Raw genomic sequence first — 144,179 nt, 5'->3', positions numbered from 1 at the left:
ATGGCGACTCATGGAGACATAGCATGTGCAGTTTGAGCTACTCCAGGGCCTTTTCTCATTTGGGCAAAAGCCAGTTTTCCCTCCGATGTGACCCGTAAACCGATAAGTGGTTGAGGAGAGCATCAATACATTAAGTAGGCAAATGGAAGACGGTCCTCCCCTCATGGTAGTCTCCTTTTGGCAAGGAAGTGTTTCCAACCAGAGTCCTTTGCAGAAGAGTTTTGAAATCTGTTTTCTCTAACATTTAATAATTATATTCTACTTATACTTCTATAAAAATGTATTTCACAACTAGCAATTTTATTTTTTATTACTTTATACATATTTTGGGATTCCACCCTGTAAACGTTATTTGCCTGATGACCGCGATTGGAGAAGGGGAGTCTTTCCCTCTCCTCAATTACCTTTGACCCTTTTCAAAAGGTCAACAGGTGTATTAGAAGCAATTATTGGTACTATCATTGCTGCCCCTACCCCCCCCCAAAAAAATACAAAGATTGCAATTTTTCTGTTCACTATAAATGGGGGGATCCTGTTTTCTGCAAACAATGCCTGCATTAATACGGTCGGCCCTGAACTTCCATGGACTCAATGAGAAGGGTCACTCTCCCCTGATTAAAACAGATCAAAGATTTTTTACCAAATTCGTAGTCAATGCACTTTGCCTTTGTAGGGCAGTATAGCAGTCGCCTATAGCTGGGCTCCATAAAGCAGCCTGCGATGTCCGGGTTTGGCCGTCATTGTAAATAAGAATTTGTTCTTAACTGACTTGCCTAGTTAAATAAAAGGTTGCTGAGACAGTGCTGTGTAGAGACTCACCATCACACCAGTGTACATTTTCCATGCCCACACGAAGACAGGCGACACGGCAGATACAATCAGGACACTAGTGAATCGCCTCTTGATAACGGCCGGGTGGTCTCTGTGGGGCAAGCATGTGATGGACACAAACAGACAAGTGTCAAAATTACATTTTGTAAACAAACAAACCCCTCAAGAACACTGTAGTTCAGCAGGAAACAAAATCAATTAACCCAGATGCGTTTGATTGCTTGCTAGTGTAACGGATGTGAAACGGCTAGCTTAGTTAGCGGTGCACGCTAAATAGCATTTCAATCGGTGACGTCACTTGCTCTGAGACCTTGAAGTAGTAGCTCTGCGAGGGCCGCGGCTTTTGTGGAGCGATGGGTAAATAGCATTTCAATCGGTGACGTCACTTGCTCTGAGACCTTGAAGTAGTAGCTCTGCAAGGGCCGCGGCTTTTGTGGAGCGATGGGTAACGACGCTTCGAGGGTGACTGTTGTTGATGTGTGCAGAGGGTCCCTGGTTCGCGCCCGGGTATGGGCGAGGGGACGGTCTAAACTTATACTGTTACACTAATTAACCAACAAATACTGGAATAAGTGAAGGCTTCTGGTCAAACAGATGTAAAAGGGTTCTTAGAACCAGAAAAAGTCGGCCTATTAAAAACACAAAAACAGAATAAATGTTGAAGTTAAGACCCCTGATAACTAATATCAACATGTATTTAATTTTGCTGAAATTATTTGCCTTCTGTAAATTTAAGAAATATTGCCTAGTGTCTTGTCATTCTGTTATCTGTCATCTTGAAGATACAGTGCCTTGCGAAAGTATTCGGCCCCCTTGAACTTTGCGACCTTTTGCCACATTTCAGGCTTCAAACAAAGATATAAAACTGTATTTTTTTGTGAAGAATCAACAACAAGTGGGACACAATCATGAAGTGGAACGACATTTATTGGATATTTCAAACTTTTTTAACAAATCAAAAACTGAAAAATTGGGCGTGCAAAATTATTCAGACCCCTTAAGTTAATACTTTGTAGCGCCACCTTTTGCTGCGATTACAGCTGTAAGTCGCTTGGGGTATGTCTCTATCAGTTTTGCACATCGAGAGACTGAAATGTTTTCCCATTCCTCCTTGCAAAACAGCTCGAGCTCAGTGAGGTTGGATGGAGAGCATTTGTGAACAGCAGTTTTCAGTTCTTTCCAAAGATTCTCGATTGGATTCAGGTCTGGACTTTGACTTGGCCATTCTAACACCTGGATATGTTTATTTTTGAACCATTCCATTGTAGATTTTGCTTTATGTTTTGGATCATTGTCTTGTTGGAAGACAAATCTCCGTCCCAGTCTCAGGTCTTTTGCAGACTCCATCAGGTTTTCTTCCAGAATGGTCCTGTATTTGGCTCCATCCATCTTCCCATCAATTTTAACCATCTTCCCTGTCCCTGCTGAAGAAAAGCAGGCCCAAACCATGATGCTGCCACCACCATGTTTGACAGTGGGGATGGTGTGTTCAGCTGTGTTGCTTTTACGCCAAACATAACGTTTTGCATTGTTGCCAAAAAGTTCAATTTTGGTTTCATCTGACCAGAGCACCTTCCTTCACATGTTTGGTGTGTCTCCCAGGTGGCTTGTGGCAAACTTTAAACGACACTTTTTATGGATATCTTTAAGAAATTGCTTTCTTTTTGCCACTCTTCCATAAAGGCCAGATTTGTGCAATATACGACTGATTGTTGTCCTATGGACAGAGTCTCCCACCTCAGCTGTAGATCTCTGCAGTTCATCCAGAGTGATCATGGGCCTCTTGGCTGCATCTCTGATCAGTCTTCTCCTTGTATGAGCTGAAAGTTTAGAGGGACGGCCAGGTCTTGGTAGATTTGCAGTGGTCTGATACTCCTTCCATTTCAATATTATCGCTTGCACAGTGCTCCTTGGGATGTTTAAAGCTTGGGAAATCTTTTTGTATCCAAATCCGGCTTTAAACTTCTTCACAACAGTATCTCGGACCTGCCTGGTGTGTTCCTTGTTCTTCATGATGCTCTCTGCGCTTTTGACGGACCTCTGAGACTATCACAGTGCAGGTGCATTTATACGGAGACTTGATTACACACAGGTGGATTGTATTTATCATTATTAGTCATTTAGGTCAACATTGGATCATTCAGAGATCCTCACTGAACTTCTGGAGAGAGTTTGCTGCACTGAAAGTAAAGGGGCTGAATAATTTTGCACACCCAATTTTTCAGTTTTTGATTTGTTAAAAAAGTTTGAAATATCCAATAAATGTCGTTCCACTTCATGATTGTGTCCCACTTGTTGTTTATTCTTCACAAAAAAATACAGTTTTATATCTTTATGTTTGAAGCCTGAAATGTGGCAAAAGGTCGCAAAGATCAAGGGGGCCGAATACTTTCGCAAGGCACTGTATTTCCTCATTTCTCTCCCACATGAGATAGAAAAAATACTAGTTGGTAGGTCTAACTATCAATTTTGTTTATGATTTCTTAAGTGATTCAAATGTGTCATTCTGTTACAAAATCCGTAACTGAATAAATCTTTAACAGAATGACAGTCACCAACCAGATGGATCACCTGCTACTGTCCTCCCTTCCACAGGTGTTAATCCACTTCACTTACTGTAGTATATAACCAAAATAGTTGTTTTTTTTTAAACACACGGTGTCATCTTATAGCTGACATCCTATTCTTTCTGCTGACATCTTTTAATCTTAATTCAGAGTAGATATTTAACAGGGTTTTTTTTGAAAATGTGGGTCACAAACTGAGGGAGATTCTGTCATTCTGTTACAAAACTTTGCATCTGCACTGTTCTTAAGTCAAATGTTTTTGTAAAATGTTCAGGGGAAATTGTTAAAAGCAGTCCTTGTGCATAGAGTTGTATGGCTTCTTCAAACTTTGGAATACATTTTTGGTGTTTGGCATACGTTTGAAGGTGAAAAATCAGAGTTCGGCCATCGCTCAGCCATATTTTTTTATGTACATATTAATTCCTTTACACTTGTGTGTATAAGGTAGCTGTTGTGAAATTGTTAGATTACTTGTTAGATATTACTGCATGGTCGGAACTAGCCGCACAAGCATTTCGCTACACTCGCATTAACGTCTGCTAACCATGTGTATGTGACCAATAACATTTCAATTGAGTCTCAGCGTCATTCTGTTACGATGGAATTTCCCCCAGACTGCTGCACGAAAGCCATGCTAGCTATTTAGTTCCCTAATTTAGGTAGCTAGCTACCACCTAACATGCGCCGACAGCCTAGCTTACTACAGCTCCCACATTCCTCTACAGCATTTTCTACGAATCAAGAAATGTAATAAACACAAGGCTTACCTGGGTAAGTCACTTCTCCATACGTATAAACTCCCGACGTAGGAGCAGGCAAGCAGCAAACAGGACAGTACAGACACCCAGCATATTCCGTCTGGAGGCACAAACTCGCCATTGCCGCGCCACACTTGGTTTGACATAAGATTTGGCGTTAAATCGTCATCCTCTACCATGGCGAGGGGACAGGGTCAATGGTTGTGTTTAAACGACGAGCTTATGTCGTGATGTAGTAATTCCTTGACCACTTTAATTCGTGAAAAGATTCATAAAAACAAGATAAGAAAAATGTCAGTTCTCGATCACATATCCTGGCGGTATAATATAACGTCATCACGTTGCGTCGGCTGCACACCTTCCCATGATCAATGCACTGAGGATCAATCATAGGGTGCGTTCGTAAATTTACTTTGGAGTGCCAGAGAGCGCTCAGGGCTCGCTCTTGGGCGTTCGTACATTCAGAGCGTTGTCAGATGGTTAGTTCGTAAATTCAGAGCGCACACTGGACGCTCTGGCCGAGGAGTAAGGGTTGGTCCGAGGGTTCTGATCTCACAACGGCAATCAAGCACCCAAGCTAACTCCAGACATATATGAGAGAACACCTCCCTCATCCTGACCATTTTACTCGCCCTGGCAGAGCTGGTTAGGCAGTTTTCATATTATCCAGAGCGTTGGTGACTGTAACTGTTCTGCTGTTTTTTTTGTCGACGTTTACTGACACCGGCCATATTCAACCTGTGTTGAGCGTTCATAAATTCATCAGTTATTCTGCGCTCTGGTACACTCCGACGAGTGCTCTGAAATCGGAGTAGATAGCCAGAGTGAATTTATGAACGAACCCATAGAGTCCCACAGAGGAGAGCTGTGCTCGAATACCCATACTAACAAACGGTATACTACATACTTAATGAGTATATACTATTAGCTCATTTTGGTATACTGTTAACGAACGGTATCCTTTCAATTGAGCATACTAGCTTCGCCTGTCTACCGGAAGTCGATGCTGTTGCTATGCAACCTCTTGCTAGCTTGTTAGCGTAACAAATTACTAGCAAGACATTTTATGACTGGGTGTGTTGGAAAATTCAATCTGGAGTGCCTGAAAATTTGCATCTGGTCGTTTGTAAATTCAGAGCGTTTTCAGATTGTCTGTTTGTAAATTCAGAGCAGAGCGCACAATGGATGCTCTGGCCGAGGAGTAGGGTTGACCCTAGTGTGCACCCAAGCTAAAAGGAGATTGCTCTGAAATCAGAGTAGATAGAGAAAGTGAATTTACAAAAGCACCCGAGTGTCCATTGAGAACTCACAATGGTTACACCACTTAGCGAAAAATGACGGGAATGACGGGAATAATCAAGTCAATAAACATTGGGTAGTTAATTAGATAGCATATAGTTAATATACTGGCAAGTTTGATGCATTAGTAGTCAACTAACGTTAGGTAGCTAGCTGACATACCAGTACATGTAATGATATGCTAGGATGGTTCGCAAGGATAGCATAGCTAACAAATTGTCAGCCAACATAACGTGTAAGGTAACTGATTTGAAAAGTCATTAATTTATTACATTGCTCAACATTTTCTTAACATTTGTCATAATTAATTAAAACAGTGAATTCCTCTCTCGTTGGACTTCGGCTGCCATTTTCTTCAAATCTGAAAACGATGTGAAGCCACGCCTTTTCTGAAGAATTGAATTATGGGCCCTAAAAGCACAGAAATAGTGTTCACTGCTTGTGTACTTTGTATTTTGGAGAATGAATTATGACATCTGGGAACTTTTGGCATATTAACTATATCCATTCTATGACCAATAAGCATACTATGTACTCAAATTACGTCAGACATAGCACGGTTAGTGCAGTTAGTATGAATATTCGAACACAACTGAGATGTCATAATACCCATAAAACCTAGCGGTCAAACAGGGAAATGGTTCCAATTGTTTTCCACCATTCATGTTTCCGACATGGTATTTTAGGAACACGTAAAATAAGGGCTGTGTCGAGTGTAGGCTTCCCCTAATGTGATGTTTTAATAACCGTGTAAATCTCTCTCGGACAAGGTGACTTTTATTTACTCTCAGATTCATAAATGCTAATTACCATCAAAGTAGACATCATGCAAAACTACAAATCCCTGCAAGCTCCTGCACGTCATCTCTAGCTGGCACCTTTGCTAACAGGTATTGTGTCAATTTAAAACTTGCATAAGACACTTCACAGAATTTTCTATTTTTAAAAACGTAGCAAATGTATTCATTGCTACATTTAGCTAACGTTAGTTCATCCAAAGATTCTTACATTTTCCTCAATTTGGCAGTCTTGTCCAGATCATCATGGCATTTGTAGTTCTTTTATGATAGCCACATTAGCAGCTAATTAGTGTTTAATTTTTCAAGAGGGCACGACAAAGCCCAGGAGAATGAAAAGATTTGGCATGGGTCCTCAGATCCTCAAAGGTTTTACAGCTACATCATCAAGAGACTGGTTGCATCACTGCCTGGTATGGTAACTGCTCGGCCTCCGACCGCAAGGCACTCCAGAGGGTAGTGCGTACGGCCCAGTACATCACTGGGGCCAAGCTTCCTGCCATCCAGGACCTCTATACCAGTCGGTGTCGGAGGATGGCCCTAAAAATTGTCAAGACTCCAGCCACCCTAGTCATGGACTGTTCTCTCTGCTACTGCACAGCAACCGGTACCGGAGCGCCAAGTATAGGTCCAAGAGACTTCTTAACAGCTTCTACCCTTAAAGCCATAAGACTCCTGAACAGCTAATCAAAGGGCTAACAAGGCCCCTGTTTTACGCTGCTGCTACTCTCTGTTTATTATCTATGCATATTCATCTTAACTATACCTACATGTACATATTACCTCAATTACCTTGACTAACCGGTGCCCCCGTACATTGACTCTGTACCGGTACCCCCTGTATATAGTCTCTCTATTGTTATTTTACTGCTGCTGTTTAATTATTATTATTTTTTATATTTTTTTATTTACTTAACACTTTTTTAAACTGAAATTATTGTTGGTTAAGGGCTTGTAAGCATTTCACTGTAAGGTCTACCTGTTGTATTCAGCGCATGTGACAAATAACATTTTATTTGTTTGGAGTCCACCTGTGGTAAATTCAATTGATTGGACATGATTTGGAAGGCACATACCTGTCTATATAAGGTCCCACAGTTGACAGTGCATATCAGAGCAAAAACCAAGCCATGAGGTCGAAGGAATTGTCCGTAGAGCTCAAGACAGGATTGTGCTGAGGCACAGATCTGGGGAAGGGTACCAAAACATTTTTACAGTGCCAAGCGTCACATCTGGAGGATACCTGGCACCATCACTACGGTGAAGCATGGTGGTGGCAGAATCATGCTGTGGGTATGTTTTTCATTAGCAGGGACTGGGAGACTAGTCAGGATCGAGGGAAAGATGAAGGGAGCAAAGTACAGAAATATCCTTGATGAAAACATGCTCCAGAGCTTTCAGGACTTCAGACTGGGGTGACGGTTCACATTCCAACAGGACAACGAACCTAAGCACACAGCCAAGACAAAACAGGAGTGGCTTCGGGTTAAGTCTCTGAATGTCCTTGAGTGGCCCAGCCAGAGCCCGGACTTAAACCTGGAGTAGAGGTCGACCGATTATGATTTTTCAGCGCCGATACAGATACCGATTATTGGAGGACCAAAAAAAGCCGATACCGATTAATCGGACATTTTTTTAAATGTATTTGTAATAATGACAATTACAACAATACTGAATGAACACTTATTTTAACTTAATATAATACATCAATAAAATCAATTTAGCCTCAAATAAATAATGAAACATGCTCAAATTGGTTTAAATAATGCAAAAACAAAGTGTTGGAGAAGAAAGTAAAAGTGCAATATGTGCCATGTAAAAAAGTTAACGTTTAAGTTCCTTGCTCAGAACATGAGAACATATGAAAGTTGGTGGTTCCTTTTAACATGAGACTTCAATATTCCGAGGTAAGAGGTTTTAGGTTGTAGTTAATATAGTATTTATAGGACTATTTCTCTCTATACCATTTGAATTTCATATACCTTTGACTATTGGATGTTCTTAGAGGCACTTTAGTATTGCCAGTGTAACAGTATAGCTTCTGTCCCTCTCCTCGCCCCTACCTGGGCTCGAACCAGGAACACATCGACAACAGCCACCCTCGAAGCAGAGTTACCCATCGCTCCACAAAAGCCGCGGTTGAAACGCTATTAGCGCGCACCCCGCTAAATAGCTAGCCATTTCACATCGGTTACACCAGCCTAATCTCGGGAGTTGATAGGCTTGAAGTCAGAAAGCTGCTGGCAAAACGCATGAAAGTGCTGTTTGAATTAATGTTTACGAGCCTGCTGCTGCCTACCATCGCTCAGTCAGACTGCTCTATCACAATCGGACAATTTTTGTATTTTTATTATTATTATGTTTTCTTCTCGGGGCTCTATAACTATATCTATTGTTCTTATTTTTGTTGTTGTTGTGTGATTTGGATTAATCCCCTCTACCACACGGAACCCCACTAATCTACTGACCGAACGCAAGAGGTGGCTAACAACATACCTCCATCCTATGCTAGCTTGCTACCGATGGCCTGGCTAGCTGTCTAAATCGCCGTGACCCTCAACCAACCTCTCCACTCACTGGACCCTTTTGATCACTCGACTAAGCATGCCTCTCCTTAATGTCAATATGTCTTGTCCATTGCTGTTCTGGTTAGTGTTTATTGGCTTATTTCACTGTAGAGCCTCTAGTCCTGCTCACTATACCTTATCCAACCTATTAGTTCCACCACCCACACATGCAATGACATCTCCTGGTTTCAATGATGTTTCTAGAGACAATATCTCTCTCTTCATCACTCAATACCTAGGTTTACCTCCACTGTATTCACATCCTACCTTACCTTTGTCTGTACATTATACCTTGATGCTATTTTATCGCCCCCAGAAACCTCCTTTTACTCTCTGTTCCAGACGTTCTAGACGACCAATTCTTATTGCTTTTAGCCGCACCCTTATTCTACTCCTCCTATGTTCCTCTGGCGATGTAGAGGTGAATCCAGGCCCTGCAGTGCCTAGCTCCACTCCTATTCCCCAGGCGCTCTCTTTTGACGACTTCTGTAACCGTAATAGCCTTGGTTTCATGCATGTTAACATTAGAAGCCTCCTCCCTAAGTTTGTTCTATTCACTGCTTTAGCACACTCTGCCAACCCGGATGTTCTAGCTGTGTCTGAATCCTGGCTTAGGAAGACCACCAAAAATTCAGACATTTTAATTCCAAACTACAACATTTTCAGACAAGATAGAACTGCCAAAGGGGGCGGTGTTGCAATCTACTGCAAAGATAGGCTGCAGAGTTCTGTCCTACTATCCAGGTCTGTGCCCAAAAAATTTGAACTTCTACTTTTAAAAATCCACCTCTCTAAAAACAAGTCTCTCACCGTTGCCGCCTGCTATAGACCACCCTCTGCCCCCAGCTGTGCTCTGGACACCATATGTGAACTGATTGCCCCCCATCTATCTTCAGAGCTCGTGCTGCTAGGCGACCTAAACTGGAACATGCTTAACACCCCAGCCATCCTACAATCTAAACTTGATGCCCTCAATCTCACACAAATTATCAATGAACCTACCAGGTACCTCCCCAAAGCCTTAAACACGGGCACCCTCATAGATATCATCCTAACCAACTTCCCCTCTAAATACACCTCTGCTGTCTTCAACCAAGATCTCAGCGATCACTGCCTCATTGCCTGCATCCGTAATGGGTCAGCGGTCAAACGACCTCCTCTCATCACTGTAAAACGCTCCCTGAAACACTTCAGCGAGCAGGCCTTTCTAATCAACCTGGCCGGGGTATCCTGGAAGGATATTGACCTCATCCCGTCAGTAGAGGATGCCTGGATATTTTTAAAAAATGCCTTCCTAACCATCTTAAATAAATATGCCCCATTCAAGAAATTTAGAACCAGGAACAGATATAGCCCTTGGTTCTCCCCAGACCTGACTGCCCTTAACCAACACAAAAACATCCTATGGCGTTCTGCATTAGCATCGAACAGCCCCCGTGATATGCAGCTGTTCAGGGAAGCTAGAAACCATTATACACAGGCAGTTAGAAAAGCCAAGGCTAGCTTTTTCAAGCAGAAATTTGCTTCTTGCAACACTAACTCAAAAAAGTTCTGGGACACTGTAAAGTCCATGGAGAATAAGAACACCTCCTCCCAGCTGCCCACTGCACTGAAGATAGGAAACACTGTCACCACTGATAAATCCACCATAATTGAAAATTTCAATAAGCATTTTTCTACTGCTGGCCATGCTTTCCACCTGGCTACTCCTACCCCTGTCAACAGCACTGCACCCCCAACAGCAACTCGCCCAAGCCTTCCCCATTTCTCCTTCTCCCAAATCCATTCAGCTGATGTTCTGAAAGAGCTGCAAAATCTGGACCCCTACAAATCAGCCGGGCTAGACAATCTGGACCCTTTCTTTCTAAAATTATCTGCCGAAATTGTTGCCACCCCTATTACTAGCCTGTTCAACCTCTCTTTCGTGTCGTCTGAGATTCCCAAAGATTGGAAAGCAGCTGCGGTCATCCCCCTCTTCAAAGGGGGGGACACTCTTGACCCAAACTGCTACAGACCTATATCTATCCTACCATGCCTTTCTAAGGTCTTCGAAAGCCAAGTCAACAAACAGATTACTGACCATTTCGAATCTCACCATACCTTCTCTGCTATGCAATCTGGTTTCAGAGCTGGTCATGGGTGCACCTCAGCCACGCTCAAGGTCCTAAACGATATCTTAACCGCCATCGATAAGAAACATTACTGTGCAGCCGTATTCATTGATCTGGCCAAGGCTTTCGACTCTGTCAATCACCACATCCTCATCGGCAGACTCAACAGCCTTGGTTTCTCAAATGATTGCCTCGCCTGGTTCACCAACTACTTCTCTGATAGAGTTCAGTGTGTCAAATCGGAGGGTCTGTTGTCCGGACCTCTGGCAGTCTCTATGGGGGTGCCACAGGGTTCAATTCTTGGACCGACTCTCTTCTCTGTATACATCAATGAGGTCGCTCTTGCTGCTGGTGAGTCTCTGATCCACCTCTACGCAGACGACACCATTCTGTATACTTCCGGCCCTTCTTTGGACACTGTGTTAACAACCCTCCAGGAAAGCTTCAATGCCATACAACTCTCCTTCCGTGGCCTCCAATTGCTCTTAAATACAAGTAAAACTAAATGCATGCTCTTCAACCGATCGCTACCTGCACCTACCCGCCTGTCCAACATCACTACTCTGGACGGCTCTGACTTAGAATACGTGGACAACTACAAATACTTAGGTGTCTGGTTCGACTGTAAACTCTCCTTCCAGACCCATATCAAACATCTCCAATCCAAAGTTAAATCTAGAATTGGCTTCCTATTTCGCAACAAAGCATCCTTCACTCATGCTGCCAAACATACCCTTGTAAAACTGACCATCCTACCAATCCTCGACTTTGGCGATGTCATTTACAAAATAGCCTCCAATACCCTACTCAACAAATTGGATGCAGTCTATCACAGTGCAATCCGTTTTGTCACCAAAGCCCCATATACTACCCACCATTGCGACCTGTACGCTCTCGTTGGCTGGCCCTCGCTTCATACTCGTCGCCAAACCCACTGGCTCCATGTCATCTACAAGACCCTGCTAGGTAAAGTCCCCCCTTATCTCAGCTCGCTGGTCACCATAGCATCTCCCACCTGTAGCACACGCTCCAGCAGGTATATCTCTCTAGTCACCCCCAAAACCAATTCTTTCTTTGGCCTCCTCTCTTTCCAGTTCTCTGCTGCCAATGACTGGAACGAACTACAAAAATCTCTGAAACTGGAAACACTTATCTCCCTCACTAGCTTTAAGCACCAACTGTCAGAGCAGCTCACAGATTACTGCACCTGTACATAGCCCACCTATAATTTAGCCCAAACAACTACCTCTTTCCCAACTGTATTTAATTTATTTATTTATTTTGCTCCTTTGCACCCCATTATTTTTATTTCTACTTTGCACATTCTTCCATTGCAAAACTACCATTCCAGTGTTTTACTTGCTATATTGTATTTACCTTGCCACCATGGCCTTTTTTGCCTTTACCTCCCTTCTCACCTCATTTGCTCACATTGTATATAGACTTGTTTATACTGTATTATTGACTGTATGTTTGTTTTACTCCATGTGTAACTCTGTGTCGTTGTATCTGTCGAACTGCTTTGCTTTATCTTGGCCAGGTCGCAATTGTAAATGAGAACTTGTTCTCAACTTGCCTACCTGGTTAAATAAAGGTAAAAATAAAAAATAAATAAACATATCAAATCATTGACTTAATTATAACATAATAACACACAGAAATACGGGCCTTTGGTCATTAATATGGTCGAATCCGGAAACCATAATTTCGAAAACAAAACATTTATTATTTCAGTGAAATACGGAACCGCTCAGTATTTTATCTAACAGGTGGTATCCCTAAATCTAAATATTCCTGTTACATTGTACAACCTTCAATGTTTTGTCATAATTACGTAAAATACAGGCAAATGAGCCAGGCTGCCCAAACTGTTGCATATACCCTGACTCTGCGTCACACAATTTCACCTGCTAACCTGGATTTCTTTTAGCTAAATATGCAGGTTTAAAAATATATACTTCTGTGTGTTGATTTTAAGAAAGGCATTGGTGTTTATGGTTAGGTACAGTCGTCCAACGATTGTGCTTTTGTTAAATCATCGCCCTGCGTTGCATTTATTATATGCAACACAGGACACGCTAGATAAACTAGTAATATCATCAACCATGTGTAGTTAACTAGTGATTATGATTTATTGATTGATTGTTTTTTATAAGATAAGTTTAATGCTAGCTAGCAACTTAGCTTGGCTTCTACTGCATTCGCGTAACAGGCAGGCTCCTCGTGGAGTGCATTGAGAGGCAGGTGGTTAGAGCGTTGGACTAGTTAACCGTAAGGTTGCAAGATTGAATCCCAGAGCTGACAAGGTAAAAATCTGTCGTTCTGCCCCTGAACAAGGCAGTTAACCCACCGTTCCTAGGCCGTCATTGAAAATAAGAATGTGTTCTTAACTGACTTGCCTAGTTAAATAAAGGTGTCCAAAAATTAATCGGCCATTCCGATTAATCAGTCGACCTCTACTCTGGAGAGACCTTAAAATAGCTGTGCATCAAAGCTACCAATCCTACCTGACAGCGCTTGAGAGGATCTGCAGAGAAGAATGGGAGAAACTCCCCAAATACAGCTGTGCCAAGCTTGTAGTGTCATACCCAAGAAGACTCAAGGTAAATGTTGCAATTCTTCAGCCATTCCCAAACCTGAGACCAAAAACAAGCTACATACATTTTGGACAGTACCAAAACAAGACGACATCTAATGATTCTGTCTCTTCACAACAAAATCTTCAGAACAGGATGGTTGTATCCCCCATATAAATAACATTATAATGTTTGCAAGAATTTTGTTTAATAATTCAATTGAAAAACAGCTGTACATTTTTTGGTCCATAAAATGAAACTGGTATGCTTTTTTTATACAGTACCAGTCAAAAGTTTGGACACACCTACTCATTCCAGGGTTTTTCTTTATTTTTTACTGTTTTCTACATTGTAGAATAATAGTGAAGACATCAAAACTATGAAATAACACAAATGGAATCATGTAGTAACCAAAAAAGTGTTAAACAAATCAAAATATATTTTACCTTTGAGATTCTTCAAAGTAGCCACCCTTTGCCTTGATGACAGCTTTGCACACTCTTGGCATTCTCTCAACCAGCTTCACCTGGAACCCATTTCATGAAGGTCAGGACAAACACGTTGTTTCCAGAGGCCGTTTGGATCTCTGTAGTGAGTGTTGCAACCGAGAACAGATGATTTTTTACACGCTAAACGCTTTAACACTCAACACTCGTTCTGTGAGCTTGTGTGGCCTACCACTTCAGGGCTGAGCCGTTGTTGCTCCTATAAGTTTCCATTCCATTCCATAACAGCACTTACAGGTGACCTGGGAAGCTGTAGCAGGGCAGACATTTGACTAACTGACTTGTTTAAATGTAGACTTTTGGCCATGTAGTGTATTTTCTGTTATTTTCCCTTGGAAAGTGGTAGCACATACGTTTTTAAGCAAGTCAACAGATTGCTCTTTCTTCAATTTTACAACCTCTATTTTCACATCTCCCTATAATATAGAGCTAGAGGTGTTTCTTTAAAAAAAAAATACATGATCATTCACACAGAATAATCTACACACTGCCTTGGCAACTGTACCTTCCTGAACAGCGCCTCTTTACAGTAGCCTACCAACTGTACTGTACAAGCATCATGCGCATGGGCTGGGATCAGCAGGTAGGTGGAGCCAGCACATTGTGCAAATCTTACGCAAGAATCGCGGAATCCTGATCAACCGCAGAGAGGCAATAATGTGGGCGATGGCGTGTCGGCGTTACTCCTGTGTTTTTTCCAAGGTAGAGCGCTAAAGAGAGATGGGCGTGACAACGGGCTGTCTGGACCACGAATAGTCTCCGGGAGGAAAGAGCATCTCGCAGTCTCCGATGTACCCGATGACAACGGAGAGGCAATGCCGACTGTCGGGTCCAATGGTTGTTCCATCCAACATACCTTCGCAGGTGGTGTTTTAACAACGGCACGACGTCCGATATTGAGGCCGCACGGGGATTGACACAATCCAAAAGGGAATAAAAAAATCTAACGGACCTCCTTCGGCACACATTAGCGGGTATTTATTGATTAATTTGCCAACCTGTTCAATTAGGCTACTGTCCATCAATGTGTGTTTCGGTGCTGAAGTGGTTTGACAATTGGCCCGTCTTATGTCTTTTTTTATTTTCTTACATTCATGATAGCAGATCGGATAGGCTATTCTGTTGTCTCTGCGTGTGTGCTTGCGTGCGTGGCGATGTCTTGTTATTGTAGTATTTATTGTCTGTGCAGTGGATTCCCTCGTGTACTTCCCTGCCTCAAAGACTGCTGTGCTATGGAGCAGAGAAACGTTAAAACAAATAAGCAATTATTACAATGGGTAGGCTATTAAAAAAAACACTAACCTCAGTAGGCCTAAAGATATTGTAATTACCTGCCCATCATAATCACTTTTCACCATAACATGTCATTTTTTAATATAGCCCAACATATTTTTTTCGTGCGATGGTTCTTTCATCAAGCCTACATTAAAACAAGGTTTTAATAGCTGCAATTTTTATATCCAACTGAAATGTCATCTTCCATGCTATTACGGCTATGATTATAATGAGCAAAATGACAAGTCCTTGATTAAAATTATTGCGTCTCCTTGGCTATAGCGATCATAGGCGTCCGTCGTGAGCATAACAGAGGGACACGCAATCCTCTGCAATCTGGCCCTTGAAGGCACAGAGCAGAACCAGCCATGATCATGTTCTCAGTGCCCAAGTCAGTGTGTAGCTTCGTTGGTTTATATTACATATGTTTAGCTTAGCCTTATCGCATAGCTGAAGGACTCTGAGCATAGCCTATTTATTCTGGTTAGGTGTTTGGCAAATTATGTTATTTGGGGAGGCCTGCTTGCTGAGAAAACAAAATCCTATACGCATGATGGTAATGGGGAACAAGATGGCTCACAACTCCCTCAGACTTTGGAGTGCAAGTATACATTGTGGAACCTGGAAGTGTAAAAATATTATTGAGCAGGTTTGGTTCCATTATGGCCTCTTGTCCAACACACACAAAAATATATATCATTGTTTAAGATAAAATAAGCTGTATAGATAAAGATCTTAGAAATTAACAAAGGTCCCAGTCTAACAAAGCTGTGTTAATTTGCCATATACTGTATTATGTGCACAGTATAACACAAACACTCACACACACACACAAATCAAATCCAAATGTATTGGTCTCGTACACATATTTTGCAAATGTTATCGCAGGTTTAGTGAAATGCTTTTGTTCCTAGCTCCAACAGTGCAGTAATAGCCTACCTAACAATACAAAGCATAGACTTAAGAAATATAAAAAAATATTAGAACAAGCAATGTCAGAGTCTGGAATATAAATACAGCACCAGTCAAAAGTTTGGACACACCTACTCATTCCAGGGTTATTCATTTTTTTTTTTACAATTTTCTACATTGTAGAATAATAGTGAAGACATCAAAACTATGACATAACACATATGAAATCACATAGCAACCAAAAACGTGTTAAACAAATTAAAAGATTATATTTGAGATTCTTCAAAGTTGCCACCCTTTGCCTTGATGACAGCTTTACACACTCTTGGCATTCTCTCAACCAGCTTCATGAGGTAGTCACCTGGAATGCATTTCAATTAACAGGTGTGCCTTGTTAAAAGTCAATTTGTAGAATTTATTTCCTTAATGCTTTGAGCCAATCAGTTGTGTGACAAGGTAGGGGTGGTATACAGAAGATAGCCCTGTTTGGTAAAAGTCCATATTATGGCAAGAACATCTCAAATAAGCAAAGAGAAATGACAGTCCATTATTAATTTAAGACATAAAGGTCAGTCAATCTGGAAAATTTCAACTCGTGGTCGAATTGCTGGGGGAAAAAAAGTACTAAAGGACACCAATAAGAAGAAGAGACTTGCTTGGGCCAAGAAACACGAGCAATGGATATTAGACCGGTGGAAATCTGATGAGTCCAAATTTGCGATTTTTGGATCCAACCGCCGTGTTTTTGTGAGACGCAGAGTAGGTGTGGTTCCCACCGTGAATCATGGAAGAGGAGGTGTGAGTGTGTTGGGGTGCTTTGCTGGTGACACGGTCTGTGATTTATTTAGAATTCAAGACGCGCTTAATCAGCATGGCTACCACAGCATTCTGCAGCAATACCCCATCCCATCTGGCTTGCGCTTAGTGGGACTATCATTTGTTTTTCAACAGGACAATGACCCAACATCCCTCCAGGCTGTGTGAGGGCTATTTGACCAAGAAGGAGAGTGATGGAGTGCTGCATCAAATTACCTGGCCTCCACAATCACCCGACCTCAACCCAATTGAGATGGTTTGGGCTAAGTTGGACCACAGAGTGAAGAAAAATCAGCTAACAAGCGCTCAGCATATGTGGGAACTCCTACAAGACTGTTGGAAAATCATTCCAGGTGATGCTGGATGCGAGAATGCCAAGAGTGTGCAAAGTTGTCATCAAGGCAAACGGTGGCTACTTTAATCTCAAATATAAAATATATTTAGATTTTTTTAACACTTTATTGGTTACGACATGATTCCATATGTGTTATTTCATAGTTTTGATGTCTTCACTATTATTCTACAATGTAGAAAATAATAAAAATAAAGAAAAACCCTTGAATGAGAAGGTGTGTCCAAACTTTGGACTGGTACTGTTTACATGTATATGATGGTGTGTATACAGTAGACATTATGGACACACACACACACACACACACACACACACACACACACACAGGTTTGCAGCATCTCATATCTCGTTCTCAATTTGTATGTTATATATAACCAGTTTCCTATTCCCCATCATGTACTGTAGTTTTGCTGTGGTCTTGCTGTGCTTGTTAAAGAGGCCTCGATGTTCTCCTGCTGTGTCCTCGCTAGAGCCTACTGGGAATCTGTCTGTTTTGTTTCTCTTTTGCCTGCCCCTGTTCCTCCTCCTATTCTTCCTCTTCCCCCTATAGGGTAAATACACAACTTCATTAATACTGTTTACAACTTCAAAGAGTAAATACAGACAATCCTAATGAGTAAATTCCTCACACTTAAGCATAATCCCATTCAAAATGCGTGCTTCACAGTCTTGTTAAATGGACTTCTGTCTACAGTCGCACAGATGAATCCTGCATGACTGATGCTTACTCGTACAGGCAGTCCGTAAGCTGGTTGTCTGCTGTGACACGTGGGAGAAAGAGAGAGAGACAGACTGAGAGAAAGAGAGAGCGAGAGAGGGATAGAGAAAGACAGTGAGGACAAGTGACGGGGGAGAGAGGAAGAGAGGAGAGTGGGATAGCGAGAGGGTGAGTATTGAGGAAAGGAGAAAAAGAGAGGGTGAGAGAGAGAGAGAGGGTGAGTCAGAGTGTGTGTGTGGTATCGGTGAAGAGGTGATGAGGTAACTGAGCGGCCCACCTGTGTGTCTTCTTGTAAAGCCAGAGGGGTCAAGCAGGTAGGTGGAGGTGGCAATAACACAGAGAGATTACATAACGTATACTTACCGACAAAATACTACGAAGTCTTAAGGGGAACCTTAGGCCAAGTGTAGGCCGAAGCCATTTGAACCATTGAGATATACGTATATTAACCCTGTGCATTTTAGCTATTGAGATATGAACCCATTTTAACCTGACAAAGAGTAGTCTCAGTAAAGGAAGAGAACATCCTCAACTCTGAACATGTAAAAAGGGTGCTTGGAACCGATAATCAATTACCTAAAAAAATGTAAATAACACCTGGCAAAGATACCCCAATGTGACTCTGGGGGAATACAATGTGTTGTCACTGAACAAGGGCCCCTTTTCCGAGAAGATACAGACAAAAAACTTGGACTAAGATGTAGTATGGGATGGATGGTTGAACCTGGTAATGGATGATGTTGTTGTCGCTGTTGTTGTCTCCGAGTTTGACTAAGCACTCTATTGGGATACCACAGGCTCTATTATGCCTGTGTGCCAGCTTGATGTGAAAGGAGGATTTCTTTACTCAGAATATTTGTCTCCTAGTGTAGAATATTGTGTGAGTGATTTTTCTAACCTGGTGAAGGTGGAACCCTCTTGAAGTTTGTTGGAAAGACACACACACAATCTCACACGCGCACACACACTTTCTCTCAGTCTCTGAGGTAGTATGTTGTTCCCTCTCCATTAATGGCATCATAGCACCCACTGCACTGCACAGCACTAGCCCGGTCACAGACTTTATCAGGCAGGCCCATTAGTACACAACACCAGTGCTATCGGGCTTTGTGTCTGCTTCGATAACAGGTGACACCTTGGCCACCATAGACCATGACCGACAATTGACTGGCAATCAATGCAATAACTCAGGTTTTTTCCGACAGTGTCGTATGTCCTCATGTGCCTGTGCATACTGTGTAGGTTAGATAGCCTCTGTCAGCTAGCATTGGACATGTTTGGGAATTGTGGTGGTGGTGATATGAATTTAAACATACCAGTAGAGTAGAGTTACGGCATATCTCAGTTTATCTCCTGCCAAACATCTGGCTTTTCTTAGCAAGGTGCTAAATCGGAGTCCCTCGTTACCATGTTTTCGTCGGGTTGCATACCACGATAAAATGTTGCAGATAGTATCACAGCTACCCTGACAGTACGGTCATGTGCAGCGGGAAATGTATTCCCAGTGATATCCGGTATCAGGACGAAGCTGACACGAGGCAATACCATGGAATTCACTGCAGTACACTCTGAGAGAAAAAAAAGGTGCTATCTAGAACCAAAACGGGTTTTTGGGCTGTCCCCCTTGGATAACCCTTTGAATAACCCCTTTTGGTTCCAGGTAGAAGAACTCTCTTTTTCGGTTTCACCACTGCTACAAATGTTAAACCACAAACCATCAGTGAATGGAAATTGTTGCCTCTATAATCGTATGCAATTGATATGGCTACATTTCTCCAGATATGGGAGAAAATTAAAAAATAAGTGCAAAAAGATGTCTGGAAAGGAGTAAAATGTGATCAATGTTGTCAGGAATTCATATTTTATTCCTGAGATCACTTCCTGGTGTGTATATTTAGCTCTCTGTTCATTTGTTACTGGATGGAGATGGAAGAGCTTCACCCCTCCATTTCACTCCTCTCTCATTTTCTCTCTCTCTCTCTCTCTCACCCACACACACTCACCCTTCCTCTGCAGTAGGAGGAGAGAGAATTGTGGGTGAATTGTGGTGAAGAAGAGTGAGGGAGGGAGACATTTGGAGAAAGGGGGAGCTTAGGTTGAAGAATGTTCTTAATGAAACCAACCAAAGATAATATAACAAACTTTAGATTACGTTGTGATACCCTGTGTAATAACTGCAATGGAAATCGTGAAACACGTCGCTATGTTTCATTGTTTTCCTTTGTGTCTGTTGACCTGTGTATTATCGGTGGTCGCTATTCCTTTCCGGTCTCTATAGCTACCATCCCAGTCTTTTACTGTGGACTGCATTTCTATCTCTCTTTATCTCTCTCTCTCTATTATTCCATTTCCCTTTGTCTTCCTTTGTCACACAGATTTTCTTTGTTCCTCTGTCTCTTTCTCTCAATAACCCCCTCCCACCCTCTACCTCTCTCTCTCTCTCTCTCTCTTTTTCTCTCTCTCTCTCTCTGTCTCTCTCCACTCCCAGGTTGTGGCAGTGGGTTGATTAGAAAGTGCGTGGCAGAGAACAGGTAATCCATCACCCTGCCAAACCCCTGCACCGGCGAGCATGCGCACACACACACTGTCTCACACACACACCGCCCACGCACACCGTGTGTCCCCTCTCTGTCCCGTTGTCTGTCTGCCTCCATCCCTCCTATTCTCATTGCCCATCTCTGGTTTCCCATTTTGCCCTTTGGTTTTAGTGTCATGCTTTAGGTCTGTCTGTGCTTGTACACATCAGTGCAAGGTACCTTGTATCTCCACCTCTCATTTCTCTCCACCTCTCAATCCTCCTCCTCCATCCATCCATCCAGCCATGCCGCCATGGTTTTTCTATTTCAGTCTCATCCTCCTCTCCCTACTCAACCCCTCCCCTCCCTCTTTCTTTCACTCCCTTTACCTCCCCTGTGTCCATTCTTTCTCTCCATCCTACTCCTATAACACTCCATCTCCCAGCCATAGCAATGGAGAGCCGTAATGAAATGGCGACCGCCTGCCTAAATCTGCTCTCTGTCGTCCATCATCTCATTACGAGGGGATGTTCTCTGTGTTGGCCTCCGATTAGACGTGTTTATATCGAATAAAGTCTAATGTTCACATCGTGATGCAATTGACAACTCGCCGGAACAGCTGTGGTCCCCATGCTCTTGTCTGGTCTGGCCGTTCATTTTGAGGGATGGGGCTTTGAGGTTGGACTGCCCAAACTCAAGATTATATAGGATATCAGACACATAGACAGAATGAGAATGTCAGTTCTAGTTAATCTATTTCTGTGATCAGACAATTTGTACTTCTGGGGGAAGATAACATATAGCAGAGTTGGAATTCCAGTCTGTTTATAACCATAACATGTTTTTGTTGTTGTTGTGTAGGTATGCCATGTTCATGATCCATAAAGAGTGAACAAGGCATTGGTCTGTTATGGCTGGCTGTGTGATGTCACTGGCTTCATTGGATTCGTGGTGTAGGTGGTCTCGCCCACTTTTGATTGATAATAGGGTATTTATAATAAACATTGGCATAGAACCTGTGTTTGCCTCATTGCCAACACAGACAGGGAATGCAGAGATTTTTTTTTTTTGACTTGTGTACATTTGCAAATGTCAAGGGATTTAAATGTAAATAGACATTTTACTGTATATGGACACCCACTGTTTGAGGAGATCATTATCTTTCCTTTATTCACAATTCATGTGATGTGATGCTTGTTTCTGTAAAGCACCACTAGAATGTATCCCTGTGCTATTATACAATTGCATTAGACTATCATAAAAAACTATTTTTAATCCAATTCCTTTAATGCCAAGTGCTTGTTTTCATTTGACAGTGCTCCCAATCGAACCATTGAAATGCCACAGCCAGCCAGGCAGCCATAAACCTTTTGTAAAAACTGAAAACCAATCATGTTGAACCCAGAGAAAAGTTGCAGCTCTCACAGGGTTTGTTAAGAATCTCGGACACGACAGAACATCGATTGATGGTTATCTGGTTGTTAACTTTAAAAGCTTTGGGAAACATGTTCTCTTGTTTTGAGTGATTCTTGGCCCTACAAAGGACTATAGTAACACTTGCCAATGGCCATAGAACTTGAGTTCATTTAACAATGGTAGGATATGTCAGACAGAGACACAATGTGGTACAAGCTGAGGCTGTAGATTTAGGCGTTTAACTGCCTGCGTGAAAATGCTTGGCTCACTTGTACCCATCTAGTCCTATTCGTTTTGCCTGTCTAGCGTGCGCGCGCACACACACACACACACACACACACACACACGCCCACACACACACACTCTGCAAATGCACCAAGTCAGCAAAGAAAAGAGAGTACTTCTGTTTTGTCACATAATGCAGTATGACAATTAAACTTCTAAGTATAGCGACAGCATCGTGATGACTGTCTGAGTAGGACCACAAATGCTGCGTCTTTGTTTAAAGGCCATGTATATTTGAATATTTAACTCTTTGATGCGCTGATGATACATCGGTGACTGCCTACAGCTGTATCCTTGTCTTGGTGCACTGATTGTCTTGAGTGTCTCTTATATCTCTTTCTGTCTCTCTCGCTCTCTCCCTTGCCTTTCGCTCCCTCCCTCTTCTCTCCCTCCCAGCTGTGAGCCCACATTGTGGCCGGCGGGCATGGTTTTGGAGGGTAGCTCGGAGGCCCTGTGTCCCCCGCCCTCACTGGAGCTGCGCCCGTCCTGCAACAAGAGCCAGCCCTCGCCTCCCCTGGGCTCATGCTCCACGCCCCACGACGGACTCTTCCCCGGGGACAAGGAGCCCGTCAAATACGGGGAGCTCATCGTCTTAGGGTGGGTTACCTGTCCCTCTGTGTGTGTGTGTGTTGGTGGGTGGGTGTTTCTGTGCGTGTTTGCTTATGTGTCTTCAACAGTGGTTAATATGTACAACAGTTGCCCATACCATTCATCTCATCCCAGACTGTGTTATACACGCCATGCCTTGAAGAAGAGTTATTTATATGGACTCATAAGTCTCAGTGGTTGTGTGTACACTCTTAAGCTATCCTTGTCAGTTAGAAGAAACCCCCCTTCCTACCTTCTTTACAAAGCCAAAAAGACTAGCCCTTGCAGCTCCTAGACACACACAGTATCTATCTTTCTTTCCGTTTCAGTGGCTCATAAAAAAAAAGAGCTCATTTGACTCCCTTACAATGATGCCATTGTAAGAGTCATGGGGCAGAATAGGCAAATTACACCCTCAACTGCCGAGAGAGAGAGAGAGGGAGAGAGAGAGAATTGTAGACTCATGTCTTACTCACTCATACAGTGATGGTATATAATAATTGTGGATAATGAGTAAGGCTGAATATTCTATGGATTTTATTAAGAGGGAGTGTAATGCCAGCTGCAGACATTTTATGAGCCCTATCCAATCATGACATGGGAAGGTAATAGGCAGGACATAGGCAGACTAACCCATATAGGGAATATTCCCCTCAGAACCAAATTAATCTTTATGGATTGAGATTCAAGCCATTTGGTCCAGTTTTAAAGGAATAGTTTACCCCAAAGTGTGTCACATGTTCACATCTCATAGGTAGTCTAAAGTTGTTGTCTAATTTGTTGTGTAGATCCAATTATATGTATTAGGACAATACATGCAAGCCTCAATCCCAACTGAATGGGGAAGATAGGCTGCCAACTAATACAAATGTAAAGTATATTTGGTTGTATATTGAAAAAGTGTGTTATATTATGGCCCATACTGTACTCAGGCACAATGGTTCCTTGGCCAATGGGGACAAGGGGCGAAGGAGAAGTCGCCTGGCCCTCTACAAGAGACCCAAAGCCAACGGGGTCAAACCTGATGTCATCCACAATGTCTCCACCCCTCTGGTGTCAAAGGTGAGATGTCACTGTCTAAATCACATTAGATTTAGACAGTCTTTCACAGTTTGAAACACTATTTAATAATTCTAGAAATGTTTACTCATTAACTCTAGAAATGTTCTGTGTGCAGGAATGAAAAGTACAAACTGTATGTACGACTCTGTTTATATCAACGCTTACCACATATGGTACTAATACATTTCCAAGCAGGCAAAACTTTTGGGATGCCCTTTCCTGAGTAGCTGGCCGTATGACCTGGTTCCTGTATATGTGTGTGTTCTGCATCAACAGGCCCTCAGCAACAAAAGCCAGCACAGCATCTCTTACACCCTGTCCAGGAGTCACTCGGTCATTGTAGAGTACACTCATGACACCAACACAGACATGTTTCAGGTGAGTCCTCTTTTATATTACCTACACATGACATGCCAAGTCAGCCAGAGCCCCAACACTTCAGCACGACAATGACCTGGAAACTGACAACAGAGTGTGTGCATCCTAAATGACATTTCCTATTTAGTGCTCTACTTTTGACCAGTGCCCATAGGGGTCAACGTCTGTGCATCACATGAGGAATAAGGGTACTGTTTGGGGGGCGCACACCGTCAGAAGAGGAGCGAGGAGAGGGTTTATTTCCTGTGTGTTAGATAGCAGACTCCCACTCTCCCCTCCCACTCTCCTTTCGGACAGCGACAGACTGCTCTAGCTGTCTATCTCTCATCCCAGTGATGAATGAAGGAGTCCAAACTCCTGCGGGCAGAATGGATCTGAGGTGCTGCAGGCTCCAGGGCTGCGGTCCCATCTGTTCATCTGTCTGCTCTCTCTCTCCAACCAGGGGCTGTGACAAGGCTGCCATGTTATCTCCTGGCAGCCTGGGAGGAAACAAAACTTGTTTGCTGGTATGTTGTGGGCATTTCTCCACAACACTCCAGATGATACCCTGACTTCAGTGGGATTGAAATGGAATTGAGTTTTTCTACCACCCTCCTCCCCAAAGACATGTTTCTACTCATATACCCTATTCTATTCTATTCTATTCTACTCTATTCTACTGTACTTTTTTCTATAATTCTATTAACCATGAATCTCCCTCTATCTCCTATGGCCTACCTCGCCCTACAGATCGGGCGTTCTACAGAGAGCATGATTGACTTTGTGGTGACGGACACAGCGGGCAGCAGCACCAGTGGTGGTGGCGGTGGGTGGCAGGTCCAGGGGGCGGCAGGCGAGGGGGTCGGAGGAGGAGGAGGGGGGCAGTCGGCCCAGAGCACAATCTCCCGCTACGCGTGCCGCATAATGTGCGAGCGCAACGCCCCTTACACGGCCCGCATCTACGCCGCCGGCTTCGACTCCTCCAAAAACATCTTCCTGGGGGTGAGTCGCGGTGATGGCCACAGTGTGAGTGACAGCATGGGCGACATCACACCCCGACCGTGTCATCGCGGTGATGAGCGTCACCACGTGTGATATACTGTGGAGATTGATTGAAGTCCTGGAGGAAATGGTGGTGTGGTGTGTAGGAGTTGTTAGTGGGTGTGTGAATGTTCACCATGTGGTCTACTTCTTGGGCAATATTTATTCGAGGTGTATATTCATACACAAATTACCCGTCTGTACTGGTAAAAAAAAATTGAAATCTCTTGGCCCCATCCTATGCGCGCGCGCACACACACACACACACACACACACACACATACACACACACACACACACACACACACACACACACACACACATTCCACTGGTGCGTCTTCTTCGCCTTAGGGCTATTGCCTCTCATTGGCTGGTTGGCCCAGCGCCCAACCACAAAAACAGCCCTAGCCTCACTTTGTTTAGAGATAAGACTATCAATGGTAAATATCAATAGACACACGTCCGGGACTGCCAGGCCGCATTTGCTTTCAGGCTCTGAGGGACACGGCTTTTTTAATGGATTGGATTTATGACAGCATTGTTGGATTCTATACACACACGTTCGCTCAAACTGCAGAGAAATGGGAATTATGGGAATCAAGGAGCCGTGATTAAATTGATACAGTGTATGTGTGCAGTGGTGGGGAAAGTACTCAATTGTCATACTTGAGGAAAAGTAAAGATTCCTTAATAGAAAATGAGTCAATTAAAAGTGAAAGTCAACCAGTAAAATACTACTTGAGTAAAAGTATAGAAGTATCTGGTTTTAAATGTACAGTGATGGAAAAAATACTCAATTGTCATACTAGAGTAAAAGTAAATGCTAGACTTCAAATTCCTTATGTTAAACCTGTCTAGGACTGGGGAACCCTGTTCCACTAGCCAGAACCCCTCGCCAAACCAATGAAATTGCAGGGCGCCAAATACAAATCAACAGACATCTCATAAATCCAATTTCTCAAACATACAAGTATTAGGTACCATTTTAAAGATAAAATTCTCTTTAATCCAGCCACAGTGTCTGATTTCAAAAATGCATTACAGCGAAAGCTCCACAAACGATTATGTTAGGTCACCACCAACTCACAGAAAATCCCAGCCATTTTTCCAGCCAAAGAGTGGAGTCACAAAAAGCAGAAATAGAGATAAAATGAATCACTAACCTTTGATGTTCTTCATCAGATAACATTCATAGGACTTCATGTTACACAATACATGTATGTTTTGTTCGGTAAAGTTCATATTTATATCCCTAAATCTTATTTTACATTGGTGTGTTACGTTCAATAGTTCTAAAACATGCAGTGATATTGCAGAGAGCCACATGAATTCACAGAAATACTCATAATAAATGTTGATGAAAATACAACTATTATACATAGAACTTTAGATACACTTCTCCTTAATGCAACCGCTGTGTCAGATTTCAACAAAAACTTTACCGAAAAAGCACAATCTGAGAACAGCGCTCAGAGCCCAAACCAGCCAGAGAAATATTCACCATGTTGGGTAGTCAACATTATTCATAAATAACATTATAAATATTCACTTCCCTTTGATGATCTTCATCAGAATGCACTCCCAGGAATCGCAGTTCCACAATAAATGCTTGTTTTGTTCGATAATGTCCATCATTTATGTCCAATAGCTTCTTTTGCTAGGGTGTTTGGTAAACAAATCCAAAAGCGCGATCTGGTCCATTCGGACGAAACGTTCAAAAAGTTATATTACAGGTCGAAGAAACTTGTCAAACTAAGTATAGAATCAATCTTTAGGATGTTTTTATCATAAAAGTTCAATAATGTTGCAACCGGAGAATTCCATTGTCTGTAGAAAAGCCATGGAACGAGAGCTAGCTCTCGTGACCGGGCGTCTTGAGCCTGTGACACTCTGCCACAGCACCACTTCAGAGTAAGAGCCTGAAACAACGTTCTAAAGATGGTTGACATCTAGTGGAAGCCTTAGGAAGTGCAATTTGACCCATATCTCACTGTGTATTCGATAGGGATAAGTTCAAAAACTACAAACTTTTTCTCAGGTTTTTGCCTGCCATATGAGTTCTGTTATACTCACAGACATCATTCAAACAGTTTTAGAAACTTCAGAGTGTTTTCTATCCAATACTACTAATAATATGCATATATTAGCATCTGGGACTGAGTAGGAGGCAGTTCACTCTGGGCACGCTATTCATCCAAAAGTGAAAATGCTGTCCCCTATCCCAAAGAAGTTTTAAGTAAACTAGACGGCACAATTGTCTTAATTTACGGACAGTCAGGGGCACACTCCAACACTCAGACATCATTTACAAATGAAGTATTTGTGTTTAGTGAGTCCGCCAGATCAGAGGCAGTAGGGAGGACAACGCGTTATATTGATAGATGTGTGAATTGGACAATATTGCTGTCCTTCCTGAGTATTTGAAACGTAACAAGTACTTTTGAGTGTCAAGAAAAGGTATGGGAATAAAAAGGTACATATCTTCTTTAGGAATATAGTGGAGTAAAAAGTTGTCCAAAATATAAATAGTTAAGTACAGATACGCACATGCGTTTATTGGGGTATGTGAGTGACGTGTGTGTTAGAGCTGGGAATTGCCAGCGACCTCACGGTACAATACTATCACGATACTTCGGCACCGATACGTTATGTGTTGTGATGCTCACGATTCTCACACTTCTGTATGTACTGTGTTATGATTCAATACTGTGATTTTATTGCGATTTGATGTCCCAAACCTATTTCCCACCATACGGTAAATGTCCGCTGCAGGGGGACAAGAGAGAGCCATAAGAAAACTAGTATTGATCAGTCACGGAAATAAAAGTGCTGAAAACAAATTGGCTCCCTAATTTAAAAAGAAGATGAAGAACAAGCTATGAAGGAAAAATACTGCAGTTTTGGTGCCGCTACAGTCAACTAGTGCAAAAATAATATCCCGATATGTAACTGTATCCGTCAAACACTTCTGTCTATATCTGCGTGCAAGTATGTGCACATACGCTTGTGTTTGTGTGTGTGCGTGTGCTTGCCCGCACGTGTGCATGGGAGTGTGAGTGTTTGCTGAAAACCACTCCAATCAGCAAACACAACAATACACTGCATTAAAATTACAGTGCAGTGGTCCAGTGCAGTGAAGTAGAGGGGGGTTGCTTGTGTTTGATCCATTCTGGCAGAGGCACTCAGTTCCCCCCCTTCTCCCTGTCTTCCCCCATCCCCCTCGCCCATACAGGGAATGAGTTATCGAAGGGGTTCTGCGAGATGAACATGGAGTGTAAATGGAGAAAGAGAGAGAGTTGGCACGGGAGAGATGGGAAGGCCATTTGGGGGGGGGGGTGAAGGGAGAGGGGGCCATTGTCATTGTGGAAGACATTGGAGGCAGGAGTCCAGCTGTACTCATCTCCATCGATGGGAGTCGGCCCTAGGGTCAGAGTCAGACACACTGTGCTGCCACACCGCCAGTCGGCCACTGACCTCCACTAGCATTTGATTATGAGGGGCAGGAATGGCGGCCATATTGGATTAGATGAAGGAAGGCGGTAATGTTTTTGAAACGATTGACTGGTCAATGTTCGTCGCGTGCCAACAGTGACCAAGGGCAATGACAGGATAGTTCATATACCAGACAGAGTTATGATATACTTACATATGCTTTAGTGGATATCACACAAGAAATAAGTGTTTATACTGAAAATGGTTTTCGATGACTACAGATATACAACAAAATGATGGCATCGATGACAACGATAGCATGACACCACATGCGACCTTTTTGACACTGCAAAGGACAAACAAATAGGACATTGTGTCCACGTCGTGACATCATCATGCGATAACATCCGGATGACTAACCTAACCCCACCACATAGACTTGCGTAATTCATCTTAGCATCATAGCATGTGGCCGGTGCAAGACATACAGGAGAGAAACCTCAGAACCCTCAAGAGCTGCTAGCTGCTGTCAATGAAGCGAAGGCTGAATAACCTCCGCACGGCTCCCTCCTCTACAACTGGCACACACACAATGTCCTTGGCAGACAGCGGAGTCAGGCAGGCAGCTCGGCCCACTGCTACTGTGGAGGTGGAGAGGGAGCGAGGGATGGAGAGAGAGTAGGAGGGATGGAGAGCGGGAGAGAGGGGGAGAGAGAGAGAGAGAGAGGGATAGATGGATGGATGGAGGTAGAAAGGAAGTTTATTCAAAATATTGGGACATAAATGTTCTGAAAGGCTTATACAATAACACTGGTTGAATGGCTTGTCGTCATGCCTGCTTTGAAAGGTATGCCCACTGACAGAAAATATCATAACACTGCCACTGCAGGGACTGAATGCCCTGCAATGTTTATGTGTGTGTGTGCATTGCTGTGTGTTCGTCAGTATAGTGGTCCTACTCTGGTCTAAATATAGCAGTGCAGAAAAGCAATGTTAGCTGTTTATTTTCTCTCTCTCTCGCTCTCTCCCTCTCCCTTACTCTCTTTCTGCCTCTTCCTCTCCTTCTACCCCCTTATCTCTCTCTTTATCTATCTCTGCTTTTATCCATCACTGTCCCTCACCTTGGCTCTCTGTCTGTCTGTTTGTGTGTGGGTCTCTCAGGAGCGGGCTGCCAAATGGCGAACGTCAGACGGCTTGATGGACGGCCTGACCACCAATGGCGTGCTGGTGATGCACCCGGCGGGAGACTTTGTGTCGGAGCCGGCGCCAGGCGTGTGGCGGGAGATCTCGGTGTGCGGGAACGTCTTCGCCCTGCGGGAGACGCGCTCGGCCCAACAGAGGGGAAAATTGGTGAGGGGGAGGTCGTCATCAGTGGGGGGGGGGAATAAAGCCTCAAACCTGTCTGGTTATCAGGACTACTGTTATATCTGCAGTTATCTGATGATCATGTGTGTGTACAGTCGTGGCCAAAAGTTTTGAGAATGACACAAATATTAATTTACACAAAGTTTGCTGCTTCAGTGTCAGAGTTACGATATACTTGGAATACTGAAGTATAATTACAAGCATTTCATAAGTGTCAAAGGCTTTTATTGACAATTACATGAAGTTGATGCAAAGAGTCAATATTTGCAGTGTTGACCCTTCTTTTTCAAGACCTCTTCAATGCGCCCTGGCATGCTGTCAATTAACTTCTGGGCCACATCCTGACTGATGGCAGCCCATTCTTGCATAATCAATGCTTGGAGTTTGTCAGAATTTGTGGGTTTTTGTTTGTCCACCCGCCTCTTGAGGATTGACCACAAGTTCTCAATGGGATTAAGGTATGGGGAGTTTCCTGGCCATGGACCCAAAATATCGATGTTTTGTTCCCCGAGCCACTTAGTTATCACTTTTGCCTTATGGCAATGTGCTCCATCATGCTGGAGAAGGCATTGTTTGTCACCAAACTGTTCCTGGATGGTTGGGAGAAGTTGCTCTCGGAGGATGTGTTGGTACCATTCTTTATTCATGGCTGTGTTCTTAGGCAGAATTGTGAGTGAGCCCACTCCCTTGGCTGAGAAGCAACCCCACACATGAATGGTCTCAGAATGCTTTACTGTTGGCATGACACAGGACTGATGGTAGTGCTCAACATTGTCTTCTCCGGACAAGCTTTTTTCTGGCTGCCCCAAACAATCGGAAAGGGGGTTAATCAGAGAAAATCACTTTACCCCAGTACTTACCTTTTGCAGAATATCAGTCTGTCCCTGATGTTTTTCCTGGAGAGAAGTGGCTTCTTTGCTGCCCTTCTTGACACCAGGCCATCCTCCAAATGTCTTCGCCTCACTGTGCGTGCAGATACACTCACACCTGCCTGCTGCCATTCCTGAGCAAACTCTGTATTGGTGGTGCCTAATCCCGCAGCTGAATCAATTTTAGGAGACGGTCCTGGCGCTTGCTGGACCTTCTTGGGTTCCCTGAAGCCTTCTTCACAACAATTGATCCGCTCTCCTTGAAGTTCTTGATGATCCGATAAATGGTTGATTTAGGTGCAATCTTACTGGCAGCAATATCCTTGCTTGTGAAGCCCTTTTTGTGCAAAGCAATGATGACGGCACGTGTTTCCTTGCAGGTAACTATGGTTGACAGAGGAAGAACAATGATTCCAAGCACCACCCTCCTTTTGAAGCTTCCACTGTGTTATTCGAACTCAATCAGCATGACAGAGTGATCTCCAGCCTTGTCCTCGTCAACATTCACACCTGTGTTAATGAGAGAATCGCTGACAGGATGTCAGCTGGTCCTTTTGTGGCAGGGTAGGTAGGCTAGTTGAGAACAAGTTCTCATTTGCAACTGCGACCTGGCCAAGATGAAGCAAAGCAGTGTGACAGAGACAACACAGAGTTACGCATGGAGTAAATAATAAACAAGCCAATAACACAATAAATGGGTCAATGACACAGTAGGAAAAAAAAGTCAGTGTGTGCAAAAGGCATGAGGAGGTAGGCAATAAATAGGCCATAGGAGCGAATAATTACAATTTAGCAGATTAACACTGGAGTGATAAATGAGCAGATTATGATGTGCAAGTAGAGAGTGTGCAAAAGAGCAGAAAAGTAAATAAAACAAAAAAAATATGGGGATGAGGTAGGTAGATTGGGTGGGCTATTTACAGATGGACTATGTACAGCTGCAGTGATCGGTTAGCTGCTCAGATAGTTGATGTTTAAAGTTGGTGAGCGATTTTTGCAATTCGTTCCAGTCACTGGCAGCAGAGAACTGGAAGGAAAGGCGGCCAAATGAGGTGTTGGCTTTGGGGATGATCAGTGAGATATACCTACTGGAACGTGTGCTACGGGTGGGTGTTGTTATCGTGACCAGTGAACTGAGATAAGGCAGAGCTTTACCTAGCATAGACTTATAGATGACCTGGAGCCAGTGGGTCTGGCGATGAATATGTAGCGAGGGCCAGCCGACTAGAGCATACAGGACGCAGTGGTGGGTGGTATAAGGTGATTTGGTAACAAAACGGATGGCACTGTGATAGACTGCATCCAGTTTGCTGAGTAGAGTGTTGGAAGCTATTTTGTAGATGACATCGCCGATGTCGAGGATCGGTAGGATAGTCCATTTTATTAGGGTAAGTTTGGCGGCGCGAGTGAAGGAGACTTTGTTGCGAAATAGAAAGCCGATTCTAGATTTGATTTTTGATTGAAGATGTTTAATATGAGTCTGGAAAGAGAGTTCACAGTCTAGCCAGACATCTAGGTGTTTATAGTTGTCCACATATTCTAGGTCGGAACCGTCCAGGGTGGTGATGCTAGTCGGGCGGGCGGGTGCGGGCAGCGAATGGTTGAAAAGCATGCATTTGGTTTTACTAGCATTTAAGAGCAGTTGGAGGCCACGGAAGAAGTGTTGTATGGCACTGAAGCTTGTTTGGAGGTTAGTTAGCACAGTGTCCAAGGATGGGCCAGAAGTATACTGAATGGTGTCATCTGCGTAGAGGTGGATCAGGGAATCGCCCGCAGCAAGAGCGACATCATTGAGATATACAGAGAAAAGAGAATTTAACCCTGTGGTACCCCCATAGAGACTGCCAGAGGTCCGGACAACATGCCCTCCGATTTGACACACTGAACTCTGTCTGCAAAGTAGTTGGTGAACCAGGCGAGGCAGTCATTATAAAAACCAAGGGTATTGAGTCTGCCGATAAGAATACGGTGATTGACAATGTCGAAAGCCTTGGCCAGGTTGATGAAGACGGCTGCACAGTACTGTCTTTTATCGTTGGCGGTTATGATCACTCTTCATCTGATCACTCTTCATAACATTCTGGAGTAAATGCAAATTGCCATCATACAAACTGAGGCAGCAGACAGAATTCTCCGTGTCATCCTCAAAACTTTTGCCCACGACTGTATATGTGTGTGTGTGTGTGTATATATATATATATATATATATATAAAAACTATGAAATAACACATATGGAATCAAGTAGCCACCCTTTGCCTTGATGACAGCTTTGCACACTCTTAGCATTCTCTCAACCAGCTTCACCTGGAATGCTTTTCCAACAGTCTTGAAGGAGTTCCCACATATGCTGAGCACTTGTTGGCCGCTTTTGGCCCTTCACTCTGTGGTCCAACTTATCCCAAACCATCTCAATTGGGTTGAGGTCGGGGGATTGTGGAGGCCAGGTCACCTGATGCAGCACTCCATCACTCTCCTTCTTTGTCAAATAGCCCTTACACACCCTGGAGGTGTGTTGGGTCATTGTCCTGTTGAAAAACAAATGATAGTCCCACTAAGCGCAAACCAGATGGGATGGCGTATCGCTGCAGAATGCTGTGGTAGCCATGCTGGTTAAGTGTGACTTAAATTCTATGTAAATCACAGACAGTGTTACCAGCAAAGCACCATCACACCTCCTCCTCCATGCTTCACGGTGGGAACAACACATGTGGAGATCATCTGTTCACCTACTCTGGTGGTTGAAATCAAGAATCTCAAATTTGGACTCATCAGACCAAACGACAGATTTCCACCGGTCTAATGTCCATTGCTCGTGTTTCTTGGCACAAGCAGGCATCTTCTTCTTATTGGTGTCCTTTAGTAGTGGTTTCTTTGCGGCAATTCGACCATGAAGGTCTGATTCACGCAGTCTCCTCTGAACAGTGTGTCTGTTACTTCAACTCTGTGAAGCATTTATTTAAGATTCAATCGGAGGCTGGTAACTAATGAACTTATCCTCTGCAGCAGATGTAACTCTGGGTCTTCCTTTCCTGTGGCGGTCCTCTTGAGAGACAGTTTCATCATCGCGCTTGATGGTTTTTGCGAGTGCACTCGAAGAAACATTCAAAGTTGTTCCGGATTGACTGACCTTCATTTCTTAATGTAATGATGGACTGTCGTTTCTCTTTGCCTATTTGAGCTGTTCTTGCCATAATATGGACTTGGTGTTTTACCAAATAGGGCTATCTTCTGTCTACCACCCCTACCTTGTCACAACACAACTGATTGGCTCCAATGCATTAAGAAGGAAAGATATTCCACAAATTAACTTTTAACAAGGCACACCTGTTAATTGAAATGCATTCCAGGTGACTACCTCAGGAAGCTGGTTGAGAGAATGCCAAGAGTGTGCAAAGTTGTCATCAATGCAAAGGGTAGCTACTTTGAAGAATCTCAAAAATAAAATCTATTTTGATTTGTTTAACACTTTTTTAGTTACTACATGATTCCATGTGTTAAATAGTTTTGATGTCTTCTCTACTTTTCTGCAATGTAGAAAATAGTCAAATAAAGAAAGACCATTGAATGAGTACATGTGTCCCAACTTTTGACTGGTGTAATATATACAGTGCCTTGCGAAAGTATTCGGCCCCCTTGAACTTTGCGACCTTTTGCCACATTTCAGGCTTCAAACATAAAGTGGGACACAATCATGAAGTGGAACGAGATTTATTGGATATTTCAAACTTTTTTAACAAATCAAAAACTGAAAAATTGGCGTGCAAAATTATTCAGCCCCCTTAAGTTAATACTTTGTAGCGCCACCTTTTGCTGCGATTACAGCTGTAAGTCGCTTGGGGTATGTCTATCAGTTTTGCACATCGAGAGACTGACATTTTTTCCCATTCCTCCTTGCAAAACAGCTCGAGCTCAGTGAGGTTGGATGGAGAGCATTTGTGAACAGCAGTTTTCAGTTCTTTCCACAGATTCTCGATTTGATTCAGGTCTGGACTTTCACTTGGCCATTCCAACACCTGGATATGTTTATTTTTGAACCATTCCATTGCAGATTTTGCTTTATGTTTTGGATCATTTTCTTGTTGGAAGACACATCTCCGTCCCAGTCTCAGGTCTTTTGCAGACTCCATCAGTTTTTCTTCCAGAATGGTCCTGTATTTGGCTCCATCCATCTTCCCATCAATTTTAACCATCTTCCCTGTCCCTGCTGAAGAAAAGCAGGCCGAAACCATGATGCTGCCACCACCATGTTTGACAGTGGGGATGGTGTGTTCAGCTGTGTTGCTTTTACGCCAAACATAACGTTTTGCATTGTTGCCAAAAAAGTTCCATTTTGGTTTCATCTGACCAGAGCACCTTCTTCCACATGTTTGGTGTGTCTCCCAGGTGGCTTATGGCAAACTTTAAACAACACTTTTTATGGATATCTTTAAGAAATGGCTTTCTTCTTGCCACTCTTCCATAAAGGCCAGATTTGAGCAATATACGACTGATTGTTGTCCTATGGACAGAGTCTCCCACCTCAGCTGTAGATCTCTGCAGTTCATCCAGAGTGATCATGGGCCTCTTGGCTGCATCTCTGATCAGTCTTCTCCTTGTATGAGCTGAAAGTTTAGAGGGACGGCCAGGTCTTGGTAGATTTGCAGTGGTCTGATACTCCTTCCATTTCAATATTATCGCTTGCACAGTGCTCCTTGGGATGTTTAAAGCTTGGGAAATCTTTTTGTATCCAAATCCGGCTTTAAACTTCTTCACAACAGTATCTCGGACCTGCCTGGTGTGTTCCTTGTTCTTCATGATGCTCTCTGCGCTTTTAACAGACCTCTGAGACTATCACAGTGCAGGTGCATTTATACGGAGACTTGATTACACACAGGTGGATTGTATTTATCATCATTAGTCATTTAGGTCAACATTGGATCATTCAGAGATCCTCACTGAACTTCTGGAGAGAGTTTGCTGCACTGAAAGTAAAGGGGCTGAATAATTTTGCACGCCCAATTTTTCAGTTTTTGATTTGTTAAAAAAGTTTTAAATATCCAATAAATGTCGTTCCACTTCATGATTGTGTCCCACTTGTTGTTGATTCTTCACAAAAAAATACAGTTTTATATCTTTATGTTTGAAGCCTGAAATGTGGCAAAAGGTCGCAAAGTTCAAGGGGGCCGAATACTTTCGCAAGGCACTGTATATATATATGTGTGTGTTTGTGTGTGTGGTTAAATTAAGGACTGCACAGTCAGGCTAAACATCTGATGAGCTTTAGAGTTTCCCAACTATGAGTTATGAATGATTTTTTATTAATCAATCATTAAAGTTTGATTCGATTCTTGATGGTATGCGACAGGGTAGGATGATCACAGTGCCAGAAAGTGGTCGTAGGATAGGGAAACAAAAAACATTTTTTAGTCAAAGGCACAGAAAAAAGAAACAATGTATGCAAATAATTATGGTTTGACAGTTACAGTATTGTCTGTACCTGTTTACAAATCCTCCCCTTAATCCTCCTCCCCACCCCGTTTCCCTCCAGGTGGAGAACGAGTCCAACACCCTGCAGGACGGCTCTTTGATTGACCTGTGCGGTGCCACCCTCCTGTGGCGTACCCCGATGGGCCTGCGCCGCACCCCCACCCTCAAGCAGCTGGAGTCCCTCCGCCAGGAGCTGAATGCCGCCCGGCCCCAGTGCCCCGTGGGTTTTAACACCCTGGCCTTCCCCAGCCTGGCCCGGCGAGAGATTGTTGACAAGAAGCAGCCCTGGGTCTATGTCAACTGTGGTCACGTGCACGGCTACCACAACTGGGGCTACCGGAAAGACAAGGGCCACAACGTGGGCCCCGGGGGGACGGCTCCGGCGAGTACCGGGGAGAGGGAGTGCCCCATGTGCCGGCGCGTGGGCCCCTACGTGCCCCTGTGGCTTGGCTGCGAGGGCGGGCTGTACCTGGACGCTGGGCCACCGACGCACGCCTTCTGCCCCTGCGGCCACGTGTGCTCTGAAAAAACTGTGGCGGGCTGGAGCCAAATCCCGCTGCCGCACGGAACGCACGCCTTCCATGCCGCATGCCCCTTCTGCGGCACCTGGCTGACGGGCGAGCAGGGGCACATCAAACTCATCTTTCAGGGGCCCGTCGACTGAGGCCGGAGCTGAGTGGCTGAGATAAGGGGCAGGCTAGAGGGAAGGTGGACTGGGGAAATGTCTAAAAGGACTGTCTGTAAGGAAACGTGAAGGGACAAAAATAGCCAAGACTGTCGAAATGACGATGGCCTGAACCGAAGAAGAGAGGCAAACGTGATGGAAGTAGATGATGCATAAATGGCATTTGAGTTGTATTTGGGGAAGATGTAAATAAAAGGTGTTGAAATGAATACGTGACTGGTGTTTGGTGATCTTTGGAATACTGATTGTAGGTTAAAAAAAAAAAGCGTGTCATCCGACGCATAGTTTCATCATTAGATGTGATTTCAATATTTGAAAATGTGAAATTCATGGTGAACTAGCTGTTGTTTCAGTTAATCCAGATGAATCAGATCTCATGATAAAACCATCCATTGTATCAGTGTGTTTACAGTTCTAAAACAATGGGTTTAAAGCACTTGATTCCCCATTGACTCCATGTTAGAGCTAGATCTGCAAACTGTTTCTATCCTGGTGATTGACTCCTTAGATTGGATTCATCTGAATTCCTACACCAGGTCACCAAAATCAGCTAATTGATGACGTGATTGCCATCCACTTGAGGAAACCTATCCTGTGAGGTTTGATTTTAACCTTCGCCAGGGTCCATCTCTCTCTTTGTCTCCCCTGAGGAGCGTCTGGTACCCAGCTCCCAGTCTGCAGCGCCGCCACCAACACCAACGCTATAAATAACTCACTCAAGGTCACCAGCGCCCCACCACCACAGGGCCACGTCAGGAGAAGAGAGGGAGGAATGGGGGGAGGGAGGACGAAGGACAATGGGTCAGTTTAGTAATGAGATTCCACATACTGTAGGTCAGGTCAATGAGCACATCACGCTCAAAATCAGTACAAATTGCACTGGAATTATTTTTAATAATGGCCTAATTCTAAGCCTGAAATGCTATACATTTAGACCAATGTCTGGGTGAAAATGATGCATTTGCCATATATCACACAACCATACAGTAGCGTCATTGAATTCAACATACAATGTGAAGTTTTTTACACACATTCCTGCAATTCTCCACTGTAGTGACTTCTAGGTTTCTCATTATGTGATGCAAATAGCACTGGAAAGGGATTAGCTGGTATGTTTTTGCTGAGAGGGTCTTCTTACTGCAGACACTGTGCCGACTGCAGCAGTAGTCCTAAGAGGGATGTCTGCAGTACTTTATATTAGACCGACTAAAAAAGAGCCAGCATTTCCCTGCCCACAGCGCAAACACTCCTCCCCAGCAATATGTGAATTATTCCATTTGAAGCATCTCCATATTGAACGCATTCCTTCATACTCATGCGGTGTTAGAGCAGAGTACACCTTTAGATGAGAAGCTGCCTGGGTCTTCTTCAGTCTGACTGTTTATTTGAGTGATATATATATATACACACACACACACATATATACACACATACATATATGCATGTCAAGGACAAAGTAGAGATGACAGGCAGGCTGCGAGGCAGATACTGGATGTGTTCAGGGTACTGAGCGACCACATGCAGAGGAGACACACACTAGCTGACATGGACTTGTATGTATTAACACGTACACATTCACACACCTAACACCACCGGTGCGCTGATAACACAGAGTACATGTGGGAAATTTTTAAAAAAAGGGACAGTTCACCCATGTTGACATTGATCTTTTTTTATTATTATTATATATATATTTATAATATGTACAGAAGAAAAAAAACGCGATGAAAATCAGCAGTGAGACAGAGCACCAAAGTGGACAAGCGAAAAACAGAAAAGGGAAAAAAAAAGTGCAGACGACCAGGAGAGGACCTGCACGATGCTCGGTATTAAAAAGACCAGTGCGTTGTTCCTTTATTAAGCCACGGAAGAGCAACAAAGTAGTGTGACAATGACATGGAAAAACATTCTAGGGATTCTAGCAAGATTCTAGTTCCGTCATAATCACATTCACGAGCAAGCTCCAAACCAGAGCCCGCCCCTAACTCCACACCCCATGTGTTGTCCCACCCACATTTCCTAAACCCCTCCCTCTTATCTTTCGAACAGACCAGACGACACAATATTACCACAGTATATTTTCAATTCATATATTAAAATCAGTAGAATATGAAGACGTCGTGGAAGGAAAAAGCACATTCAGAACATATCAAAAGGAGACTCACGCTGTTACGGCGTGAAATGTCCATTTTATGTCCATTTTAGCATGTCCGTGTGACCAAGTGTGCGTGCGTCTTGTTTGTGGAGTTTCAAACAATCGTTTCATTCGCAGAAGGGCTCATGTAAGATTTGAGGGAAAAGCCAGAAAGCAAGCCTGTGTTCAGAGAGCAGGAATGTTACACACACAAACAGCCCCCACCCCTCACCTCCTTACTACTGATCCCTCCCTTCCTACCAGTGACAGTCAGCTGATTACTACCAGATTCTCAAATTCATCACACCAAACTGCCTAAGCATAAAATGAGCCAGCACAATCCAGTCCGGTTGAGTCTTGCATTGTGTCACGGGGTTTAGCCTAGTTTTCCCACCCTATCTGTAAGGGCTCTTCTAAAAATACAAGGGCTAAGGCTACTGTATCTACTACCCTACATATAAAAAGAGTCACAACTTATCTAAACCTGCTGTTCACACTTAATCAGATTCTGCATTCTGCCCTAACATCACTCTTCTAGACATGAATGCCATTGACTGGTTTGGTAGCCATATGCTGCGGACAGCAAGAGCTCACTAACTCATCGGTATTAATTGGATATCGCAGTTTGTAGAGGCTGAAACTGCACTTTGCAATTGCATGGGGAATGCATAGCATACTCACTACCTGGAGTTCTGAGCCCGGAGGACAAGGCCGTGCCACCTTAAGTGCTGAGGAATTTCAAGTCTCTCTCGAAGACCAACCCGGGAACACCAGGAATGCTCCCAAAGTCCAAGCGAGATTCCGTTATCAATGATGAGTAGTTCGAACCGGGTCACAAAGAACATCGTTGGATTCGTTGAGTTTGAATAATTAAGAGGAGGTTGATGGGAGTTCATATCCGGTCTGCATGGCAAGACCAGTCAGTCCCTCTTAACCCCGAACGCTCAAGCACAGAGTCGAACACTTCAACCCAATGAACCAGAACCTAGGACCGCGACCATGCTCTAGGAACGTAACCATGATGACGTAACACGATCAAACCCAATGACCAAATAGCATGACCATAACATGCTTATATAGTTGTCGTAAAAGTAAGAACCTCTGTCTACACTTTACATAGCTATAAAGCCATACAGGTACAAGATTAGAACTGTTACACACACACACAACTGGATGATTTCAGACTGTCAAGACCAAGACAAGGGAAAACCATAAAGACAAAAGGAATATCACTTTCCAGGTCTAGTCCGGGTTCTCAGCATGTCACCCTAATTCCCACCAAAGGCAGAGAATAGATCTTCCCAAAGTCCGATTGTAACCGTGCCTACTTCTACAGTCGTAAACGGTCTTGTAAAAGAAAAGGGTTGAAAACTGAGGTTGTAATAATCAACGAATGCCAATTGCCTTTGTTGCCTAGAACACAAACGCTTAGAGGCCTTGTTCACTCTACTGCAGCGCATTCAATTAAAAACCACCAGTGTTGGTTAAGGTCAGGGGTTGAAGGGTTTTCTCCACATCCCTGCAAGGACCCATAGTTCCATAGGAATGGCGCTGAAAAATAACACACTGCCATGAGAACCATGCGGACAGACTGGGAAGGGAACGGCGCAGGCGAGGATACTGTAGGAGGGGGAGATCAGGACAGCCGGAACCATTAACACACATTCTGACTCGCCGAACACTTAATGTCTTAGGCTATATAGAGGCTACAGGAACCAGCAGTTGACAATGAAGAACACTATTCACGCAATGATCTAAAGAGAGCGCTTCTGAGGTAATGAGTTGACATGTGGTCATAGTACAGTATTGAGACTTCGGTCTGAGTAGGGACTCCACTTGAACATAATTAGCTAGGTCAGGACATCTTGGGCCATTTAAACCGTGACGCACTGGCTACGCTTCTTAACAACCACACTAACTGACATGAAACCGTGACAACCATAAAGGAAATGCACTGTGGGACACGTGACGACAGAGAGGGGGGTGGAAACACGGTCTGAGAAGTCGGTCATGGCCAAGGCAAAGAGAACCTGTGGTGCGACTGTGACATGCTACACAAGTTAAGCATGCGGTCAGTATCTTTAAGAGACCAGTAAGGCACAGGAGGGAACAGTAGCTTTCTTAGACAAACTCCCCCGACCCGGTCAAACTTAGCAACAACCAAAAAACATCCCAACCGACCCACCCACCCAATAACGTAAGTTTGACAGCATTTCAAGCAAAAAGAAATATAAAATAAAATCATTGTAATAATACCTATGAAACAATATGAATAATAATCTATTAAGATGAACACAGAATGTAGGATATTGCCAATGTGTGGTGTCAAGAGTAATGTGTATTAAATCGTTGTTGAATATCAGTTGCATTGCCCAAGCCCCTATCTACGCCCGCCCCTAACCTAGTACTACAGTATGTCATGCCCCGTTATCTGTGTGTGTGTGTACTGTCTGTGTATGTTGAAGAACCACTTGGGTATATTTAAGCAATAAGGCCCGAGGGGTTGTGGTATATGGCCAATATACCACCGCGAGGGCTGTTCTTAGGCAAGACGCAACGCAGAGTCCCTGGACACAGCCCTTAGCCGTGGTATATTGGCCATGTCGCAAACCCCAGAGGTGCCTCATTGCTATTATAAAACTGGATACCAACGTAATTAGAGCAGTAAAAAGAAATGTTTTGTCACACCCGTGGCAGACGGTCTGATTCTCCACAGTTGTCAGCAAATCAGCATTCAGGGCTGATTTATAATGTAATATATAGTGTCATGACGACTTAAAGACATACAAACATGACCTAAGCGTATCTCACATATTTATGTGTTATTTTTTTATTCTTCAATATGTGAAATCCTAACAGGAGTGATGTGGGCTAACTAACACCATATACTACAGAACTGAAAAGAAATGTCTTGCGCTCTCCCTTTCTCTCACTACATCCTCCATTCTGCATGTGGAGGGATGGAGGGAGAGGGAATGGAGTGATTCCAAGTTTGACCAAAAGCTCTCATGATCTGCATGGAGTGTCAAATCAACCTAAAGCACGCGGTCTATGAGAAGTCCCACCACCCCCAGAATACCCTCTTCACACAGACTGCAGTGTATGAGTCTCTCCCCCGTCTGCTGATGCCTTCATTCACTTCAGGCAGAAAAAGAGAACGATTAGAGGTGCTTGGGGGAAAGCACAACAAATGGGCATCCCCATCATTTAATAACATCGATGACTCACCACTGCCTCACTAGAATGTTAGTACGCTGGTAGTGGCACACAACTGTCTGCTTTCTGCTCCAATGCCAATTCAGTTTGTATAATGGTTGGATAGTCATGAATACATGAGTGTTACTATTGCATTTGAGCCATAAAACGTGGACCAGACGGTGTCCGTGACTCAATCTATGCTGTAGACAGACTTAAGATGACTACAAGGCCCCCCAACATATAAAATAGGCCCAATAGACAGATGACTACTGTAGCACACTAAACTTAATTTTGCTATATGACTTTCACTGGGTTGCAATGAAAGACATAACCTGAAGGAAAGAGAGACCCATACCTGTGACTATCTCGAATGGGAGAATCACTCCGATCCACTTTCAGTGTGTGTGTGTGTGTGTGTGTGTGAGCGATAAGCGCTCGCCAGAATCTAAAACCTAATCTTCTATCACCCAGTTCCCCTCTAAATCAATACCAATCTTTTCTCATATCTGTTTACCTTCCTGCCTCATCACTCAGCAAAAATGAAAAAAAAAAAAATCCTCAAACCCCCCCTCACCCCTACCTACCTAACTATTTTTCCCCATTCGCTTTTTTAGGGGAGATAGTTTAAGTCAGTCCGCAGTTCTAGCCCTTCAACTCCTCCCCTCCATCCCTTTCTCTCAACCTCTCCCTGACCACCCATCCCTCACTTAACCCTGTTCCCATTGGTTCTCTGTAGGGTAAGACAAAGGTAGATGGAAGGGAGGCTGAGGGGTGAAGAGTGGAGGGAGAGGTGGAGGAGGTGAAGCCCCGGGCAGAGAGGGACGGGAGGAGGTGGTGAGCATCCAGAACCGGGTCCGGTTTAACAGCATCCCCCGCCAGACTGCCTAACCGGGGTGCTGTCTATCTTCAGGTTGGGCTTGTCCCCGCCGGCCGTGGCCCCGGGTCCCATCCTCTTCTTAATCTCAGCAGCCATGGTCATGAAGGCCTGCTCCACGTTGGTGGCGTTCTTGGCACTGGTCTCCAGGAATGGGATGGCCAGGGAGTCGGCAAACTCCTGCAGGCGGCAGACAGGAAGAGAATAGATAGGGGTTAAACATAAATATAAAAACATACAAGGTAATGCCCAGCTGTTGTAGCAATGACCATGTGGAAAATAATAATAATTTCAAAAAAAAAACAGTATTATGTCCATTAAATATAAAGCAATACGATACTGCAGGGAGGGACAGAAAGGATTAAAAAAAAATGTAGGTATTGTGTGAAGTGTCTCAATGTGAACAGTACGTTCTGTAATTTTGTAAGAGTTAAAAATGCATTCAATGAAAATTGTAAATAAAGTTAAAGATCCAATATTACGCTATTGATCACCTCAGGAGCCAACTCGATTTTGTATTCCCACATTGATGAGGAAATAGCTTTCTAGAGAAATCGACTGCTCAAAACAACAAAATTAACTGTTTTGTGTAGTATGTTTTGTGAAGTGCCCAGAACCTTTTGATGAATGAATCATTTCAAAATTGCAGGCTGTATGTCTGATATGAGTTCCCATAACTTACAAGCTAGGTAGTATGCCTTAGGGATATGGTTTCGCTATTAACTGTGTGCGCCCAAACCATTCAAAAGATATGATACATTTGACCGGAGATAATATCTTCTTTGCTTGAGGCGTCACCACAGACCAGGGTTCGATCCCAGGCGGTGTCACAACCGGCCTTGACTGGGAGTCCCAGAGGGCTGCGCACAATTGGCTCAGCATCATTCGGGTTAGGGGAGCGTTTGGCGGGGCTACTTGGCTCATCGCGCTCTAGCGACTCCTTGTGGCGGTCCATGTCAGCCTGCAGGCGCTTCGGTCATCAGTTGAACGGTGTTTCCTCTGACACAGTGTGGCTGGCTTCCGGGTTAAGCAGGAGGGTGTTAAGCGCGGTTTGGCGGGTCATGTTTCGGAGGACGCATGACACGACCGAGCCCGTTGGTGAGTTGCAGCGATGAGACAAGATCGTAATTGGATCGCAATTGGATATCACGATATTGGGGAGAAAAATATTATATAATAAAATAGCGGACTGCGAGAAGCCTATTTGTTTGATACACCATATATACACAAAAGTATGTGGACACCTTCAAATTAGTGGATTAGGCTATTTCAGCCACATGTTCAAAATGAAGTACACAGTCATGCAATCTCCATAGACAAACATTGACAGTAGAATGGCCTTACTGAAGAGCTCAGTGACTTTCACGTGGCACCGTCATAGGATGCCACCTTTCCAACAAGTCAGTGTGTCAAATTTCTGCCCTGCTAGAGCTGCTCCAGTCAACTGTAAGTGCTGTTATTGTGAAGTGGAAATGCCGAAGAGCAACAACGAAGTGGTAAGCCACACAAGCTCACAGAACGGGAACACTGAGTGCTGAAGAAGGTAGTATGTAAAAATCGTCTGTCCTCGGTTGCAACACTCACTACCGAGTTCCAAACTGCCTCTGGAAGCAACGTTAACACAAGAACCGGTCGTCGGGAGCGTCATGAAATGGGTCTCCATGGCCGAAAAGCCCCACACAAGCCTAAGATCACCATGCGCAGTGCCAAGCGTCGGCTGGAGTAGTGTAAAGGTCGCCGCCATTGGACCTTGGAGCAGTGGAAACATTCTTTGGAGTGACAAATCACGCTTCACCATCTGGCAGTCCGACGGGCAAGTCTGGGTTTGGCAGATGCCAGGGGAACGCTACCTGCCCGAATGCATAGCGCCAAATGTAAAGTTTGGTGGAGGAAGAATAATGGTCTGCAGCTGTGTTTCATGGTTCGGGCTAGACCCCTTAGTTCCACTGAAGGGAAATCTTAACGCTACAGCATTCAATTGCATTCTAGACGATTCTGTGCTTCCAACTTAGTGGCAACAATTTGGGGAAGGCCCTTTCCTGTTTCAGCAGGACAACGCCCCCATGCAGAAAGCGAGGTCCATACTTTTTAGTATGTCACTTCTTCACAGTTTTGCTGGTGTAGCTACTTCTTTGAAATCTATTATGCTTACTTGCGCCTCCGAAAATAAATATGACAAGAAGCTAAGCATTTTTTTAGCCATTCGTGTAGGTAAGTTGCGTCATGGACATGTTGATTGTATGTCATAAAAAGGAGAATAGGCTATACTGAAATGTCCCTTGCCTCAATTATTCTGTCATTTTAGTCGTGTGCACAAGCTGCTATGCAGAAATGGTAAGGGGACTCTCAGAAAATCGTAAAAGTAAAATATCTTGCCTATATACAGTAAGGTGACACATTTTGACACAACATGTCAGCCTCAACCACCTTTAGATGTTTGTTGAAAGTGAGGCGACTTGAAGTAATTCATTGTTATAGGGTGAATATTTTAAAATCCCTTCCACTTGGGAAACAGGCCTCCCTGCAGGACTAACTTCAAGCCCTATTTTAAAAGGGATTGTTCACCCACATTATTATTTTAAAATGTGTGGGTTTTTTTTTCTTCCCCCCAACACAATTCTGAGTAGATCTAATCTCTTAATGTTCATCCCAAAGTGCACCTGATGGATGCATTCATGCAGCAGTTGAAATTACATTTTTCTTCCGGGGGATGCCCCCAGAACCCTCTATTAGGGTTCCCCCTCTGGCTTTGGGGTAAGCCGCCAATGTCGTCAAATCATAGAAATGCCCCTGTAGCCATACCTTGGCTGTTGTGTAGTCCACCACTTTCTTGGTGGTGAGGTCACACTTGTTCCCCACCAACAGCTTGTTGACGTTCTCGCTCGCGTAGCGGTCGATCTCCTGCAGCCACTGCTTCACGTTGTTGTAGGACTCCTACAGCACACAGGACAGAATGAGATTAGTCACACAGTGCATGGCTGCCTATCCTACAGGCAGGTGAGAAACAGTGGACATTTTTTTGTGATTTTTACCCTTAAGAGTCTAAGCCCTGTCTGACAAACACCGCTCTAGCTCTGTGTCACCTTTCACCGCGGATGCGGAAGTGCGACATCGGCGGATGCGGTGGATTGAGAGGCATCCAATGCTAGCTTAAACTGAAAGATTTTTATGGGGATTTCTTATTTTATCAGGCCAATTAGACATTTTAGAAAGTCAGAAGAACTTGGGAAGTACAATATTTGACTACAAAAATACACAGACTATTAAGCTTAGTTCTAAGCATTGATCCCCCTCGAACTAATAACCCACCTGATCTGTGACATCGTAGACCACGATGATGCCGTGGGCGCCCCTGTAGTAACTGGAGGTGATGGTGCGGAACCTCTCCTGACCAGCAGTGTCCCACTGGAAGAGAGGGAGTGGAGAAATACAAAAGAGAGCGGGAGGGGAGAGATAGTTGTTTAATGCAAACCAACAAAACATTCTAATTTAAATAACTAACACACACACACACACCTGTCATCACCCAAGTTCCATTCATTCCTGTCTTGAAAACACTTGGAATAGCACTAGTTAGGCATCTATGGACATTAGAATACCACACTAACATCTATAGTTCGACTCCTTGCATCAAAAGAGCCATGGTGGGAACAGAACTGGATCCCAGGCCTGTTGTATAGCTTTAGGGCGAGGTGTTAAACTACACACCAAACACAGGACATAAAACTAAGCAACATAACTAGGTTACTGAACCGTTTCTCAAATCTAATCAAGCCTTTATAACATCAGGAGTTGGCGGGGGGGGGAGCCGCTCCTCCTGTTTTACCAGATGTATTCGTTTGGAATGGTACAGCCTTTTCTCCTACCAAAACAGTATCCGATTACATCCTATTAGACTATAATAGTTCACACAATCACGCGAGCGGTGCAAAATAGATCACACAGCTGTGAGCGGTGCAAAACCCTCAAATGTTCATCATAACAGCAATAGCTGGGGCTAGAGCTTCCTAATTAAAACGAAGCGTTCCCAACAGCCACCCCTTATTTGTAATTGGTGGTGTGGGTGTGGGTAGCGGCACGTTGCAGTGTTGATCGTGTCAGACTCACAATCTGCAGTTTGATGGTCTTGCCGTCCAGCTCGATGGTGCGGATCTTGAAGTCTACGCCGATGGTGCTGATGTAGCTCTCCGTGTAGGTGTCATCCTGAAGAAGAGGAAGGAGTTACAGACGGCAGAAGAGAGAGAGAGAGAACAGTCAAGACAGATTCTGGAAGCTGCATTTTGACAAAAGGCACCGACACGACACTTACTAAATAACTGTGTACAGTCATAGCATACGGTAACGATACTTACAGCAAACCGGAGCAGAAGACAGGACTTTCCCACACCGGAGTCACCAATAAGGAGGAGCTTGAACAGGTAGTCACTGAAATTAAAGCATCCAGCATTAGACCAAAGACTAGACATACTAAACAGTGTTGCTACTTAACTCCAGTCATAAGCCCTACTGATTTTATGTTGTGTCAGTTTCTTCCACTTCGGACAGAATTCTAGGCTAAGGCCCAATAGAGAGGAAGAGAGGAAGTGTGGGGAAATACACTCCTGAGAAACACTCCTGAGGCAACCAACCGATTGACCAATATCAAGTTGTGTTCAAGCAACTACTTCTAAATAGGACATTTAGCAGGGCCACAGCCGGTACATGGTGAACTCATTTACCAATACGGAACTCTCAGAAATGTTTGTGAGTAAGTAAATAGTATGCTGTAGTACTTTCACATCAACTCTCTCAGCAAAACAAGGTCACATGCATTTGACACACTTCCACTGCACAGAAGTGGCGCAATGACAGAGCTATTCTTGTGTCTACTGAAATTGAGATGTGGCATGTTTTTCTGCCAAAGAACGTCCAATGCTATGGAAACTAACACAGGCTGCATGTATGTGGCAATCTCTTCCCCAAACGCAGCCTTTGATGTGATGTGGCGATGTCTCCCACATTCACGAATATAGGTAACGTTAACGTTATTCACAGAAGCTTCTACAACAAATCACCTATGCTTTCTGAGTCGGCGTCCATAAGCCTTCTATGTACCGAGACCGCATATGTTGGCTAAATTGCTATCACCCGGCACATAGCCAATCTATTCGTAAAGTAAGCAAGTAGAAACCTATGTTTTGGCCCTAACATAACGTTAGTTAGCTAGCTAACGTTACACACCAACGTTAGAGACAAAGGAGAGAGCGCCATCACAGAACGGAGGGTGTGTGTTTGTTAATGACAAAGCGATCTCAAAGCAAGCATTGGTGTTTGTTAGCTAGATCTCCAAAGGCAGCAAGACAGCTTTGCTACTGTAAGTTAGTGGGCCGGTATGACGTTTCAGCACCACGTCCTATTCCTCCGGTCGCTACCGCACAAAGCAGGGGATCTGTGCGCGTGTTCTCTCATTTCAGAGCCACACACACACACAAGTGACAGATGTTTGAGGGACTAACTAGCTATGTCCATTGACAACAATTACATTCTAGCTAGCTATTTGTATGTAAAAACGTATGCTAGCTAGCCATCTATCGTTAGCCGACAATGTGGCACGAACAAGCGATCAGCCTGACGTTGGCTGAATATTAGTTAAATAAAGCTCGACTCACATTTATGGAATTGCCCTAATACAATAAAACTACAATAACGTGTTCGATCTATGCATATAAGATTACAAAAGGAAAGGGAGTGTAAAATATAGAGTGGTTGTGTTGGCGGTAGAGTCTACTCACTATTCTGGATTCATGATTTGACTGACGTTCGGGATATGTTTCTATCGGCGATTTCAATGTTCCTTCCTCCTCTCTCTCACTCCGCTTTCACAGGCAAATATGGATTGTCGGTCTCAATATCCAAGGCACTTGGATGTCTTTCACCGTATTTTCTAACTCCCCTTGTCCTTCTTGGCTGTCTAATCGTTACGAGGCTATATAACGTTTACAGACATTCCTATTTTCGTCTGATTTGACAGGTTTATTTTCTTCTTTTCTTTCTTTCTGTGTCCGCTCTTCGCTCAAAGTACAAGATGGCTGCGCAGGTGCGGCAGTGACATCAAATGACGTGGCACTACGGACAAATCTAGAATGTGTCTGAATGCTGGAAGTTGTAGTTCAAAGTCTGCCTAGACATGGGGGACTTTGTATTTATTTAACCTTTATTTAACAAGGCAAGTCAGTTAAGAACAAATTATTATTTACAATGACTGCCTACCAAAAGGCTGGGGGGCTGGGATTAAACATTTAAAATAAATTAAGTAAAAATAATGTACAATATTGTCACATGCGCCGAAAACAACATGTAATCAGTGTTAAGAAACTATTTACTAAATAAACTGATGTAAACAATAAGGGAAAAAAGAAAAGAAGAAGAAAAAACAAAAATGTAAAATAATTAAAGAGCAACAATAAAATAACAGTAACGAGGCTATATACAGGTGGTACCGGTACAGAGTCAAAGTGCGGGGGCACCGGTTAGTCGAGGTAATTGAGGTAATATGTACATGTAGGTACAGTGACTATGCATAGATAATAAACAGAGAGTAGCAGCAACGTAAACATGGGGGAGGCCTTGCAAATAGTCTGGGTAGCCATTTTGTTAGCTGTTCAGGAGTCTTATGGCTTGGGGTTAGAAGCTGTTAAGAAGAGTTGGTGCTCCAGTACCTCTTGCCGTGAGGTAGCAGAAAGAACAGTCTGTGACTAGGGTGGTTGGAGTCTGGCAATTTTTATGCATCCTCTGACACCGCCTGGTATAGTGGTCCTGGCGGGCAGGAAACTTGGCCCCAGTGATGTACTGGGGTTGTACGCACTACCCTCTGTAGTGCCTTCCAGTTGGAGGCCGAACAGTTGCCACACCAGGCAGTGATGCAACCAGTTGGTTGCTCTCGATGGTGCAACTGTAGAACTTTTTGAGGATGTGAGGACCCATGCCAAATCTTGTCAGGAATAGGCATTGTAGTGCCCTCTTCACGACTGTCTTGATGTGTTTGGACCATGATAGCTCGTTGGTGATGTGGGTACCAACGAACTTGAAGTTCTCAACCTGCTCCACTACAGCCCCGTTTATGAGAATAGGGGTGTGCTCGGCCCTCCGTTTCCTGTAATTTTCCTGCAGTTCACGATCATCTCCTTTGTCATGATCATGTTGAGGGAGAGGTTGTTATCCTAGCACCACACTGCCAGGTCTCTGACCTCCTCCTATAGGCTGTCTCATCGTTGTCGGTGATCAGGCCTACCACTGATGTGACATCGGAAAACTTAATGATGGTGTTGGAGTCGTGCTTGTCCATGCAGTCATGGGTGAACAGGGATTACAGGAGGGGACTGATCACGCACCCCTGAGGGGCCCCCGTGTTGGGGATCAGTGTGGCAGATGTGTTGTTACCTACCTTACCACCTGGGGGCGGCCCCTCAGGAAGTGCAGGATACAGTTGCAGAGGGAGATGTTTAGTCCCAGGGTCCTTAGCTTAGTGATCAAATCAAATCAAATGTATTTATATAGCCCTTCGTATATCAGCTGATATCTCAAAGTGCTGTACAGAAACCCAGCCTAAAACCCCAAACAGCAAGCAATGCAGGTGTAGAAGCACGGTGGCTAGGAAAAACTCCCTAGGAAGGCCAAAACCTAGGAAGAAACCTAGAGAGGAACCAGGCTATGTGGGGTGGCCAGTCCTCTTCTGGCTGTGCCGGGTGGAGATTATAACAGAACATGGCCAAGATGTTCAAATGTTCATAAATGACCAGCATGGTCCAATAATAATAAGGCAGAACAGTTGAAACTGGAGCAGCAGCACGGCCAGGTGGACTGGGGACCGCAAGGAGTCATCATGTCAGGTAGTGAGAGAGAGAAAGAAAGAGAGAAAGAGAGAATTAGAGAGAGCACACTTAAATTCACACAGGACACCGAATAGGACAGGAGAAGTACTCCAGATATAACAAACTGACCCTAGCCCCCAACACATAAACTACTGCAGCATAAATACTGGAGGCTGAGACAGGAGGGGTCAGGAGACACTGTGACCCCATCCGAGGATACCCTCGGACAGTGCCAAACAGGAAGGATATAACCCCACCCACTTTGCCAAAGCACAGCCCCCACACCACTAGAGGGATATCTTCAACGACCAACTTACCATCCTGAGACAAGGCCGAGTATAGCCCACAAAGATCTCTGCCACGGCACAACCCAAGGGGGGGCGCCAACCCAGACAGGAAGATCACATCAGTGACTCAACCCACTCAAGTGACGCACCCCTCCTAGGGACGGTATGAAAGAGCCCCAGTAAGCCAGTGACTCAGCCCCTGTAATAGGGTTAGAGGCAGAGAATCCCAGTGGAAAGAGGGGAACCGGCCAGGCAGAGACAGCAATCATATGACCCACTGAAGAGATGAGTCTTCAGTAAAGACTTAAAGGTTGAGACCGAGTTTGCGTCTCTTACATGGGTAGGCAGACCATTCCATAAAAATTGAGCTCTATGGGAGAAAGCCCTGCCTCCAGCTGTTTGCTTAGAAATTCTAGGGACAATTAGGAGGCCTGCGTCTTGTGACCGTAGCGTACGTGTAGGTATGTACGGCAGGACCAAATCAGAGAGATAGGTAGGAGCAAGCCCATGTAATGCTTTGTAGGTTAGCAGTAAAACCTTGAAATCAGCCCTTGCCTTGACAGGAAGCCAGTGTAGGGAGGCTAGCACTGGAGTAATATGATATATATTTTTGGTTCTAGTCAGGATTCTAGCAGCCGTATTTAGCACTAACTGAAGTTTATTTAGTGCTTTATCCGGGTAGCCGGATTAATTTTTCTGCATCATTTTTGGACAGAAAGTTTCAGATTTTTGCAATGTTACGTAGATGGAAAAAAGCTGTCCTTGATGAGCTTTGAGGTCACTATGGTGTTGAACGCTGAGCTGTAGTCAATGAATAGCATTCTCACGTAGGTGTTCCTTTTGTCCAGGTGGGAAAGAGCTGTTTGGAGTGCAATAGAGATTGTGCGCTGAACAACTGTCAAGTGTCTTCACTGACATTGGGGCCGTATGCAAATTTGGCTGGGTTTAGGGTTTCTGGAATAATGGTGTTGTGAGCCATGACCAACCCTATCAAAGCAGTTCGTGACTACAGATGCGAGTGCTACGGGCCGGTAGTCATTGAGGCATTGAGGCAGGTTACCTTGGTGATCTTGGGCACAGGGACTATGGTGGTCTGCTTGAAACATGTTGGTATTACAGACTCGGTCAGGGACAGGTTGAAAATGTCAGTGAAGACACTTGACAGTTGGTCAGCTCATGCTCGGAGGACACATCCTGGTAGTCCGACTTTGTGAATGTTGACCTGTTTAAAGTTCTTACTCACATCGGCTACTGAAAGCGTGATCACAGAGTAATCCGGAACAGCTGGTGCTTGCATGTATGCTTCAGCGTTGCTTGCCTCGAAGCGTGCGTAGAAGTAATTTAGCTCATCTGGTAGGCTCGTGTCACTGGGTAGCTCATGGCTGTGCTTCCCTTTGTAGTCTGTAATAGTTTGCAAGCCCTGCCACATCCAACAAGCATCGGAGACGGTGTAGTACGATTCAATCTTAGTCCTGTATTGACGCTTTTCCTTTTTGATGGTTTGTCAGAGAGCATAGCAGGATTTCTTATAAGCGTACGGGTCAGTGTCCCGCTCCTTGAAAGTGGCAGCTCTACCCTTTAGCTCAGTGCGGATGTTGTCTGTAATCCATGGCTTCTGGTTGGGGTATGTAGATACAGTCACTGTGGGGACGACGTCATCAATGCACTTATTGATGAAGCCAGTGACTGATGTGGTGTACTCTTCAATGCCATTTCAAGAATCCAAGAACATATTCCGATCTGTACTAGCAAAACAGTCCTGTAGCTTAACATCTGCGTCATCTGACCACTTCTGTATTGAGCTAGTCACGGGTACTTCCTGCTTTAGTTTTTGCTTGTAAGCAGGAATCAGGAGGATAGAGATGGTCAGATTTTCCAAATGGAGGGCGCGGGAGAGCTTTGTACTCGTCTCTATGTGTGGAATAAAGGTGGTCCAGTTTTTTCCCCTCTAATTGCACATAGAAATGAGGTAAAACAGATGTAAGTTTCCTTGCATTAATGTCACTAGGAGTGCCGCCTCTGGATGAGCATTTTCTTGTTTGCTTATGGCCTTATACAGCTCATTGAGTGCAGTCTTAGTGCCAGCATCGGTCTGTGGTGGTAAATAGACAGCTACGAAAAATATAGATGAAAACTCTCTTGGTAAAAGTGTGGTCTATAGCTTATCATGAGATACTCTACCTCAGGTGAGCAAAACCTTGAGACTTCCTTAATATTAGATTTAGTGCACCAGCTGTTATTGACAAGTAGACACAGACCACCACCCCTTGTTTTACCGGAGGCAGCTGTGCTATCTTGCCGATGCACGGAAAACCCAGCCAGCTGTATGTTATCCATGTCTTCGTTCAGCCACGACTCGGTGAAACACAAGATATTACAGTATTTAATGTCCCGTTGGTAGGATAGTCTTGATCGGAGCTCATCCAGTTTATTATCCAGTGATTGCACATTGGCTAATAGGACTGATGGTAGAGGCAGGTTACCCACTCGCTGTCGGATTCTTACACGGCACCCCGACTACGACCCGACCGTCTCTTCTTCATGCAAATTATGTGGATTTGGGCCTTGTCCGGTGTCTGAAGTAAATTCTTTGCATGCGAAAATCTTTGTCCAGTATGAGGTGAGTAATCACTGTTCAGAGCCCGTAAAACGGGAGCCGTTATATCAGTGTGGGGATTCGATTAATCCAGGACCTGGTGAAAGTTGGTTACATTTGTTTTGGACAAGGGCTGACTCCCAGGCGTGAGCCAGGTGCCCCATTCAAAGCCTGTGACAAAAGTAGTGTAATTAAGCACGTGGAGTAATGTGTAGGATTATGTGCTTTCACATGCCAAAGTGATTGCTTTTGATAAAAACGCTTCATCTGCCTTCCTAATGAAAACTAGTTTGAAAATTCAAACATATATTTTATGTAAAAGATGTTCATAACATGACCTAGCAGCGCAGATTACTGTTCGAATTGAGAAGGGCGCTCTTCCCTCACTGCTTTTGCCTGTTCACGTCAAGGGCCATAGACCGGTGCCTGGCGGCATAATCGAATCCGCCCATTACCTCCCGGACCCTTCACCAAATTCGGGGCCGTCTGATTGGTCCAGAAACCGATGGACTGGGCCACAGCCAGAAACGTGGGTAAAGCAGTGGTTTGAAAATTCGTCATTGGCTTTGATACTCTGATTGGTTAGAGAAAATCCAATCACTGATTACTTTGTTTTGTACAACGCTCCTCGTGCCCCTCGTCACCACAAACGACTTCAATGATGGCAGTCTCAGACTAAAGTATGTAGCGAACCACAAAGTAGCGGAATTATTTAGTGTGAGTCGTTAGGCTAGTAATGCCCAGCTGTTGTAATCTGCCTGCAACACACACACACAGAGATACACTGTACATATTTTATTAGGATACCCATTTTGCAGCAGCTACTCTTCCTGGGGTCCACACAAAACATGAAACATAATACAGAATGACATAACACAGAACATCAATAGACAAGAACAGCTCAAGGACAGTACTCCATACATTTAAAAAAAAGGCACACTACATATCACTGTCATGTACTGTCATGTTGTGTCTTGTCTCTGTCCTTTCCCTTCACCCTGTCTCCCTCTGCTGGTCGTTGTTAGGTTACCTTTTCTCCCCCGCTTTCCCCCAGCTGTTCCTTGTCTCCTCTTGACTACCTCGTCACCCCTTCTCCCACCTGTTCCCCTTTTCCCTCTGATTAGTCCCCTATATCTCTCTCTGTTTTTGTTCCTGTCCTTGTCGGATTCTTGTTTGTTGTGTTTCATGCCTGAACCAGACTGTCGTCATGTTTGCTGTAACCTTGTCTTGTCCTGTCGGAATCTGCCGGTCCGTCTGAGCCTACCTATGTTTGGTAATTAAAGAAGCTCTGTTTAAGTTAATTCGCTTTTGGGTCCTCATTCACGCACCGTAACAGAAGAATCCGACCAAGAATGGACCCAGCGACTTCGGATCCTCTCCACTCAGCCGTCGGGATCCAGGGAGCGATGCTAGGCAGACACGAGCAGGAAGTGTCTGCTGCTCGACATGCCGTTGAGACCCTGGCCACCCAAGTCTCCAACCTCACAGAACAGGTTCACCATCTCCACCTCGATCCACCGGCCACTTCCAGGGCTTTCGAATCTCCGGAGCCCAGAATCAATAACCCGCCGTGTTACTCTGGGGAGCCCACTGAATGCCGCTCGTTCCTCACCCAGTGTGATATTGTGTTTTCTCTCCAGCCCAACACTTACTCCAGGAGCACTGCTCGTGTCGCCTACGTCATATCTCTCCTTATTGGACGGGCTCGTGAGTGGGGCACGGCAATCTGGGAGGCAAGGGCTGAGTGTACTAACCAGTATCAGGACTTTAAGGAGGAGATGATACGGGTTTTTGATCGATCTGTTTTTGGGGAGGAGGCTTCCAGGGCCCTGTCTTCCCTATGTCAAGGCAATCGATCCATAACAGACTACTCTATTGAGTTTCGCACTCTTGCTGTCTCCAGTGGCTGGAACGAGCCGGCCTTGCTCGCTCGTCTTCTGGAGGGTCTCCGCGCAGAGGTAAAGGATGAGATTCTCTCCCGGGAGGTTCCTTCCAGCGTGGATTCCTTGATTGAACTCGCTATTCGCATTGAGCGACGGGTTGATCTTCGTCACCGAGCTCGTGGAAAGGAGCTCGCGCTCTCCGTCGCTCCCCTCTCCGCATCACTACCATCTTCCTCTGCCGGCTCGGGTGCTGAGCCCATGCAGCTGGGAGGTATCCGCATCTCGACTAAGGAGAGGGAACGGAGAATCACCAACCGCCTCTGTCTCTATTGCGGTTCCGCTGGTCATTTTGTCACTTCATGTCCAGTAAAAGGCCAGAGCTCGTCAGTAAGCGGAGGGCTACTGGTGAGCGCTACTACTCCTGTCTCTCCTTCAAGATCCTGCACTACCTTGTCGGTCCATCTACGCTGGACCGGTTCGTCAGCTTCCTGCAGTGCCTTAATAGACTCTGGGGCGGAGGGCTGTTTTATGGACGAGACCTGGGCTCGGGAACATGACATTCCTCTCAGACAGTTAAAGGAGCCCACGGCCTTGTTCGCCCTGGATGGTAGTCCTCTCCCCAGGATTCAGCGTGAGACGCTACCTTTAACCCTCACTGTTTCTGGTAATCATAGTGAAACCATTTCTTTTTTAATTTTTCGTTCACCTTTTACACCTGTTGTTTTGGGCCATCCCTGGCTAGTTTGTCATAATCCTTCCATTAATTGGTCTAGTAATTCTATCCTCTCCTGGAACGTCTCTTGTCATGTGAAATGTTTATTGTCTGCTATCCCTCCTGTTTCCTCTGTCTCTTCTTCACAGGAGGAGCCTGGTGATTTGACAGGGGTGCCGGAGGAATATCACGATCTGCGCACGGTGTTCAGTCGGTCCAGGGCCACCTCTCTTCCTCCACACCGGTCGTATGATTGTAGTATTGATCTCCTTCCGGGAACCACCCCCCCCCGGGGTAGACTATACTCTCTGTCGGCTCCCGAACGTAAGGCTCTCAAAGATTATTTGTCTGTAGCTCTTGACGCCGGTACCATAGTCCCCTCCTCCTCTCCCGCCGGAGCGGGGTTTTTTTTTGTCAAGAAGAAGGACGGGTCTCTGCGCCCCTGCATAGATTATCGAGGGCTGAATGACATAACAGTGAAGAATCGTTATCCGCTTCCTCTTATGTCTTCAGCCTTCGAGATCCTGCAGGGAGCCAGGTTTTTCACTAAGTTGGACCTTCGTAACGCTTACCATCTCGTGCGCATCAGGGAGGGGGACGAGTGGAAGACGGCGTTTAACACTCCGTTAGGGCACTTTGAATACCGGGTCCTTCCTTTCGGCCTCGCTAACGCTCCAGCTGTCTTTCAGGCATTAGTCAATGATGTCCTGAGAGACATGCTGAACATCTTTGTTTTCGTTTACCTTGACGATATCCTGATTTTTTCACCGTCACTCCAGATTCATGTTCAGCACGTTCGACGTGTCCTCCAGCGCCTTTTAGAGAATTGTCTTTTTGTGAAGGCTGAGAAGTGCACTTTTCATGCCTCCTCCGTCACATTTCTCGGTTCTGTTATTTCCGCTGAAGGCATTAAGATGGATCCCGCTAAGGTCCAAGCTGTCATTGATTGGCCCGTCCCTAAGTCACGCGTCGAGCTGCAGCGCTTTCTCGGCTTCGCGAACTTCTATCGTCGTTTCATCTGTAATTTCGGTCAGGTGGCAGCTCCTCTCACAGCCCTTACTTCTGTCAAGACGTGCTTTAAGTGGTCCGTTTCCGCCCAGGGAGCTTTTGATCTCCTCAAGAATCGTTTTACATCCGCTCCTATCCTTGTTACACCTGACGTTTCTAGACAGTTCGTTGTCGAGGTTGACGCGTCAGAGGTGGGCGTGGGAGCCATTCTTTCTCAGCGCTCCCTCTCTGACGACAAGGTCCACCCATGCGCGTATTTTTCTCATCGCCTGTCGCCGTCGGAACGTAACTATGATGTGGGTAACCGCGAACTGCTCGCCATCCGGTTAGCCCTAGGCGAATGGCGACAGTGGTTGGAGGGGGCGACCGTTCCTTTTGTCGTTTGGACTGACCATAGGAACCTTGAGTACATCCGTTCTGCCAAACGACTTAATGCGCGTCAGGCGCGTTGGGCGCTGTTTTTCGCTCGTTTCGAGTTCGTGATTTCTTATCGTCCGGGCTCTAAGAACACCAAGCCTGATGCTTTGTCTCGTCTCTTCAGTTCTTCAGTAGCCTCCACTGACCCCGAGGGGATTCTCCCTGAGGGGCGTGTTGTCGGGTTGACTGTCTGGGGAATTGAGAGGCAGGTAAACAAGCGCTCACTCACACTCCGTCGCCGCGCGCTTGTCCTAGGAACCTTCTTTTCGTTCCCGTTCCTACTCGTCTGGCCGTTCTTCAGTGGGCTCACTCTGCCAAGTTAGCCGGCCACCCTGGCGTTCGGGGTACGCTTGCTTCCATTCGCCAGCGTTTTTGGTGGCCCACCCGGGAGCATGACACGCGTTGTTTCGTGGCTGCTTGTTCGGTCTGCGCGCAGACTAAGTCCGGTAACTCTCCTCCTGCCGGCCGTCTCAGGCCGCTTCCTATTCCCTCTCGACCGTGGTCTCACATCGCCTTAGATTTTGTCACCGGACTGCCTTCGTCAGCGGGGAAGACTGTTATTCTTACGGTTGTCGATAGGTTCTCTAAGGCGGCTCATTTCATTCCCCTTGCTAAGCTTCCTTCTGCTAAAGAGACGGCACAAATCATCATCGAGAATGTTTTCAGAATTCATGGCCTTCCGTCAGACGTCGTTTCGGACAGAGGTCCGCAATTCACGTCTCAATTTTGGAGGGAGTTTTGCCGTTTGATTGGGGCTTCCGTCAGTCTCTCTTCCGGCTTTCACCCCCAGTCTAACGGTCAAGCAGAACGGGCCAATCAGACTATTGGTCGCATCTTACGCAGTCTTTCTTTTCGCAACCCTGCGTCTTGGTCAGAACAGCTCCCCTGGGCAGAATACGCCCACAACTCGCTTCCTTCGTCTGCGACCGGGCTATCTCCTTTTCAGAGTAGCCTCGGGTACCAGCCTCCGCTGTTCTCATCTCAGTTCGCCGAGTCCAGCGTCCCCTCCGCTCAGGCTTTTGTCCAACGTTGCGAGCGCACCTGGAAGAGGGTCAGGTCTGCACTTTGCCGTTATAGGACGCAGACTGTGAGGGCTGCTAATAAGCGTAGAACTAAGAGTCCTAGATATTGTCGCGGTCAGAGAGTTTGGCTCTCCACTCAGAACCTTCCCCTTAAGACGGCTTCTCGCAAGTTGACCCCGCGGTTCATTGGTCCGTTCCGTATTTCTCGGGTCATTAATCCTGTCGCAGTTCGACTTCTTCTTCCGCGATACCTTCGTCGCGTCCACCCGGTCTTCCATGTCTCCTGCATCAAGCCCGTCCTTCGCGCCCCCGCTCGTCTTCCCCCCCCCCCCCCCCATCCTTGTCGAGGGCGCACCCATCTACAGGGTCCGTAGAATTTTGGACATGCGTCCTCGGGGCCGTGGTCACCAGTACCTCGTAGATTGGGAGGGGTACGGTCCTGAGGAGAGGAGTTGGGTTCCCTCTCGGGACGTGCTGGACCGTGCGCTGATCGAGGATTTCCTCCGTTGCCGCCAGGTTTCCTCCTCGAGTGCGCCAGGAGGCGCTCGGTGAGTGGGGGGGTACTGTCATGTACTGTCATGTTGTGTCTTGTCTCTGTCCTTTCCCTTCACCCTGTCTCCCTCTGCTGGTCGTTGTTAGGTTACCTTTTCTCCCCCGCTTTCCCCCAGCTGTTCCTTGTCTCCTCTTGACTACCTCGTCACCCCTTCTCCCACCTGTTCCCCTTTTCCCTCTGATTAGTCCCCTATATCTCTCTCTGTTTTTGTTCCTGTCCTTGTCGGATTCTTGTTTGTTGTGTTTCATGCCTGAACCAGACTGTCGTCATGTTTGCTGTAACCTTGTCTTGTCCTGTCGGAATCTGCCGGTCCGTCTGAGCCTACCTATGTTTGGTAATTAAAGAAGCTCTGTTTAAGTTAATTCGCTTTTGGGTCCTCATTCACGCACCGTAACAATCAATGCATACACACAAACTATCTAGGTCAAACAGGGGAGAGGCGTTGTGTCATGAGGTGTTGCTTTATCTGGGGGTTTTTTAAACCAGGGTTGCTGTTTATTCGAGCAATATGAGATGGAAGGAAGTTCCATGCAATAAGGGCTCTATATAATACTGTACGCTTTCTTGAATTTGTTCTGGATTTGAGGACTGTAAAAAGACCCCTGGTGGCATGTCTGGTAGGATAAGTGTGTGTGTCAGAGCTGTGTGTGAGTTGACTATGAAAACTATTTCAGATTTTCAACACATTGTTTCTTATAAAAAGAAGAAGTAATGCAGTCAGTCAATCCTAAACACTTAGCCAAGAGAGACTGGCATGCATAGTATTTATATCAGCCCTCTGATTACAATGAAGAGCAAAATGTGCCACTCTGTTCTGGGCTAGCTGCAGCTTAACTAGGTCTTTCCTTGCTGCACTGGACCACAACGGCTGGACAATAATCAAGATTAGACTAAACCATAAAAAAGTGTTAAGGTGATTTGAATTGATTGATATTTGATATGTTGAGTTGTGCACTGATCTCTAACCACAGAGCTAACACATTGAATAAATACATTCAAACACGCTTGGATTACTGTAGTTGACAGAACATAAAACACCAAACTGACTGAAACACAAAAACACCAGAGCACGGTTTAAAGAACAGATTATCTGTCACAAAAAGCATCTATAAAAACACCCACAGCTCTTTCATTATCCATTGTCTTCACAGCGGATCCACTTTTAATACCCAGCAGATATCCTTCCTCCTCCTTCTCTTCCTTGGGTGAGTCCTCGTCCTCTTTCTTGGGTGGAGTTTTAGCAGTAACCACAAACCCACATGTTCCCTACCGTGCCCTCCTCGAAAATCGAGGCTGCTGTGTCCTCCGTGCTCGTTGGCACCCCATTGGCAGCCTACAGGCCCTGGTTTATGTATTGGGCCTCCTGGCTAGCCTCCAGTGGTGGCAGCTCACACAGAAGGGCTTTCAGCCTCTCCCCAAGCTCCCTGAAACCAGGCCTCTGTCCCAGTTCCATGTGCCAAAAACTCAGTATCACCTCATACCTGGGGGGAGAGAGATAACTAGATATATAGTGCAGAAAGAAGAAGAGAAATGGAGAGAGACAGAACAAAGGAAAAGTGAGACAGTACAGTACCAGAAAGAGGGAAAGGAAGATGGATTGAGATAGAGAAGGGGAGGGAGAGAGGCAAGGGGGGACATCTGATTAATTACACAGACAATGTCACCTCTGTGTACATGCTCAACACTCAGTTACAGCCTATTGTGCTTAAGGCTCACATTGATTTAATTAGTAAGGGCTGCAGAATTACAGGGGCGGTCCAGAAGCTAGCCAATAAATATTAAGGGGAGAAACCAGCAGCATGTTACTTTGGGGCTCCCAAGTGGTCTAAGGCACTGGATCTCGGTGCATGAGGTGCCACTACAGTCCCTGGTACGATTCCAGGCTGTATCACATCCGGGTGTTATTGGGAGTCCCATAGGGCAGTGTACAATTGGCCCAGCGTTGTCCGGGGTAGGCCACCATTGTAAATAAGAATTTGTTCTTAACTGACTTGCCTAGTTAAATAAAGGTTACATAGTTACATAAAAACATTTTTATTTTATTTTTTACAAACGGGGCCCAAGTTGTCAACAACTCTTTGTGAATCTGAAAACTGGGTGAATCACTAAATACAGCAAATTATGTGTGAACGTTGGTGCAAAAAAATATTTTAACGTATGTTCATATTCCTTTAAATATAAATCATAGTTCTCAATGAATTATTGCACTCACACATTCAACTGCAAACAGTGGCTAATGGCTACCGTATCTATGGTCACAAAACTAGCATCAGCTGCTGTGAACATGCACTGAGCTACATAACATAACATGTGATTCCGTCACATGTGATGTCACACTACTAAACTAGACTAGAATAAAGTGAGGACTCACAGTTTCTCATCACACTAAGGTGGTTTGAATCGGTGTCCAGTGTTCAGCATCTTCAGGAGCTGATAGTTGTGGACTCCAGGATACGGTGTCCTTTCCCTAGACACTATCTCCCACATGGTGACCCCAAATGACCACTGTAGTAGAGGGACAGACACGCACGCACAAACACACACAAACACACACACACTTTCTTCAATTAAAACATGATTTGATATAACAGCCAGTTATAAACATGCATTCATTATGATCAGCCTCTGCTAGCGAATTAGTCAGGCCTTTTCATGGACAGGTCACATGGTCAGGAAAAACTCCTGGCACTACTTATGAGTCAGTCAGATTCCAGTGATCTCTTAGTCATCCGAGTCAGGTGTGACTTACCACGGCACTATTGCTGTTAAAGATGGACTCTAATAGGCTCTCTATGGCCACCCACTTGACCGGCATGCGGATGGCCACTGTCTGCCTGTAGTATTTGTTGCTGTATATCTTCTTGGAGAGTCAGCAACACAAACGCACGCAAGTCATCCCCCAACCTAGGAAAGTCACACACGTATGCAGGCAGGCACGCAGACACACACACACACACACACACACACACACACACACACACACACACACACACACACACACACACACACACACACACACCAATTATGACAGGTAGTCAACTACATTATACACTTTTCATACATATACTTACAGCAACAAAGAAAACATGTTCAACATTGCATGATCATCTGTAGGCCTATTCATTATGGCTTGCTTTGTTTCAATTGAGTTTCCAACAACTGTATCCATCCATCCCACAATTCTAATATCTATGGCTTTATACTATGTCCATGAACACCCTTATCCATCCTCATTGAAATTGTTGGTAGCGTCCATCTCAAAGTAAGTCCAAGCTGAATACAAATGGTGTGGGCAGATGCAGTCTTCCTTTGAACAAGGAGGCCTTATGTGGGGCTCCCATGTATGTACACTGACTGAATGGCATCCCCTGGTGGACTCACATGCAGTTGCAGTTTCGTGCAGCCAGGTCCCTGTACAAAAACCCCTTCGAACTCAGATACTCCATCCCTACTGCAATGTCAACCATGAAGCGCAGGAGACTCTGGTGGGGCACAAACTGTGAGGAGGGGAGAGGTAATAATTTATAATACACATATTAGTCAGAGACTAGAGACTTCTCTTCCAAGATGGCGTAGCAGTCAGACTTTGTCTTGTCCCGTGTATATATAGTTTTTAATCTCAATTTCAACATACTGTTCTGCAACCCGCCTCACCCAATGTGGTATGGATCTGCTATTTTTTATACTTTAGAACCGGAACCCCCATCAGTAGCTAGCCAGCTAACTAGTTACTGGCTAGTAGTCAGTTAGCCACTGCTAGCGGTCATCACCGTTAACTAGGACTTCAGCCAGCCTCAGCCCGGTCAATTCCTTCCAGTCTGCATAGAGCGATATCAACCCTGAGCATATCGGACAGATTTTTCTCTATCACATCTCTGGATTCCTACCGCAGGCTCTGAACCTTTACACCGGATCATCGCAGCTAGCTAGCTGCTATCCGACTGGCTACTCCTGGCTAGCGTCTATGTCCCAAAGCAAGCACCAGTTAGCCTGGAGCTAGCCTCGAGCTAGGCCCAACTCCCGGCTAGCCGAAGAGATCCATCAGACATTTCCTGGGCTTCAATCCCTTTTATGCCAATTGGCCTGGACCCTTTGCTTGCCGACACGGAGCCCCGCCGATCCATCACAACTGGTCTGCCGACGTAACTGTTTGAGGGGGTTTCAACAGGCTCGCCCGTTGCGACATCCCCCTGACGCCCATCTGCTAGCCCCGGCCTGCCGTGTGTCCAGCTCGCCTAGCTACTCACTGGACCCTATGATCACTCGGCTACACATGCCTCTCCCTAATGTCAATATGCCTTGTCTATTGCTGTTTTGGTTAGTGATTCTTGTCTTATTTCACCCTAGAGCCTCCAGCCCTGCTCAATATGCCTTAGCTAGCCCTTTTGTTCCACCCCACACTCATGCGGTGACTTCACCTGGCTTAAATGGTGCCTCTAGAGAAAAAATCTCTCTCATCGTCACTCAATGCCTAGCTTTACCTCCACTGTACTCACATCCTACCATACCCTTGTCTGTACATTATGCCTTGAATCTATTCTTCTGCGCCCAGAAATCTGCTCCTTTTACTCTCTGTTCCGAAAGCACTAGACGACCAGTTCTTATAGCCTTTAGCAGTACCCTTATCCTACTCCTCCTCTGTTCCTCTGGTGATGTAGAGGTTAACCCAGGCCCTGCAGCCCCCAGCACCACTCCCATTCCCAAGGCACTCTCATTTGTTGACTTCTGTAATCATAAAAGCCTTCTCCCAAAATGTGTTTTATTCACTGCTTTAGCACACTCCGCCAACCCAGATGTCCTAGCCATGTCTGAATCCTGGCTTAGGAAGGCCACCAAAAATCCTGAAATTTCCATCCCTAACGATAACATTTTCCAACAAGATAGAACTGCCAAAGGGGGCGGAGTTGCAATCTACTGCAGAGATAGCCTGCAGAGTTCTGTCATACTATCCAGGTCTGTGCCCAAAAAATTAGAGCTTCTACTTTTAAAAATCCACCTTTCCAGAAACAAGTCTCTCACCATTGCCGCTTGCTATAGACCCCTCCTCAGCCGCCAGCTGTGCCCTGGACACCATATGTGAATTGATCCCCCCCCATCTATCTTCAGAGTTCGTACTGTTAGGTGACCTAAACTGGGACATGCTTAACACCCCAGCCGTCCTACAGTCTAAGCTAGATGCCTTCAATCTCACACAAATTATCAAGGAACCTACCAGGCACAATCCTAAAGCCGTAACCATGGGCACCCTCTTAGATATCATCCTGACCAACTTTCCCTCTAAGTACACCTCTGCGGTCTTCAACCAAGATCTCAGCGATCACTGCCTCATTGCCTGCGTGCGTAACGAGTCCGAGGTCAAATGGCCATCCCTCATAACTGTCAAACGCTCCCTAAAACACTTTAGCGAACAGGCCTTTCTAATCGACCTGGCCCGGGTATCCTGGAAGGATATTGACCTCATCCCGTCAGTAGATGCCTGGTTGCTCTTCAAAAGTGCTGTCCTCACCACCATAATAACAATTTTAGATCTAACTTCATATATCTACAACTTTTTCCAAATGTAAAAACATTTGAGCAACTTACCACAAAATCGTTTTGTTGAAATTTCTACAAAAGTTGTGATGACACAGAGGACATTTTCTGTTGAGCAAGAGCAGTGGCAGCTAGGGAAAGTGTTGGGAATGTTGTTTTTTGGGGGGGGGAATTACCCCCCCCCCCATTTTCCACAACTATGCTGGGGTTAGAGTGTTGGACTAGTAACTGGAAGGTTGCATGTTCAAACCCCCAAGCTGACAAGGTACAAATCTGTCATTCTGCCCCTGAACAGGCAGTTAACCCACTGTTCCTAGGCCGTCATTGAAAATAAGAATTTGTTCTTAACTGACTTGCCTAGTTAAATAAAGGTACAATTAAAATAAAATATGCTAGAGTGGCTAATGCTAGTCCCGGATGTTGCATATGGTGTTCAGCCATCAAGTTGCAGAAGTCTGTTTTTTCATCCCTTGTCTGATAGATTCAAAATAATCTGTGTTTAATTAGATGTATTCAGTGGTGTAGTGGAGGGTACACGCAGGTATACGTTATGTACCTACTTATATATACTGAATTTCCCACTGATACTTATTCGTATCAAAGTAGTGTAGTGGAAGTATACCCCATATCAATTAATAGGGTTGGTGGAACAGATTGGAATGTGTTAGCTTAAAATGTTGATAAACTATTATTTCTTCACATTTTCAGCGTAGCAATGTACACACGGTCTACACATGAATGTTCCAAAATTCAATTAGCAGGAAAACACTGTTCTAAGGAAGACAAGAAATATTACAAATATGTGTTGTGATAATTGCGTTATTTACTCTATAACCTGTTAGTTCATATGCCATGTGACCGTGATATATAGGCCTAAGGGCAGAGACAATAATACACTGTGGCGGAATAAATTCAACCACACCTTTATTTCATCACAAAACCAGAGAGCAACATCTGTCCGGTGAATTCCACAAAAACATACTGCATGTAACAGACAGTTACATGACCTATTGCATGGTCAAGCAAGTTAATGTTTCTGACATTTTTGGACCACTTAACAACTATATTTAGAACCACGGAGAGTTTTTTTTAAATGTTGTTTTATTTCACCTTAATTTAACCAGGTAGGCCAGTTGAGAACAAGTTCTCATTTACAACTGCCGACCTGGCCAAGATAAAGCAATATTTCAATATCCTCAAATCACCTATGCTTAGTCTAATACAGTGACAACAAAAAGATACCTAACAAAAATGTAGTCCAATCAACGTAAGCTAAATATGTTGTGATTGTCCATGGTTCTAATTTCTGTGTGTGTGCAAGTAGAAAAACATGTTGACTCACCTTACTTGTAGAGAAATGTCAATTGCCATCCTCTCTTTCATGTTGCTGGGTCGCGTCCATAGAGTAGATACAGAAACAAAAGACTGAACAACTGGGTCGCGTCCATAGAGTAGATACAGAAACAAAAGACTGAACAACTGGGTCGCGTCCATAGAGTAGATACAGAAACAAAAGACTGAACAACTGGGTCGCGTCCATAGAGTAGATACAGAAACAAAAGACTGAACAACTGGGTTGTGTCCATGGAGTAGATACAGAAAAAAAAGACTGAACAACTGGGTCGCATCTCTGGCAACGAGACCAATGGAAACCCTATATTTGTTTCGGGACTATATCTTGTGGAAGGATGAAATAGTATGAATAAATTAATCAAAATAAAGTTTTTAATGAAAATGTGTCAATCATTATGTCAATCACAACACCATGCCAATATATCCTCCAAACATCGGCTTCTCTGGCATTATCATTTAATTAGCATTAGGATACTGCTAGAACAATTTAAAAGGAAACGATTATTAATCTAATAAATGTGACAGTATATCCTACAGTACAGTGAATTGCATTGAGAGGAGCTTGAACACCTGAGTGACTTACCTTCTTCAGAGGTTGTTTGCGCAAAAGGTACCGACACCATATATCCATCACCAAAGTACAACATTCTACCTGATGGCCGACATTGTCTGCACACTTCAAAGTCTTCTCAACGTCTGCCAATAGAAATCCGAACACACTGTCCTCCAGCAATGAAGAGGTGGCCAAGCTAGCACATTTGATTCCTTGAAAGTTGTGGGAACGTAATGTTTTTGGTTTCACATTGTTTGTGGGAATTAAGCCATATGTTTACGGACCGGTAAAACTTTTAAAAACATTCTTAAAACAGAATGCCTGTTCTGGGAACTTTATTTTTAGGATGCAGGGAGGTTCTGGGAACGTTTTATTTTGGTTCCTTGAAAGTTATCCGGGAGGTTTTATTAACACTGAGAACGGAAAGAAATGGGTTATTTGGAGGTTTTTGAAAAACTTCCTTAAAACCTTCACTGAATTATTCAATGGGACTTTTAACACTGCTAGCTTATAACTATAAGTGCAGATAGAACACATGGAAATTAATTTCCTTAGGCATACATACACATATTTTTGTAATTGTGACACAGCATCAGTGAGATTTGAGCCTATAATATTCAGTTCTCTGTCCATGGAATTAGTCCAATGCACCACCATGATTTTTAATTGATTTACTTATTTAACCTTTATTTAACTAGGCAAGTCAGTTAAGAACAAATTCTTATTTACAATGATGGCCTATCAAAAGGCAAAAGCCCTCCTCAAGCTCTAAACCCTCAGAGGTAGTAATCACACCTGTGGGGAGAGGGACATTCTTCGTTCCAAACCACATGACCTTTGTTTTGGAGGTGTTCAGAGCAAGGTTAAGGGCAGAGAAAGCTTGTTGGACACTAAGAAAGCTTTGTTGTAGAGCGTTTACCACAAAATCCAGGGAGGGGCCAGCTGAGTATAAGACTGTATCATCTGCATATAAATGGATGAGAGAGCTTCCTACTGCCTGAGCTATGTTGTTGATGTAAATTGAGAAGAGCGTGGGGCCTAGGTTCGAGCCTTGGGGTACTCCCTTGGTGACATGCAGTGGCTGAGATGGCAGATGTTCTGACTTTATACACTGCACTCATGGAGAGAAGTAGTTAGCAAACCAGGCCAAAGACCCCTCAGAGACACCAATATTCCTTAGCCGGCCCACAAGAATGGAATGGTCTACCACATCAAAAGCTTTGGCCAAGTCAATCAAAATAGCAGCACAACATTGCTTAGAATCAAGGACAATGGTGACATCATTGAGGACCTTTAAGGTTGCAGTGACACATCCATAACCTGAGCGGAAACCAGATTGCATATCAGAGAGAATACTATAGACATCAAGAAAGCCAGTCAGTTGATTATTGACATATTTTTCCAACACTTTTGATAAGCAGGCCAAAATAGAAATTGTCCTATAACAGTTAAGATCATCTTGATCTCCCCGTTTGTATCGGGATTCGTCCTCCTCTGACAAGGAGTATGAGAGATCGGACCAATATGCAGCGTGGTACGTGTTCGTCATGTTTTATTGAACAAAATCACTGAACACGAAAATACAAAATAACAAATAGAAAGACAGAAACGAAAACCGAAACAGTTCCATGTGGAACACACAGACACAGAAAACAATCACCCACAAAACACAATAGAAACCAGGCACCCTAAATATGGTTCTCAATCAGGGACAACGATTGACAGCTGCCTCTGATTGAGAACCATACCAGGCCAAACACAGAAATGGCAAATCATAGACAAACTAATATAGATAACCCACCCAACTCACGCCCTGACCATACTAAAACAAAAGACAAAACAAAGGAACTAAGGTCAGAATGTGACACTCTTTAAATAAAGGACGAACCGTGGCTGCCTTCCAAGCAATGGGAACCTCCCCAGAGAGGAGAGAGGTTAAAAAGGTCAGAGAGAGGCTTGGCGATTATAGGGGTAGCAACCTTAAAGAAGAAAGGCTCTAAACCATCTGACCCAGATGGTTTTTTGGGGTCAAGTGTAAGGAGCTCCTTTAGCACCTCGGATTCAGTGACCGCCTGCAGGGAGAAATTTTGTAGTGGGGCAAGGGAGAAAGAGGGAGGAGCATTAGAGCCTGGACTTGAACCCAGAATATCTAGTGGCCCAGCTAGCACTGCAATGCAGTGCCTTAGACCACTGCACCACTCCGGAAGCCACCATGTGCTTCTTGTCAGTAACAGCCACATCATCAACTTTAAGGGGCATGTGCAGCTGTGAGGAGGAGGGTTTATTCTCTAGGTCTTTAAACTTTTTCCAGAACTTCTTGGTGTTAGACCCACAGAGAGAGAACTGCTCCTTAAAGAAACTAACTTTGGCCTTCCCGATAGCCTGAGTGTTCTTATTTCTCATTTGCCTGAATGAGAGCCAGTCAGCATGAGTATGCGCCTTTCGCCAAACGCAATTCTTGAGTTGGAGTAACTCTACAAGATCACGGTCGATCCAGGGGCTGAACCTGTTTTTAATTCTCATTTTCTTTATAGAGGCATGTTTGTTAACAATATCACTGAAAATATTAAGAAGGTCCAAGCGTCTTCGACAGAGGGAATCAAGCTGATTCTATACCAATTTACAGAGGCCAGGTCATGAAGGAAGGCTTGCTCATTAAAGCTTTTTAGCAAGCGTCAATGACAAATCAGGACAGGTCGTGTCACTGAGCAGCCATTACGAACACAGGCTGTAAAACAGTGATCACTAAGGTCATTACAGGAAACACCAGACTGATACCTATCAGGATTATTTGTGAGGATAATGTCGAGCCTTTTAGCCTTTTCTGTATGTTTGGAGTCATACCTTGGGGTATTGCTAATAATCTGAGAAAGATTTAGGGAGTCCCATTGCTTTAGGACTTGGTCAGGTAGTTTAAGCATGTCCCAGTTGAGGTCACCTAGCAGGACAAATTCAGACTTAGTGTATGGGGCCAGGAGAGAGCTGAGGGCAGGTAGGGTACAGGCCGGTGCTGATGGAGGTCGATAGCACACAGCAACGAAGAGCTATTTGAAAGTTTAATGCTTAAAACCAGCAAATCAAATTGTTTGGGAACAGACTTGGTGGAGACAACCGAGCACTGAAGGTGATCCTTGGTAAAGATTGCCACTCCCTCACCTTTGGAAGATCTGTCTTGCCGAAAAAGGTTATGACCAGAAAGGTTAACATCAGTATTCAAAACACTCTTTCTTAACCACGTCTCAGTAATGACCAACACATCTGGATTGGAGCTGTGAACCCACACTTTCAATTGATCCATTTTCGTTAATAAACTTCAAGTGTTAATGTGCAGAAAACCCAGGCTTTGACGAGAGCAGAAATCAGTGAAACAGATATCAGAGCACAAGTCAGAATTGGGGCTAGTAACAGTAGATGGGCCAGGGTGTACATGCACATTTCCAGATATCATCAACAGTATTACAATCAAGGCACGGCAGAGGACAGGGAGCGCTCTGCAGTATTTATTGATGAGAATAGAATTTGCATTAGCTGGCAACAAGATCATATTATACAGCAATTTCATCAGGTAACATGAATACAAAGCCGGTGAGAGGTGGTTAGACTAGAGTGGGAGGCCAAAAGTCATTGTAACCAATAGAGAGTCAGAATCCCGAGTCTGGGAACAAACATAGTCTGTCCCACGGTTAGGTAAACAAGAAAATTCAGTCAACAAAGCATGCAGGAGTCATGAGGCAAATACCAAAATGCACCAAAAATATATAATGACTTAGGGCTAGCCATTGTAAGTTCAGAGTCACTCGACCCAACAATGCCTGTGTGCTGGAGGCGAGCAAAAGCTAAGGAGGGAGGGGGGAGTGTGGTATGGGTACCTGTACCAGACAGGGTAAGACAACCAGGGCAGACGGTGAACAGATTGCCAGATGGAATCCAAGCAGCAGTGCAGCAGACAATGGGAGTAGGTGTCACACCCACTTGGGAGAAGCTTTTATTTCTGTGGGCAGATTTCTTGTAGAAAAGGCCAGTGGATGGTCTCTGAACATCATGAGGGGGCTTCAAGGCCTCTGTATTTGGGTGGGGTGGCCTGCCATTTGTTGGGCTCAAAGGGTTTGAACCACTCACTTCACACCTCAGTGATAATTGAAGTTGTATCTGGTCTGTCTCAGTTCCAGGTTGGATGGTATATTTATACTTCCAGGTAATTTTGTCCTTAATTAGTGTTGTAGGTTTGTAGTTTTGATCTGGAGTGAATGTTATGCTGTGGAGGGTAGCATCCTGTATATGTCCCTGCTGAAAAATTCAAGTTTATCTAACTCCAGGATGAAGCTAGCATTCCATCGTTGTTTATGTCTGCAAAGCTGTTAATTTTAGTCTATTCAAAAATCACCCATTTCATAGGAAACATGCACCCATTAAGATCAGGTGTGGCCAATTAGTGGGCGCGACCAACACACTTAACAAGATAGAGGATCGAGACAGTTTTGTTCATGCTGAGAAGGAAATGTATATGATTTTAAATAACATTCTTTGAACATTCTCTGAACTTTACAAAGTGTTCTTCTCTGAACGTTACTAAAGTGTTCTTGTGGTTTTTATGGAAAGCTTTCTTTACATTCTTTGAATAATATGAGAACATGACTTTAAATAGAAACATGAGGGAACCTGTAGGAAACATTATGCTGAAGCACTGAAAATCTAACATAAGACTTTAATTATTTATTTTATCTCCCCAATTTCAATCTTGTCTCATCGCTGCAACTCCCCAATGGACTCGGGAGGCGAAGGTCGAGTCATGTGTCATCCGAAACATGGCCCACCAAACCTTGCTTCTTAACACACACACACCCACCCCCACTTAAGCCAGAAGCCAGCCACACCAATGTGACGAAGGAAACACCATTCAACTGACGGCCGAGGTCAGCCAGCAGGCACTCGGCCCGCCAAAAGAAGTTGCTAGAGCGCGATGAGTCAAGTAAAGCACCCCGGCCAAATCCCCTCTAACCCAGATGACGCTGGGCCAATTGTGCACCGCCTTTGGGACTCCCGATAACAGCTGGTTGTGATACAGCCCGGGATTAAATCCGGGTCTGTAGGGACGTCTCTAGCACTGTGATGCAGTGCCTTAGACCATTGAGCCACTCGGGAGGCCCAGAACATTGTTTCTTAATGTTCTTGCAACAATTTGAGAACATTACTTTAAATAGAACCATGAGAAAACCTGTAGGAGACGTTATGCTTTAGTACTAAAATTTCCACAGAGCAATGTTGTTTCTTAACATTCTTGCAACAATTTGAGAACATTCCCAATGTTAAACCAGTTGTAGAACATTACCAAAATTGAAATGAAATGTAACCACATTTGAACTTTTAGGAAACTTTCTGTTAAAGGTGCAATATGCAGAAATCACTCCGCCATTTCCTGGTTGCTAAAATTCGAATAGTTAGGCTAATTTCAGTTTATGTGACAAAACAAGCAGTCATTGTGTAGAGAATCATTGTACCATCCAAACCCCTGTGAAATATATTTTCCATAACTAAAAATCTAATGTTTTCATCTATTTGAAACTGGTGTAGAAAACCGAAAGTAAAATACGCAAAAATGAAACCTAGAAACAGGAAGCATAGAAATAGCACACATAGAACATATCTACCGGTTCTTGGACTTGCTTTCAATGAAAATGACAGATCTATAACTCACATTTCTGTGTGAATGTGGTCGGGTTGCTCAAAAAGTTACATATTGTAGCTTTAAAGGGATGAAATAGCAAGAAAATAGTTTGTCAAGTTCCTTAAAAGTGCTGAGAATGCTCCAAAGCCAAGCAACTATCCTGCACTATTCCCAGAAAGTTGTGGGGCGGTTGTATGCTAAATAACCATATGGTTCTCAGAAAGTTATGGGCTAGTTGGGTTGTTCCTCAAATCCCATATACACTGAAGCAGCGAGGATAGGGTCCCGGTTTCTGGTACATGGGGTAATATAACTAATATTTCTAATGTTGACAAAGCTTTGTGGCTATGGGGGACGTATGTGAGGAACACTGTGTAGCCAAAGTGTCACGCCCTGATCTGTTTCACCTGTCTTTGTAATTGTTTCCATCCCCTCCAGGTGTCGCCCATCTTCCCCATTATCCCCTGTGTATTTATACCTGTGTTCTCTGTTTGTCTGTTGCCAGTTCATCTTGTTTGTCAAGCTTACCAGCATTTGTCCTGTCAGCTCCTGTCTTTTCCCAGCCTCTCTTTTTCTCACCCATCCTGGTTTTTGACCCTTGTCTGTCCTGAAGCTGAACCCGCCCGCCTGACCACTCTGCCTGACCCTGAGCCTGCCTGCCTGCCTGCCATCCTGTGCTTTTGCCTATGTTGCTGTAATCAACATTGTTACTTCGTCACGGTCTGAATCTGGGTCTTACCTTATCCTGATACAAAAACACTCAATTTGAGCGGTTTGAGCCTGCTTCCTAAATGAGTAAACAAAATGAACTATTAATTGTTTATAGGAAAGATAACTTTTCTCACTTATAATCCCTCACTCTTTCGTACTTTCAAATGCTCTCTTTACACTTTGAAAAATAAAATAAAACATCTTAATAAACAACTGAAATACAAAAGGTTCTCTATAGCTTGTTGAGTCTTTGTTTGCTTGTGAGGTCAGAGCAGTACACAGAAAGGTACACCTTGGCCAGTACATGATTCTTTGACATAAGACAATAAGGGGTTACAAGATATTGTGTCAGGAGTGGGCAGTCCTGCTTTGTTCCCGAGATTCAATCTCTTTTCCATTATCTAACAGGAAAACACATTACAACATGATCCAGCACCCAATCTAATCAACATTCCTTAAATGGGGCACCTCTCTGAATCAGAGGGGTTGGGTTAAATGCGGAAGACACACTTCAGTTGAATGCATTCAGTTGTACAATTGACTAGGTATCCCTCGTTCCCTTACTTCAGATTAACACAGTTTGTATTGTTGTTCCCTTAGAGTTCTAGGCCTACAGCTCTGTGCACTGGACTAACTGAATCCTCATGGTGCCCATAGGCACTGCAAGGCCTGTTAGTGAGACTACCAATGAGGACAAACTCATTGGAATGGAAATGAATGAGTAAAAACAACCTGAATGGAAATAGTAACCACACATTGGTTCACTGACACTGGCATTGGCTTTCATGATAGTAAGTAGACGGAGCATGCCTATGCTCACTCATGGCTAAAGTTACACTACATGGCCAACATTATGTGGACACCCCTTCAAATTTGTGGATTCTGCTATTTCAGCCACACCTGTTGCTGACAGTTATATCAAATCAAGCACACAGCCATGCAATCTCCATAGACAAACATTGGCGAAAGAATGGCCTTACTGAAGAGCTCAGTGACTTTCAACGTGGCACCGTCATGGGATGCCACCTTTCCAACAAGTCAGTTTGTCACATTTCTGCCCTGCTAGAGCAGCCCCGGTCAACTGTAAGTGCTGTTATTGTGAAGTGGAAATGTATAAGAGCAACAACGGCTAAGCCGCGAAGTGGTAGGCCACACAAGGTCACAGAACAGGACCGTTGAGTGCTAAAGCACACAGCGTGTAAAAATCAACACTCGCTAGAGTTCCAAAAGGACACATCAGACACATGGAAGCAACATCAGGACAATAACTGTTCGTCAGGAGCTTCAAGAAATGGGTTTCCATGGCCGAGCAGCCGCACACAAGCCTAAGATCACCATGTGCAATGCCAAGCGTTGGCTGGAGTGGTGTAAAGCTTGCCGCCATTGGACTCTGGAGCAGTAGAAACGCATTCTCTGGAGTGATGAATCATGCTTCACCATCTGGCAGCGCGACTGACAAATCTGGGTTTGGCAGATGCCAGGAGAACGCTACCTGCCCGAATGCATAGTGCCAACTGTAAAGTTTGGAGGAGGAATAATGGTCTTGGAGGAGGAATAATGGGCTGCTTTTCATGGTTCGGGCTAGACCCCTTAGTTCCACTGAAGGGAAATCTTAACGCTACAGCATACAATGGCATTCTAGACGATTCTGTGTTTCCAACTTTGTGGCTACAGTTTGTGGAAGGCCCTTTCCCATTTCAGCATGACAATGCCCCTGTGCACAAAGCGAGGTCCATACAGAAATGGTTTGTCGAGATTGGTTTGGAACAACTTGACTGGACTGCACAGAGCCCTGACCTCCACCCCATCGAACACCTTTGGGATGAATTGGAACACCGACTGCGAGCCAGGCCTAATCGCCCAACATCAGTGCCCGACCTCACTAATGCTCTCGTGGCTGAATGGAAGCAAGTCCCCGCAGCAATGTTCCAAAAACATCTGGTGGAAAGCCTTCCCAGAAGAGTGGAGGCTGTTCAAGCCGTAAAGGGGGGACCAACTCCATATTAATGCCCATAATTTTGGAATGAGATCTTCGACGTGCAGGTGTCCACATACTTTTGGCTATGTAGTGTACAGTCGTGGCCAAAAGTTTTAAGAATGGCACAAATATTAATTTTCACAAAGTCTGCTGCCTCAGTTTGTATGATGGCAATTTGGATATACTCCGGAATGTTATGAAGAGTGATCAGATGAATTGCAATTAATTGAAAAGTCCCTCTTTGCCATGCAAATGAACTGAATTCCCAAAAAACATTTCCACTGCATTTCAGCCCTGCCACAAAAGGACCAGCTGACATCATGTCAGTGATTCTCTCGTTAACACAGGTGTGAGTGTTGACGAGGACAAGGCTGGAGATCACTTTGTCATGCTGATTGAGTTAGAATAACAGACTGGAAGCTTCAAAGGAGGGTGGTGCTTGGAATAATTGTTCTTCCTCTGTCAACTGTGGTTACGTGCCGTCATCATTGCTTTGCACAAAAATGGCTTCACAGGCAAGGATATTGCACCTAAATGACAGACTGATATTCTGCAAAAGGTACAGGGATTCGACTGCTGAGGACTCTGGTAGTCATTTTCTTTGATGAATCCCCTTTCCGATTGTTTGGGGCACCTGGAAAAAAACTTGTCCGGAGAAGAGAAGGTGAGCTCTACCATCAGTCTTGTGTCATGCTAACAGTAAAGTATCCTGAGACCATTCATGTGTGGGCTTGTTTCTCAGCCAAGGGAGTGGGCTTACTCAAAATTTTGCAGAAGAACACACTCATGAATAAAGAATGGAACACATCCTCCGAGAGCAACTTCTCACAAACCATCCAGGAACAGTTTGGTGACGAGCAATGCCTTTTCCAGCATGATGGAACACCTTGCCATAAGGCAAAAGTGATAACTAAGTGGCTCGGGGAACAAAACATCGATATTTTGGGTCCATGGCATGGAAACTCCCCAGACCCTTATTCCCACTGAAAACTTGTGGTCAATCCTCAAGAGGCAGGTAGACAAACAAAAACCCACAAATTCTGACAAACTCCAAGCATTGATCAGTCAGGATGTGGCCCAGAAGTTCATTGACAGCATGCCAGGGTGAATTGCAGAGGTCTTGAAAAAGAAGGGTCAACAGTGCAAATATTGACTCTTTGCATCAACTTCATGTAATTGTCAATAAAAGCCTTTGACACGTATGAAATGCTTGTAATTATACTTCAGTATTCCATAGTAACATCTGACAAAAATATCTAAAGACACTGAGGCAGAAAATTTGTGGAAATTAATATTTGTGTCATTCTCAAAACTTTTGGCCACGACTCTATGTATCCACCTTGAAGTGTAAGGATTCATGAATGATTTCCATATAAAAATGTTGCATTAAATAGACGCATTGTGGTTTCTCCGAGTCATCCAAAATAGCTTTTATTTTCCAAACATTACAAATAGTGCAAATGTACGTAACATTAAAACAAACAAAAAAAATCCCCAAAAAGCTATTTCAGAAAACTCAAAAGCACATTTCTCAAACTCACACAGGGAATAGTAAACATTACCACAGTAACTAACAGCAGGGTGGTAGAGGAGGCACAGACTGGAACACAAGTTCAAACACTTCACCGTCAATTTTTTTTTCACTCTCAGTCAAATGGCATCCCAAAATCACTCAGGACAGAGTCTAGTTTTTACTCTGTTGTGTTGCGCCACAGAGGTCAAGCTAATATCAACCTCTGGTCCAATCTTGGCCAAATGATCGTAATACTGTTGTAAGGAAGTGCTGGTGTTTTAATCTTAGAATATTTTTCTGCAAAAGTAAAGTGTATTTTTTTTTAGACCGTGTTAGGGTTAATTGTTTACTGCATACACTTTTGCACATTACATCCTCTGTCATAACAACGTGCATAAGACTATATATAGTAATACTACAAAACATGCATTTGCCTGATGTTTTATGTTCTGAATATTGCTGTTCTCTAGTATTTTTAGATCATTTCATTTTCAGACTCCACAGCTTCTGCGTCAATTCATTGAATTAATAAAACAACAAAACCCAATCAATGGAAACAAGACATTACAAGGCTAATGTCACAAAACAGTAACTGAACTCAAACTCACTGCATAAACATATCCAGACCTGGAACAAAGTTCCTACTTCCAGTCATTTTTTTAAAACTATGGGTCTGGTCAAAAGGCACATTTGACAGGCTGGATCTGTAAGATTATCTGTTGAATACCGATTCAATAAATAAAACCATAAATTATTTTGGATAAGTTAAAACGGTTTTGTTCTTTCAGACACCGAGCTGTAGGGTACGAAACTTGCTACCGTATAGACTCCACAGTTCTTTTCCCTTTCCTCCCTACAATCTCCCACTCTGGTTAAACATTTAACATCTTCAATACCAAGACCTTGTCGACAATGTCCGTTTTCTTCTTTCCTCGACGTCGATAAACAATCAAGACAACAGATGTTTGCTGTGTGCCGTCTGCACAGGGCAAGCCAACACACTGCAAGAAATAAGAAAGATCCTTTTTTTTTTTTTGCAATATTTGTTTGGCACAAGTTGAGTACTTCCCGTCCATCTCTCCATTGTAATTGGCAATAAATCACAGACCGCTCCTGTCAGCTTCATGTAACTGTAGGTGAAGACGGGTGAATCAATCCACCTGCTGCATGGGCCTAAAGTTGGTCTTTGTTATACATAGTAACTGGAGCCCTGTCCCGTCCACAATATGCCATTCAGTGGAAAACACCTTCTATATGTAACCCATGAAACAATACACTACTGTAACAGATTCTACAGTAAGGCAACTATCTGGTGATAGGTTAGTTAGGGATATGTCTTTGTGACCCGACGTTAATACACAAAATAGATTGCACTCACAATGACACGCATCAGCGGCACACATTCGCACGCACAAACACAGGTACACACAAACTCTGCATCCATATAGAAAATGACGCGACAAGAAAAACACTTCAATCCAATCAAAACACAATCTGAAAGGGCAAAGCGACTGATGATAACCAGTCATAGGTTGGATTGAGGCTCAGTCATATCATGGAGGGGTGTGGGGGGAGGGACGTTTTCCGTCCTCTTAGTGCAGTCACATAACACTGTTCTCAATCTCTTCCATGCTGTGCTGATGTCATGAGCCACACACATACAGCATCAGTCCCAAAGTGCACCCAGGTGACCTTCCACAGGGCTGCCTGGTTCAGGTGTGTCCGGCGCCAGGCCTCACTGCAGCACACACTTCTCCTCCTTGCTTTTCTTGCTGTACTTCCTGCGTCTCTGCTCCAGGCCTCTCTCCAGCCTCTCATCCTCCTCCAGAGCCCTAGGCACAGAGGACAGGGAGATAGACCTGCTAGAACAGTAGTCCCATAGCAAATAGTCCCTCTATCGGACTTAGGTTCAACCGTGTGGCAGTGGAAGACAAAGCTCACAAAGACACCTGATATCTCATTCACCCCATCGCATACTGTCAACCCATATATTAACAGATGGATACACCCGTGGTTTATGTTTAGCAGAGGGTGTCAAGTGTTTTGCTGTGTGTGTTCAGCATGTGTGACTCAGCTGGGCCAGGGGACTGTGTCCCAATTGGCACCCTATTCCCTATATAGTACACTACTTTTGACCTGGGGCCATTTGGGCTCTAAGTAGTGCACTAAATAGGGCAGGGATCATCAATTAGATTCAACCGTGGGCCGATTTTATCTTGAGCGGATGGTCGGGACCAGAACTTAATTACAAATTATTTGTAGACTGCAAATGGACCGCAAGAAGCCCAAACAGATCAAATATTTGACTAAAACATAATGATTTCAAACCTTGCGTAGAAACTTGTACATGATCACGTGTCTCTCTATTATGTGTGGGAATACTTGGGAACAGATTCCAAAAATTAAAATAACTTGCAGCTGTTTTCCTGGTCTTTTTTACAGTATTTTATGTCCAACCATGAAAATAAATAAATGTTGTTTTTTTTGCTCATAAACTTGAGGGGCCAAATATGCAGACATGGCCGTCTCACCCTCTCTCCTTGGCATCCATGTCGTGGACCAGCTCGTCCCTCAGGTTGACCAGAGACACCAGCTCCTGCAGTAGCAGCTGCTCCCTGTGCTTATGGGCCGCTGTCTTCTGCCACTCTGGAGGACAGAAAGAAGGGAGTGGAAGAGTGGATGCGGAGGAGAGGAAGACAGGGAAAGAGTGATACAGGATGGAGGGTGGTACAGAGTAGAAAAAGAGTTGTTGCGTTGCCAATGTGCAATTTAGTTCCATGACCAGCTTTTTCTTGGATCCTTAGTCTTTCTCCTTTTTTTTACTCTATTGGCTTTCACCTTGCTCTAATAACATTCTAATAGCGTGTGAAACATAACAAGAATGTAGTTCCCCTGTAGCTTACTTTTAAACTTCTCTTTAAAGATCAATGAAATATATATATTTATTTTTTTGACCCCTTTTTCTCTACCATTTCGTGATATCCAATTGGTAGTTACAGTCTTGTCCCATCGCTGCAACTCCTGTGCGGACTCGAGAGAGGCGAAGTTCGAGAGCCATGCGTCCTCCGAAACAGGACCCTGCCAAGCCGGACTGCTTCTTGACACACTGCTCACTTATCGCGGAAGCCAGCCGCACCAATGTGTCGGAGGAACGGGAACGCCACGCCCGCCACAGGAGTCGCAAGAGCGTGATGGGACAAGGACATCCCAGCCGGGCAAACCCTCCCCTAACCCGGACGACTCTGGGCCAATTGTGCGTTGCGTCATTGGGTCTCTATTGGTCGCAGCCGGCTGCGACATAGCCCGGGATCGAACATGGATCTGTATTGACACCTCAAGCACTGCAGTGCCTTAGACCGCTGCGCCACTCGGGAGGACCTCTTTAAAGATCTAGAACCTAATGATGAAACTGGAAGTAAATAAAGGATTCAGATAAATTATGACATTAAAGAAAGGATCACTTCCTCAAACCAACTCAAGGGCAGATACCACTTGGCACAGATGAACTAGCGTGAGTCAATCACGCGCAAAGCTTACCGCCATACTTCAGATTCCCTTTGCAGACTCAAAGCTAGAATCCTTAGCTGCTACATCCATTTTTGGACTCAGAAATTGATGATATATATACCCATTGATTCTTGAAGAATAGGACTTATAAACGCCTCGTGAGCTTAGTTCAACTGTCGAACCCCATAAGCGTGTCTTACTCTAATGTTTGTAAACAACGTAAATGCCTCAAAACATGGTTAAAAACTGTACATTTGATCTCATGTATGGTCAGTCATTGCATTAATTAGCTCTGTCTATGAATTTGAGAGGGGTTACATTCATCCAGCCCCATCCCTTAGCTTTTTAGACAAACAGGGGAGGGGGAAATACATTGTGATTGTTTCAATTAAGGATTTGAGCTTTAAGACAGATTCTTGCTATTGTATGTCACTATGACCAAAGAGTTGCACCATGAATCTTGTAGCTCAGTATATCGGTACTGCAGTTTTACCTTCAATAGCCATCATGTCTCTCAGTTCTCGGTTCAGCATCTCAAACCTCGTTTCCAGGTTCTGCTCTTCTTGTCTGTGGAGCGGAATAACTTTTGGTTAGATCAATGTCACGGATCTATAATATGTCAGAGTTGTTTAAAGCACAAGGTAACGGTGGAGAACACGGCGGGGATGGTGGAGCTTACAGTAGCTGCAGTTGGTCTTGTCTCCTGATGAGGGCGTTCTTCTTGTTGACCAGAGTGAACCACTCCTGAATCAGCTTCTCCTCCTGCATCTTGTCACTACCTACATGTATGGAGACAGAGAGGGCATCATTATAAAGAAGAAGCCTTGAAAATACTGAACATTTATTCAAGGGTATTTTTCTTTCTCTTTCTTCACCCCCTCCCTCCCTCCCTCCCTCCACTCCCCCATCACCTGACTCCATCAGTCGGCGTAGTCTCCTTTCCACTATGTCTGCCCTGCTGTCAATGTGCTTCTGTTCCGTCTCCAGGGCCTTCATCTCACTCAGTGCATACTGGCTGGCGTCCTGGGCACGCACGCACGCACACAGGCACACACACACACACGCACACGCACACACATACTTCCTTCATATACAGAACATTGGTATTTCCTTGATGCACGTAAGTGTTTATGACAGCGGCAGGCAGGGATTTGTGAAAGTGACAGACCTGGCACCCCTCCTCAGCCGGTCGTCCTTCTTCACCAGCTTCCCATTCTATATGGAAAATACACACAAGCACAGTGTAAGGAAATACATAGGAGCATAATGCAGTAGCTCCACTGAGCAATTACTAGACGAGCATTAAAGTGGCAAACTAGACTGCGATGGCAAGAGGCAATTAGCATAGTGTGATAGGCCAAGGACTGATCCTAATGACAGGAAACCATCAAAGTAATTAGAGTGAGTGATGCCAATGCTCAGGGGGTGGATGAGCCAAGTACAGCAAAGAAAACTGTGATGACTTGTGTCTGTACTCTCTCTCTCTCTCTCTCTCTCTCTCTCTCTCTCTCTCCTAGCCACTGCACCTCTGATGGGTGTTGTGCAATCAAAGTTCCTGGGAAAATGGAGACTCAGTAAGTCTGTGTGGGTGTAAACTCCAATAACATCCTACAAAATCAATATACTGTACGTACCTGTTTCTGATTTCCTTCTGGTAGCTCCACCCTCTTCCTGACCTGTAGCAACCTGTAAATACAACAAAGGAATCACTCTCAGAGATGGAGAAAGAGAGATAGCAGATTAAGTGGCCGAAAGTGGAGAGAGAGAGAGAGAGAGAGAGAGATAGCAGATTAAGTGGCAGAAAGTGGAGAGAGGAGCGAGACAGAGAAAGAGATCGTAGGCCGCTTACCCCGGGTGTGTCTGCCTCGTCTATTGACCTGCGTTGCGACCGCCGCTTCTTAACCAGATCTGCATCCTTTAGCTGGGAGAACCCAGACTTGGCAGATAAGAAGTGTGTCCTGGGGGGTGCGACGGGGGCCTGGGCCCCTCCTCCTGCCCCTGCAGCCTGTAGCCGTTTGGTTCTAGGGGGCGGGACCACGTCCCCATTGGTGCCCCCCTTAGTGTCACTATACGCCTCCTTCTCTGCAGCGCCCCCATTGGTGTTCATTGTGAGGGTCTCATCTTGGATCCGTTGACAGTAGCGTGCAGCGGCCTCCGGGTCGGGGCCCTCCCTGCTCTCCCCGGCCACGCCGTAGCTGGACTCCCTGCTGTCCGCCTCTATGTGCAGCACGCTCAGCTCCTGGCCCAAGAAGTAGGTGCGGATCTGGTTGAGGTAGGTCATGACGATGAGGCGGTCAGGGACGGCCAGGAGGGCCATGTCTGAGGGCTCCATCAGCCGAGAAATGCCCAGCTCAGCAAAGCCGTCGAAAGCCTGGGGGTTAAAGAGGAGACGGGGTGGATGGGTAAAATGCAGTAGTACTTAAGTAAGTTACTACTTAAGTTGTTTTTTGGGGGTCTCTGTACTTTACCATTTCTATTTTTGACAACTTTTACTTTTTCTCCACTACATTCCGAAAGAAAAGAATGTACTTTTACTCCATACATTTTCAGGACAGAAACATTTACCTACAAGAGAACATCCCTGGTCATCCCTACTGCCTCTGATCTGGCGGTCTCACTAACCATAAGTGTTGGAGTGTGCCCCTGGCTATATAAAATAATAAAACAAGAAAATCATGCTGTCTGGTTTGCTTAATATAAGAAATGATTTATACTTTTACTTTTGAGACTTAGACTGTCATGTTTACATGAATTCTGATTATTTCCAGGGATATATCCTGAACATCCTGAAATATATGTAAATATCTTTGTTAGAAATGATATTATATTTCCCTTGACGGAGTAATGCAGAATGTAAAAAATGGCTCAACTCACCCCACTCTCCCCTACAGTAAACGCACTCAAAAATGTAAGTATATTTAAAACCAAAAACTTTTACTCAAGTACTATTTTACTGGGTGACTTTCCCTTTTACTTGACTCATTTTCTATTAGGAAATCTTTACTTTTGGGTACTTTTTTCACCACTGGTAAAATGTTCAGGTGGTAAACACTTCATGATAATAATTCTAGGCCTAGGAAATGATGGGTTAGCACATTATACTCTGACTGATTATCACACGCCGAAATAACATGTCGGAAATCACCTTCTTGTTGTTGCGCTTGATGTCATAAGGGTCCAGCATCTCAAAGTTTCTAAGTAGCGAAAAGAGAGAAGAAAAAAATCGATACACAAGAACAGGAAACAAGTTCACACAAAAAAATGATCATGATGTCATTTTCAAAGGTTAAAGAAACCATAACATAATGCCTGTTTATGTTCTAGGTCTAAGCTCTCCACAGACGGTACCTACATCCTGTCCGGGTGGAAGTGGTGTAGAAGGGCACAGAAGGCCAGGCCGTTCCTCCAGGATGTGCTGAAGTTAGTGATCTTGACCCCCTTGTGTTCTTTGGTGGCCTCCTGACACCACTCCAGTAGTGACTGGCTGGAAGTGACCAGGCCAGGACTGGCCATGAGGCCCTAAAACAACACGAAATCAAATATAATAGGTCAATTCGGAGTTAAATCTATGGTATAGAAATGACCAGGTATCACATAGCAATAACTACAAAAAAAGTGTTGTTTTGTCATTGACAAAATTGACAGTTATGATGGTGGTAAGGAGTCAACATTTATGATGGTGCTACGGGTAAACATTTATGATGGTGGTAAGGGTAAACATTTCATAAGTCAATGATGAAACAAAATGGATGGTGGAAGATTGGTCAACTGATACGACTATAAATAGCGTACTTCTGGAGAAGCAGCACTGTCTTGACCCATTTCCTGAGAGTTTGCAGGTCTGCGTTCAGGCGTTGTTGGCTCCTCTGCTGCCTCCTGCTGCCTAAAAAGAGAAAGACAGGGATTTAATATGACTTGACTACGCAGCAACAATGTTTTGCTCTGGATTTCGTTCTTCAAACTGTTTAGTAGCAAGCAACACATTTAAAACAATTGCAATGGATGAAATATATGGCATATTCTCAAACAGTTCATTTTCATGCAAGCATAGTAGCAGTAGTAGTAGAATTAAAAACAACTAGGGGAGAGAGTGGTAAGTTGAGCTAAAGGGGTAAGTTGAGTCACCCTTGTTTCTAATCATTATACCAAAGATTTAGGAAGAGGTCATCATTCCATGGAGTACGTGAAGAAATAACCCACATGGGAAAAAGTGCAAAGCAATTTACGATTCTCACTAAGACTCATTTATTGCATTAGAGGTTTCATGACGCTTGTATCTAAACCAAAAGGAGATCTTTAAAGATCAGTTGGGGTCTCCATAAGCTTCAATATGCGGTCCTTAACCTAGTATGAAAGCGCATCCTTGAAGCTGTATGGGAAAATATAGTCAAAATGTATGTTGAGCCAATAGCCATGGTTGGAGTAAATTGAGCCAATGGTTGAGCCAATAGCCATGGTTGGGGTAAATTGAGCCAATGGTTGAGCCAATAGCCATGGTTGGAGTAAATTGAGCCAATGGTTGAGCCAATAGCCATGGTTGGGGTAAATTGAGCCAATGGTTGAGCCATTGGCAAGTGTTTTCTTCCCAGACATAATGCAAGGCATTATCACTGGAGTATGAGGCAACAACAGGGCCTGGCTTATGTTATAAGTTGGGTTTTTTTAAGTACAAAGTGTTTGTTCGGTGTTAAGCCTGTGTTAAAAGATACTTAAAATGATTAAAAGACAAAAAGCTATTTTTGATTGTGTTGAATTGTGTTTGGGAAATAAAGACAGACATGATTTTAAAAATGTAGTGGTAATATTTCATTCAGTACAGACATTTGTAGGCGGCTTGATTTACCCCGTTCCCACGGCTCAACTTACCCCGTCCCACGGCTCAACTTACCCCGTCCCACGGCTCAACTTACCCCATACCCGGACCGGAGTAAATTGTGCCAAATTACCACTTTTTTGGACAAGCTATGTTTTCAAAACGGTCATGTTTACATGAATTCTGATTATTTCCAGGGATACACAACATCCTGAAATATATGTAAATATCTTTGTTAGAAATAATACATTATTTCCCTTGACGGAGTGATGCTGATCGTTAATGTCTAAACTTACCCCACTCTCCCCTACATGTAAATGCACTCAAAAATTTAAACACGTCACGCAACCACTCTTTTGCACGTGTGTCCAACATAACATACAGTACCTCTCTTCATCTAAGCCACCGGCAGCTACGTCTACTGACTCAAAGCCAAAGTCCACCTCTTCAACCCCCATGTATTTTCTCTCGATCTCCATCTTCTCTGTCTCTTTGGCTCCCTTAACATGTAACCAGTCGTCCTCAGCTGGTGTAGCAGTGGTTGGAGAGGTCTGGTCAAGAACTTCTGCCTCTGATCCCCTCTCAATGTCCTCACTAACAGTGTCTGCGAAGAACTTAGGGGTTTCTGTGAAGGACTGAGTGACAATGGCAGTATCTGTAAAGGTCAAGCTCTCCATGCTCTCCTCCAGTCCCTTCTCAAAGACAGTTTCTGCCTCTGAACCCCTCTCAATGTCCTCACTTACAGTATCTGTGAAAGCCACAGTGACCATAGCGGTATCTGTGAAGGTCCAGCTCTCCCCACTCTCCTCCAGTCCCTTTTCACAGACAATAACTTCTGGTGATATCTCCTCTGAGTGAAGAATTGTGACAAAGCTCCCTTCGGAGACCATGCTTGAGGTTAATGATATTGAACCCTCTGTGGCTTCCTGACTGGTGACTTGTTTGTCTTCCTGAGAGAGAGACAACGAGCCCTCAAGGGAATCGGTCTGCCTAGTGAATGAGGAGTCCATTGAAGGAGTTCCATCGGAGAAAGAGGAACTGAGGCGTTTTTTCGAGCGGGGAACTGGAACTGGCACGCTTGATTGTTCTATGTTTAGTCTACTCCTCCTCCTACGCAGAGGAGCAACCACCACTTCACCAGACGCTGCAGGCTGGCACCCAGGGGGTACGGGAGGAAGACTACTGCTCCTCTTGCTGCGTCGAGGTGGTTCCAGCACAGAGGCTGAGGCTGCAAGTGAACGTCCTCTCTCTCTGGTAGAATCGTTGTCATGCCAGGTCTTTGGTCTGGTACTATCTAAATGGACAGGTGGGGTCGGGTCTCGTTTCCCACGAGGCTTTGGGACTGGTAAGTACTCCTGCTTGTCCTCAGTCTTTACTTCTGGCGCAGTGTCCTCTGTCGATACCTTCTGAGCTGCACTGTAATGGAAAACTGTAATTTATGCGCTAATTTGGGGTATTATCAATAGTAAAATACTGTGAAGCATGACACTGCAGTTATACTGTAAATTATGGTGCATTGTGGGAAATTGTTGTGGGTGGGGAAATAATTGGTGTATTTTGAATGGTACTGTAATTCCATTCCAAAGAATACAGTACCGTACTGTATTTTGGGAGCGCCAAAAACCTTTTGACCACTAGTGGGTGCATGGTATTGTTGTTTCTGGCTCATTAACATATTTTGAGGCATGTCTTGTAAGAGGCTATATTTTTTGCACCTGTTAGAGAGAGCTGTACCAATTGAACTGGTATGTGGTAGTAGTGCCCCATCAAATTAAAATATATAGGGGACAGGATTGGAGTTGCAACAAGTCTTAAACCTTTAATGGTTGAGCATTTTGCCTTGTCCTTTTGGTCTGTTTTGCCCTGTAGTCATAGCCTGTTTAGGAGCCTTTGTTAAGGCCTCTAGAAGTGGAAGTGATATAAAACACCAAATATTTATTTGATATGTTGCGATATGTAAACACATTACCTAGCAGCCAACCTGCTCGCACCAATCCCATGTAATTACAGTAAAATCATGTGAAATACAAACCCCAATCCCCACAATGAATTTCATTCTTCCCTCCATCCATCCATCCATTCATTCATCCATTCGATTACGGCAGCATTGACTTTTTTCACAGTATAATACAGTCAATTCTACGGTATTGTATGGTATGTCATTGTACAGTAATTGCTTTGATACTGTTTTAAGATTACAGTAGGTGTACTGCAATATGAAATACATGAACTTACTTGTCAATGAGCGGCCTATAAATTACTGTCAAATTCACGGCAACCCCTTCAAAGTGTGGCTTATCTTCAACTGGCTCAGTGGCCATTTCTGTGACTTTCTGAGACTGCAACTCAGTCTCAACCTTTTCAATCGAGTCGATCATCATATCCTCTATCTGGGATGGTGCTGCAGACCCCTGGTTGGCAGCATTCAGGGCCTCTACAACCACATCTTCTGCTTTGCCTGATTCCACTGGGGGAGAATTTGTTTTCTTGCTGCGCCTTGGCGGGGCTATTTTTCTGATGATCAAGAGGGGGGCAGTCTCTCTCACACCAAAGTCCGTGTACGACTCTGTCGGTACATGATCTGGTGTTAGGGGAACAGTTGTGACCTGACCAGTAGCACTCTCTAAATCGTCAGCTTTCTGTCGATGTTCGGTAGAGAAAGACGCTTTCCCTGTGCGCTGAGGTGGAATCAGCTTGGTGACCGCCTGGGCAATCAAATTCTCTGGCTCATCAGCCTTCTGAGTTGGCTGTGGTAGAATCAGTTCAGTGGCTCCCTGGCCAAGTTTCTCTGAAGGTTCTGCACTGGAGGCTCTAGAGGTTCTCCTTGGGCGCGGAGGTGGGACCAGGCTAGTTGCCTGTGTTGATGTGTCTTTAGTGAAGCTTTCCTTTCTCCTCAAAGGTCGGTGTGGAGACTCTGCTGGAAGACTACGGTCTCTTTTCTTAGTACGGCAAGGAGGGACCACTTCTGTGTGCGCCTGGACAGGGGCCTCAGCTTTCTGTTTGGGCTCTGTTGAAAGACTACGGTCTCTTTTACTGCCAGGCCGTGATGGGACCACCTGAGGAGCTGCCTGGGCAGCGAAACCCTTCTGACCATCAGCTTTCTCTAGAGGTTCTAGAAGATACCTGTCTTTTCTCTTCGGACAGCAGGAAGTGACTACATCAATGGGCTTCTGTGCAGACACATTCTCAGATTTTTGTTTGCGCTCTGGACTGAGGCTGTCTTTTCTCCTTAGAGGCTGTGAAGGGACTACATTAAATACAATCCCTTGATCATCAGCTTCCTGTTGAGTTTCTGGAGGAAGACTTCCCTCTTTTTTCTTCACACGATGAGGAGCGACCAGTTTAGTTGTTACCTGTGCAGCGACATCCTGGGTAGCCACACTTCCTTGGCCATCTGCTTTTTGTTGAGACTCTCGTGGAAGGGATCTTTTTTTCTTTCTGCCTCTCTGAGGGGGGGCAACTTCTGATTGTGTTTCAACTGATGTGACTGGGGTGACAGTCTGATCATCAGAGGGTTTATCTGGTATGGGTACTATATATTCTTCAGACTTGTCCTCTACCAGCAACTTGTCTGCAGTAGGTTGTGAGGTAGGGCCGGAGGCTTCTTCTGTGATTGTGTGTTGGGGGCTTAAAGAAAAAAAAATACAGTCATGACTCAGGTCTTGCTATAGAATTAGAATCCATTCCAGGCCTAACTTCTCACTTTAAACAATGTTTCTCGGTTTAATTATATTATCAACAAAAAAAAACCTTTCAACAATGATTTTTCACAAAAGCCACATTCCATAAGCCAGCAAATGACTAAATAGAGACAGTTGCAAACCCAAGTCCACAGAGGAGACACTGAAGTGTTACAAGAGAACAACTCAACACAGTGACCAGTATTAACTCATACAAATCGTCCATGTTCCTTTGCTTGAATTACAAACATGCGCTCACACACATATATTTGTTACGCGTCTGACATAGCGGCATAAACACTGCAAAAGACACTGATGACCTGGACCCACAAACAAGTGTCTTAAGCGTCAAGAAGCAGCTTAAACCCATCCAACATTCTGTACTGTAGACTTGTCCATCACAGTTCACTGAGTAGCAAACATTGCTGAGCAAAACATTATGCGAACAAGAGACAATGTTACAACTGCAAGTAAACGAATTTGGATTCTCAAACCGTGCAGGCAAATAGTTCCGAGACGGGTTTGCTGCCATGACACTCACCCCTTGTCCAGGTGTGATGAAGGTGATAATTCTGTCTCGATAGGTGACCTTGCTGAAAAAACTTCAACATCATCCTGCACTTTGAACGTTGACTTCTCCCCTATTTGTGCCCATGAGTCAAGGGTAACCTCTTCTTCCCCAGTTACCGCAAACTCTCCTCTGGAGATCTCAGTAAGGTCAGCCTCCGTCAACGGCGGCCATTTTCTCATACTGCTTGGGCCTTCGACTCCAATGAACCCATCCTCACTGTTTTGTCTCACTGCCGATGGAGAGTTGGATTGCTTGTCTTCCACCGTCAACAAGGATGGCTCAGGTGTGGTTGGGAGCTCTATAGGATTGGTTTCACCCTCAACATGCGATGCCTCTCCAGACACTGCTTCCTGAACAAGGATAGATATATCTGGGACAGGATCAGAGGAGCTCTCTGATGGGACTGCACTGTCCTCTGGATCCACAACACCACTGTCTACATCTTCTGTTGGAGGTGAACCAGACGGACCCAAAATGGCTGCTACTGTTTCATAACTGTGAGAGAGGGATACTAACAGTAAGTGAGGGATTGAACCCTAAAACAAGAGTGATACACATTTGGAGCATGCCAACCATACACAAAGTCTCAAGTCTTCTCAGAAATCAAGGCGAATAAACACAGATCGCTCAAACTTCAATCATCAAGAAATTGATTTTATTAATCGCATACGAAATTTGCTCGAAGTTCTAAAATTGAACCAAACTGTGATTTTTCAATCCATGATGAAGATCAAAAATAGAAAATGCCATCACATGCAAACAGAAATCTTAACAACTCTAGTGAACATGACGGTGATACTGGTGAATATAATAACCTTCAGTGGACTCATGAGTCAGAATGCTTCTACTTTCTAAAAAGAAAACACACTACACATTTTGCCTCACACCAATCTCCCACTTACCCTCTGGAGAAGACATCAACAATATTCTGTAGAAGGCCAGAGGCCTCCTCTGGCTTCTCTGCCACAGAACCATCAGCCTCCAGCACCTCCCACCCCAAGACTAGCTCTGGTTCTGACACTGCTGAGGGCTTTGGGATCTCCTCAGGTGTGGACTTCTCTATTTGTGGGCTGCTGAGGACACTAACATGAGAGGTGAACATTGAAAAGAACATCCCCACAGAATCCATGCCACACACAGAAAAACACACAGTCATTGGCATGCACCACAATGACTCACCCGTCACAAATTCACTAAGAATTTCAATCCATAATTATTGACCGCCATGTAAGAGGCTCACAGACCTAAAACACATCTCAGATGCAGAGCATCTTGAAAATGACCAAAAGCCATGCAGTCTTTAAAACTAACTTTTCAGTGTTTCCAGATTCCTATGAAATACGACCTAGAATGAATTACAATAAGAGTGAAATAGTTTTCCTTCCAAAAATGATAATTAAGTATGTTATAAAGCAGCTTTTCTCTGTTGGAATGGTATGGGAGTACCCTGAACAACAGAATGGTGTGGGCGTGTACCGGTCATAGAAATATTCATGAGAGTAGACCGCTGATTGGCCAGCTCATAGCAAGCACTTTTGAAACAGTCTGTTTGAGATAGAAGTTACCGGTGGGTTTTTTCTCTCTCTCATTCATGCTTTGGCCACAAATACGATTATAAGATGAGTCGACAACATTATTTGGGTTTGAGTCAACAGAATATTCACTTTTCAAAGTGAGATTTTCACTGGACAGTTAGTTCAGAGATTTGCCAGAGCTCAAATACCTGGCTTTCCAGTGGCCATGGCAGACCAAATAAGACAAACAACAACACATCACTACCACTACCACTGCAATCCATGCAGAAAGTCATATGCTCAAACACTTACCCCTTATCTAGAACATACTCTGCTGGTTCTCCAGCAACCTCTTTCTCCTTTGTCTGCATACTTGTCTCTTAAAAACCAAAAGCAAAATAATGTTGCTTTCCACTTGCAATGTGAGTCACTGGAAATAGAATATGACATTCTTAACCACACACGTCTTACCATGTGCCTCTACAGACTCTGGACTGTGAGGGGGCACAGATGGAAAACCAGGAACGCTTGCTGCCTCGGGGCAAGATGGTGCCAGTGCAACCATAGTTTTAAGGCCTTCATCTCCAACTGCACTGCCTAGGTCAGGCTTGGAAAGTACAGTATCCTCTGACCTATCCTTCAAGGGTTTTTCATACAATGGCTGCATAGAACTCACAGATTCTTCTCCCTGGGCCAGAGCTAATTCAATTGCCTGTCTAGAAGGTAATCCAGCTACTGTAGATTCATTTGTACAAGATGGGTGTAGAGCAGACATGGTTTGTTCTTCCATTGCTTTAGGTTGTGGTAAGGACAGGAACCCAGGAGTGAGACTCTCACGTGCCACTATATTTTTCATATTTCCTTTGAATTCTGCGGACCTATCTTGGATTCTTATGGTCTCATCTTTCAGTGTCTTCTCAAACAGAGGCTTCTGTTCAACCTGTGAATTTCCTGTCGGGGCTTTGGCCGTAGTTGGCAAACCTGGTAGACTGGAGATTTTGGGGCACGATTGTGTGAAATCCACACTATTTACTTCCTTCTTAGGTTGTGGTGCAGAGGGGAAGCTAGGAATCCCGGCTGCTTCTGTGCAACATGGCACCAAAGCAACCATTGTTCTTGTTTTGTCAATGTCTTCTTTTGATCCATCTTCTGGGAGAATGTTTTCTTCTTTCTTCTTCAAGAGCTCAAACATAGGCTTGGGGTCTAAATATGTAGCCCCCTCAGTGGATGCAAAACCAGGGAGACTGGAAACTTTAGCGAAAGTGGGCACAAGACTCAACATACTTATATCTACCTCAGCTTTGGGATGTGGTGCAGAGGGGAAGCCAGGAATACTTGCTGCAGTAGGGCATGATGGTACCAGATCCACCATTCCTTTCATTTCTTGTTTGTCTTTTTCTGATATTTCCATTAATAAAATCAGCTTCTTCATTTGCTTCTCCCATAATGGTTGATGCTCCTTGGGTGGAGCTGTGTGCCAATCTTTTCCTTCAGTTTGCTGATTGGATGGGAAACCTGCAATACTGGAGACATTTGGACATGAAAGACAGATAATACTTGGTCCATAATATACCTCTTTGGGTTGTGGTACAGATGGGAAACCAGGGGTACGAGCCACTTTTGGACAAGATGGTACCAGAGATACTATTCCTTTCATCTTGGCTTTGTCTATTTCTGATCTTTCCGTTATCACAACTGGCTTCACCTCCATGTGCTTCTCCCATAATGGCTGATGATCCTCAGGCAGATCTGTGTGCCAATAATGTTTGTCAGTTCGCTGACGGGATGGGAAACCTGCAATACTGGAGACTTTTGGACACAATGGCAGAAGGTTGACAATACTTGGCCCATAATAGACCTCTTTGGGTTGCGGTACAGATGGGAAACCAGGCACCAGAGACATTTTTGGACAGGATGGAACCAGAGCCACTATTCCTTTCATACTTTCTTTGTCTATTTCTGATCTTTCCATTATAACAACAGGCTTCACCTTCATTTGCTTATCCCATAATGGCTGATGATCCTCAGGCAGATCTGTGTGCCAATCTTTGCTGTCAGTTTGCTGACGGGATGGGAAACCGGCAATGCTGGAGATTTTTGGACATGATAGACCGATCATACTTGGCCCATAATATACTACTTTGGGTTGTGGTACAGATGGGAAACCAGGGATACGAGCCACTTTCGGACAAGATGGTACCAGAGCCAACATTTCTTTCATATCTTGTTTCTGTTTTTCTGATATTTCCATCAATAACATCATCTTCTTCTTCATTTGCTTCTCCCATAATGGCTGATGATCCTCAGGCAGATCTGTGTGCCAATCTTTGCTGTCAGTTTGCTGACGGGATGGGAAACCGGCAATACTGGAGATTTTTGGACATGATAGACCGATCATACTTGGCCCATAATAGACCTCTTTGGGTTGCGGTACAGATGGGAAACCAGGCACCAAAGACATTTTTGGACAGGATGGAACCAGAGCCACTATTCCTTTCATACTTTCTTTGTCTATTTCTGATCTTTCCATTATAACAACAGGCTTCACCTTCATTTGCTTCTCCCATAATGGCTGATGATCCTCAGGCAGATCTGTGTGCCAATCTTTGCTGTCAGTTCGCTGACAGGATGGGAAACCTGCCATACTGGAGACATTTGGACACAATGGAAGAAGGTTGACAATACTTGGCCCATAATATACTACTTTGGGTTGTGGTACAGATGGGAAACCAGGGATACGAGCCACTTTCGGACAAGATGGTACCAGAGCCAACATTTCTTTCATATCTTGTTTCTGTTTTTCTGATATTTCCATCAATAACATCATCTTCTTCTTCATTTGCTTCTCCCATAATGGCTGATGATCCTCAGGCTGATCTGTGTGCCAATCTTTGCTGTCAGTTTGCTGACGGGATGGGAAACCGGCAATACGGGAGACTTTTGGACATGATAGACCGATCATACTTGGCCCATAATAGACCTCTTTGGGTTGCGGTACAGATGGGAAACCAGGCACCAGAGACATTTTTGGACAGGATGGAACCAGAGCCACTATTCCTTTCATACTTTCTTTGTCTATTTCTGATCTTTCCATTATAACAACAGGCTTCACCTTCATTTGCTTATCCCATAATGGCTGATGATCCTCAGGCAGATCTGTGTGCCAATCTTTGCTGTCAGTTTGCTGACGGGATGGGAAACCGGCAATGCTGGAGATTTTTGGACATGATAGACCGATCATACTTGGCCCATAATATACTACTTTGGGTTGTGGTACAGATGGGAAACCAGGGATACGAGCCACTTTCGGACAAGATGGTACCAGAGCCAACATTTCTTTCATATCTTGTTTCTGTTTTTCTGATATTTCCATCAATAACATCATCTTCTTCTTCATTTGCTTCTCCCATAATGGCTGATGATCCTCAGGCTGATCTGTGTGCCAATCTTTGCTGTCAGTTTGCTGACGGGATGGGAAACCGGCAATACGGGAGACTTTTGGACATGATAGACCGATCATACTTGGCCCATAATAGACCTCTTTGGGTTGCGGTACAGATGGGAAACCAGGCACCAGAGACATTTTTGGACAGGATGGAACCAGAGCCACTATTCCTTTCATACTTTCTTTGTCTATTTCTGATCTTTCCATTATAACAACAGGCTTCACCTTCATTTTCTTCTCCCATAATGGCTGATGATCCTCGGGCAGATCTGTGTGCCAATCTTTTCTGTCAGTTTGCTGACGGGATGGGAAACCGGCAATACTGGAGACTTTTGGACATGATAGACTGACAATACTTGGCCCATAATATACCTCTTTGGGTTGTGATACAGATGGGAAACCAGGAGTGTGAGCCACTTTGGGACAAGATGGTACCAGAGCCACCATTCCTTTCGTCTTGGCTTGGTCTTTTTCTGACCTTTCCATTTTCAAATCTGGGTTCACCGTCATTTGTTTCTCCCAAAATGGCTGATGATCCTGGGGCAGATCTGTGTGCCAATCTTTTCTGTCAGTTTGCTGACGAGATGGGAAACCTGCAATACTGGAGACTTTTGGACACAATGAAAGAAGGCTGAGTATAGTTGGCTCAAAATATATCTCTTGGGGTTGCGGTACAGAGGGGAAGCCAGGAATCATGGATGCTTCTGGGCAACATGGCACCAATGCAACCTTTGCTTTCATTTTTTCAATGTCTTCCTTCCTAAATTTGTCTTTTGGAAAAACTTCTTCTTTCTTATTCTTCTGCAAGTGCTCAAACATAGGCTTGGGGTCAACAAGCCACTCTAATGTTGTAATCCCCTCAGTAGATGTGAAACCAGGGAGACAGGAAACTTCAGGGAAAGTGGGAAGACTCAACATATTGGGTTGTGGTGCAGACGGGAAGCCAGGGATCCTTGCAGCGTCAGGACATGAAGGCCGCATTGAAAAGTTGGTTTTAATTTCCTCTTTGTCTACCTTTAAGCTGTCAATAATGACTTTCCTATCCTTTAATGGTATCTTGAACAATGAGCTCTGATCAACAACCCACCCTGCTTCCCTATCCTTCTCAATGGATGGAAAACCAGGGAGACTAGAAACTTTAGGGCAGGAGGGAACAAGATTCACACTACTTGTCCCCACTTCAGCTTCTGGATGTGGTGCAGAGGGGAAACCAGGAATCAGGCATGGTTTTGGGCAACATGGCATCAAAGGAACCATTGCTGTCATTTTTTCACTGTCTTCTTTTGATCTGTCCTTTGGAAAAACAGTTTCTTCTTCTTTCTTCTTCTTTTTCTCCAAGTGCTCAAACATATGCTTAGGGTCAACAAGCCACTCTAATGTTGCAGCCCCCTCAGTGGATGCGAAACCCGGGAGACTGGATACTTTAGGACAAGTGGGCACAAGACTCAACATACTTAGATCTACCTCAGCTTTGGGGTGTGGTGCAGAGGGGAAGCCGGGAATACTTTCTGCAGTAGGGCACGATAGCTCCACAGTCACCATGTGTTTCATTAGCTCTTCTTGTAATCTGTCCAAATGTGGACTGGACCTAATGGTCACCCCTTCTTTCCCCTTCACTGTCTTCTCACAAATTGCCTCAGTGTTGACTGTACACTCCTCTACCTGACTTTCAAGAGAAGGGAATATGAGTGTGCCAGCCACTCTTGGCATTAGATCTGCCATGTTAGGTTCCCTCTCTACCTCGACTTCTTTGGACAGTTGTGTAGACGGAAAGCCTGGAATGCTGGCAGTTCTTGGGCAAGATGGGACTATATCTGCCATAAATCTCACCATGTCTCTCTCCTCTTTTGATCTATCCATGGCCAGCTGTGGACCGTCCTTTGTTGGTTTCTCCCATAATATGCTCGTGTCCACTGGGCAGTCTTCCAATTGAGCCTCTGAAAAGGACGCTTGAGTGGATGGAAACCCTGGTGCACTGGCAACTCTTGGTGATGATGAAGCCATATTTTGAGGTCTGAGGAGAGGGTAAACCAAGGTCAGAGGTGACTATAACAACCATGAAAGCAGCGTTTTCAACTAAGAACAAAGCAATCAATAGGAAATGACCATCAAAACAATCACACACAAACCAAAACTCATGCTCAAACATGATCTGACCATTCACAAAAATTACAATTAATAATGCAAACATTTCAATCAAGATAAAGCCAATCTAAGTGTATAAACACCACACAATCAAATGTAAAGGATTTTTCAAAACAATGCTTGCAAAAATGTATACTGAACAAAAATATAAATGCAACATGCAACAATTTCAAAGATTTTACTGAGTTACAGTTCATATAAGGAAATCAGTAAATTTAAATAAATTCATTAGGCCCTAATCTATGGATTTTACATGACTGGGAATACAGATATGCATCTGTTGGTCACAGATACCTTAAAAAAGGTAGGGGTGTGGATCAGAAAACCAGTCAGCTCGACACATCTCCTTCACATAGAGTTGATCAGGCTGTTGATTGTGGCCTGTGGAATGTTGTCCCACTCCTCTTCAATGGCTATGCGAACTAGAAAACATTGTCGTACACGTCAATCCACAGCATCCCAAACATGCTCAATGGGCGACATGTCTGGTGAGTATACATGCCATGGAAGAACTAGGACATTTCCAGCTTCCAGGAATTGTGTACAGATCCTTGCGACATGGCCTTGCGTTATAATGCTGAAACATGAGGTGATGGCGGCAGATGAATGGCGCAACAATGGACCTCAGGATCTCGTCACGGTATCTCCGTACATTTAAATTGCCATAGATAAAATGCAATTGTGTTCGTTGCCCGTACCTTATGCCTGCCCATACCATAACCCCACCGCCACCATGGGGCACTCTATTCTCAACGCTGACATCAGCAAACCGGTCGCCCACACGACGCCATACACGGGGTCTGCCATCTGCCCGGTACAGTTGAACCTGGGATTAATCCGTGAAGGGAACACTTCTCCAGCGTGCCAGTGGCCATCGAAGGTGAGCATTCGCCCACTGAAGTCGGTTACGATGGCAAATTGCAGTCAGGTCAAGACCGTTTATGACAATTTGTGCAGAAATGATTTTTTTGTGCAAACCCACAGTTTCATCAGCTGTCCGTGTGGCTGGTCTTAGACGATCCCGCGGGTGAAGAAGCCGGATGTGGAGGTCCTGGGCTAGCGTGGTTACACATGGTCTGCGGTTCTGAAGCCGGTTGGATGTAGTGACAAATTCTCCAAAATTACGTTGCAGACAGCATATGGTAGAGAAATTAACATTACATTCTCTGGCAACAGCTCTTGTGGACATTCCTCCAGTCAGCATGCCAATTTCACACTCCCTCAAACCTTCAGACATCTGTGGCATTGTGCTGTGTGACAAAACGGCACATTTCAGAGTGGACTTTTATTTTCCCCAGCACAAGTTTCACCTGTGTAATATGTCAGGCTGTGTCAAGCTGTTTAATCAGCTTCTTGATATGCCACACCTGTCAGGTGGATCGATTATCTTGGCAAAGGATAAATGCACACTAATGACTAACATTTTAGAAAAAACATTTTTTGTGCGTTTGGAACATTTCTGGGATCTTTATTTCAGCTCATGAAAAATGGGACCAACACTTTACATGTTGCATTTATATTATTGCTCAGTATATATATTCATCAAAATTGTAACTGATAATGCAAAATATTGGCGAATTCAATTAAGTCTAGAAGCACAAATCTTACAATTTACGATTTCATACCATTCCTGCATTTGGCTAATGCTCTGTTTAAGTTATGTTAAATCCAAACTCCAAAAACAGCCATAGGAATGCAACACCATGCAGATCAACACAACTAAACCAGCACCATGCTGGCAGGTAGTGAGGTTGAGCGCTGTGGCCCTTTCACACTTACCGCATCTCATAAACTTTCACCTGCCTAGCCACAGTAACCTCGTCCTTCCCAGAATGCTCTATTCCAGAGACTGACTCTAAGACTTCCTCTACCGCTTCTTCCTCACATATCATGTCCAAGTCTTCTACAACTTGATACTCTACTAGTGCCACAACCTCACACGCCATCTGGCTATGTGAAATTTCTTTTGGCTCATTGTCAACAGCTGCTCCCATCCCATACGGTAATGGCTGTCCCCCTTGAGTGGGAGAATGACACGAAGGGCTGAAAGAGAGTGACAGGAAGTGAGCGACCAAATAAATGGGAAGAATTACACAGTGAAAAGCACAGGGCATGCACCTTGCAAGAATAGTGCAAAAACACAGTAGTGTCAGTCAGATGTGGAGGAGATGGTGCACAAGCATTATTATAAGCAGCCAAACGAGAACAGCTGCACTCCTGCAGCAAACCAACACAACCCACCTCTCTCTGACAGTCAAGAACAATGGCATGTCTGTAGGAATGGAGTGCCACATTCGGCAGTGCAAGTGTCTGAAAACAGAGTTGAAATGCAAGTGTTTCATACTCTATCTGACAGGCAACTGACAGGCAGAGAAATGTGTTTTAAAGTCTCACAAAAGTGCCATAACGCAGATTTAGAATAGTCTGCTCTCCTACTCCCACTCACTCACCCTCTTTCTAGAACGCCCACTTCTTGCGCCTCATATTGGGTCTGAATGACACCCTCTTCCTTGAGCCTCTCCAAAACTGAGCCATGTTTAAATTCTTGTTTGTTCTCATTCACCACTGATTCGATTCGTTTGGGTTTGTGGCTAAGCTCTGTTTGGCCCTCCTTGCAGTCATATATCTCCTCTGCCCATTCCATCCTTTCACCTCGACTTGACTGTTGATTTATAGACGAATCACTGTCGAGAGGCATTTGATAACGTGTCGATGGAAAGCCAGGGTCAATGGCCTCACTTGGGCAAGATGCCAACATAGACACCATTCCCTTCTCTAATTCATCATGAGTGGGTGCCAGAGACTGCACTGTTTTCTCTTTCAGTGACTTTTCCCAAAATGGCTTCTCCTCCACAGGACACTGATGAATTGGAGGATCCTCTTGATTTTGCGTCTTTGTGGATGGAATTCCTTGGACATGTGTAACCATTGGGCAAGTTAACAAAAGACTGGGCATGTTTGGCTCTTGTTCTTCTATAGGCCATGGTGCTGATGGAAAGCCATGTATACTAGCGTCTTTTGGGCAAGATAGTAACATAGCTGCCATTCCTTTGGCATCATCTGCTCTACTGACTCCAATAGCTGGAATCTCTTTCTGTGTTTGCTGCCATAATGGTCCATCTTCCACAGCCCAGTTCTCTACTAAAACCTTATCTACTTTCTCTGGTTGTAAAGAGGGAAAGCCAGAGACTTTGGCAACATTGGAGCATGATGATTTAACTGTAGCAGTGATGTATTGCTTTGTCTTGGGTCTTGGGGCAGAGGGAAAACCAGGTATTTTGGCTTCTTCTGGACATGTTGGCTCCAGGGCCATCATATGTCTGTCAAACTCTTTGTCATTTTTTAATCTACTTATAACTGGGGATGAAAGTACAGTCACAGAGAGCCTCGCCTTCACTGGCTTCTCTAACAATGGCTTTTGGTCAGCTGGCCAACCCTTAACTGGATCCTGCTCTGCTAGTTCTATCTTTATGGATGGGAGCCCAATGACATTAGAAATGTTGGGGCAAGATAGCACAATATTCACCATACTTGGAAGCTTCTCTACAATGAGCTGTGACACAGATGGAAAGCCCGGACTTAGAGCAACACTTGCGCAGGATGGTACAAGAGATAACATTGCCTTTTTCATGCGTGTGTCTCTGTAACAACAGTCTCCCTCAAATGGAGAGCATTCCAGAGTCTCCAGAGTATTAGCAACCCTCGTTGGTGGTGTCTCCCAGAGTACACTCTTGAATGTCGGCCAGCCCTCTACATAAGCGTGATCAGACATGACTGACTGTCTTGAAGGGAAACCAATTATACTAGAAACTTCCGGGCAAGATGGGGAAAGACTAGTCATGCATGGCTTTTTCTCGGCTTCAACATGAGCCTCTTTTGCTCGTGGACCCGATGGGAAGTTAGTAAGGGTGGCTTTTGCTGGGCATGACAGCACAATACTTGTCAATATTTCTCTGTCTCTAAATGACATTTCCTCAGATGGACAAATCTGAAGAGATGGGAAACCTGGATTCAAAGCAACACATGGACATGATGGTATAAGAGATAACATTGCCTTTATCATGACTTTGTCTCTGTAACAACAGTCTCCCTCAAATGGAGAGCATTCTAGAGTATTAGCAACCCTCGTTGGTGATTTCTCCCAGACTACACCCTTGACCATTGGCCAGCCCTCTACATAACCATCATCCAACATGATCAATTGTCTTGAAGGAAAACCAATGATACGAGACACTTCCGGACAAGATGGGAAAAGGGAAGTCATGCATGGCTCTTTTTCTACTTCAACGTGAGAGGCTTTGGCTTGTGGAGCCGATGGGAAGCCAGGAAGGGTGGCTTTGGCTGGGCATGATGGTACCATACTTGTCATTATTTCTCTGTCTCTGAATGACATATCCTCAACTGGAGAAAGCTGGAGATTAAGCCCCTCTCCTTTCCTCAGCGATTTAACCCAAAATGTCTCCCTGTCAACATGCCAGCCATCATGTCCTGCCTTGGATGGACGTCTTGAGGGGAAACCTGAAGCCCTTGAATATTTCGGGCAGGTAGGCCATAGACATACCATGCTTGGGATCACCCTAATATGAGCCCTATCCGACTTGTGCCGTGACGATGAGGGAAAGCCTGGAATGGTGGCTTTTATTGGGCAAGGTGGTAACATAGACACCATAATTGTAATCATCGCTCTCTCTTTGAATGATAATGTTTGCACGGGACAAAAGGATAGTGTGCCTCTATTATTTAATGGCCTCTCCCACAGTGGCCTCTTGTCTACACACCAGCCATCTTTATCTGAATTGATAGGAAGTCTCGAAGGTAAGCCAGAAACTTTAGAAACTTTAGGACAAGTCTGCAGAAGACTGATCATGCTTGGTGTGTCTGCAAACTTATTCGCCGGTACAGAGGGGAAGCCTGGATTCACAGATGCTTCAGGACAAGATGGCATCAAAGCAAACATTGCTTTCATTTTGTCAATGTCTTGCTTTGATCCGTCTTTTGGAAAAACGTCTTCCTTCTTCTGCAAGTGGTCAAACATAGGCTTGGGGTCAACAAACCACTCTAACGTTGTACCCCCCTCAGTGGATGCGAGACCCGGTAGGTTGGAAACGTTAGGGAACGTGGGAACAAGACTCAACCTACTGGGTTGTGGTGCAGATGGGAAGCCAGGGATCCGAGCAGCATGAGGGCATGATTGCCTCAAATGAATGTTGATTTTCATTTCCTCTTTGTCTGCTTTTGAGCTGTCAAAAATTACTTTCCTCTCCTTTGGTGGTCTCTTGTAAAATGGCCTCTCATCAACTACCCACCCTGTTTCCCTATTCCCCTCAATGGATGGAAAACCTGGGAGACTAGAAGTTTTAGGGCAGGAGGGAACAATATGCATCATACTTGGTGTCTCCTCAGCCTTTTTGCGTGGTGCAGAAGGGAAACCAGGAATCATGGATTCTACTGGGCAACATGGCACCAAAGCAACCATTGCTTTCATTTTTTCAGTGTCTTCTTTTGGTCGGTCTTTTGGAAAAATGTCTTCTTCCTTTTCCTTCTTTTGCAAGTATTCAAACATAGACTTGGGGTCAACAAGCCACTCTAATGTTGTAGGCCCTTCAATGGATGCGAAACCCGGGAGACTGGAAACTTTTGGGCAAGCAGGAACAAGACTCAACATACTAAGATCTACCTCAGCTTTGGGATGTGGTGCAGAGGGAAAACCAGGAATCCTGGCCTTCTTCGGGCAAGATGGTAACATATCTACCATGTTATGTGTAACGTCTTTGTTGTCATGTGGCATTGCCTGTACCAAAGAAACTGTTATTTTCTTAAATGGCTTCTCCAAAAGTGTTATCCAGTTAGCATGCCAGACAACATTTTCAGACTTTGGCAGATGTCTAGAAGGTAAACCAAAAACTCTGGAAAATCTAGGACAAGTAGGCAGAAGGTTCATCATAATTGGCTCTTGCCTTGGTGCAGAGGGGAAGCCAGGAATACTGGCTGCTCTTGGGCAGGATGGTGTAAGAGCAAGCATGGTGCTGGCCATTTCACTATCATTATAGACTGTGCCAACATTATCTAATAATCCTGACCTTTTTCTTGGTGAAATGTTCAAATAATCTTTATCTACTGACCAATCTGGTGCCTGATTCAGATCCAAAGCTGGCAATCCAGAAACAGTCGATACCTTTGGGCAAGTAGGCACAAGATTCACCATACTTGGGGTTTCTACTGATCTCTGCCTTGGTGCAGAAGGGAAGCCAGGTACACTGGTTCTCCTGGGGCAAGATGGTACCATAGCTACCATGTGTTTCAGATCTTTGTCTCTATCATGAGCTGGAGAAATTTCTAGAATTGGCACACCCCTTTCCCTCAACGGCTTCTCCCATAGTGGCACTCTGTCCACAAGCCAATATTCATCTCTAGACCTGATTCGCTCTATAGAGGGTAAACCAGAAACCTTAGAAAGTTTAGGGCAAGTAGTCAGAAGACTGATCATACTTGGTGTGTCTTCTAGCTTCGACTGTGGTGCAGAGGGGAAGCCAGGTATACTGGTCTTCCAGGGGCAGGATGGTGACAAAGCTACCATATTTTCCACAATTTCCGTATCATGATAGACTGTGTCAATATCGTCCAAATGGAACATTGATTCTTCTGGCCTTTCTCTAGATGGCAACAGTAACTCTTTATCAACTGGCCACTCTACTGTTTGTGTCTGTTCGATAGCTGCCAATCCAGGAACGCTAGATACCCTTGGACAATTTGGCATTATGTTAACCATACTTGGCTCTTGCCTTGGTGCAGATGGAAAGCCAGGGACACTAGCCTTCCTTGGGCAAGATGGTAATATGGCCACCATATTTTTCATTAGCTCATTGTCCTTGTGTGGCATTTCCTGCATTAGACATGCTGTTCTCTTCCTCAATGGTCTCTCCAAGAGTGGCCTGCTGTTAGCATGCCACTCAACATTTGCAGACTTATTTGGCTGTTTGGAGGGTAAACCAGAAATTCTAGCCAGTCTAGGGCAAGTAGGCAGAAGGTTAACCATATTCGGCTCCTGCGTTGGTGCAGAAGGGAAGCCAGGAATACTGGCCTTCCTGGGGCAAGATGGTATCATAGCTACCATATGTTTTACCATATATGTTTCATGAGCTGGATAAATTTGTTGAATCGTTACATCCAATTCCCTCAATGTCTTCTCCCAGATTGGCATTCTGTCCACAATCCAATTTTCATGTCTAGACATTGTTGGGTGTTTGGAGGGTAAACCAGAAATTCTGGCCAATCTAGGGCAAGTAGGCAGAAGGTTAACCATGCTTGGTTCATGCCTTAATGCTGAGGCGATGCCAGGAATACTGGCTGCGTTTGGGCAGGATGGTTTCAGAGATGCCATGTTTGTGACCACTTCACTATTATGATCAACTCTGCCATCATTCTCCAAATGGAACATTGATTCATCAGGCCATTCTCTGGGTGACAGTGACTTTTTGTCAACTGGTAATTCTACTATTTGTGTCTGTTCTATAATTGCCAATCCAGGAACTTTAGATACCCTTGAACAAGTAAGCATTATGTTAACCATACTTGGCTCTTGCCTTGGTGCAGATGGGAAGCCAGGAATACTAGCCTTCCTTGGGCAAGTTGTCAACATGGCTACCATGTCTTTCAGAATTTCAGTGTCTTTGAATGCCATTTCCTGATCTTGTAAAAAAGGTCCTTCTCTTTTCTTCAATGGCTTCTCCCACAGTGGACTGCAGTCCACTTTCCAGTCAATATCATCTGAATTGTTTGGAAGTCTAGAGGGTAAACCAGGTACTCTGGGAAGTTTATGGCAAGTAGGATGAAGACTGAGGATATTTGACTCTTGACTTGGCATAGATTCTACACCAGCTACACCAGCCTTTTCCAGGCAAGATGGTAAGAGAGGAACCACAAGTTCATTGTGCTCATATGACGTTGCATGTGCTACAGAAAGTGAAGGGATCAGCTCAACTGTTTTCCTCAATGGCTTTTCTATTATTGGCCGTCTGATAGCATGCCAGTAGTCAGGTTCTGACTCAGTTGGATGTCTAGAGGGTAAACCAGAAACTCTGGAAAGTTTAGGGCAAGTAGGAAGAAGATCATACTTCATGATCATTCTTGGGGATCCTAGCCTCTGCTTCAGTTTTGAAGGAAAGCCAGGAATACTGGCCTTCCTTGGGCACGATGGTAACATGGCTACCATATATTTCAACATCATTTTGTCTTTATATGCAATGGTAAGAGCTGAAGAAATTGGTTGAATCATCACATCCATTTTCCTCAATGGCTTTTCCCACAGTGGCTTTCTGTCCACAAGCCAATCAGCATCTCTAGAACTGATTGGCTGTTTGGAGGGTAAACCAGAAACCATAGAAAGTCTAGGGCATGTAGACAGAAGACTGGTCATACTTGGTGTGCCTACTAGCTTCTGCCTAGATGCAGAGGGTAAACCTGGAATCCTGGCCTTATTCGGGCAAGATGGTAACATATCTACCATATTTTTGGTAAGTTCTTTGTCCTTTTGTTGCATTTCCTGCTCTACAGAAAGTGCTCTGTTCTTCAATGGTCTCTCCAAAATAGGCCTACTGTTAGCATGCCAGTCAACATTATCTGACTTAATTGGCAGTTTAGAGGGTAAACCAGAAACTCTGGCCATTAAAGGGCATGTAGGCAGAAGGTTAACCATATTCAGTTCAGATTCAGAAAACTTTCTTGTCCCAACATTGGGCAATTTAGTAGGCTCTTGCATTGTTTCAGATGGGAAGCCAGGAATACTGGCTGTTTTGGGGCAGGATGGTTTAAGATCCACCATTTTCTTGACCTTTTCACTATCATTATAAACTGTGCCAACATCCTCTAAACGGACCATCAATAATTCTACTACTTTAGGTAACTTATTAAACAGAGCCTTTGTATCTACTGGCCAGTCTACTGTCTTTGCCGGGTCTATGGTTGGCAGTCCAGGAACTCTAGATACACTTGGGCAAGTTGGCATTATGTTAACCATGCTTGGCACAACCTGAGCTTTGGGCCTTGGAACAGATTGAAAACCAGGAATAGTACTCTCACTTGGACAAAATGGGACAAGCACTACCATACGTTTCAACATTTCTTTGTCTCCATACACTTGGTCTAAAGCAATTGACGACGAAAGCTCAATAACCGTCTTCTCATCATGTGGTCTCTCCCATTTCAGCTTTTTATCCACACTCCAACCTACAGCCTCAGCCCCTTCAGTCTCCTTTGGTTTCCTAGAGGCCAAACCAGGTGCACTGGATACACTTGTGCAAGATTGCACTAGATTCACCAAACTTGGTTCCATTTGTGTTTTGGGTGGTGGCACTGGTCTTTCTGTTTTGGGTGGTGATGCTGGTCTTTCTGTTTTGGGTGGTGGTGCTGGTCTTTCTGTTTTGGGTGGTGATGCTGGTCTTTCTGTTTTGGGTGGTGGTGCTGGTCTTTCTGTTTTGGGTGGTGGTGCTGAGGGGAACCCAGGAACACTGGCTACCCTTGGACAACTTGGCAACATGGCAGCCATACTTTCCATTACTTTCTGGTCCTCATCCGATGTTTCAGGGGCAGGGGTGATAATTGGTGTTCCTTTCAGGGGCTTCTCCCATAATGGACTTTTATCAATGGGCCATTCTTCGGGTCGGGCCTTATATCTGTTCCTAATCAATGTGGATGGGAAACCAGGGTAACTGGACACTTTTGGACAAGATGGCAGCGAGGCAGCCATACTTTTAGTTCTAAAGGGACAGGGGACACCAAGGATATATGTCAGAGGAAAGGTGCCAACTGGAAACTACAAAACATGTTCTTGTGTTTAAATAACTAGTGGGACCAGCCCTTAATATTTATTGAAATGCAAACCTATAAAGGTACATAAGTACCTATAAAGGTACATAAATGTCTTCAGGACATGCTAACATGTTTTAGAACTAGTTGAATGACTGACACATTGAGGAACAGGGGTATGTAGTGATTGTGCACCATGCCACACTTACCCCCAATCCATGGGTACCCCTTGTTCTTTTGAACATCTTGAACCTCTTGTTGTTTTGGGAGAATATTTAGGAGCATCTTTCTTAGGGACCAGTGTCTGCCCCTGCTCTTTCTTTGGGTCTTTCTCCTTTGGCAGACCCCTCTGCGACACTCTGTACAGCCGTGTGGTCTGCAACTCAGTGAGGTGGGCGGGCGGGGCCATCATCCTCTGCTGCCCACTGGTTACTGTCACAATCTGTTCAGGCTCTGGTTTGGCTAACGGTGTCCCTATCTGCATGGACATCTTGTTCAAGTGACTCCTCGTTCTGTCAAGTGACTTCATGGATGTGACTGTGGGCTCAGGTAAGCCAGGCCTTTGCATGGGTGCAAAAGGGAGAGGTTGCTGGGGTGTTGGAACTGGGAGTGCCCTGATTGACCTCTCCTCTGCCTGACATTTTGCAATCGGTTTTGGCATCTCAAAATATTGGAGCCCCGGAACAGAGGGTGCTCGGGGGCTAAAGGGCAGGTGAGGGGTCATGCTCTCAGGTCTGAGGGACAAACAAATCAAGGTCAGAGTTCAGAGGTCAAGGGAGGGGGGAGATTGCATCTCCATAGCAACAACGCAGTGAAAAGCAGGCAAGGTTCCCCATATCAAGCACGGTCAGAGGTGCTACTGTAAGGGCACAAGCACAATCTTTTACTTTAATTCCTTGGCATACTTCTAGAGTTAGCATACTACTAAATTGCACACAAAGTAGACAACCAGCAAGCGCTCAGTCAAAAAAAGCAAATCATGTACGACAATCACTGGGCCAAGACGAGCAGAGATCTCTCTATGTATTTAAAATGTTTACATTTTACCCTTATTTAACTAGGCAAGTAAGTTTTTAAGAACAAATTCTTATTTCATTTCCAACAATTTCGCTTATATTTAACCAGGTAAGCTAGTTGAGAACATGTTCTCATTTACAACTGCGACCTGGCCAAGATAAAGCAAAGCAGTGCGACACAAACAACAACACAGAGTTACACACGGAATAAACAAGCGTACAGTCAATAACACAATAGAAAAAAAAGAAAGTCTATATACAGTGTGTGCAAATGGCGTGAGAAGGTAAGGCAATAAATAGGCCATAGTAGCGAAGTAATTACAATTTAGCAGATTAACACTGGAGTGATATATGAGCAGATGATGATGTGCAAGTAGTGATACTGGTGTGCAAAAAGAGCAGAAAGTAAATAAAAACAATATGGGGGTGAGGTAGGTAGATTGGGTGGACTAGTTACAGATGGACTATGTACAGCTGCAGCGATCGGTTAGCTGCTCAGATAGCTGATGTTTAAAGTTAGTGAGGGAAATGTAAGTCTCCAGCTTCAGCGATTTGAGCAATTCGTTCAGGTCGCAGTGGTGGGTGGTATAAGGGGCTTTGGTAACAAAACAGATGGCACTGTGATAGACTGCATCCTGTTTGCTGAGTAGAGTATTGGAAGCTATTTTGTAGATGACATCGCCAAAGTCGAGGATCGGTAGGATAGTCAGTTTTACTAAGGTAAGTTTGGTGGCGTGAGTGAAGGAGGCTTTGTTGCGAAATAGAAAGCCGATTCTAAATTTGATTTTGGATTGGAGATGTTTGATATGAGTCTGGAAGGAGAGTTTACAGTCTATCCAGACACCTAGGTATTTGTAGTTGTCCACATATTCTAGGTCAGAAGCATCCAGAGTAGTGATGCTAGTCGGGCGGGCGGGTGCGGGCAGCGAACGTTTAAGAGCAGTTGGAGGCCACGGAAGGAGTGTTGTATGGCATTGAAGCTTGTTTGGAGGTTAGTTAACACAATGTCCAAAGAAGGGCCAGATGTATAGAGAATGGTGTCGTCTGCGTAGAGGTGGATAAGGGAATCACCCGCAGCAGGAGCGACATTGTTGATATATAGAGAGAAAAGATTCGGCCCGAGAATTGAACCCTGTGATACCCCCATATAGACTGCCAGAGGTCTGGACAACAGGCGCTCCGATTTGACACACTGAACTCTTGTCTGCGAAGTAGTTGGTGAACCAGGCGAGGCAGTCATTTGAGAAACCAAGGCTATTGAGTCTGCCGATAAGAATACGGTGATTGACAGTCGAAGGCCTTGGCCAGGTCGATGAAGACGGTTGCACAGTACTGTCTTTTATCGATGGAGGTTATGATATCGTGTAGTACCTTGCGCGTGGCTGAGGTGCACCCATGACCAGCTCGGAAACCGGATTGCACAGAGGAGAAGGTACGGTGGGATTTGAAATGGTCAGTGATCTGTTTATTAACTTGGCTTTCGAAGACTTTAGAAAGGCAGGGGAGGATAGATATAGGTCTATAACAGTTTGGGTCTAGAGTGTCACCCCCTTTGAAGAGGGGGATGACCGCGGCAGCTTTCCAATCTTTAAGGATCTCAGGTGATACGAAAGAGAGGTTGAACAGACTGGTAATAGGGGTTGCAACAATGGTGGCGGATAATTTTAGAAAGAGAGGGTCCAAATTGTCTAGCCCAGCTGATTTGTATGGGTCCAGGTTTTGCAGCTCTTTCAGAACATCTGCTATCTGGATTTGGGTGAAGGAGAAGCTGGGGGAGGCTCGGGCAAGTAGCTGCGGGGGGTGCAGAGCTGTTGGCCGGGTTAGGGTAGCCAGGAGGAAAGCATGGCCAGGCATAGAGAAATGCTTATTGAAATGTTCGATTATCATGGATTTATCAATGCTGACCGTGTTACCTAGCCTCAGTGCAGTGGTGTTGATGCAATGTTGATCGCAGACAGCACAAGATTTTTGTGCAATAACACGACAGCTGCCTTAGACTCAAACACAACTCACTCAGACAGTTATCCAAGACACTGTATCTATGTCACCATTATAACTAATAAGAAGAGTACACAGACTACAGCAAAACTAGGAAAACCACAGCATTGACAAGAAGAATTGTTACACAAGACATTTCCTTGAAGTCGGATGGTTACTGTATTCCTGACCTACCACTAAATAGTTTTAGGCCTTTTCAAGTTAGTATGAATGTGAAATTCACTCGTCACAGTTATCAATACGTTCAATTTACCATACTGTTGTCTTTCAAAGTAGCCTTTACTGTGTCATCTTACTGACAAAACTCCATCATGCAAAAAAATAACAACAAAAAAACAGACCATGCTCACCATCGACATTGAATGAAGATGTTCAGGTTAAAACCAAACCAGCCATTCCAAGCATAAATAATGAGCACCACCCCCTGTAGCTGTGTAACCTTTGAATTCACTCACCCTGCCGTTCCCTGGACAACCTCCATTCCAAACATTGAGTCTGCGCCCCATCTTCTCGCATAAGCTCTTGTCTCAAAGGGCTTAGCCAATGGGTCAAGTGAGGATGTTGATGGGTCTGGCCTCTGATTGGCAATACTGATCATTCCAGCAGTGCGGGCTAGAAGGGATGACAGAGGAGAACATCATGAAGATTAATCTGACGGCATCAGTACACACCGTCTTGGCTGTGGGGCCAAATCCTGACTTGAAGATCTGAGCCCTATAATTTTAAGTTAAGTACACAGTTCTCAAGTTAGGATTTGTCCCTGTGTATAGATTTAGGGATGTTCCTAAAAGGCATTGTGGTTGCTTAAGGTCCTACTCACTGGGAGTTGTGGCAGTGGTGTATTCTTCCTCTGTCAGAGTGCTCAACTGCCTCTGAAACTCTAGAAGGGAAAAGACAGGACAAGGTTAGACCTGATTATCTTAACGGGAGAGTTAGCTTGGCAGCCGTGACGTGATCAATAACCAACAACGAATGAAGGAAACACATTTAATGCTAACCTAAAATTCGTACAATCAACAACAATTAGCAAGAGACTGTTTACAACCAAAACAACTCGCTAGGGGCCAAGTGTTCTCATGTGAAGATTGACAAGGGAATACATGTTATCATCATAGCTTTCTATCATGAATGTCCCCATTATTAAACATGAGGACATTGTCGCCTCAGGTTGTATACCTATCTCTTGGGGAGTAGTGACTGGTGCTGGGAGGGGGGCAGTGCGGACTTGAGTCTGAGAGCCAGCAGAGAGCACAGGAGAAGGAACAGGATAGGGGGTGAGAAGAGAGGGTGTGTGGGGGAACTCCAGAGGAGGGGAGACCAGCCTCTTCAAATTGGGGTGGACCATGGTGGGAACCACCTGGTGCATCCATTCTGCAGTCTGGAGCGCAGCAGGGGGGACTGAGGTTGACAGTGAGAAAGAGAGAGAAAAGAGAGGACACATGGAAGACAAGGAAAGAAAGACAAGGGGGGAGAAGGAGAAGGGAGGAAAAAGAGGAAAGAATTTGATTCATAAGCGTTTCAACCAGTTTGGATCAAAGTACAATTGTGTAGACTGGTTAGGCAAGCATTTCTCCAATGTCCATGCTTTGGGCTCAATCTCACTGAGATCTGTACCTGACTGGGAGACAGTGGCAGAAGCAGGATCTGCATCACACGGAGAAGCGCCGATAGCATGAGGGGAGGGACCAGGAGCAGGGTCATAACATTGGGCAGCGGTGTAGTCGGACGCAGTAAGAAGCCCAGGGGTGGGAACAGTGGGATCAGAGGAAAGATCAGGGGTAGAGGATAGGGAAGGGTCAGGGGTGGCGGTTGGGGCAAGGGCTGGGTCATCAGAGGTAATGGGAGTAGGGTTAACATCAATAGGAGTGGATGAGGAAGAATCAGAGACGATGGCCAGCGCAGAAGCAGGGGTGAGGACAGGAACATCAGAGCCAGAGGTTACGAGGGGGGGGGATGAGGACACAAGAGTGCGGTAAGGTGCTCCAATTGGGTCAGATGCGTAATCAGGGGTGGGAAGAGAGGAGGATGCAGGAGATGAGGCTAGCACAGGGGGAGGTAAGGGGAGCGGAGACTGCAACATGGAAGAGTGGGACACATCAAGGGAGAATGACATGTAGGAATCAAGCTGAGAGAAAGCAGGATTACATGGTGTCTCCATGGTCCGCTTTGTCTGCTCTAGGGTCACAGGCTCCACTGGGTCAGGGGGAGAGGGGTGCAGAAATTTGGGGGAGAGGGCTGGCTGGGCCAGAGGGGCCTGGGATTTGGGCGGTCTCCATTCACTCTGCCAGGGTACTGTGAGGGAGGGATGAGAAGGGGTAGAATGGAGGGAGGGAGGAAACAAGGGATTAACATAAGGCACAAGTTTGAGAGAAAGAGGGACAGGAGAGAGGAGAATAGGGAGAAATAGAGGGATGGTATATGGGTGGTTAGAAAATATATTGGAATAGAAAGGGTATTCAGATTGGAATAAACAGAGGGAGAGAAAACAGTCAACAGGATAGTCCCTACGTTGTCTGATATACAGGAGTAACATACGTAGTGATGTGGGGAACCCTACTGCACATGATTTAGGCTACATGCAATGTTCCCTCTAAGTTGAGCACTGGACTGCAGCCCAGAAGAAACATCAGCCTACCCAGAAAAGGATGAGATTGAACTTCACTCAACTTTCTAATTTCCCCTTTAGTTAACAATATCAACGTTTCGCTCAACTGAGGGAATTATGATCGAATCAAATCGTTTTTTTGTTTGTCTGTTACATTGAAAGTGATGCATGCATTTGTATTCACCCACTTTGCTATGAAGCCCCTAAATAAGATCTAGTGCAACCAATTACCTTCAGAAGTCACATAATTAGTTAGATTGCACACAGATGGACTTTATTTAAGTGTCACATGATCTGTCACATGATCTCAGTGTATATATACAGTGCCTTGCGAAAGTATTCGGCCCCCTTGAACTTTGCGACCTTTTGCCACATTTCAGGCTTCAAACATAAAGATATAAAACTGTATTTTTTTGTGAAGAATCAACAACAAGTGGGACACAATCATGAAGTGGAACGACATTTTTTGGATATTTCAAACTTTTTTAACAAATCAAAAACTGAAAAATTGGGCGTGCAAAATTATTCAGCCCCTTTAAGTTAATACTTTGTAGCGCCACCTTTTGCTGCGATTACAGCTGTAAGTCGCTTGGGGTATGTCTCTATCAGTTTTGCACATCGAGAGACTGACATTTTTTCCCATTCCTCCTTGCAAAACAGCTCGAGCTCAGTGAGGTTGGACGGAGAGCATTTGTGAACAGCAGTTTTCAGTTCTTTCCACAGATTCTCGATTGGATTCAGGTCTGGACTTTGACTTGGCCATTCTAACACCTGGATATGTTTATTTTTGAACCATTCCATTGTAGATTTTGCTTTATGTTTTGGATCATTGTCTTGTTGGAAGACAAATCTCTGTCCCAGTCTCAGGTCTTTTGCAGACTCCATCAGGTTTTCTTCCAGAATGGTCCTGTATTTGGCTCCATCCATCTTCCCATCAATTTTAACCATCTTCCCTGTCCCTGCTGAAGAAAAGCAGGCCCAAACCATGATGCTGCCACCACCATGTTTGACAGTGGGGATGGTGTGTTGCTTTTACGCCAAACATAACGTTTTGCATTGTTGCCAAAAAGTTCAATTTTGGTTTCATCTGACCAGAGCACCTTCTTCCACATGTTTGGTGTGTCTCCCAGGTGGCTTGTGGCAAACTTTAACCGACACTTTTTATGGATATCTTTAAGAAATGGCTTTCTTCTTGCCACTCTTCCATAAAGGCCAGATTTGTGCAATATATATATATATATATATATATATGCAATATATAGATTGTTGTCCTATGGACAGAGTCTCCCACCTCAGCTGTAGATCTCTGCAGTTCATCCAGAGTGATCATGGGCCTCTTGGCTGCATCTCTGATCAGTCTTCTCCTTGTATGAGCTGAAAGTTTAGAGGGACGGCCAGGTCTTGGTAGATTTGCAGTGGTCTGATACTCCTTCCATTTCAATATTATCGCTTGCACAGTGCTCCTTGGGATGTTTAAAGCTTGGGAAATATTTTTGTATCCAAATACAGCTTTAAACTTCTTCACAACAGTATCTCGGACCTGCCTGGTGTGTTCCTTGTTCTTCATGATGCTCTCTGCGCTTTTAACGGACCTCTGAGACTATCACAGTGCAGGTGCATTTATACGGAGACTTGATTACACACAGGTGGATTGTATTTATCATCATTAGTCATTTAGGTCAACATTGGATCATTCAGAGATCCTCACTGAACTTCTGGAGAGAGTTTGCTGCACTGAAAGTAAAGGGGGCTGAATAATTTTGCACGCCTAATTTTTCAGTTTTTGGTTTGTTAAAAAAGTTTGAAATATCCAATAAATGTCATTCCACTTCGTGATTGTGTCCCACTTGTTGTTGATTCTTCAAAAAAAGATACAGTTTTATATCTTTATGTTTGAAGCCTGAAATGTGGCAAAAGGTCGCAAAGTTCAAGGGGGCCGAATACTTTCGCAAGGCACTGTACAGCTGCTCTGAAAGGCCCCAGAGTCTGCAACACCACCAAGCAAGCAGCACCATGAAGACCAAGGAGCTCTCCAAACAGGTCAGGGAAAAAAGTTGTGGAGAAGTACAGATCAGGGTTGGGTTGTAAAAATATATCTGAAACTTTGAACATCCCACCAAGTACCATTAAATTCATTATTAAAAAATGGAAAGAATATGGCACCACAATAAACCTGCCAAGAGAGGGCCTCCCACAAAAACTCACAGACCAGGCAAGGAGGGCATTAATCAATGAGGCAACAAAGAGACCAAAGATAACATTGAAGGAGCTACAAAGCTCCACAGCGGAGATTGGAGTATCTGTCCATACGACCACTTTAAGCCGTACACTCCACAGAGCTGGGCTTTACGGAAGAGTGGCCAGAAAAAAAGCCATTGCTTAAAGAAAAAAATAAGCAAAAACGTTTGGTGTTCGCCAAAAGGCATGTGGGAGACTCCCCAAACATATGGAAGAAGGTACTCTGGTCAGATGAGACTAAAATGTAGCTTTTTGGCCATCAAGGAAAATGCTATGTCTGGCGCAAACCCAACACCTCTTATCACCCCGAGAACTCCATCCCCACAGTGAAGCATGGTGGTGGCAGCATCATGCAGTGGGGATGTTTTTCATCGGCAGGGGCTGGGAAACTGGTCAGAATTGAAGGAATGATGGATGCCGCTAAATACAGGGAAATTCTTGAGGGAAACCTGTTTCAGTCTTCCAGAGTTTTGAGACTGGAACAGAGGTTCACCTTCCAGCAGGACAATGACACTAAGCATACTGCTAAAGCACCCGTTGGTTTAAGTGTTTTCAATCCAATTGAGAATCTGTGGCATGACTTAAAGATTTGTCACGACTTACGCTGAAGTTGGTCCCTCTCCTTGTTCGGGCGGCGTTCGGCGGTTGATGTCACCGACCTTCTAGCCATCGCCGATCCACTTTTCATTGGTTTTGTCTTCCATCACACCTGGTTCCAATTCCATCAATTTCATGTTGTGTATTTAACCCTCTGTTCCCCCCCATGTCCTTGTCCGTAATTGTTTGTTGTAGTGCTTGTGCACGGTATGCTGGTATTTACCGTTTTTTTTTACCCATTTATTTTGTATTATTCTGTTGACGGTGGTTTATTGTTATTAAACACAACCGTTGTAAATCAGTGTAATTGCTGCAAAAGGTGTCTCTACAAAGTATTAACTTTGGGGGGGGGGGTGAATAGTTATGCACGCTCAAGTTCAAAAAATGTTGTCTTATTTCTTGTTTGTTTCACAAGAAAAAATATTTTGCATCTTCAAAGTGGTAGGCATGTTGTGTAAATCAAATGATACAAACCCCCCCCAAAATAAATGTTTATTCCAGGTTGTAAGGCACCAAATAGGTAAAATGCCAAGGGGGTGAATACTTTCGCAAGCCACTATATAGCAAATTTCTAGTCAACAATGGGAGAGTGGTTGCTTCCTACAAAAGCACAACATGTGTGCAATTCTAGCCATCTTTGAAAAGCGAGTCAGGTAAAGAGCTTTTTTTTAAGAATATAGTTGAATAGCCCTGACATAGCCTTTCCACTCCCTATTTAATCTTGCTCTTATGACTGACTGGTTTAGAACCAGGTCCCCTGCATCTCTGTGTTAGCCCCTGGTTCGAACCCAGTCAGTCACAAAAGCAAGATTATATAGGGAGTGAAAAGGGTATCCTTAGAAGGGCTATGAGAGGGCTATTCAACTATTCAGCCAAATTGCTGTTTTTGTGACAATCGTTTCTGACGTGTCCTGCATGGCCTGTGATCATCATAGATGGGAACAGAAGGTAGCTTATAGCTAGAGCCAAATTCATAGGAAGAAAACAAATTCAGAAACTGCCAAAAACTTCTGGCTACCAGAGAGAGCGTTTGATTCTATCTGTGCTCCTCCACATTTCCTGGCTGGCAAAGTACCAGGATGTTGTCTCTGGTTTTGAATCTGAACTGAATTTGAAAACTGGAGAAGTTAAATATATGAAACTTGAATATATAGTTTTTAAACTTGATACACAGACAATGAATGAAATATCTTCCATATTGAAACTGAATATATAAATATTGAATTTGACTATGAAATTAAATTGTAATTGAATTATTTTACTGAATTAAATATTCATTCAATTCAGTTTCAGATCATGAAATACAAGTCCAATTTATGAATTAAATGATTACATTTGTGCATTACAAATTCAAAAATATTACATTTCAATTCAATATCCTAATACAAATTCAAAATGTTGGAATTTAAATATAATTTCTGTTGGCACTGAAATCACTCCATATGCTTTTGCCTTATGCCTGTGTCGTACCTGTCTCAGGGGCTGAGGGCAGGCTGGTAGGCCTAGTGAGGGCAGAGCCCGGCTCTGCCAGGGAGGTGATGTATGCTTTGGGCCGACAGGGGACAGGAAGGGGCTGGGAAGTAGGAGGGGAGGTGCCGATAGTGGTGGAAGAGAAGGAGGAGGATGAGAAGGAAGGGACGCTCTGGGGTCTCCAAGCACTGGTGCGAGCAGCAGCATAGGTGGCTGAGAGAAGAGAGGAGGATGGAAAGAAGAATGTGGGGGGTAGAGAAGATGAAAGGAAAGAGGATGGTGATGAACAGCAACTACAGACAAAAGAGATAACTTACAGAATCAAAGACAAATTGCATCCATGCAGTAAATTGAAAAGAATGACAAATGCCTTGAAACTATCCCATCAATTTCTGTGCATGCAGTACCTGTCTGTGGAATATCAGAGAAAGAGGGAGGTGGAAAGACAGATGGGGCAGAGGGTGAAGAGGAGAGAGGAGAGGTGGAAGTGGAGGAAGGCCCAGTGAAGGAGGCTGAGAGGGGTCTTGATGGAGAGAAGGTGGGGAGACCAGGGGCCACACGGCCCTCAGCAAGACTGGCAGGGTCAAGGGCCGGGTCAGTCTGGAAGCCACAGGGCCTCCGGCCTACAGATATGGGCACTGAGAGAAAATGGTAGAGGAGAGAGTAGAGGAAGAAAGAGAGGAGTGAAGGAAAAGGGAGAGGGCAGACAGTGAGAAACAGAAAGCATAGTAAAGAGGGGTTGAGAAATTAGAATCAAGCTTGACCAGTGCAGAGAGTAGAACAATTGTGTCATTCAGCATGGCTAAATGTAAAAAAAGAAAAAATTCAATGTAAAAAAGAACATGCTTTCTCTTGAAACTGGCCTGAGTAAACTAAACTACTCCACAACTATTAACTGTGATCTCACCTCCCTAGCAACAGTCATGGACCAACGCCAGAAACCATAAATACAGTATGACACCGCTTTGATGAAGAAACTCACTGCGAGCTAAGGCAGTTGCTATGGAAATTAAGCAATTACCTCTGGCAATCTCTGCAATAAACATGTAATGCCTGGCATTTCGATCAGTGTAGAAAATAATTATTCCAGACCCCTGTGTGTCTCTAGAGACTCAAGATAATTCAGGACATTCAGTTCATTCCTCAAGGAATGTGTCGACATGTTTTTCCCAATCTTGCTATAGCTTTACTGAGGAATGAAACTAGAATGCCCACCCTAGTCACACCCTGGCCTAACCAAAATAGAGAATAAAAGCCTCTCTTTGGCCAGGGCGTGACACTGTGCTTATGGACTGCTATCTTCAATTCAAAGAGCTCTAATTTCATGTCATCCAGCAAATGACGCCTAAAGTTTGCTGAGTTCTGCATATGCAGAAAAGAACCCATTACATACTGTAAAATATGGTGGTGGCTCTTTGATGTTATGGGGCTATTTTGCTTACACTGGTCCTGAGGCCTTTGTAAAGGTCAACGGCATCATGAACTTTACCCAGTACCAGGACATTTTAGCCAAAAACTTAGTTGCTTCTACAAGGAAGCTGAAACTTGTCTGGAAGTGGATGTTCCAGCAAGACAATAACACCAAGCACACATCAAAACCAACAAAGAAATGGTTAATTGAACAGAAAACCTTTTGCAATGGACATCTAGGTCTCTGGACTTGAACCCCATCGAAAACCTGTGGTTTGAATTGAAGAGGTCAGTCCATAAACACAGATGAAGGATATCAAGGATCTGGAAAGGTTCTGTATGGAGGAATGGTCTAAGATCCCTCCCAATGTCGTCTCCCATCTCAAAACATTTTAGAAAAAGTCTCAGTGCCGTTATCCTCGCAAGGTGAGATATTGAAAGCAATTGAAAACGGGTGCAAATCATTTTGAGCCCGATCTTTTATAGAAAAAAAGCTTACTTGTTAAACAAAATCTCTTTCTCTGAGCAATTCTATTAGTATAAAATAATATAATTTCCCAAAAATGTAGAATATAGCTCAGTATTTGTATTTATTTTATACAATCTTTTTTTGCCCATCTTTCTCAAGGGTGCCAATAATTTTGGACCTGACTGTACATGGCATAACATGGTAATGACCCCTTTACTGTGTTCCCGTGAGTCAGAATACCCAAACAACAAAACTCAAAGAATCAAACATTTGGGTATCCCTCCTTACCTTGAATAAAAGCTGCTACTTGACCTTTTAGTTATTACAATAGGGGTAGCCTATGATTAAAGCTGTAATCCGTACTTGGTGAAACTGCCACGTCCGTTTGTGATGTTACATCAACAAAGTCAATTCAAAACAAGACAGCCCCCCCCCCCCCCCCCCCCCCTCAGACATCATTGCACGTGCGATAGAACAGCAGAGTATGTACTGCAAAAAAAATGTTTACCACGATGCTGGATGCTCATCTCCTACGTTTCACCATCAAAACAATAACAAATGTGCTGGGGGCGAACAGTTGCGCTGTTTCACCTTGTGCGGATTTCAGCTTGAAATGTATTTAGTTCAGCTTTATCACTGTGAATCAGTCTGTCTGTAAGTCAGTCAGTCTGCCGGTACCTGAGCCAGCAGCGGGCTGGAAGATTTTGGGCAGTGCAGGTGGGTGGGCGCGGACAAAGGCTGGCACTTGGTAGGCATAGGGGGAGGGTCGTGGCTGCTGAGCGGTGCCCGCAGGGCCAGTGGTGAGTCGGGAGTGGGCGGCAGGGGCGGGAGGCAGGGCGGAGGGGTCGAGGGGTACGGGCAGAGGGGGGCGTGACAGAAGTGAGATGGTAGACACAGTGCCAGATGAGCTACTCCAATCCATCTTACTGGCAGCTGGGTGAGAGATGAGGATGGGGTGGGAGGGAGGGGAGGCGATGGGCAGAAAAAGGAAGATGGAAAAGAGAGTAGGAGCAAAGGATAAAAGGGAGGACAGATGCAGGAGAAAACAGAATAGAACAGCAGGGAAAGTAGAGAAAGAAAGTGGTGTAAAAAAAAATGGACCAAAGAGATGAGAAGTGAGATTCAGTTGAGGAAGAGAAGAGAGGGGAAACAGAAGTGAAAATAGAAGGGAAGAGGAAGTGAGAAAAGGGAAGAGGGGAAGATTGAAAGCATATAAACAATGGAGAGTGATAGTACTCGGATACTCATACCATACAGTCAAACTGTGCAGTTGCTTGAATTACCGTTTTTTCACACTGTAACTCTTCATTATCAATGATTAAACCCTACTCCAATTTCTATGTGCCAGGGACAATAATTATTGGTTAGGCCCCAGCATTCAGTCCCACAGTTTAATTACAGTACATTTGATACTGTACATGAGAAGAATTTAAAATAAAAAGCTCAGCTCCTATGGACACCTTAGGACTCTGTATTGTGTAACCATACATTTTAACATCTATCAGATTCCATTACTTCAAACAGTGATTTAAACGACTGGTCATTTGTTTGCTTAATTTACCCTTGCAGAGAGTATCTGATTTAATATGAGAATGTAATGAGGTATACAACTTCATTTGAAACCTAATTGTCTAATATCCATTCAGTTTAATACAGTGAGGGAAAAAAGTATTTGATCCCCTGCTGATTTTGTACGTTTGCCCACTGACAAAGAAATGATCAGTCTATAATTTTAATGGTAGGTTTATTTGAACAGTGAGAGACAGAATAACAACAAAAAAATCCAGAAAAACGGATGTCAAAAATGTTATACATTTATTTGCATTTAATTGAGGGAAATAAGTATTTGACCCCCTCTCAATCAGAAAGATTTCTGGCTCCCAGGTGTCTTTTATACAGGTAACGAGCTGAGATTAGGAGCACACTCTTAAAGGGAGTGCTCCTAATCTCAGTTTATTACCTGTATAAAAGACACCTGTCCACAGAAGCACTCAATCAATCAATCAGATTCCAAACTCTCCATCGTGGCCGCCAGTCGAAAACATTAAAACAGCTGGCATCATTTTTATGGATATATACAAAAAAAGGTCAATTGAAAAAAGGTCAAACGAAACGCAGCTAATATGCACTCTTTCCAGCTTCAGTTTGCAGTGATTGTGTTACTGTAGCTGTGTTGTTGGCTAGCTCCTCTGAACAACAGTGTCCTGATGAGTGAGCACATTTTCTATGCCAGGCGAAATCGCACCTCATTAGCTCAATGTTATGGATGTACCCAAATAAATGTCACTATTAAACAGCTTAAACAAATGCAAATGCAGCTACTGTTATTCTGGCTGCACTTTTGGACGTGACTGTAAGTTAGCCGTAGTTGGCTAGCTAGCAAGCAAGGGATAAGAACATTGCCAGCCAGTTAAGAATGAACGACTGGGTCGCATCCATAGATACAGAACAAAAAGACTGAATGACTGGGTCGCGTCTCTAGCAACCCTAGATTTGTGTCGGGACTATATCTTGTGGAAGGATGAAATGGAATTAATAAATGAATCAAAATAACATGGTGATGAAAATGTTTTTTTTTAAGTAAAAAAAAATATATATATACTGTATGTTGACAGCGTTCATCCACGTCCAATTATAAGTCTCCCTGGAAGTCAGTTCAGCCACATAAGAAGAATATGCAGCTATGAAGCTTCTTACCAGAAACAGGCCACAGACCTCACATAAAGGTTTAAGGAAAGGGGGTACAAAGACAATTGGGTAAAACATGCCAATGACCGTTTTGATGGGCTAACACAGTTGGAAAGCCTTCAACCAAACACCTTCAACCCCTCATCCTTCACCCGATACTCACCACTGGGGAAAGAATTTTAAGGACATTATCAGAAAGCACTGGGACATTATTGATACTGACCCACAATTGAAACCCATCTATAAATATCCCCCACGGGTGTTTTTCTGTTAAGGGGCAGGACAACTTCACCGCATCAAAGGGACGATGGACGGGGCCATGTACCGTCAAAACTTGGGCGAGAACCTCCTTCCCTCAGGCAGGGCATTGAAAATAGGTCGTGGATGGGTATTCCAGCATGACAATGACCCAAAACACACGGCCAAGGCAACAAACGAGTGGCTCAAGAAGAAGCACATTAAGGTCCTGGAGTGGCCTAGCCAGTCTCCAGACCTTAATCCCATAAAAAACCTGTGGAGGGAGCTGAAGGTTTGAGTTGCCAAACGTCAACCTTAATGACTTGGAGAAGATCTGCAAAGAGGAGTGAGACAAAATCCCTCCTGAGATGTGTGCAAACCTGGTGGCCAACTACAAGAAACGTCTGACATCTGTGATTGCCAACAAGGGTTTTGCCACCAAGTACTAAGTCATGTTTTGAGGAGGGGTCAAATACTTATTTCCCTTATTAAAATGCAAATCAATGTATTACATTTTTGACATGCGTTTTTCTGGATTTTTTTGTTGTTATTCTGTCTCTCACTGTTCAAATAAACCTACCATTAAAATGATAGACTGATCATTTCTTTGTCAGTGGGCAAACGTACAAAATCAGCAGGGGATCAAATACTTTTTCCCCCTCACTGTAAATATGATTCATCAAACCACACAAATTATGTATATAGGTTGATGATCATTATTTAGACAAATGCTTATAACCCATGAATATCATCATTTCAAATGAGGGATGGGATGTTATATAGAAGGAGAAGGGATAGGGGGAAAAGTCAAATCGGGATTCAGAGGAGGCGGGAGCAGGGGAGGAAACAGGAAGTTACCTGTGGCCTCTGGGTCAATCACAGGTCTCCATGCCTGATCACGTATTCTTCTTGTGGAGGCTTTCAAAGTAAAAGGAAGGAAGGTAGGAACATATTAAATTAAAGGAAAAGGAAAGAAAAGGAAGGAAATTAAATGGATATACCATGGAAAGGGAAGCTTGGCGTGGAAAGAGAGTTTCTTGGAGTTCATATATTTGAAAGGGAAAATGTAGAACAGGGAAATTGGGCCACCGTAGTTGAGACATAGGTGTGAGGCTGGAGAGTGGAGCAACATGCTATGCTGGTGTATTGAGCAATGTTTTTAAACATAAATGCTTAAAATAGAATTGTCACACCTCATATGGCTGGCAATCATATGTGCAAAGTAAACATCTCCTATGATAGTTTTGTTCACCTGTTACTACAGTTGAAGTCGGAAGTTTACATACACTTATGTTGGAGTCATTAAAACTAGTTTTTCAACCACTCCACAAATGTTTTGTTAACAAACTATAGCAAGTTGGTTAGGACATCTACTTTGTGCATGATACAAGTAATTTTTCCAACAATTGTTTACAGACAGATTATTTCACTTATAATTCACTGTATCACAATTCCAGTGGGTCAGAAGTGTACATACACTAAGTCGACTGTGCCTTTAAACAGCTTGGAAAAATCCAGAAAATGATGTCATGGCTTTAGAAGCTTCGGATAGGCTAATTGACATAATTTGAGTCAATTGGAGGTGTACCTGTTGATGTATTTCAAGGCCTACCTTCAAACTCAGTGCCTCTTTGCTTGACAACATGGTAAAATCATCATGTTGTGGGGGTGCTTTGCTGCAGGAGGGACTGGTGCACTTCACAAAATAGATGGCATCATGAGGATGGAAAATTAGGTGGATATATTGAAGCAACATCTCAAGACATCAGTCAGGAAGTTAAAGCTTGGTCGCAAATGGGTCTTCCAAATGGACAATGACCCCAAGCATACTTCCAAAGTTGTGACAAAATGACTTAAGGAAAACAAAGTTAAGGTATTGGAGTGGTCATCACAAATCCCTGGCCTCAATCCCATAGAAAATGTGTGGGCACAACTGAAAAAGCGTGTGCGAGCAAGGAGGCCTACAAACCTGACTCAGTTACACCAGCTCTGTCAGGAGGAATGGGCCAAAATTCACACAACTTATTGTGGGAAGCTTGTGGAAGGCGACCTGAAATGTTTCACCCAAGTTAAACAATTTAAACGCAATGCTACCAAATACTAATTGAGTGTATGTAAACTTCTGACCCCCTGGGAATGTGATGAAAGAAATAAAAGCTGAAATAAATCATTCTCTCTACTATTATTCTGACATTTCACATTCTTAAAATAAAGTGGCGATCCTAACTGACCTAAGACAGGGAATTTTTACGAGGATTAAATGTCAGGAATTGTGAAAAACTGAGTTTAAATGTATTTGGTTAAGGTGTATGTAAACTTCTGACTTCAACTGTATATGCATCACTGTCACATGAAGTGGATAAATAGACTTGTTTTTTCATTGTGTATGCAAGATTAGTATATAGCTACTGTATTTATCAGCGTGGCAGTATTCCAGACCATAACATTTTGAGTGTCTCTGTCTCTGACACATTTTCTCTAAACCTAGACTAGATCTCGGAACATGGAAACACTGATGACTTGTGTAATGTCTGCTGAGACCACTACCTGTGACGGGAGTTGCGGCTCCCATGCTAGCTCCGATGCTGGCTCTTCTTCCGCCCTCTTCCTCGTCACTATCGTTGAAGTCATCCAGGTTGCCGATGTCACTCTGCTTCAGGCTCATCAGACTGGCCAGACTCTGCATGTCCTCATCTCTGTAGAGGAGAAAGGAAGCAACGAGCCTTATGACTCGTCCCAAAACAGTAATATTGTCTAAATGACAGTTTATGACTAATCATTGAACATCATCAACTCACTATACAAGTGTATACAGGTCAGTAATGGCCAACTCAAACGTTTATATACCGTACCTATCCACTACATACCTACTTGTATTGCACAGTGTGTTATTTAACTGTAAGCTTAGTTGAAAGACAGTTGGCTCAAGGCTTTTTCAACTTTACATAATGTGGTAAACTGTTTAGTACAGGGTGGTTTGAGTAAGAACACACAAACACACACACACACACACACACACACACACACACACACACACACACACACACACACACACACGTGATGAAATAAATAAAAGCTTAAATAAATAATTCTCTATACTATTATTCTGACATTTCACATTCATAAAATAAAGTGGCGATCCTAACTGACCTAAAACAGGGAATTTTTACTAGGATTAAATGTCAGGAATTGTGAAAAACTGAGTTTAAATGATTTTAGCTAAGGTGTATGTAAACTTCCAACTTCAACTGTGTGTGTATATATATATACAGTACCAGTCAAAAGTTTGTACACACCTACTCATTCAAGGGTTTTTCTTTATTTTTACTATTTTCTACATTGTAGAATAATTATTTTTATTGGCCTGTCTGAGATATGGCTTTTTCTTTGCATCTATTTAATGAAGCTGCCAGTTGAGGACTTGTGAGGTGTCTGTTTCTCAAACTAGACACTCCAATGTACCTCTTGCTCAGTTGTGCACTGGGGCCTCCCACTCCTCTTTCTATTCTGGTTAGTGCCAGTTTGCGCTGTTCTGTGAAGGGAGTAGTACACAGCATTGTACGATATCTTCAGTTTCTTGGCAATTTCTCGCATGGAATAGCCTTCATTTCTCAGAACAAGAATAGACTGACGCATTTTGGAAGAATGTTCTTTGTTTCTGGCCATTTTGAGCCTGTAATCGAACCCACAAATGCTTTTGCTCCAGATACTCAACTGGTCGAAATAAGGACCGTTTTATTGCTTCTTTAATCAGAACAACCATTTTAAGCTGTGCTAACATAATTGCAAAAGGGTTTTCTAATGATCAATTAGCCTTTTAAAATGATCAACTTGGATTAGGTAACATAATGTGCCATTGGAACACAGGGGTGATGGTTGCTGATAATGGGCCTCTGTACGTCTATATAGATATTCCATTAAAAATCATCCGTTTCCAGCTACAATAGTAATTCACAACATTAACAATGTCTACACTGTATTTCTGATCAATTTGATGTCAATTTGATGTTATTGTAATGAACAAAAATGTTGATTTTCTTTCAAAACAAGGAAAGCAATAACCTCAACCAAACGTTTTCTGTAGTTGTGTATCAGACCTGCACAACGGTCAGGAGGAATTTTGGACCATTCCTCTTTACAAAGGTCAGCAATACTCTTGGGATGTCTGGTGTGAACTGCTCAAGTTGAGTTGAGGTCAAGACTCTGACTGGGCCACTCCAGAAGGCGTATTTTCTTCTGTTGAAGCCATTCTTTTGTTGATGTACTTCTGTGTTTTGGTTCGTTGTCCTGTTGCGTCACCCAACTTCTGTTGAGTTTCAATTGGTGGACAGATAGCCTAACATTCTCCTGCAAAATATCTTAATAAACTTGGGAATTCATTTTCCCGTTGATGATAGCAAGCTGTCCAGGCCCTGAGGCAGCAAAGCAGCCCCAAACCATGATGCTCCCTCCACCATACTTTACAGTTGGGATGAGGTTTTGATGTTTTTTAGTGTTGTGTTGTGTGTTCCTTCCAAACTACTCAACTGTAGTTTCATCTGTCCACAGAATATTTTGCCAGTAGCGCTGTAGAACATCCAGGTGCACTTTTTCAAACTTCAGACGTGCAGCAATGTCTTTTTAGGACAGCAGTGGCTTCTTCCATGGTGTCCTCCCATGAACACCATTCTTGTTTATTGTTTAACGTATCGTAGACTCGTCAACAGAGATGTTAGCATGTTCCAGAGATTTATGTAAGTCTTTAGCTGACACTCTAGGATGCTTCTTAACCTCATTGAGCATTTTGCGCTGTGCTCATTGCAGTCATCTTTGCAGGACGGCCACTCCTAGGGAGAGTAGCAACAGTGCTGAACTTTCTCCATTTATAGACAATTTTTCTTACCATGGACTGATGAACATCAAGGCTTGTAGAGATACTTTTGTAACCCTTTCCAGCTTTATGCAAGTCAACAATTCTTAATCTTAGGTCCTCGGAGATCTCTTTTGTTCGAGGCATGGTTCACATCAGGGAAAGCTTCTTGTGAATAGCAAACTCAAATTTTGTGAGTGTTTTTATTAGGGCAAGGCAGCTCTAACCAACATCTCCAATCTTGTCTCATTGACTGGATTCCAGGTTAGCTGACTCCTGACTCCTGACTCCAATTAGCTTTTGGAGAAGTCATTAGCCTAGGGGTTCACATACTTTTTCCAACCTACACTGTGAATGTTTAAATGATGTATTCAATAGAGACAAGAAAATACAATAATTTGTGTGTTACTAGTTTGTCTATTGTTGTGACTTAGTTGAAAATTTGATGAATCAAATTTGATGTCCAATTTATGCAGAAATCCAGGTAATTCTGAACGGTTCACATACTTTTTTCTTGCCACTGTATGTACACACACAGTATATATTTTGGAGAAAAAAAAATTGTGACTAAAACCAAATCGAAACTGTGTATAAATTATAATGGACCTATATTCATAGTTTCTTGACAGTCCAGCTCGTTAATAATCACTAGACAGTCAAGGAGCATTGAAAATTCCCAAAACAATGGATAGAGGACTATTATTTGCAAATTTTAACGGCAAAATCCGTGAGGCCCTCCTGACCTCGTGGTTGAAGATGAAATGCCCCCCCTCCCCGGGGGCAAAATAAGTTAGACACCCCTGTTTTAGTACCTCAACCTCTCTCTCCTTGACATAAGGCTATTTAAAGGTTTACCGTATTATCAACTTAACATAGTATGGTAAACCTATGATAAACTTCACTGATTAGATAAATGGTGACTCACGTGGCCTTGCCCTCTTTGAGGAAGACGCAGGTCAAGGTCAGTTTGAGCGTGGCCTCCACCACCTTCACCGACAGAGGCTTGAGCTTCAGCGTCAGGTCATACTGGGCAGGCGTGGCGCTGGCAAACTTCTTCATGTTGACGTCCACCGATGCCAGCACCTTCTTGTGGCCCTTGTTAGTCTCCTAGAAGGACAAAAGACAGGGATCATTAGCCAATCGTATGTTTTCAAAGAAATGCTGTTTTTAATCCAATGTATTTCACTTCACAGTATATAAGAGGCTTTAATTCAGGACATTTTTGGGTAGCATGTACCATGTCATCCTTGACAGCTCTGTCAAACGTATTCCATGAATCCGCCTTGACTAAAAATGGAATTCAGAATTGATGGAAACATTAATTCACTCACATTCTCAATGATGAACGTCCAGTCCTTGTCTTCAAATTCGTCTGCAGTCGGCTCCTAAATGTGAGAGATTTTGAGAATAAGGAAACAATGTTTTGACAATTCAAATGCAGATGAATCTAAATGATTTCCCAATCATTCACACACATCTTCCTAGGGTTGAGATGCCATACCTTGAAAAGTGTGACATTGATGTCCAGGTTTTCGGGCACCTGCCATACCACCGTGCCCCTGTAGGGGTTCTTGATGCCCGGCTGCCATCCATGCAGCTGAGGATTGGAAAGCCCAGGTCAGGGAAAGGACCAGAGCATGTGCTGACCATATGCATTTTATATTGAATGAGCCACGTGTGTCTCATAGAGTGCTGAATGTTACTAGAAGTTCATGTGATGGGATTAATAAAGCAATAACTGTGATGAATAAAGGCAGATGTATCTATGGCTTAGCTCAAATCTCCTACCTATACACTTCTGCATCTAGATGGTTCCATTTCCTCAGACACAAGAAAATCTGACCATTCCCCTTACAGGCTACACTCCCTCAGGTAGGCTACATACCTTTGGTGCCTTCTCAGACTTCATCATGATGACAAGTGTTCGACAAATAGGCTACACATGCCACTCCTCTACTTGTTGAACGAAGTAGCTTTCCCCATATTACCTTGGTGCAGTTTCGTCTGTTTCTCCTGGTCCATACCACTCTCAGTTTGTCTGGTTGCCTGTAAGTAGAGAAAGGACAACATATAATGACTGTACAGACGAATATAAACACTACATATGTACATAAGTAGGGACTTCAGTGTCGATCAGTGTTTCCATTGATAATGCAGTATTTGGTTTCCTAACCCGTATCATAGGACCGAAATAGGAAAATACCGGTATTTAGCATAGGATCGTTTACAGGACTGAGCTCTCTGTGCATCCTGTTCCTTCAGGCTATAACATGGCACAGTCATGTTGAATGTAAGCACATACTATGAACAGTATCAATGCACATACTAATACTGATAAATGCTTTTAGTCCATAGGCTAGGCTGTCTGGAACGTGGCTATATTTTAGAGCCATCAGAAATACATACACACACACCCCCCCCCCCACAAAGATAAAAGCTCAAGACATGACCAGTTGGCCTTCTCTTAAATACAAACAAGCACGCATGCATGCACAAGCACACACACACACACACACACCGCTGTGAAAAAAAAACAGAGAAGGGGGGGTGGGCTTCAGTCTGGGCAAAAACCTACATCTTGTGACTCTGTTCAGTGCTCTGACTAACAGACATCTCAGAGGAAGAGAATGAGCTCCATAATCCAGATTGTACATCCCCATTTCAAAACGTTTACTCTGACTGAACATGACCCAGCTGGGGCATTTTTCTTCTTCTTCTGTGTTTACAGTCCTCAGGGCCCTATCAATGGAGGGTGTGGCCCTAGCAACCACCAGGGCATAATACTTCAATTTGTCTCCAGCCTCAGCCAGCAACCTCCTACATGTGTGTCACACAAGTAGGGTTGTCACTCAACAGATCTGTTCTAGACTAGAACAGCAATTATGTAATCCTAGAAGATATTCTTAGCAGGGACGTGAAATAGCATTGTATTGTTTTCCTTTGCCAACTCCCGACAACAAGAACCAATAGTGAGTGAGCAAGATATTGCTGTTCGCATACAGTCAGTCCGGCGACTCCGAAAAGGTAAACATGCAACAGGCTAATTGCATGTTGAAGTGAAACAGAATGCACTGTTACGTCTTGAAGTATGCTAAAATGAACATAGTTACTTAAAAGTCTAGCTGCCCATGAGTAAAACTATATATTAGTATTTCCCCCATTTCTGACCATCACACTACCACCATCACGCTTGACCGTTGTGCGAGGTCCTCACTGTGGAATGCAGTGTTTGGTTTTCGCCAGACATAACGGGACCGATGTCATCCAAAATTTGACTCAAGTTTGTCAACAAAGCACCTGGAAGAACCTGGATGATCATCAAGATTCCTGGAAGAATGTTCTATGGACAGATGAGTCGATGATGATGATCCAAAAACACACAAGCAAGTCTAAATCAGAATGTCTGAAAAGCAACACTGCTAAAAGTTTTGGAATGGCCTAGTCAAAGTCCAGACCGAAACCCGATTGAGAAGTTGTGGCAGGACCTGAAACGAGCAGTTCATGCTCGAAAACCCACAAATGTCACTGAGTGGGCCAAAATTCCTCCACAGCGACATTTATTTTATCTTTATTTAACTAGGCAAGTCAGTTAAGAACAAATTCTTATTTACAATGACAGCCTACACCGGCCAAACCTGTGCCAATTGTGACCCACCCTATGGGACTCCCAATCACAGCTGGTTGTGATACAGCCTGGATTCAAACCAGGGTGTCTGTAGTGACACCTCTAGCACTGAGATGCAGTGCCTTAGACCGCTGCGCCACTCAGGAGCCCAACATTTGAGAAGTGAGAGACTGATCAACAACTACAGGAAGCATTTGGTTGCAACCAATCGCATAAGGGGGCAATTACTTTTTCACACAGGTGCATTGGGTGTTGCATAATTGAGTTTATTAAATAAATGAATTGAGTATCGGCATTTAGTGTAATTTGTTCACTCAGGTTGCCTTTATCTAACATTAGGGTTTGGTTGAAGATCTGACAACATTCAGTGTCAAAAAATATGCAAGTATTTAGAAAATCTGAAAGGGAGCACATCATTTCTCACAGCACTGTATTTCTGTTGGCAGAGGGAAAGAGAATAGAAGACATATAGAGAGGAGAGAGAGTAAGGGCAGAGTGTGAACAGTCTGACAGGGCCTCTTTCTCGTGTTGCAGGCCAGTTATAGAAGACGGGAGGATTGAAGAGAAAGGGCACAGTGGAAGGGAAGGGGCTGGGGGAAAGGTGGGGAGGTGGGGTGGCACAGAAATAGACCTGTAGAATGGTTGGTCTTAACCATTAGGTAACGGCTGCTTCAGTTCACCCACCGCCAGCCAAATATCCGCCTACCCCATGTACCTGCCTGCCACGCGCTCTAGCATAGTTACACACCGCAGTCTACTCTTGATGAATTGCACGGTGCCTGTAGTTCTCTAGAGCCAATATTCTAGAAGAGGTGCCGGTACTCACGCAGTGGACAATTTGAGGCGGCGGTGAGCACCCGGCACAACTCAAGCACAGATGTGTTGCACGACAGTACCTATTTGTGAAATACATGAGAGACGTAAGGGTCGAAAAGAGCAACCAGAGCTTGCCACTGACCTGTCATCGAATTGGGTCAAATCAAATCAAATCTTATTTGTCACAATTCCAAAACTACTGTCTTATACACAGTGTAAGGGGATAAGAATATGTACATAAAGATATATGAATGAGTGATGGTACAGAGCAGCATAGGCAAGATACAGTAGATGGTATCGAGTACAGTATATACATATGAGATGAGTATGTAAACAAAGTGGCATAGTTAAAGTGGCTAGTGATACATGTATTACATAAGGATGCAGTAGATGATATAGAGTACAGTATATACGTATACATATGAGGTGAATAATGTAGGGTATGTAAACATTATATTAGGTAGCATTGTTTAAAGTGGCTAGTGATATATTTTACATCATTTCCCATCAATTCCCATTATTAAAGTGGCTGGAGTTGAGTCAGTGTCAGTGTGTTGGCAGCAGCCACTCAATGTTAGTGGTGGCTGTTTAACAGTCTGATGGCCTTGAGATAGAAGCTGTTTTTCAGTCTCTCGGTCCCAGCTTTGATGCACCTGTACTGACCTCGCCTTCTGGATGATAGCGGGGTGAACAGGCAGTGGCTCGGGTGGTTGTTGTCCTTGATGATCTTTATGGCCTTCCTGTAACATCGGGTGGTGTAGGTGTCCTGGAGGGCAGGTAGTTTGCCCCCGGTGATGCGTTGTGCAGACCTCACTACCCTCTGGAGAGCCTTACGGTTGTGGGCGGAGCAGTTGCCGTACCAGGCGGTGATACAGCCCGCCAGGATGCTCTCGATTGTGCATCTGTAGAAGTTTGCGAGTGCTTTTGGTGAAGCCGAATTTCTTCAGCCTCCTGAGGTTGAAGAGGCGCTGCTGCGCCTTCTTCACGATGCTGTCTGTGTGAGTGGACCAATTCAGTTTGTCTGTGATGTGTATGCCGAGGAACTTAAAACTTACTACCCTCTCCACTACTGTTCCATCGATGTGGATAGGGGGGTGTTCCCTCTGCTGTTTCCTGAAGTCCACAATCATCTCCTTAGTTGTTTTGACGTTGAGTGTGAGGTTATTTTCCTGACACCACACTCCGAGGGCCCTCACCTCCTCCCTGTAGGCCGTCTCGTCGTTGTTGGTAATCAAGCCTACCACTGTTGTGTCGTCCGCAAACTTGATGATTGAGTTGGAGGCGTGCGTGGCCACGCAGTCGTGGGTGATCAGGGAGTACAGGAGAGGGCTCAGAACGCACCCTTGTGGGGCCCCAGTGTTGAGGTTTAGCAGGGTGGAGATGTTGTTGCCTACCCTCACCACCTGGAGGTGGCCCGTCAGGAAGTCCAGTACCCAGTTGCACAGGGCGGGGTCGAGACCCAGGGTCTCGAGCTTGATGACGAGCTTGGAGGGTACTATGGTGTTGAATGCTGAGCTGTAGTCGATGAACAGCATTCTCACATAGGTATTCCTCTTGTCCAGATGGGTTAGGGCAGTGTGCAGTGTGGTTGAGATTGCATCGTCTGTGGACCTATTTGGGCGGTAAGCAAATTGGAGTGGGTCTAGGGTGTCAGGTAGGGTGGAGGTGATATGGTCCTTGACTAGTCTCTTAAAGCACTTCATGATGACGGAAGTGAGTGCTACGGGGCGGTAGTCGTTTAGCTCAGTTACCTTAGCTTTCTTGGGAACAGGAACAATGGTGGCCCTCTTGAAGCATGTGGGAACTGCAGACTGGTATAGAGATTGATTGAATATGTCCGTAAACACACCGGCCAGCTGGTCTGCGCATGCTCTGAGGGCGCGGCTGGGGATGCCGTCTGGGCCTGCAGCCTTGCGAGGGTTAACACGTTTAAATGTTTTACTCACCTCGGCTGCCTGGGAGCAAGACATCCTGGTCCGTGACTGGGCTGGTTTTCTTCTTGTAGTCCGTGATTGACTGTAGACCCTGCCACATACCTCTTGTGTCTGAGCCGTTGAATTGAGATTCTACTTTGTCTCTATACTGACGCTTAGCTTGTTTGAAAGCCTTGTGGAGGGAATAGCTGCACTGTTTGTATTCGGTCATGTTACCAGTCACCTTGCCCTGATTAAAAGCAGTGGTTCGCGCTTTCAGTTTCACGCGAATGCTGCCATCAATCAACATGCTGATGAAACTGAAACTGTGTTTACATGGGTAGCTATACCAATAAGCAGCCAAATAACCTTTGTTGTGTGAATGGTTCCCACATCATCTTACAGGCTACAGTGTTATAGAAGGGATGTACTCTACTGTACTGTACTCCCATATTCCATCATGTCACACGAGTGTATGTTTTTGATCCCACTTCCGGCATGTATTCTGGAGGAAACACATTTGAGAGACTGATGTGCTGTATTCGAAGAATGAACCTTGAACAGATAACGCACACACATTATTTCTGCAAACTGAACATTAGTGATCAGCCGTTTTGCTAATCAGTTAAGCGGGACAGCCTGTCTAGCTGATCCACATTTGACACATTCTTCTTGCCAACTGGAAACATGGTAACCTCAACCAGAACACCCAAACACTATGGTCTGGTTCCTGCTATACTCTGTAGGTGAACAGACACCAAAACCACAATGTAACAGGTTTAACATGTCTGAATTACAACAAAAACACACCCCTGAACTATCGGAGAACTTTGGTGAACACAGTAGGCCGAAACATAGTATGTGCACATGACCGACCCTTGTTACAGACCTGGGCTGCTGAGGCTCGTTGTGAGAGAATAATGTGAAGTGAGGTTTGTGGTTTCATAGCATCACATGACAGTATTGCTGAACAAGCAGGCCCACAGTATGCAGCTAAGAGTCAGATCCCCAAAACATACAGACTACAATCACCTGCAGACAGTTTTTTTTATTTAAAACGGGCAAGTCAGTTAAGAACAAATCCTTAGTTACAAATACGGCTTAGGAACAGTGGGTTAACTGCCTTGTTCACACCAACATATATATATATATTTTTAATACCTTGACAGCTCAGGGATTTGATGTAGCAACCTTTCGGTTACTGGCCTGACGCTCGAACCACTAGGCTAACTGCCGCCCCCAACACATAACAATGCTTGTGTTCATTCCATATTATCAAACAGTCATAAGTGTCACGTAATCTTCTATGAATAAGAGGTTATTAAACTCACCAGGCTTGATTATTATATCATTAGAATTAGACAGTAATTAAGGATGTTATCATCAAACTGAATACGTGTAGGACGGTTCGATAGACTGCCATCCCAAGAGCATAGGCCTAACATGCTGATACTAGTGAAGTCGGTGAAGACGACAACAATGAGGAGACAGACAGAGAGCTAGGCTCGTCTGCAAGCGAAAGCTTGGAAGTAGGCTACATGCTAGGTGTGAGTAATAATGGAACTCTTGCAGTGACAGAGCCCAGACAGGAACCACATCACCACTGGCTGTGTGCACATAACATGCATGCATAGGAGCTGACTTAAGTTAAAACCATGCTGTCGGTTTGTTTGTTTGTTTGTTTGTTTGTTTGTTTGTTTGTTTGTTTGTTTGTTTGTTTGTTTGTTTGTGTGTGCGTGTGCGTGTGTGCGTGTGTACTAGAGGTCGACCGGAATGGAAGATTAATTAGGGCCGATTTCAAGTTTTCATAACAATCGGAAATCGGTATTTTCGGGCGCCGATTTGCTGATCAATTTTTTTTTATATACCTTTTTAACTAGGAAAGTCAGTTAAGAACACATTCTTATTTTCAATGACGGCCTAGGAACGGTTGGTTAACTGCCTAGCTCAGGGGCAGAACCACAATTTGTCAGCTCGCGGGATCCAATCTTGTAACCTTACAGTTAACTAGTCCAACGCAATAACGACCTGCCTCTCTCTCGTTGCACTCCACAAGAAGACTGCCTGTTTCGCAAATGCAGTAAGCCAAGGTAAGTTGCTAGCTAGCATTACATTTATCTTATAAAAAACAATCAATCATAATCACAAGTTAACTACACATGGTTGATGATATTACTAGATATTATCTAGCGTGTCTTGCATTGCATATAATCTGACTGAGCATACAAGCATCTAAGTATCTGACTGAGCGGTGGTAGGCAGAAGCAGGCGCGTAAACATTCATTCAAACAGCACTTTCGTGCGTTTTGCCAGCAGCTCTTTGTTGTGCGTCAAGCATTGCACTGTTTAACCGAAGTGAAATGGCTAGCTAGTTAGCCTGCGCTAATAGCGTTTCAAACGTCACTCGCTCTGAGCCTTCTAGTAGTTGTTCCCCTTGCTCTGCATGGGTAGCGGTGCTTCGATGGTGGCTGTTGTGTTGCTGGGTCGAACCCAGGGAGGAGCGAGGAGAGGGACGGAAGCTATACTGTTACACTGGCAATACTAAAGTGCCAATAAGAACATCTAATAGTCAAAGGTTAATGAAATACAAATGGTATAGAGGGAAATAGTCCTATAATTCCTATAATAAAAGGAACCACCAGCTTTCATATGTTCTCATGTTCTGAGCAAAGAACTGAAATGTTAGCTTTCTTACATAGCACATATTGCACTTTTACTTTCTTCTCCAACACTTTATTTTTGCATTATTTAAACGAAATTGAACATGTTTCATTATTTATTTGAGGCTAAATTGATTTTATTGATGTATTATATTAAGTTAAAATAAGTGTTCATTCAGTATTGTTGTAATTGTCATTAAATCAAATCAAATCAAATTTTATTTGTCACATACACATGGTTAGCAGATGTTAATGCGAGTGTAGCGAAATGCTTGTGCTTCTAGTTCCGACAATGCAGTAATAACAAGTAATCTAACTAACAATTCCAAAACTACTGTCTTGTACACAGTGTAAGGGGATAAAGAATATGTACATAAGGATATATGAATGAGTGATGGTACAGAGCAGCATAGGCAAGATACAGTAGATGGTATCAGGTACAGTATGTACAAATGAGATGAGTATGTAAACAAAGTGGCATAGTATAGTATTAAGTGGCTAGTGATACATGTATTACATAAGGATACCGTCGATGATATAGAGTACAGTATATACGTATGCATATGAGATGAATAATGTAGGGTAAGTAACATTTATATAAGGTAGCATTGTTTAAAGTGGCTAGTGATATATTTACATCATTTCCCATCAATTCCCATTATTAAAGTGGCTGGAGTTGAGTCAGTGTCAGTGTGTTGGCAGCAGCCACTCAGTGTTAGTGGTGGCTGTTTAACAGTCTGATGGCCTTGAGATAGAAGCTGTTTTTCAGTCTCTCGGTCCCAGCTTTGATGCACCTGTACTGACCTCGCCTTCTGGATGATAGCGGGGTGAACAGGCAGTGGCTCGGGTGGTTGATGTCCTTGATGATCTTTATGGCCTTCCTGTGACATCGGGTGGTGTAGGTGTCCTGGAGGGCAGGTAGTTTGCCCCCGGTGATGCGTTGTGCAGACCTCACTACCCTCTGGAGAGCCTTACGGTTGAGGGCGGTGCAGTTGCCATACCAGGCGGTGATACAGCCCGCCAGGATGCTCTCACTTTGTGCATCTGTAGAAGTTTGTGAGTGCTTTTGGTGACAAGCCAAATTTCTTCAGCCTCCTGAGGTTGAAGAGGCGCTGCTGCGCCTTCTTCACGATGCTGTCTGTGTGAGTGGACCAATTCAGTTTGTCTGTGATGTGTATGCCGAGGAACTTAAAACTTACTACCCTCTCCACTACTGTTCCATCGATGTGGATAGGGGGGTGTTCCCTCTGCTGTTTCCTGAAGTCCACAATCATCTCCTTAGTTTTGTTGAAGTTGAGTGTGAGGTTATTTTCCTGACACCACACTCCGAGGGCCCTCACCTCCTCCCTGTAGGCCGTCTCATCGTTGTTGGTAATCAAGCCTACCACTGTTGTGTCGTCCGCAAACTTGATGATTGAGTTGGAGGCGTGCGTGGCCACGCAGTCGTGGGTGAACAGGGAGTACAGGAGAGGGCTCAGAACGCACCCTTGTGGGGCCCCAGTGTTGAGGATCAGCGGGGAGGAGATGTTGTTGCCTACCCTCACCACCTGGGGGCGGCCCGTCAGGAAGTCCAGTACCCAGTTGCACAGGGTGGGGTCGAGACCCAGGGTCTCGAGCTTGATGACGAGCTTGGAGGGTACTATGGTGTTGAATGCCGAGCTGTAGTCGATGAACAGCATTCTCACATAGGTATTCCTCTTGTCCAGATGGGTTAGGGCAGTGTGCAGTGTGGTTGAGATTGCATCGTCTGTGGACCTATTTGGGCGGTAAGCAAATTGGAGTGGGTCTAGGGTGTCAGGTAGGGTGGAGGTGATATGGTCCTTGACTAGTCTCTCAAAGCACTTCATGATGACGGAAGTGAGTGCTACGGGGCGGTAGTCATTTAGCTCAGTTACCTTAGCTTTCTTGGGAACAGGAACAATGGTGGCCCTCTTGAAGCATGTGGGAACAGCAGACTGGTATAGGGATTGATTGAATATGTCCGTAAACACACCGGCCAGCTGGTCTGCGCATGCTCTGAGGGCGCGGCTGGGGATGCCATCTGGGCCTGCAGCCTTGCGAGGGTTAACACGTTTAAATGTCTTACTCACCTCGGCTGCAGTGAAGGAGAGACCGCATGTTTTCGTTGCAGGCCGTGTCAGTGGCACTGTATTGTCCTCAAAGCGGGCAAAAAAGTTATTTAGTCTGCCTGGGAGCAAGACATCCTGGTCCGTGACTGGGCTGGATTTCTTCCTGTAGTCCGTGATTGACTGTAGACCTTGCCACATGCCTCTTGTGTCTGAGCCGTTGAATTGAGATTCTACTTTGTCTCTGTACTGGCGCTTAGCTTGTTTGATAGCCTTGCGGAGGGAATAGCTGCACTGTTTGTATTCGGTCATGTTACCAGACACCTTGCCCTGATTAAAAGCAGTGGTTCGCGCTTTCAGTTTCACACGAATGCTGCCATCAATCCACGGTTTCTGGTTAGGGAATGTTTTAATCGTTGCTATGGGAACGACATCTTCAACGCACGTTCTAATGAACTCGCACACCGAATCAGCGTATTCGTCAATGTTGTTATCTGACGCAATACGAAACATCTCCCAGTCCACGTGATGGAAGCAGTCTTGGAGTGTGGAGTCAGCTTGGTCGGACCAGCGTTGGACAGACCTCAGCGTGGGAGCCTCTTGTTTTAGTTTCTGTCTGTAGGCAGGGATCAACAAAATGGAGTCGTGGTCAGCTTTTCCGAAAGGGGGGCGGGGCAGGGCCTTATATGCGTCGCGGAAGTTAGAGTAACAATGGTCCAAGGTCTTTCCTCCCCTGGTTGCGCAATCGATATGCTGATAAAATTTGGGGAGTCTTGTTTTCAGATTAGCCTTGTTAAAATCCCCAGCTACAATGAATGCAGCCTCCGGATAAATTGTTTCCAGTTTGCAGAGAGTTAAATAAAGTTCGTTCAGAGCCATCGATGTGTCTGCTTGGGGGGGGATATATACGGCTGTGATTATAATCGAAGAGAATTCTCTTGGTAGATAATGCGGTCTACATTTGATTGTGAGGAATTCTAAATCAGGTGAACAGAAGGATTTGAGTTCCTGTATGTTTCTTTCATCACACCATGTCACGTTGGCCATGAGGCATACGCCCCGCCCCTCTTCTTACCAGAAAGATGTTTGTTTCTGTCTGCGCGATGTGTGGAGAAACCCGTTGGCTGCACCGCTTCGGATAGCGTCTCTCCAGTGAGCCATGTTTCAGTGAAGCAAAGGACGTTACAGTCTCTGATGTCCCTCTGGAATGCTACCCTTGCTCGGATTTCATCAACCTTGTTGTCAAGAGACTGGACATTGGCAAGAAGAATGCTAGGGAGTGGTGCGCGCTGTGCCCGTCTCCGGAGTCTGACCAGAAGACCGCCTCGTTTCCCTCTCTTTCGGAGTCGTTTTTTTGGGTCGCTGAATAGGATCCACTCCGTTGTCCTGTTTGTAAGGCAGAACACAGGATCCGCGTCGCGAAAAACATATTCTTGGTCGTACTGATGGTGAGTTGATGCTGATCTTATATTCAGTAGTTCTGTATGTAATGTAATGAAACCTAAGATGACCTGGGGTACTAATGTAAGAAATAACACGTAAAAAAACAAAAAACTGCATAGTTTCCTAGGAACGCGAAGCGAGGCGGCCATCTCTGTCGGCGCCGGAAGATATACCCAACGTACCCAACAAATAAAGAAAATAAAAATCGGCCGATTAATCGGAATTGGCTTTTTTGGTCCTCCAATAATCGGTATCGGTATTGAAAAATCATAATCGGTCGACCTCTAGTGTGTACGCGCACCTACCGTGCAGAGCAGTCATATGCAGCATTTCATCCGATTCACTGATTGAATTAGCAGAGTGCATCATGCCATCGGTGGGGCTGTAAAACACGCAGCCTCGCCAGCCTGACAGTCTGTTTCCACGTGAGCAAACGATTACATGAGTAGATTAGGGTTAGGTTCTACTAAGAGATACAGTATCTGCTGAAAATTCTACATTTTGGGGGGCATCTAAAGCTCATTTGCGGCATTTCTACACAATGTAATATGTGGTGTCACTTTTATTGTAAATAAGAATAGAATATGTTTCTAAACACTTCTACATTGATGTGGATGCTTCCATAATTACATAGAATACTGAATGAACCGTGAATAATGATGAGTGAGAAAGTTACAGATGCACAAATATCATACCCCAAAGACATGCTAACCTCTCACCATTACAATAACAGGGGAGGTTAGCATGTCTTTGGGGTATGATATTTGTGCATCTGTAACTTTCTCACTCATCATTATTCACGGTTCATTCGGTATTCTATGTAATTATGGAAATATCCACATCAATGTAGAAGTGTTTAGAAACATATTCTATTCTTATTTACAATAAAAGTGACACCACAACGACACAATACATTTACCATTCAATTCTATTGGACACAAAATAATAGGAAACAACCAAAACAAACAGCAAATGCATCTAAACAAATGTGTAGAGTCATTGTGTGCTATGAATGCTGGACCAAATACTTCACTTTTTACTACTTTAATAAACATACAAGTGAAGTTGTCCCAACACTTTTGCTCCCCTAAAATGGGGGGGGGGGGGGGGAACTATGTACAAAAAGTGCAGTAATTTCTAAACGGTTCACCTGACATGGATGAAATTACCCTAAGATTAAAGTGGACAGTCTGTACTTTAACTTCAAAGTCATTGGTTTTGATTTCCAAATCAAACTTTTGGGAGTATAGAGACAAAAGAAAATATGCTTCACTGTCCCAATAAGTACAGAGGGCGCTGTAATTCATGTTATTGGACTAATAGGGCTGTAGAGCTCTCTTTACTTGACACAATACAGCTGGATCGCCCCGTTCTGCCCCTAGGGTTCCGCCGCCCTGCAGCGCCCCCAACCTAACACACACCACTCAGCTTTAGGATCTTAGTAAAACATGTATTATTGGTTTCAGGTGTTAGGCCAAGGCCAGAGTGAGAACCAGCAGTATGGAAGACCCCCAGGGCCAGGACTGAGCAGCCCAGCAGCTAGGGATTGCCTTAATAGCTATCTCCCCTGACGTGGGCATGTTTTCACAACAGACTCCTTTTGTTGTACAGTATTCCACAAAGGCATCCAGACTTTATGAAAGTTGCACAGTATACCCTTAATCTTGTAATAACTCAAATCTAGTGATATGTCACTTGACATTTCTGCTATCCATTGTGGGAAGATAACCAACATTCCAATTTAACAGCAACGCATTTCTTAGTCCCTATAAATGCTAGGTGACAGTTTCTTCTGATGACAGTCTCCAGTAAGAACATACACTTTGCCAGAATTCAGCCAGCCTTCACAAGAGCATAGCATGTTCAAATATGTCCCCTTTTGTGTTTTACACCTCCAGCAGAGGAATAACATGTCTGAGTGCATGATATTCAGTTCCACTGGCATAATAGTAGGCTCTATGGATGGTCTTAAACTGCAGTAATTTATGTCTGAGATTATATGAACATGGCTTAGGTTATTCAAACCTATCTGTATCCATTCATCATCAACAATACTGTCTACCAGGTCTTCCTCACATGTTTGTTTGGCACGTCTTGTGTCATCGGGGAAAAGACGCTGTCAACCCTTAATACAGTTTGGAAATCAACTTTAGGGGTCAGACTGCCTTTAAATAGTTTCAATCTTTGAAGATTCTGGCTTGTCCAGTTTTTGCCCGCACAGAGAGAATAAAGAGTTGCATTTGCACAAGTTCACCTCAGTGCCGTCACAGACTGATCATCCCTGGTTGCCTGACCCTGCTGTCACCATCTGATGCTGCTCAGATGAAGCACGACAAAAGATTACCTTGGTGTACATTTATACATTGCATTATCCAATAATAGAATCAATGGTTCAATAATTGAAATGGCCATTATTCTCAGATCCCTGACTATAGTCTATCCATCAACTCAAGACGGGACTTTGTATCCATTCACTGATTGTTATAATATACTGCAAAATTCACCTGAGCACCGTGGACTGGTCTTCCCTTGCTGTCTGACCCTGTCACCATCTCATCCTGCTAAGACATGATGAGCATAGTGATGTACACCATAACAGCGAAGCCTGTAGAGCTGTTAATACCATGTCAGTGTGAAAAGTAGGGAAAACCCTAGGGAAACTGACAGATAAATAACATTGCATTGCTATATTGACTCTAATAAAAACCTCACATTGCACGTTAGAATAATATCGGTCTTCAATCGTTTGGCTGCTGGTTTCATAATTTGATTCAGGTCTATTGAGCCAAAAATAATAGCTAAAGTTTGTGAGCTAGCTCGCTAACATTAGCCAACTTTTGGCTCTCTCTAATGGTAGCTACATCATCTGGCGAAAACTAGCCAAGTTAATTTACTTCTGTTGAAACAGGACAAAACATTTCCATACACACAACAGCTGTTAGATACTGCTACCTGACAGATAGCTCGAGACTAGAGCTGAACTGGCTGTGGTAGATACTAACTAGCTAACGTTAGCTAGCTAGTTCATTCACTTCAGACAGAACTTCAATCGAGAGGGGATGAAACATTAGCTAAAGTTACATGTCAGTTACACTACTAGCTCAGCACTGGAAATCTTGTTTCTTCTTCTTCCAAACAGCAGTTACCTTGCCAGCTACAACAGTCAAATAAAGAGTAGCCAGTTTCTGCTCTGCTTGCTTTTACAACTCTGAGAAAAAGCATAACACACACAGACAACAGCTGCCTCTGTTTGCATGCTCTGTGGGGTCCGCGCAGTCCTAAATCCAGCCGGCTCAAATCGCTAAACAGCCTACCCGACCGCACTGAGGTGTCCGCATGGTCCTAAAGCACACCGTTGCCACTTTTTGTATCACAGAGCAATGATGAAACTGGGGGGGACAAAAATACAATTTCAGAATGTGGCGGGGGGTCAAGTCCCCCTGACCACAGTGAAAGTTGCGCCCCTGAAATACTGTACCGTACAGTACACAGACTATATTGTCTATAATGACAAGAACTCCTGGAGCTAAGGCAACATGCCAGTCTAAAATAGGCCTATATAAAAAGGTAAAACTACTTAAATAATAAATGGAGATTAAGTTAACTGTTCAATAAACACACTCCTCTGAATTTGGACAACTGGCCCAGTTAAAACAGAGAGGACACAGAAAGCCAAAGTGGAATAGTGGAAAAGAAACACAGCCCAGCTGCTGTTGTATAATGTGACCTTTGGGGAAAAGGACACCCATATTAACTCTATACTGCATGGAACAAGAATGTGCACACTCACACACCTGACCATTGAGAGAGGACTTTCAGCACTGCAGCATACCACCCAGTGTCACACTGCTGGCTTGCTTCTGAAGCTAAGCAGGGTTGGTCCCTGGATGGGAGACCAGATACTGCTGGTAGTGCTGTTTGAGGGCCAGTAGGAGGCACACTTTCCTCTGGTCTAAAAAAAAAAATCCCAATACCCCAGGGTAGAGATTGGGGACATTGCCCTGTGTAAGTTGCTGTCTTTCTGATGGGATGTTAAACAGGTGTCCTGACTCTCTGTGGTCACTAAAGATCCCATGGCACTTTTGTAGGGGTATTAACACTGGTGTCCTGGCTAAATTCCTAATCTGTCACCTAATCATCCCCAGTTACAATTGGCTCATTCATGCCTTGTAACTGTTCCCCATGTTGTTGCTGTAAATGAGAATGTGTTCTCAGTCAATTTACCTGGATTAATAAAACAATTACATACATAGGTTCTAAGAATAATATCACCTGATTGGAACAGGGAAAACAATTCACTACAGGTGCTGTATGATGATGTCATACATACAGGAGTAAATAGATGATGTCATGCATATAACAGGTCTAAATAGATGTTATCATATTCTAACTTATGACATCTATTTACACCTGTTATATGCATGACATCGTCATAATCTATTTACACCTGTGACACGTCAAAGCTTAGGCACATTTGGACAAAATATGTTTTGCTTATGCTCAAAACAACAATGTCAATTTGGATGCTTGTCGCGTGACGATGATTAGAATGGGAAAACAGCATGAGGACAAATGCGGAAGTGCATTGACTGTTGAAGAAAGCTGTAGGCTACAGTATATTCATGCATTGTGCACTGTGCAATAAACGTGTACGATCAACAAAAATGGGGGAGTCAATGTAATAGCGGTAAGAAACGGACAACAAACATATCATTGCGCATAGCACCCAAACCAAATATGAACCTGAAAGTATGACCTGATTAAATTACATCTCAAGCAGGGGACAAGGAAATGAAGGACAAGGTGATAAAAGTTTCAAACCCCACGAGGTTGTTTTATCGGTTCAGACATGACAACTTTATCAAGGCTAAATCCAGTAAAGGGCGGTAGGTAACCCAGCTGTTAAGAGCGTTGGGACAGTAACCGAAAGGTCGCTGGTTCGAATCCTCGATCAGACTACGTGAAAAACCTATCGATGTGCCCTTGAGCAAGGCACGTGCCCTAATTGCTCCTGTAATTTGCTGTAGATAAGACTAAGAGCGTATGCTAAATGACTAAAATGTCAATTATATTCACTTACCATTTCTTCGTGCATTCTACCGTCAGTTCTTGAAAAGTCGCCGCAAACTGGAATTTCGAGGCTTTCTTGCCGACACGCTGAAGTCTCTTCCAAACTGAAGTCATGTTTGGAGACTATAATGTTATTTTCTCAAGGGACATTGGTTTCAATCCTCTCCACAGTTCCCCTCTGCCCTCACTGCTTGGGGAAACACCAGTCTGTTGCCGCAACACTTGCGTTTGCTGCGAAAGAAAGACCGTCAATGTTCACTCACTGTTCAACAGTCTGACTGGTGTTCACATGTCCCGAATGTCACACACAGAATTCAGGCAAAACAAACGCACGCCACGACAGATCCGAACAGTGAGACAGACGACACCCCAAGCAAAAAAAACTTTGATATGAACATATAACAATTTCTCATTCAATAACACTTTTTTATTAAACATCAATTGAGGTATTGTATTTTCACTTGTAGCCTATGACTTAATTTTTTTTTTAAACATTTGACCAGTATGTTATTTAAATAATATT

The 144,179-nt window shown here is 44.1% G+C and overlaps 4 protein-coding genes and 1 long non-coding RNA gene across 15 annotated transcripts in view; 1 reads left to right on the top strand and 4 right to left on the bottom strand.

Annotated features, from left to right (window-relative positions):
• Positions 1-4,786, bottom strand: part of LOC110531865 (CAAX prenyl protease 2) — a 13,730-nt gene extending 8,944 nt beyond the window's left edge. Inside the window, exons 1-2 of the mRNA XM_021615335.2 lie at positions 4,166-4,786; positions 820-922 (exon numbers count right to left, since the gene is read on the bottom strand). Of these exons, the coding sequence (XP_021471010.1) occupies positions 820-922; positions 4,166-4,335 (273 nt within the window). The 5' untranslated portion in view covers positions 4,336-4,786. The remainder of the gene's footprint in view (positions 1-819; positions 923-4,165) is intronic.
• Positions 4,787-14,591: 9,805 nt separating this feature from the next.
• LOC110531864 (E3 ubiquitin-protein ligase pellino homolog 1) lies at positions 14,592-37,377 on the top strand. Of its 2 annotated transcripts, XM_021615333.2 has the most exons (8): positions 14,640-14,986; positions 20,574-20,616; positions 22,699-22,899; positions 23,823-23,952; positions 24,229-24,330; positions 25,060-25,311; positions 29,944-30,132; positions 36,545-37,377. In XM_021615333.2, the coding sequence occupies exons 3-8, from the start codon at positions 22,727-22,729 to the stop codon at positions 37,145-37,147; spliced, it is 1,449 nt and encodes a 482-aa protein (XP_021471008.2). In that variant the 5' UTR covers positions 14,640-14,986; positions 20,574-20,616; positions 22,699-22,726; the 3' UTR covers positions 37,148-37,377. The 2 variants fall into 2 exon arrangements, with proteins under 2 accessions (XP_021471009.2, XP_021471008.2); XM_021615334.2 differs by lacking the exon at positions 20,574-20,616 and having other exon boundaries at positions 14,592-14,986.
• A 1,447-nt stretch (positions 37,378-38,824) lies between these two features.
• On the bottom strand, positions 38,825-49,468 carry LOC110531863 (ras-related protein Rab-1B). The gene is made up of 6 exons (XM_021615332.2): positions 49,146-49,468; positions 47,727-47,799; positions 47,482-47,577; positions 46,684-46,779; positions 46,177-46,308; positions 38,825-43,554 (listed from the first exon to the last, which is right to left on the bottom strand). Exons 1-6 carry the CDS (start codon positions 49,157-49,159, stop codon positions 43,360-43,362), a joined length of 606 nt encoding a protein of 201 aa, XP_021471007.1. The 5' UTR covers positions 49,160-49,468; the 3' UTR covers positions 38,825-43,359.
• Positions 49,469-60,106: 10,638 nt separating this feature from the next.
• On the bottom strand, positions 60,107-62,981 carry LOC110533009. Its single transcript, XR_002474915.2, has 3 exons — positions 62,452-62,981; positions 62,074-62,207; positions 60,107-61,201 (listed from the first exon to the last, which is right to left on the bottom strand). It is a non-coding gene; the product is annotated as an uncharacterized LOC110533009 (long non-coding RNA).
• A 13,915-nt stretch (positions 62,982-76,896) lies between these two features.
• LOC110531861 (EH domain-binding protein 1-like protein 1) lies at positions 76,897-143,957 on the bottom strand. 10 transcript variants are annotated; one of them, XM_036987740.1, is made up of 36 exons: positions 143,667-143,940; positions 128,052-128,109; positions 127,565-127,660; positions 127,395-127,448; positions 126,989-127,170; positions 123,762-123,910; positions 122,073-122,132; positions 118,968-119,222; positions 116,818-117,048; positions 116,411-116,623; positions 111,115-111,792; positions 110,677-110,898; positions 110,321-110,380; positions 109,956-110,112; positions 106,696-107,220; positions 99,133-106,437; positions 98,924-98,992; positions 98,462-98,725; positions 93,778-96,551; positions 91,564-93,492; positions 91,405-91,471; positions 90,481-90,660; positions 89,549-90,073; positions 87,563-88,954; positions 85,715-86,743; positions 84,307-84,397; positions 83,867-84,033; positions 83,660-83,708; positions 82,364-82,885; positions 82,149-82,200; positions 81,683-81,729; positions 81,426-81,537; positions 81,194-81,293; positions 81,008-81,081; positions 79,539-79,653; positions 76,897-78,839 (listed from the first exon to the last, which is right to left on the bottom strand). In XM_036987740.1, exons 1-36 carry the CDS (start codon positions 143,768-143,770, stop codon positions 78,743-78,745), a joined length of 20,004 nt encoding a protein of 6,667 aa, XP_036843635.1. In that variant the 5' UTR covers positions 143,771-143,940; the 3' UTR covers positions 76,897-78,742. The 10 variants fall into 10 exon arrangements, with proteins under 10 accessions (XP_036843635.1, XP_036843633.1, XP_036843636.1 ...); XM_036987738.1 differs by having other exon boundaries at positions 91,564-96,551; XM_036987741.1 differs by having other exon boundaries at positions 91,564-96,551; positions 111,646-111,792.
• Positions 143,958-144,179: the final 222 nt, after the last annotated feature.

This window comes from Oncorhynchus mykiss, chromosome 9, assembly GCF_013265735.2.
Source record: "Oncorhynchus mykiss isolate Arlee chromosome 9, USDA_OmykA_1.1, whole genome shotgun sequence".
Taxonomy (NCBI): domain Eukaryota; kingdom Metazoa; phylum Chordata; class Actinopteri; order Salmoniformes; family Salmonidae; genus Oncorhynchus; species Oncorhynchus mykiss.
Note: the sequence above shows the minus strand (reverse complement) of the source record. Positions and strands in the feature narration are given on the sequence as shown.

Coding starts and splice junctions, on each gene's coding strand:
- LOC110531864 (XM_021615334.2), top strand. CDS start 22,727: ATGGTTTTGGAGGGTAGCTCGGAGGCCCTGTGTCCCCCGCCCTCACTG. Junction 22,900..23,822: donor GGGGAGCTCATCGTCTTAGG/GTGGGTTACCTG, acceptor TACTGTACTCAG/GCACAATGGTTCCTTGGCCA. Junction 25,312..29,943: donor CCAAAAACATCTTCCTGGGG/GTGAGTCGCGGT, acceptor TGGGTCTCTCAG/GAGCGGGCTGCCAAATGGCG.
- LOC110531861 (XM_036987738.1), bottom strand. CDS start 143,770: ATGACTTCAGTTTGGAAGAGACTTCAGCGTGTCGGCAAGAAAGCCTCG. Junction 116,624..116,817: donor CTCTGATATTCCACAGACAG/GTACTGCATGCA, acceptor CTCTTCTCTCAG/CCACCTATGCTGCTGCTCGC. Junction 90,661..91,404: donor GAGTATGTTCTAGATAAGGG/GTAAGTGTTTGA, acceptor CTCTCATGTTAG/TGTCCTCAGCAGCCCACAAA.
- LOC110531863 (XM_021615332.2), bottom strand. Junction 46,780..47,481: donor AGACCATCAAACTGCAGATT/GTGAGTCTGACA, acceptor CCTCTCTTCCAG/TGGGACACTGCTGGTCAGGA. Junction 46,309..46,683: donor TCTACGATGTCACAGATCAG/GTGGGTTATTAG, acceptor TGTGTGCTGTAG/GAGTCCTACAACAACGTGAA.